Raw genomic sequence first — 123,286 nt, forward strand, 5'->3', positions numbered from 1 at the left:
CTTTCCTCCCTCAAATTTATGAAATTACAGATGTACTCACTTCCAGCTTACAGGCACTTAACCTCTAATATTTTTCATAAAATCTCTCTTCAAAATCATCTAGAGGCACTCTTCCCATTCAATAACTTCCTCTCAGTTTTGCAGTCACTTTTCCTGTCCAACGTTGCAAGTGGTCCCACATCCACACAGTTCTTCATAATATTTTCATAACACATAATGCTTACTGTCAGCCTTGGATGTAACTCTTATCTGAATTAAGTACTCTATTCTGAAATCAGCTTCTGTTTTGCAAATGAGAACTGCTATTTGCAACCGAGTCTTGTCTGATACAGGGTAAAACAGCAATTATCAAGGTGCTTTTCACACCAGCTGTAAGAACATCAGTGAATGGAAAGCTGCAATTTCTTGACCAGATCACTTGAGGCAGCAAATTAGCTTTGTTACTCAAACTCACCCCGCAACTGACGTTTTGCCCTCATGATTAAAAGGTGCATGAATTGTGTATACTTTACAATGCCAAAATGAAGAATGAAGTCTGTGCCAGATGAGGAAATGCTCATAAAGAAAAGTAAACATTCATAAACACAGAAAGGAGAGACTTGAAACTCAGAAATAGAGAAAGTACTGTAAGAAGTACCTATACAAATTGGAGATGACAACATGAGAAAGAATCAAAGAAACATAGTAGATTATAAATGAAGTTCCAGTGAAAGATTAGCATAAGGTTCTGAAGAGAAACAATATTTTTTACTTTTTCCATTACAAATGAACTAATGCAAATAAAGTTTAATTGCTAAATTTGAGAGGACCTACCAGAATGGTGCAACGATTCCAAGTTTGGTTTCATTTAGGCCTATTGCATACTTTGGATTATCTGCCATAATTCGGTAGTCACATGCCAATGCCATGAGGCATCCACCAGCAGGGCTGGCCCCCTACGATAATAATGGGGATAGTAATTTCAAGAGATGGACAGATCAATGGCACTAATGTGCTATTATAACAGCATCATATTTAATTATACTTTCCTTCAAAACAAAAGTAGGTGATTTTTTGAAAATATTGCTCAATACACCAAGAGTGACTGGTTGGACCTGACAGGTTACAGTGTGAAGGATAGGTAATTTCTGTAAGCTTTATATGTTTTGTTTCAAAGAACAGGAAGCTATGCTTGAATGAGGTAAAGTGAATAGATGGTTTGCACTTGCTGTTAGTTTACGAAACTTTCAAACACAGGCTGTATATAAAATTGTCGTTCTTTTTTCATCTTTCTACCATCGCAGGGTCAAAGCACAGTACCAGAAATATTTGATTCATTGGTCAACTTTATAATCTGGCAAACATAACATCGTAATTTCAATGGTGAACCAGGAAGCAATGGTAATTACAAGTAAAAACAAAGCGTTGGTGAAGCACAGCAGGTCTGACAGCATCTGCGGTGACGCAAGAGTTAACATTTTGAGTCCAGTAACATATTTACCTTGTTTCTTCCAACATACTTTAGTGCAGATTACGAAGTATGAATGTTTCAGATCTAATTACTCTCTTGGATGCTGTCATACTGATATAGGTTTAAGTGTAGTAAAAGTTAGCTGGCAACAGTAGGGATACAGATGGCTGTGGGTTTCACAAAGACCAACAACCTCAGCTGACTTCTTATTTATTTTTCTTCTCCTCCACCTTTATTTACCAGTATTTCAATTTTAAATATTTTTATTGTAATAATTAATGATAATCCATACAACAAGAGTGAAAGAACTGCTGAGTTAACGGTAATAATTTGTATTTATGTAATATTTGTATTAGAGTAAAACATTTTAACACACTTTACAGGAGTGTTATCAGGTCAGAACTGCCAGCAAGTTATAGTGAAGACGAATAATGACAGGTGATTAGAATATTGGTCAAACAGTTTAAAGGAATGACTTCAAGAAAAAATGGGTGGTAAAGATGAGAAGCTTAAGGATGGAATTATAGACTTCAGAGCCTGGATGGTTAAAGGCACAACTGCAAATATTGGAGCAAAGGCAATGATAGGCGCACAAGAGACAAGAATCAATCAGCTTCACATGGTAAGAAAAGAGAGATCACATCTAGAGTGAGACACAGCTAAAGTGAGTATATAGTCTGAGGAATGTGGAGACAATGTAGGAATCTGGTTGAGAAGGGAAGAGGTGCTTTTTGTTTGCTTTCTTTATGCTCATAATTCGTAAGGGGTTTTTAAACAGGATAAATTGAAGTCCAGGATCAAGCGCCCTGTACAAAAGAGTGGTATCACAAGTATACCTCAAATTCATTGGCTGGTGATTGTCAATTTGTAACTAATAATTTACTTTCAGATTGAAGGTAAATAGGGGAAATATTTACAGGCTACAACTAAAAGACCAGTACAAATTTTTTTACAAATAAAATTAAGAACTAAATAATTAAGAGAGATGCTGGGCCAGGCGATGCACTGTAACTGCATGGTGTTGGAACTGGTGGACCCCATTCATTCACAGTGACCACATCTGTAGCAAGTGTTGGTTGCCTGAGGAACTCCAGCTCAGAGTTGATGATTTGGACTCTGAGCGTTGAACACTACCACATATCAGGGAGGGGGTAAAGTTACCTGGACGCTGTGTTTTAGGAGGCAGTCATACCCTTTAGATTAATAATCTCAAATTCGGTCAGCAGTCAGGGAAAGACAGTGAACTTCCAGTGAGGCAGGTAGAGGAATCCAGGAGGTGGTGCTGAAGGAGCCTCAGCCCTTGAGCTTGTCTAGTAGATTTGAGATGATTGCTGCCTGTGTGGACGAGAGCGGGGTCTGTAGGGAAGATGAGCAAACTGACCATGGCACCGGGAGCCATTCAAGGGCAGGGAGAGAAGAGAAATGTAGTTGTAATTGGGGATCGTATACTTAGGGGAACAGTCACCATTCTGTGGCCAGGATCAAGAAGGCAGTGTTACCTGGGTTCAGGATATCTCATCTAGGCAGGAGAGGAACTTGGGGTGGGAGGGGAAGATCCAATTGTCATGGGCCACAGATACGAATGATACAGGCAAAAAGGGAAAAGTGGTTCTGAAGGAATATGAGCAGCCAAGGGCTAAATTGAAAAGCAGAACCAAGCCATGCACAAACTGGCACAGGGTCAAGATCAGAGGTAAACAATTGTCTCAAAAATTAGTGTGGGACAAATGAGTTTGAATTCATGGTACATTGCTGGCAGTACTGGGAGAGGATGGAGCTGTTCCAATGAGACAGGCTCCACCTGAATCATGCTAGGACCGCTTCCCTGACAAACTGCCCATTGCAGAACTAGGGCTGCAGACAGAACTTTAAATAGGTGGGGAGTGAGTTCAGTCGCCTGCAACATTATGGAAGAAGTTAAACTGGGGGAAGACTCAGTAGAGGTTAAAGTTTCCAGAACAAGTAATAAGGCAAAGTATTAAAAGGATCTGGAACCTAATTTCAGGCACATCTGATAAGGGGACAACTATCAGAAGGGGGGGGATGTCAATGCAGGACTAAGGGTGTTGCACTTAAATGCACGCAGTATACAAAACAAGGTACAGAACTTGAAGCGCAGATTGAAATTGGCAGATATAATGCTGTGGACATCACAGAGACGTGGCTGCAAGGGGATCCAAGGATACACATCCTATTGAAAGGATAGGCAGATGGGCAGAGGGGATGGGGTTGCCTTGTTGGCGAGAAATGAAATTAAATTGATAGCAAGAAGTGATATAGAGTCAGAAGGCTTGCAATCTGTCGGGGTAGAGTTGAAAAGGATAAATGACCCCGATGGGCGTTGCATAAAGGCCTCCTAGTAGTAGCCAGGATGTGATGAAGAAAATAAATCAGGAGATGGAAAAGGCATGTAAGAAAAACACTATTACATATTCATGGGGGGCTTCAATTTGCAGGTGGACTGGGAAAATCAGGTTGGTAGCTGATCTCAAGAAATGGAATTTGTGGAATGTCTACAAGATGTTTTTTGGAGCAGTTTGTGCTACAGCCCACTGGGGAACAGGCAATTCTGGATTTGGTGGATGTGTAATGAGGCAGACTTGATGAGGGAACTTAAGATAAAGGAATCCTTAGGGAGCAGTGCCCATAATATGATAGAATATACCCTGCAGTTTGAGAGGGAGAAGCTGATCAAACATAATGGTATTACAATTCAGTAAATGTAACTACTAAGAAATGAGGAAGGAACTGGCCTGAGTTGATTGAAAGGGGAGCCTAGCAGGCAAAATGGGGGAACAGCAATGGCAGGAGTTTCTGGGGTAATTCAGGAAGAAACGTACTAAGGGGAGGACAAGGCAACCATGAATAAAAGCAAAAGAAAAAGCATACAATGTGGTGAAAATTGGTGGGAAGCCTTTAAAAACCAGCTGCAGAAAATTAAAAAAGCAATAAGCAGGAAGATGATGAAATAAGCGGGTAGGATAGCTAGTCATATTTAAAGGAAGATTGCAAGAGTTTTATTTTATAGATATCTAAAAGGTAAAAGAGAAGCAAAAGTGGACTTTGGACCATTGGAAAATGAAGCTAGGGAAGTAACAATGGGGAACACTGAAATCACAGAGGAACTGAACACGTCCTTTGCATCAGTTTTCACAGTGGAAGACACCAATACCATACCAGAACTTCAAGAGGGTTGGGGGCAGAGATAAGTGTAGTGGCTATCACTAAGGAGAAAAGTGCTGGGGAAACAGAAAGGTCTGAAGATGGATAAATGACCAAAAGATGGATTACAGCCCAGAGTTCTGAAGGAGAGATCCCAAAGGACTGGAAAATCGTTAATGTTAACACCCCTGTTAAGAAAGGAGGGAGGGAAGCAGAAGACAGGAAATTATAGACCAGTTAGCTTGACATCAGCGATTGGTAAGATTTGAGAGTCCAGTATTAAGGACGAGCTTGCTGAGAACTTGGAAGTGCAGGGTAAAATAAGGCTGAGTCAACATGGCTTCATGGAGGTCATGCCTGACAAATTTGTTACAATTCTTTGATGAGGTAAGGAGAAAGTTAGATGTGATCTATTTGGATTTCCAGAAAACCTTTGACAAGGTGCTGCACAGGAGGCTGCTACAGAAGATAAGAGCCTATGGTGTTATGGGGCAACGTACTGGCATGCATAGAGGATTGGCTGACAGGCAAAAGGTACAGAGTAGGTTAAAGGGCCCTTTTTCAGGATGCCAGCCAGTAGGTACTGGAGTTCTGCAGGGGTCAATGTAGGGACCAGAAAAAGTCACAATATATATTAATGATCTGGCTGAAAGAATTGAGAGCATTGTTGCTCTGCTTGCAGACGACACAAAAGCAGGTGGAGGGACACTTAGTGTTGAGGAAGTGGGGAGGATGCAGAAGAACTTGCACAGGCTAGGAGATTCAGCAAAGAAGTGGCACATGGAATACAATGTGGGAAAGAGCGAGATGATGCACTTTGATAGGAATAATAGAGGCTTATACTATTTTCTAAATGGGGAAATCTGAATCACAAAGTGACTTGGGAGTCCCACTTCAGGATTCTCTTAAGTTTAACATGCAGGCTCAGCTGGCAGTTAGGAAGGCAAATACAATGTCAGCATTCATTTCAAGAGATCTAGACTACAAGGGCAGAAATGAACTGCTGAGGCCATAAAAGGCTCTGGTCAGGCCGCATTTGGGAAATTGTGAGCAGCTCTGGGCCCCATATCTAAGGAAGGAGGTGCTGGGTCCACTGCTTTTCATCATTTATTTAAATGATTTGAATGCGAACATAGGACGTATGGTTAGTAGGTTTGCAGATGACACCAAAATGGGAGGCATAGTGGACAGTGAAGAAAGTTACTTCAGAATGCAACAGGATCTTGCTCAGATGGGCCAATGGGCTGAAGAGTGGCAGACAGAGTTTAATTTAGATAAACGTGACGTGGTGCATTAGGAAAGGCAAATCAGGGCAGGATTTACACACTTAATGGTAAGGTCCTGGGGAGTGTTGCTGAACAGAGACCTTGGAATGCAGGTTCATGGTTCCTTGACAGTGGAATCGCAGGTAGATAGGACCGTGAAGAAGGCGTTTAGTATGCTTGCCTTTGTTGGTCAGTGCACTGAGTGTAGTAGTCGGGAAGTCATGTTGCAGCTGTACAGGACACTGGTTAGGCCACTACTGGAATACTGCGTACAATTCTGTTACAGCAAGGAAGTTGTGAAACTTGAAAGGGTTCAAAAACAATTTACAAGGATGTTGCCAGGGTTGGAGGATTTGAGCTATAGGGAGAGGCTGAATAGACTGGGGCTATTTTCCCTGGAGGAGTGACCTTATAAAGGTTTACAAAATCACAAGGGGTATGGATTGGGTAAATAGACAAGGTCTTTTCTCCAGGGTGGGTGTGGGTGCAGGGGTGGTGGGGAGTCCAAAACTAGATGGCATAGGTTTAAGGAGAGAGGGGAAAGATTTAAAAGGGATCGAAGGGGTAACTTTTTCATGCAGAGGGTGGTGCGTGTATGGAATGAGCTGCCAGAGCATGCGGTGGAGGCTGGTGCAATTACAACATTTAAAAGAGATCTAGATGGGTGTAAGAATAGGAAGGGTTTAATGGGATATCAGTCACATGCTAGCAAAATGGGACTAGATTTATTTCGGATATCTGGTCCACATGGATGAGTTGGACCGAAGGGTCTGATTCTGTGCTGTGTATCACTACGACTCCAAGTTTCGCTAAAGAGAGAGAGAACACAAACAGGAGTTGTTTTTCCTGGAATCTAGAAACTAAGGGGTTACTTGATCTTAGTTTTCAAGATATTATTGGGAATAACTATAGTATTATTATTCTGGCACATCAGCAATGCCCTTCCTCTAAGGACAATACATTCTTCCTCAGGTGTGCTATGTAGAATTACTCGTACCATAAGACACGTAAAACTATGGCTCTTCACAGCTAAAGTGCAATTTCTATCCTTTTGTATTCCAGACATCTAGATTTAAAGGTCAGCATTCCATTAACCTTGTAAATTTTTTTTGTATATCTGTTCATGACATTTTGAATGATCTACACACCTGGACTTCCAGGTTTATTTGAAAGCAAAGTGCAGGATCAAGTAGTACATGAACATATGAAAATTTGAGTTCAGCAAAAGACTGTGGCCAGGGAGAGGGAGAAAAATGGAATCAATGATTAGAGAATAAGGTTGTGGTGGTGGTGGGGTGGGGGGGGCGCGGTGGTATGTTCTGAAGTCAATGGTTTTGCTCTCCCCAGTGTTTAACTGAAGGAAATTGAGGCCTTTTCAGAAGTGGATGTAGGATAAACAGTCTGACAATGCACAGGTATTTGAAAACAGAATGAACAGGGAGAAAGAGTTTTCACTGTCAGGGCTCATATGGAATATGACAGGCTGTCTTCAGGTGTCATCGCCAAAGGGAAGCCTACGGATGAAGAATAGAAGAAATCCAAAGATAAATTCTTGACCAGCTCCAGAGCAACCTTCTCATTCAGGTTCTTGACAGTGCAGGAGAATTCTGTAATCGCATGGTCCTTCAATTTGAGTTTGCTTGACCCTACTTTAGAAGGTCTGACTTGTGTGGGTCCTGAGCTGAGTCACATTAGAGTGTTATAATGCAATTCTGTTTTGAGGGTTCATTGCTTCAGAGGTAACCACACGTTCATGGTAACAAAGGCCATTGCTGAAGATTCTCAGGATTTTGTTTCCTCGTGAAATTGATGATACTTCCATATTAGTACCAGGTCATAGGATTTTGTGGTGACAATTTTGTAAGTTAATTTCACAATTCAAGTTAACAAATTTGGAAATATTGCTGAATTCACTGATTCTTCAAAAACCTTTCTGACTTTCTAAATTTATTTTGGAAAGTTACTGCGAACTGAATGTAAATCAGTATTATTACATATTGTACTTCACTATTATTTTTAAAAAGTTATTTACATAAAAACAATCTCAGCTCTAGGCAACTATTCACTAAAGAAAATTGCAAGTTATGAAGACAATTTTGATACTTACATTGATTGCAGCTATTGTCACCATATTGGAACCGTACAACTTCAACCACATTTCCTGGACAGATCTCCAGAACTCCCCAGTATGCTCTGGTGTCTTCCCATACATTTCATTGATATCCAAGCCAGCAGAAAAGATCTTAGGAATAGACTAAAATTAAAGAATTGTGATTATATTCCTTTCCAAAAACAAAAAAAAATCCATACTGGAAATAATTTATATTTTAGACTGAAATTTCAATACATGGTCTTTTAAAATTAAATTCTTCATTCTCCTTCATGTTCTTTGCTGTTGACACTTGAATGCAGATACCTCATGTTCACAGGGACATTCTTTCATTCAGAAATTTTGAGTGCAACAACAATGCTGTATTGGTTCAAAGAATTCCAACTTCGTCAGTAATCAATCAAGAGATTTATGTAGTCTTTCCTTTCGTAATAGTTCCTCTCCTTTTACCTTTTCCATTCTCATTAATACTTTGAAAATTTACATCAAATCAGTCCTTGAATTTTAAATTCCGGGGAATACAACTTCAATTTGTTCTTTCTCTCCCCGTAGCTTAAGTTCTGGAGTCCAGGTATTCTTCCAATACACCTACAATGCCCTCCCTCTAAGGCTATTTTTCAGAAGGTGCACTGTCTAGAACTGCTCACAGTACATCACTTCACAGTTGAAGCATAATTTTTACTTTCTTGTATTCTATTATTCGAAATATGAAAGGTCAGTGTTCCGTTAGCCTATTTTTGATTTTTTCATTTACCTGTTCATGACATTTTAATGATCTATATACCTGGTCCTGCAAGTTTCGACAGAGATCCATTGTTTCTCGCTGTTCACCATCCAGAAAGTACAATGCTTTATCCTATTTAGGTCCAAAGTGGATGAAATATGTTGAATAGTTGAAGCCCTAAGACAAATCCTGCAGGAAACCATTAGTGACATCCTGCCAACATCTCCGTTTCAGTTTTGCATTATTTTCCTGAGAGTTGCTGAGGTGAACAGTAGATACTTCGATAAAAGAGGCATAAATCTTAAAACTTTTGGTCTTTAGCACTTAACTGCATACTGACTTCATCAACTGAGCAGGTGGGGAAAGCAATTTAAAAATCCGGAACATCTGGATCCCTTTTGTTGAGGTAATCTCTGAACTGTAAACATGACACACATTTGCAACAGATCATATTCCATTATTGATCCCCCATAATACACATTTGAAGATTACTAACATTGCTTACACTCCACTAAACTATAAACACTTAAGGGTTAAGGTACAGGAACAAATAGCGCATTTGCGCATTTCCTCATGGTATGACAACAAGATTTCTAAACAATCCAATAAAATATATTCTAAGCAGGTACGTCAGTAGCAAGTACACACTGATTGTCAAGGTCAGTTTATGATTCAGTTTATCAGTGATTACAAGGACAGTAATTACGACAGCTCCCTGATTCTATTAGAGATACCAACCATAGTAATCCACTGCACAGAATTAATTCTATAATTATCTTTTGGCTGCTCAATTTCACGAGTAAGGTCAGAATATTCACTTTAAAGTACAAGATTTGTTTCAAACCTTAATCCCAACTGTAATAATCTACTGTGAGATCCTATTATTTTTAACATGTTCATTTTGTCATAGTTGTTTCCAAAATGGATTAATGGCTTGGTCTTAGGGATACAGCACATAATCCCAAAGTTTGCAGATGGTGCAAAACTCAAATGCTGTAAACAATGAAGATTGCAAGAGAATTAAAGCACATAGATAGACTGTTGAGGAGAGGCAAATGAACTAATTAAATAAAGTGTGCCAGAATTCCAGACGGAGACCAGGCAGCACAAATACACAAATCTTTGAAAACTGTAGGACCACTGCTTTTAATATCCGAAGCATAATGTACAAAAAAAAGTTGCGGTAAAAAGGGAAAAGCCAGCATAGATAACAGTGTGGAGCTGGAGAAACACAGCAAGCCAGGCAGCATCAGAGGAGCAGGCAAGTTGACGTTTTGGGTCAGGAAACCTTCTTCAGAAATGGGGGAGGGGGGAGGGGGAAGGGAGTTAAGAAATAAATGGAGAGAGGAGTGTTGGGGCTGGGGAAGGTAGGTGGGCTGGTGATAGGTGAGTGCAGGTAGGGAGGGGTCAGTGAAGTGGGAGAGAAGATGGACAGGGTGTGTCAGGTCAAGGAGGCGGGGATGAGGCTGGGGTGGGGAGATTTTGAAACTGGTAAAATCCACATTTAGGCCAATGGGCTGTAGACTCTTGAGGTGGAATTTGAGATGCTGCTCCTCCAGTTTGCAGGTGGTGTCATTGTGACACTGGAGGAGGCCCAGGATGGACATGTCACCAAGGGAGTGGGAGGGGGAGTTGAAATGGTTTGCGACCGGAAGCCAGCATATAGTAGTTAAGAACAAATTGTGTTTAACTAACTTGCTGGCATTTTTTGAGGAGGTAACAGAGGGGTTCAATTAGAGTAATGCTGTTAATCAGTTATAGACTTCCAAAAGGCATTTAATAAACTGCTGTATAATAGATTTGTGAGCAAAGTTACAGCCCTTAGAGTAAAAGGGACAGTAGCAAAATAGACACAACACTGCATTAGTGACAGGAAACAGAAAGTAGTAATTAATGAATGCTTTTCAGACTGGAGGAAGGGTTACAGTCAAGATCCTCTGGGATCAGTAATAGGTACCAACTGTTTATTGAAATATTCAATTTCTTAGTCCTTATTGTACAAGTCACAATTTCAAAAGGTGTGGATGATTCAAAACTAGGAAATATTGTGAACTGCGAGAAGGATAACCTGGAACTCCAAATGGGCATTGACATTAGTGCAATGAGCAAACAAATGGCTGATGAAATTTAATGCAGAGAAGTGTGAAATTATTCATTTTGGTAGGAAGTATGAAGACAGACAAAATAAAACAAAGGCTACAAATCTAAAGGGGATACAAGAACAGAAGGATATGGGTAAATACGGGTGCTATTCATTGAAGATGGTAGGACAGGCTGAGAGCTTGGTTAATAAATCTTACGGCATCCTAGATTTTATTATTAGGGACGTAAAAGTGCAATAGTGAGGAATTATGTTAACATATATAGAAATTTGCTCAACCTCAACTGAAGGTTCTGAGCACAAAACTTCAGATGGTCTGTGAAGGTGTTATAAAGTTGGCCGCAAATATTCACAAAAATGGCTGTAGGAACGAGGAATTGACAATAGTACATCAATTTGAGAAGTTGGACAAGTTTAAGACAAGATTTGATAGAGGTATCCAAAATCATGAAAAGTCTGGACTGAGCAGATAGGAAGCAATTGTTCCCATTGTATGGAAGAATCAAGATCAAGAGGACTTGGATTAAAAGGACTTGGCGAAAGAAGCAATCGGGATACGAGGAAACCATTTTCGTGCAGTGAGCGATTAGGACCTGGAATGCATTTCCTGAAAGGGTAATGGAGGCAGGTTCAATTGAGGCATTCAGGATGGATTTGGATTACTGTCTGAAAATGAACACTGTACATAGCTACGCGGGAAAGATGGGAGAATTGCTCTAGGCAAATTGCTGCTTTAAAACAAGAAAAATACAGTACAGGAACAGGCCCTTCGGCCCTCCAAGCCTGCACCGACACATTTTTGCCCTTCCATACTAAAACTATCTTAATTTACAGGATCTGTATCCTTTTATTCCCTTCCTATTCATGTATTCATTCAGATGCTTCTTGAATGCTGCTACTGTGTCTGCTTCCACCACATTTTCTGGCAAAGCATTCCAGACACTCACCAATCTCTGTGAAAAACTTTCCTTGCGCATCTCTTTTAAACCTCCCCCCTCGCACCTCGAACCTGTGTCCCCTAGTAATTGACCCTTCCCCACCCTGAGAAAAAGCCTCATACTTTCCACTCTATCCATGCCAGTCACAATCTTATAAACTTCTATCAGGTCACCCCTCAACCTTCTCTGTTCCAGTGAAAACCAAACTCAGTCTATCCAACCTTTCTTCATAGCTAAAATCCCCCATACCAGGCAACATCCTGCTAAACATTTTCTGTACTCTCTCCAAAGCATCCACATCCTTCTGGTAGTGTGGTGACCAGAACTATACACAATATCACAATTGTGGCCAAACTAAAGTTCTATAGAGCTGCAGCATAACTTGTCTATCGTTATAATCAATGTCCCTTCCAATGAAGGCAAGCATGCCATTAGCCTTTTTTATTACCTTATCTACCTGCGCTGCTACCTTTAGTGATCTGTGGACCTGCACAGTCAGATCCCTCTGCACATCAATACCCCTAAGGGCTCTGCCATTCACTGTATAATTTCCACCTGTACTTGACCTTCCAAATTGCATCACCTCACATTTGTCCAGATCAAACTCCATCTGCCATTTTTCTGCCCATGCCGCCATACCTCCATGCCCGTAACCCTATTGTATCCTCTGGCAATCCTCCTCGCTATCTACAACTCCACCAATTTTTGTATCATCCACAAACTTACTAATTTGAGCAGCTACGTTTTCCTCCAAATCATTTATGTAGATAATGAACAGCAGAGATCCCAGCACTGATCCCTGTGGAACACCACTAGTCTCAACCCTTCATTCCGAAAAGCATCATTCCACCGCTACTCTCTGGTCTCCTATGACTGAACCAATTCTGTATCCAGCTTGCCAGCTCACCCGATACCATGTGACTTCACCTTTTGTACCAGTCTGCTATGAGACACCTTGTCAAAGGTTTTACCAAAGTCCACATAGACAACATCAACCTTTGCAAAGGTGGCACAGACACCTGCAGTTTAATGGCCTCCTTCTGTGCTGCAACCATTACGTAAAATGCAAGGAAGTAATGCTGAACATTGATAAAACACCAGTTAGGCTTGTTGGTGGTGGGGTCGGTGGGGGGTTCCGAATGCAAGCATGCACGTGTGTGTTCAATTCTGGTCAGCATACTTAGCCAGATACTAAATCCTTGTTGAGGGTGCACAAGAGATTTATTATTACATTCATACTAGTGTTTAGACACTTCAGTTATGCAGAGAGCCTAGTGAAGTTTTAACAGGAAATTTGATAGAGGTCACCAAAACCAGAATGGGTTTTCATGTAGAAAATGAGGAGAAAGTGTTTCCAGTAGCAGAAGAGTAGGTAAGTGGAGGAAAATGATGTAAGGAGACTGACAAAAGAACATGAGGAAACACTGATTTTTACACAGCTTTGAATTGTTGACATTTGGCACGCACTGCCTGAAAGGATGATGAAAGCAGATTCATCGTAACAATCAAACAAGCATAATTCCATGTGGAAAAAAATTAAAGGCTGGAGAGAAAGATTAGGGAAGTGGGCTAACTGAATAGTGCTAACAAAGAGCTAGCATGTGCATAACAGGTTGAACAGCCCCCTTCTGTGTTGTAATTCTGGTATACTTACAGAAGTGAGAACCACACCCCGACATTCTCTATCCATCTCAAGTTTCTCCATATTAATGGCAAATTCTGTGAGGAATTCCAGGCTTAGACTGTTAACAGGAGGTTTCTTCATCTGAATCACTGCAACTCCTAAACACGAGTTAATCAAAGGCTTTGCTGACGAATGCATTAAAAAGATTATTAGCCCTTAGACATTTAGAAAACAAAACACCTGTGCAATGATACCATTTCAAAACAAAAGTGTCACGAGTTGATGGTTAACTGATAAAACGAATACTGGAAACACAATAATTTTGGTTAAAGGGATGGACAATTTCCACATCAAGTTGTTAATATTCATAGTGTTTCACTAATAACTGCCCAATATAGCCCTGCTAATTAGGAACATAGGAATCAGTAGCGGGATGAGGCAATTCAGCCCTTCGGGTTCCCTCTACTGTTTAACATAATCATGGCTGATCTCATCCTGGTGTCAAATCCACTTTCCTGCCTACTTCCCATAGCCCTTTATCCCACTTCTCATCAGAAATAAATTTATTTCTTTCTTGAATCTGTTTATTGATTCTGCCTCCACTGCACTCTGGGGCAGCGAGTTCCACCGATTCACAACCCTCAAGGAAGTACTTTCTCCTCATCTCAGTTCTGAACCTAGTTTCTCTCACTAGCTCCATACCCTCTTCTTTGCAACTGTCCCACAAGGGGGAACATCTGTTCAACGTCCATCTTTTCAGTCCCCTTTCGCATAATATATATCTCAATCCAATCCCATCCTCATTCTTTTGAACTCCAGTGAGTAAAAGCCAAATTATTCAACTGCTCCTCATATGACAGCCTTTTCATCCCTGGAATCAATCTGGTGAACCTTCTCTGAACTGATTTCAATGCCACCACACTTTTTAAGTAAGGAGACCAAAACTGGACATAATACTCCAGATTTTGTCTCACCAACACCTTATATAATTGTAACAACACTTACAGTCATAGAGTCACACACCACAGAAACAGAACCTTCAGTCTAACCAGTCCACGCTGAATATAATCCCAAAGTAAACTTGTCCCACCTGCCTTCTCCTTTACTTCTATGATCCAGATCTTTTGCAATAAACGCCTGGATTCCATTTGCCTTTATTATATGCTGCACCTGCAAGCCTATTTTCTGTGATTCATGCACAAAGATGCCCCAGATCCCTCTGCACTGATGCACTTTGAATCTCCTTCCCATTTAAATAATAATTTGCCCTTTTATTTTCCAGGCAAAATGGACAACCTCACACTTGCCACATGGAGAGTACACCAGAGATTACAACCTCCAAAGATGTCCCAAAGTGCACAGGGTACTTTTCAGAGATGTTTCAAAACACGTTGTTTGTGTTATTAGCTTGGCTCAGCTGGTAGCATTTTGCCCTCTGTACCAGAAGGTTTAATCGCCAAACCAGAATTTGAGCGCAATCTCATTTGCACTTCAGCACAATATTTATGCAATGGTACATAAAACCAAATAGTTAGCTTCTCACATTTCTCTCCTTTTTTAACATTAATACCCATAGAATCAGGTACTGTCTAGTTCATGCTTATATGTTCACATATTTTATAACTCTATGGCACAATTCAAGAAATATTACTTTACAATTTCTGAGACTGTTTAACAAAAACTCACTTTCATACATGGATTACACAGTCACTGTGCATTCCAGTTATACTGCCTGTAGGAAGAAGGCATTGTTAATAAGCTTATTTACAATGGGCACAATGAAAGGTTGCTTACCCCCAATTCTCAAGTGTTTGAGATACAGGACAATGGCAAGTTCACTATGGTTAGTGGTTGTTTCGCTTTGGGATAGTTTGCGCTGAATAGGCCTTGACAAAAAGGGCTTACCTTCACCTCTGTTTCAGTGATATTTGTTGTGGATGGAGCTGCATTCCACTAAAGGTGAGGGGATGTGCATCTTCTTGTAGTTAGTAACAAGTTGTGACACTAGTTGGTGTGATAGGGAGGATCCTTCCTCTCCAGGAGCTGGGCCGAGAAAGTAGTGTCTTGTCTTCTAGGATCATGGGGACAGTTTTATTCTGATGATCTTCCAGAGTGCTGTTCAGCACGACCATATATGATGACATGACCAAATATCAGGAGGGGGTTCTCTTCTGACTGACTCCATCCAACAATCATTTGGCATGGAGGGATGGAATTTATAGAATATGTGCAATGGGCAGAATGTGCAGGATTTCACTGTGAAACTTTCTTCATGAATTTTGATGCAGGCAACATTAAGACACTGACTGTACTTCCACCGCCGATTCTCCCAAGTCAGCCAACCTCATGATTTCAAGGATTCCATCAGGTTTTCAGCCTGTTGGGAGTTGGATGTTGGCCGAGTAGAGAAAGTCTCAAGGATTTGCACTGAAGGTTACAAACCATACTAAACTTCTGGACGATTAGCTTCATCTGGAAATAACAATACTGGACACAGTATTTGTCAACCACCTCTGGAAGAATCTCAACTTGCGTTCATTTTTTCAATCCAAACTGCATTCAGCACAGGCATGTTTTTTTCTAAGAACTTTACAGTTTTCTGGAGAGAAGGCTGACATAACCTGTGGGATATTTAAAGAGGCAACACACCTATCTCCAAGTCTGAAGCTTGGAGGAACAATATTACTTTCCGCTCTCCACTGGTCTCTTCTGTGGGCTTGTGAGCAATATGCTGTAGAAGGGCTGGGAAGAAGTTTCTGAATTCCACTCCCAAGCACAGCGATGTCCTGGACAGAGGAATAAGCGACAATTACTTGCATTAAAGCTGTCCAGTCAAAAAGAAACTCAGTCTTTCCTCTTGTTTGGGAGCTGTGGATTTGAGGTACATTCACGGCTTTTTGCAAACCAAAATTAACTTGGACATACAGCTGTTCACATATAGTTGGCTGAATGCCTTGTCAAGGCAGTATTTCAAATAAGCAGAGGAAGTTGGAAGATTGCTACAAATAGTCAAACAAATTGTCACTTAAAAATTGTTGGATGGTAGGTTCTGTCTTCAGTGATATTCATAAATGATTCTGTTGTATAAACTTGAAAATTGAATAAATGTGAAAAAAATCCATGTATTTCCAATTAGTGTTCCCACTTGAATTTCCCAATGATGAGTAAGTTTAATCTTCACAAGCCTCCATTCATTTAGGGTCTCGGCTCAGTCTTCTGCCACATTTCCACAGAAAACATCATTCACCTTGGATTTGGATTTGGATTTGGATTTGAACTTTGTTATTACCCTGACAAGCATTCCTTGGGATCCTTGACAACATAACAGACACAACTTTCTGAAAATGAAGCCAACTCACTGGGACTCTATCAGCTGAATGTTGTCGCTTCAATTAAAACATAAAGATGGGGTGCACTTTTCTTTCTAACACCTGCCTCAAAAGAATAAGTCTGAACTTTACACAGAAGAAAGATCATTCAGCCTAATTTTCCAGGAGCCTGTTTCAGAAGGCCTCTGCTCCACAACAGAAAGAAAACCATCTGAGTTTGAACTTCACTCATTGACATGTTGCCCATAGGGTTAAGGTTACTACGTAACACCGAAACTGTATAGCTATCATTCTACACTGAAAAACATTAATATAATTAATGTTTTATCAAAAAACTGAATATCATGTACCATTCATTACTTCTCCTGAATCGCAACACGTGAACTTCTGAAATTACCTGTGTTGCTGTCAAGTTCCACTACCATGTTCTTATTTGAGAACAGTCTCCCTTGGCATGATGATTTGCATGGCACCTGGCAAAATATTCTTGTTGATTTATACTGTAAACTTTTAATGCCATACAGTGATAAGTTTCCTGAAAGACAAAATATCTGCAGCTACTAAATGTTCAGCAAATGACAGCATCTGGTGTCAACAGTTTGTCATTTATTAGGTAACATCAAATGTTTACAACTCTTTTAAAGCAGAAATCTTAAGCTATTTTATTGCAGTAGCAAGCCAATAACCAACTTCCCAATAAGAAGAAATAATAGTCTGTGATAGCAGACCACGAAACTATTTACAGTTATGAACCAAATAAACAATTTCTGATGAAAAGCCAACTTTAATGCAGGAAAATTTCAGCAAAAAGTCTGAATAACTCCAAGGTACAAAAACAAGGAAAAATCCTTGATTGTAAGCTCCAATGATAACTACCTGAAATCTAGTGGAAACAATTTATTGGTGAAAAGGACAAATAGAACAATGGGGTAGATTTAAAATTGACTGGTCAAAAGACGAGCAAGAAACAAAGGGTGTAAAGGTGTACCAAATAACAAGCACACTGAAAGTAGATACTCTGTGGCAGATTAACAATAAACTGAGCAAGGGCAATCAAGAGAAGTAGAAACTGAAGGGTGGGCTGCACGAAGAGTGGACTAAGTCCAAAACACACCAACTAATTGGCCCCCAATTGCAAAAGTGACAGAACTAGATTACATGTCAGAGTCACGGTAAAATAAAGACTCAAGATAGTGGCAATCTCAAAGCACATGAATTGGTACAAAGGGAACCAGACAGAGGAACATTTCATTTTAAATAAACAAATGTAAATTAAAGGTAAATAATTAAACCTGGACTCTATATAAAGGTGTTGCAGTTTCCATGCTGTGCATTCTGTGAGTTAAATGAGCTTGCAGCTAAAGTAAATGTCGTTAACATCAGTTTAGATTTCAGCAAAGTTTTTGCTGCAGGACTGTTTATGAGGTTGGTTATGAAGAAGAAATGTATGGAACAACAGGGTAGGTATTAAAGTTGAAACAATCCGCAACAAATGAGTCATCGAAACTATTATATAGCAGGAGGTGATTAGTGCATCATCTACGATCTTTTATTATTCATGTTGTTGGTACACAATTATTTGGCAACTCTTGGACTCACATGGAGGTTGCAAACAATCAAGAGCACGCCAAATCAATTGCAAAGTGCCTGAATGATTAAAAAGCTGACTGAGAACACGAATAAAGTTCAGTGGCGACAAATGCAAACTTTAGCCCCGAGGCAGGCAGAGGAGAAGAGACGACAAAAAAGCTTACAAACCAAAAAAACAGATTTACAGACATGCTTTCAGTAAATTAAGCAAACACAGACCAGAAGATATATACAAGCAACGTTTTATCGGTTATGGAATAGCTGGGTGTAGTCAGTGACCAGACACTGTGACACTGCGTTGCCTGGCAGATTGCAGACTACAGCACCAATCAGGTACTGAGGGAGGAAAAGTGCAGGACTGGTACCGGGCCACCGGCTGGACTGTGCTAAACCCCTAAATCTGGCTCCGTTGACCCAGGGAAAAGACAGGTCGACTTCACGGCAATGAGCTCCATGGCCACAGCTGTACGATCTCGGTGTCACAAAAACAGACCTGAACTACACAAACGCAGCCCCTTCAGCATCGCCGCCATTGTCGAGCGGAACCTAACAACCGGAAACACGCAGCAACATCCCACGCCACCCACTGGCCCGTCTTGCTATTACAGCAATTGGGATCTCCAGTAGCTCCGAGCTGCGAGTCCATCACTGTGCGCATCTCAAATCACAGGATCTCTCCTCTGGTGGTTTCCAAAACAAAATCCCTGCTCTTACGGACTGTAGCAAATCTGCATCCCATCCTTCCAATATTCCCAAAGTGTGAGACCTCACAGTACTGTTAACCTTTGATACTCCTGGAGCCACTCCAATTTTGATAAATCACTGTTTTGTCAACCTGTTTTTCATTACTATCCCGTTGTATAAAACAATTGAATTTTATCAAGCAACATATCAAGTAATTGGTGTGATCTTGCACAAATGGCATCAGTCACTGTTTTGATGTGTTTGTGGGGGCACAACTGAGAGATCCCACAGAGGTCACCCATCACTACCAGGAAGAAGCCACTTGCATTAATGCTCATCATGGCTGTTACCACATTCATTGGAAGAGGATGGTGTTTCAGTCTTGCTGCCCCTCAGGGTTTGCTTTAGCAGCTGGTAAAGTTCCATCACAGTTTCCTGGGACATACAGAACCTGTATCAATATTGTGCCTGAGATAGTAGGAACTGCAGATGCTGGAGAATCTGAGATAACAAGGTGTAGCGCTGGATGAACATCTAGGCCTGAAACGTCAGCCTTCCTGCTCCTATGATGCTGTTTGGCCTGCTGTGTTCATCCAGCGCTACACCTTGTTATCTCAATATTGTGCCTTGCTTGTTGCCAGGAAATGGAACTGGAGGCAAAAATCTCTGGTTCTCCTATGGACCCAATGCATCTGGGGGTCCCTTCACCTGCAGCCTCTCGCTGGTGATGGGTTGCTGCTGCTCTTACCATTATCTTCATCCACCTTTGCCTGCTTAGGAAGGCAGCCAAAGAGACCAACATCCTAACAGTGGCTGGGTGCAGGACACTTGCTGGCAATGACATATGTTGGGAACATTAGGAACAAATAAGGATGTGAAGACAGTGGTGACATATGGTGTAGATGAGGGTTGTGCACACACTCCTCCAGACAGTAAGACATGCAGCTTTTCAATAATGAAGGCCATGTCTCCATCATTCATTCAGTTTCAACCGCAGTGTGTGCACCAACTTGATGAAGGTGCCACACCGGCTGAGTGACCAACACATAACAGCGATAGGGAGAGTGCCTGCTGCACTCCAAATACCTTTCCATCCCAAACCCACATCAACCATGAAATATATCATTGCATTCACTAGAGTCCATTGTAATACTTACATGACAGATGATGAAATGATTATATTCACTTTCTGCAGAAGCCTTGTAGGTGTCACAAGTCCTGGCTCGCTTTTGGCCATCATTAGCCTCTTGTTAAGTTATTGCCACTGACTTATGCAACATTGAGATGTCAATGTTCAATTTGCAAGGACAAATGGCATGATGCATTGCAAATGGACTACGAAATGATTGTGAATTAAATGTAGCTGCAGTCTGGAAGCATATGATTCATGTATTTGACCCTTCAATATCTTAGCATCCAGCAGATGGTTTTTCATCCATCAAGCTGACTCTGCCCACCCTGGATGTTGTCACAGGTATTTTCCGGTTGTATTTAGCATCTAACGAATAGTAGATGACAGTAGGGACTGCAACTAGTGGTGGGCACCATCAGCATCAGCCTCTGCCTGATCACTAGATCTCCATATCCCAATTTACCATGTACTACCTCAACAGCCCATTTGTGGGCCATTTAACCCATTATGCCTCATCTGCTATTCTCGATCATGGCTGATCATCTATCTCACTGCATTTTCCTGCTTTCTCTTCATATCTCGTGATGTCACCAATAAATATTAACCTGTTGATCTCTTCTTGAACATACTCAATGAGAGCATCCAGAGCCATCTGGAGTAGATACACAAAAGATTCACTATCCTCTGAGTGAAGAAGTTCTTCCTCTCAGTCTTAAATGGCCTGCCCATCATTCTGAGTCTGTGTTTCCTAGTTCTGGACCACCGTTTCACTCCCCATCCCCTGAGGCAGGGGAAACATTCTTTCTACACTTACTCCATCTTGCTTTTAGGAATATTGTAAGTTTCAAAGAGATTACTTCTCATTTTCCTAAGTCTTGGAGAATTCAGACCCAGTCCCCACAATCTCTCTTCATTAGATAGTCCTGCCATTCTCAACGATCAGTCTGGTAAACCTTCACTTGCTTGATGGAAAGTATATTCTTCTTTAGGTAAGGAGACTGAAACTTCACACAATATTCCAGATATGTCCTCACAAACATTCTATCCAACTAAAACAAGACATCTTTACTCCTGTACTCAAATCCTCATGCACTCAATGCAAACTTAGAATTTGCCATCCTAATTGTTTGCTGCACCTACACATTAGCCTTCAGAGATTTATGAATAAAGACATCTAGATTCCTTCAGAGATCAACACTTCCAAATCTCTCACCATTTAAAGAAGTAGTCTGCATCTCTCTTCCTCCCACCAAAGTGGATAACTTCACAATTATTCACAGTATATTCCATTTACCATCTCCTTGTCCACTCATTCAGCCTCTCCAAATTTCCTTGAAGCCTCTTTTCATTCTCCTCACACACATTCCCACCTAATTTTGTGTCATCCTCAAACTTGAGAATATTTCATTTGCTCCCCACATCCAAATAATTGATTTGGAAGTCCATAGCTGAGGCCCACACATCGATCCTTTTGATAACCCACTAATCCTAACCCAGGGTGTCAGTCAGCTAAGTTGGTTTAACAGCTGGTTTGCAATGCATAGTGATGCATGGTTTAATTCCCCCACTGGCTGAGGTTACCATGAAGGTGCCTCCTTCTCAACCTCTCCCCTCCACTGAGGCATGATAACCCTCAAGTTAAATCACCAGCAGTCAACCCTCTCTAACAAGAGAGTGGAACTATGACAACTTTACTTCTACTTCAGTTACAGCCTGCCAACCTAGCATGATCTAATTTTCTGAAGAAGGGTCCAGGCCCAAAACGTCAGCTTTCCTGCTCCTCTCTTGCTGCTTGGTCTGCTGTGTTCATCCAGCTCCACAGCTTGTTATCTCAGACTCCAGGATCGGCAGTTCCTACTATCTCTGAGGATCTAATTATTGCTACTCCGTGTTTACTTTCCGTTCACCTTAATTGGTAATCACCAAGCCTTAACCCATGCCAGTTTATTACCCCGATCCCAAATGCTCTAATTTTGTTTACTAACCTGTTATGTTTATCAAAAGCCCTCTGAAAATCCAAATAAACCACATACACTGGATCCTCCTTATCTATTCTGCTAGTAACACACAAAAAAGATCTCTTGTGGTGCAGTAGTTGTATGGCCCAGGTTCAAGTTGTGTAATAATATATCTTGAAGCAGGTTGCTTAGAAAATAGTAACACCCAAAACTAAAACTCTTATTTACTTTCCCATGGGAAATCAATGTTGATTGCCCAATCAGATCATTAGTTTCTCAGTGTCCAGTAATCACATCCTTTACAATATTTTTGAGCATTTTTTCTATTACTGATGCCAGGCTAATAGAACTGTGGTTCCCTAGTTTCTCTCTCCCTCCTTTCTTAAACAGATTATATTTGCAACATTCCAATCTCCAGCTACACATAAAATTTTGAATGATGATCATGGTGCAACATCGATAGTGAAGTAAATCATCAGGCCTCTGGGATTTGTCAACTTTCAGTCCCTTCAATTTCACTAGGAGCTGTTATCGTTCCCCTCAATTTATTCCTAACACTAATCTTCTGTTGATAATCCATAAATTTATCTGTTCCCTGACCATTAATGTTTGCACATTCTTTACCCTGGTCTGACTGTTACTTAAATCTATTTCTTTGAACTTCGTTATTTTCACAAGTTGCTCTCCTGCCTTTTCCTGCCATCTTACAGACTTATAGTTCTAATTACAGTCCACTTATTCTTTTCTCTAGGGCACTGGTAAAGTCAATAGTTGTTGTTCTTGGCTGAATGGTAGAACAGTGGAAATATAATAGCAAAGCTCTGCAGAGGAAGTCTGAGTATTTTAATAGGTGTGGATGACAATTGCTCCTCTATTTTTACAGACCTGCCTTATACGATTGTCTAGTACAGCAGTTCTTTGAATTTTTTTTTTCCCCAGACTTGGCTACATCTGCAATGAAACTGAATTGCATAGGTCAAATGCAGGAAACAACTGACAAGGAAATAGTTTTGAACTGTATCATGGTTTCCCACCCGTTGATTGGCAGATGTTATGGGATTCTAATAAGTCTGCACTCTGAAGATGATCTGAAAATATTGCTTCATCAAATACTTATATCTCCTTTCTTCTGTCAGTAGTTGACAATTAACAGATTGCATCTAATTAGCCTAAACAATCCAATGCACTGTGATTCAAGGAAACCCAAATGACAGCGAGCCACAAGAATATAGAAAAAAAATCTTCAAATACTGGCAATGCTGAAGAGTAAACACTCCAAAAAACCTTTACAGATGCTCACATATCTGTGGTTCCAACATTCTGTTTTTACAATACAATCTCCAGACATTGCGTGGCCCACCTGGAAAACTATTCAGGCGCATCAGGTTCTGGTGTATTATTTCAAGGACACCGGATCTCACTGCTCACTGCTGAATTACAGCGTAAGCATTTGGAAACTATTTCAATGCATTTGGAAATTGTAGTCTGCAAATCTCATCTTTTTAATGGATTACATTTATTTCTATTTCCCCTGTAACAGAAGCCAGGGGTTGGGGGGGCGGGGGGGTGCGAGTGGTGTAGAGATGAAACATGATTCATGTAAAACATGCAGCTGCCAAATATAAAGCAAGTCCTCCTTATACACACGTACACACACATACAGCACCACGGTTCGTATTTAGGTTCTGCCACTTGCCCTTACTGAAAGGAATGCAGAGAGGATCCAGAATAATTCTGTTCGGGATGGAGTTCAGCAAAAAATTTATTTGGTTTTTCATCATTTGGGTTTGTTGCAACCTGCATGTCAGTTGCTCACAACACGCTGAAAGTGTGAAGCAAAGGAAACCGTTCTTTGAACGGCTGAGACGGCTGGAGGAGCAGGTGAGTCAGAGAAACACATCTGGCTGCAGACCTCTGTGTGCTTCCTGAGCAAGTCCTGTTGGACACAGTTTCTCTGAGGGTCGAAACACTCAGATCACGCTCATCATTCACATCGAGAAATGGCTTCATTTTAATTCCCTCTGGTGGTCAAACAAAGCCATTCCCCCCCAGTCAATTACTGGGGAGAAATAAATACAGATTTACTGTATCTGCTGGAATCTAGCAAAGCAAGAAGCTGCTTGATTGGAGCAGCTAAGATACTGAAAGCTGTCAACAGGGTACATGTGGGAGAGGACGTTTCTTCTTGTGGGAGAATCTAGAATTCGGGGATCTCGGTTTAAAAAGCAGGGATCACCCGTCCAAAATAGAGGAGGCAAAAATGTTTTTCGTTAGAGGATGATAAGTTTTTGGAATTCTTTTCCTGAAAGGTGTTGGAAACAGAATTTTTGATTATTTTAAGGCAGACATTCTTGTTAAGGTGCAGGTGAAAGGTTATGAAGTAGGCGGCAACGCGGATTTGAGGTTACAATCACATACAACATGATATTATTGACGGCTGAACTGAAGGGGCTGAATGGCCTACTTCTCTCCTTGTTTGTATCTATTATCCAATGATTGCACCGTCTCGGGATTTCAACATGATTTCGTTTAAAGACTTTCCCCCCCTCTCTAATCTAGTGCGGCATCTGGTGAAACATTATTTTAAATGTGTCTTCTTTCCAATTTTATTAACACAGTTTCGGCGATTCCAAGAACTCAGCTTGACACGATTACAAACCATTTCTGCCAACTTCAATATTTCTTCGAGTGTGGACCTTCGGCTCCAGTCGTTAACAGAGCAGTACAATAAAATCAGCGCCACAATGAACAGATTCCAAACTGCTACAGAAAATGACATCGCCACCTTGAAATCGTGGCTGAAGAAACTGCAGAAGAAGACCAAGAAAATTGACCTGAAGATGTCGACCTTGGAACAGATCCTCAACGAGCGAAGCAAGCAAATGTCAAAAGAGAAGAAAGAGCAGACCGAGATGATGGCCAACCTGACTGCAGCAGTAGAGGATCAGAGCGAGGGAATCAGCTCCCTGGCCGCGGGCAGGAGCAAACTACAGAAGGAAATGGAAAGCATTCGGGATGAAGTTAAAGGCCACAGTGTGATAATAGCCAGGTTTGAGGAGCGGATGAAAAGCACCTTGCAGAACGACGCTCTCTCGCCAAAGCCGAGGCCAGTGCAGGCGGCAGCAGCGATAGAGCCGCGAGTGCACAGGGCGAGGCCTGTCAAAGCTGCCAAGCAGCAAGATTCCCAAAAGGAAGGCTCAAGTATGTCTCAGTTCCACTAACAATTGGTTAGCGCCAGCAAGGTGGGCAGGCTGTTCAAAAATGTAGAAACGCAAAAAGTTCGTATCGCCGAAAATGCAGTTGAAACTTGAGCTTCCCCTGCCATTCCTGGTCTCATTTAAAAAAAGTTATGTACAGATCCCGGGGGAATAATTTAGTATCAATCTCAGCCCACAAACCCGAGCCTTCAAAGATAACAGGGCTAATTCTACCCCAGCCACAGATGCATTGCAATGATACAAATTTAAGTTAGGATTTTAAATGTTGCAAAGGAGAATGTGATACACAGATGAGGGATACAATCTTTAAAAAAACACATACAAAGGCAAATTCATTTTGCAAGGAAACATAGCAGTACCATGCTGTGTATTTTACCGCATATATTGTTTGTACGGCATTGGAATGTGTAAATGTTTCATTAAAACGAATACTTTAAGTGCTGACTCTTCAGTACCGTCCTCCAACCCACCAGCATAGCTCACCTCCAATCCCAGAATAGCTCGACTCCAACTTCAAAATAACAGCCCTTTTAAGAAACCGGAGCCTACAAAATGACGGAAGGTCTGAGGTCCAGAACATGTAGCTGCTAAATTAGTTCCATGGAATGTCTAAATACCCTTTCTATAAAAGCAGAAGTATATTAAGACCACTAGACTAATTATGATCAATAGTCAGTACGCAGGAAAGCAACAATGTTCAGAGTGTGAAATCAAGACATTTGGTTTGTTTGTAAAAGGAGCAGGAGAGAAACTGAAAATTGTAGTGAATAGCGATTAAAACCGTAGATTGAACATGGTGAGGTGGAGGAAAAAGTGAATAAAATTTTGAAAAATAGACCCAAACCTGTGACTTTGAGTCAGAAGAGCTATCAGTCTGGATGATGCCACATATGGAAGTGTCATGTTAGAGTTTAGTCTCTGCTTTACAGGGGAAAAAAATAAAATTGCCGCATCGTGGGAAACTCAGACTAGGGCTCCAAAACGCATTCAGAAATTTTAAAGGCCTGAGTTATGAGGAAGTCCAAACCGAAATACTCGTCTCCAAAGAGAACGAGTGGAAATTTGTCAGAGCTATTAAGACTTTAACAAGCTTTGTCGAGTCTGAATTCAGAAAAAGGTTCTTCTTATACAATATTTGAGGATTAGGAACAATGTTAAACGAAGCACGTCAATAGGAAATTTATGCATTTTTGTTTCACAAAAGAATGTCAGGATTTTAAATTGCATATCAGAGGAGCAGGCCAACGAAAAATACTGGTAGCTTGGAAAACGGAAATAAATATAGAAATGATAACACAGAAGCATGCACATTGACGTTAATCTTCCACTGGAGTGGTACTAATCCCACGTGTCTGCTCAATTCCCATATCTCGTCCCTTTCTTTAAACCCACATCAAAACTATTCTTTAAAAGTCTTAACTGTTGTTGACATGGCTGCTGCTTTCAGTTAGTGTGTTCCATAGCCATACAAAACTCTGCTTGGTAAAACTATTGGTCATGGAGTTGCTGAAAGTCACCACAAAAAGATAGATTTAGAATGGTATATGAACTGGATGTCTCAGAAAGCACAAATCACAACAAAGCATAAGAACTTTTGTTCCTGAAGTCATAGAATGGATACCATGTAGAATAGGACTATTTAGTGTGTACTGTCTGTACCAGCTCTGTGAAAGAGTAACCCTCCTGCCTACTCTCATCCATTCCCTGTAACCTTGCAAATGTTTTCTCTTCAGGTGTTTGTTGCACAACTTGATTTCCATATCTCACACATCTGGAAGTGATGCTCGAACGCTGTAGACATACCAAATTGTATATGTAGCTCCTTTAAAGTAGTAAAATGTCCTGAAGCACTTCATTAAATAAAAATAGTAAATCTTCTATTTTTGCATCTCATAGAATGCAGTTTATTTGATATTTTAACAGAAGTGCAAGGCAGTTTTGGCTGTGCAGTGGTACCCTAAGAGAAGTATAAAGTGGTACCAAAGCCTGTTAGGAGGAAACCTTAGGTATAGAATCAATTTATGTAGCTTCAGCTTCACGAAAAGTTACTTAGACAACCCTTATCATTACCTGGGAACTGTTAAAAGCTTGTTGAAAATCTTTCAGGTTCAGGAGTTTGGATACTCCCATTCATAATTTGCTATTGTTTGACATTACCAACTGATAACCAGAGCTCTACTCACCTGGAAAACCTGCATACATGCACAATTGCTTTGCTTCTTGACAATCTGGAAAATATATGAAAATAGTACTAGAACTTGAATCTACTGAACATATATTGCACCGTGTAGCTGCCATATAATTGTAGCTTAAGTTGATTTAAGATTTCTTTTGGTAAAGTGTTGTCCAAATGAAAAATCAACTTTTTTTTACAAGAGGGCAAATAGATGGGTACTGAAATGGACAATTAATCCAAAATCCCACACTTAGTAAGTGCAGTTTACAAAGAAAAAATGCTAGATTGTCAAAAAGAAAAAAGGAAAAAACCCTTTTTTCTATTAAAGACAACAAGGTGCAGAGCTGGATGAACACAGCAGGCTAAGCAGCATCACAGGAGCTGAAAGGCTGATGTTTCGGGCCTAGACCTTGTTGTCTCGGATTCTCCAGCATCTGCAGTTCCTACTATCTCTGATTCCTTTTTTTTATTAGATTTCATTACAAAAACATAATTTTATACAGATTCATAAAGGCCTGTAGATGACTTAGATTCAAAAGGATCTTTATTTCTAAGAATCGATACAAATGAGAAAATGATGTATTGTATCTGTATTGACATGGATGATGTCTACTAATACAGATTTTTCTGACAATTAAAAATCTCTGAACTTTTTTAATGGAAATAAGATCAAATATGCTTGATATTTTGTGCATGCATTGAGTTGATTTATCAGAGAAAGCTCAAAGGAGAAACTATTACAGAGACATGGCTCAGAGATGGACAGGACTGGCAGCTCAATGTTCCAGGGTTTGGATGCTGTAGGAAGGATAGAAAGGGGATGGGTTGCAAGAAAGGAGGGGGGGTGGCACTTTTGATTAGGGATAACATTACAGCTGTACTTAAGGAGGATATTCCTGGGAATACATTCAGGGAGTTATTTGGGTGAAACTGAGAAATAAGAAAGGGATGACCACCTTATTGGAATTGTTCTATAGACCCTGCCTATAGTCAGCAGGAAATTGAAAAACAAATTTGTAAGGAGATCTCCATTATCTGTAAGAATAATAGCCATAACAATGGCTATGGTAGGGGATTTTAACTTTTGAAACAAAGATTGGGACTGCCATAGTGTTAAGGGCTTAGATGGAGAGGAATTTTTCAAGTGTGTAGGAGAAAATTTTCTAAATCAGTATGAGAAGGTGTAAAACTTGACCTACTCGGGAAATAAGGCACAGCAGGGGACTGAGGTATCAGTAGGGGAGCATTTTGGGGCCAGTGACCATAATTCTATTATTTTCAAAATAGTGATGGAAAAGGATAGACCGGATCTAAAATTTAAGTTCTAAATTAGAGAAAGGCTAATTTTGACAGTGTTAGGTAAGAACTTTCAAAAGTTGATTGGGTTGGATGTTGGCAGGTAAAGGAACGGCTGGAAAATGGGAAGCCTTCAACAATGAGATAACGAGAGTCCAAAGACAATATTTTCCTGTTAGGGTGAAGGGCAAGGCTGGTATTGTAGGGAACGCTGGATGTCTAGAGAAATTGAGGTTTTGGTCAAGAATAAGGGGGAAGCATATGCCAGGTATGGACAGCAGGGAGCAAAAAAAGAGGCAGTAGGAGTAAACTTAAGAAGGACATCACGAGGGTAAAAAGGGGACATGATATAGCTTTGGCAAATAGGGTTAAGGAGAATCCAAAAGGATTCTACAAACACGTTAAGGACAAAAGGGTAACAAGGTAGAGAATAGAGCCTTTTAAAGGTCACCAAGGCCGCCTACATGTGGAACCGCAGGAGATGGGCGAGATACTAAACCAGTATTTTGCATCAGTGTTTACTGTGGAGAAGGATATGGAAGGTAGAGAACATGGGGAAACAAATAATGGACATTTTTCAAGATGTCATATTACAGAGGAGGTGGTGCTGGACATCTTAAAATGCATAAAGGTGGATAAATCCCTGAGACCTGATCCGGTGTATTCCAGAACTTTGTGGGAAGCTAGGGAAGTGATTCCTGGGCTCCTTGCTGAGATATTTGTATCATTGATAGCCACAGGTGAGGTGCTAGAGGACTGGAGGTTGGCAAATGTGGTGCCACTATTTAAGAAAGATGGTAAGGAAAAGCCAGGGAACTATAGACCGGTGAGCATGAAATTGGTGGTGGGCAAGTTGTTGGAGGGAATCCTGATGGACAAGATTTACATGTATTTGGAAAGGCAAGGACTAGTTAGGGATTGTCAATGTGGCTTTGCGCGTGGGAAATCGTGTGTCACTATCTTGATTGAGATTTTTGAAGTAACAAAGAGGATCAATGAGGGCAGAGTGGTAGATGTGATCTGTAGATGTGATGTGACTTCAGTAAGGCATTTAACAGGGTTCCTCATGATAGACCGGTTAGCAAGATTAGATCACATGGAATACAGGGTGAACTACCATTTGAATAGAACTGGCTCGAAGGCAGAAGACAGAGGGTGGTGGTGGAGGGTTGCTTTTCAGACTGGAGGCCCGTGACCAGCGGTGTGCCACAAAGGTGGGTGTTGGTTCCACTGCTTTTTGTCATTTATATAAATGATTTGGATGTGAATATAGGAGATATGGTTAGTAAGTTTGCAGATGACACCAAAATTGTACATGTAGTGGACAGTGAAGAACGTTACCTCAGAATACAGCAGGATCTTGATCAGATGGCCAATAGGCCGAGGAGAGGCAGATGATGTTTAATTTAGATAAATGTGAGGTGCTGCAATTTAGAAAGGCAAATCAGGGCAGGACTTATATACTTAATGGTAAGGTCCCGGGGAGTGTTGCTGAACAAAGAGACCTTGGAGTGCAGGTTCATAATTCCTTGAAAGTCAAGCCACAGATAGAGAGGATAGTGAAGAAGGTGTTTAGTATGCTTGCCATTATTGGTCAATGCATTGAGTATAGGAGTTGGGAGGTCATGTTGCAGCTGTACAGGCCATTAGGCCACTTTTGGAATACTGCATGCAATTCTGGTCTCCCTGCTATAGGAAGGATGTTGTGAAACTTGAAAGGGTTCAGAAAAGATTTACAAGGATGTTGAGAAAACACAGTATGGAGCTGGAGGAACACAGCAGGCCAGGCAGCATCAGAGGAGCAGGAAAGTTGACATTTCGGGTTGGGACCCTTTTTCAGAAATTGGGAGGGGGAAGGGAGCTGGGAAGTAAATAGAGGAGGGGTGGGGCTGGGGAAGGTAGATAGGATGGTGATAGGTGAGTGCAGGTAGGGAGTGGGGGGATTGGTCAGTGGGATGGGTGGGGCGGATAGGTGGGAGAGAAGATGGACAGGTTGCATCAGGTCAAGGAGGCAGGGACGACAGGAAGGGTTGGACATGGGATGAGGCTGGGGTGGGGAGATTTTGAAATTGGTGAACTCCATGTTTAGGCCATCGGGCTGTAGGCTGCCGAGGTGGAATATGAAGTGCTGCTCCTCCAGTTTGCGGGTGGTGCCATTGTGACATTGGAAGAGGCCCACGATGGTCATCTCACCCAGAGAGTGGGAGGGGAAGTTAAAATGGTTGGCGATCAGAAGGTGTTGTTGTATGTCACATATAGAGCGCAGATACTCTACAAAACAGTTTCTGAGTATATGCTTGGTCTCACTGATGTAGAGGAGGCCACATTGGGAGCAGCGGATGCAGTAGACCAAGTTGGTGGATGTGCAGGTGAACCCCTGTCTGATATAGAAGGTTTGTTTTGAGTCTTGAATGGAGGTGAGGGGTGAGGTGTAGGGGCAGGTGTAGCACTTCCTGCGGTTGCAGGGAAAGGCGTCGGGTGTGATGGAGTTAATGGGTAGTATGGAGTGGACAAGGGAGTCATGGAGAGAGCAGTCCCTACGAAAGGACGATAGGGGTGGGAGGGAAATATCTGTTTAGTTGTGGGGTCTGATTGTAGGTGGCGGAAATGGTGGAGACCATCCTCCTCCCCATTTCTGAAGAAGGGTCCACCTGCACTCACCTATCACCATCCCACCTACCTTTCCTAGCCCCACCCCTGCTCTCTCTATTTATTTCCCAACTCCCTTTTCCCTCCCCATTTCTGAAGAAGGGTCCCTCATCCCCATCTCCTTGACCTGACATAACCTGTCCATCTTCTCTCCCACCTATCTACCCCACTCATCCCACTGACCAATCCCCACCACCCCCTACCTGCACTCACCTATCACCATCCCACCTACATTCCCCAGCCCCACCCCTCCTCTACTTATTTCCCAGCTCCCTTCCCCCTCTCCATTTCTGAAGAACGGTCCCGACCTGAAACATCAACTTTCCTGCTCCTCTGATGCTGTCTGGCCTGCTGTGTTCTTCCAGCTCCACACTGTGTTGCCTCTGATTCCAGCATCTGCAGTTTTTGCCATCTCTTTACAAGGATGTTGCCAGGGTTGGAGGGTTCAAGCTACAGGGAGAAGCTGAACAGGCTGGGGCTATTTTCCCTGGTGCATCGGAAGCTGAGGTGACGTTATAGCGGTTTATAAAATCATGAGGGGCATGGATAGGGTAAATAGACAAAGTATTTTCTCCAGGGTGGGAGAGTTCAAAACTATATGGCATAGGTTTAAGGTGAGGAGGAATGATTTAATAGGGACCTAAGGGGCAACGTTTTCATGCAGAGGGTGATGTGTGTATGGAATGAGCTGTCAGAGAAAGTGGTGGAGGCTGGTACAATTACAACACTTGAAAGGCATCTGAATGATTAGGGAGGATTTAGAGGGATATGGGCCAAATGCTGGCAAATGGGACTAAATTTATTTAGGATGTCTGGCCAGCATGGATGAGGTGGACCGAAGGGTCTGTACATCTCTATGATTCTATGTCGCAGATGACAATAAAAAGTTATTGTTTGGAAACTATTTTGGCTTGATGTGTGCGACCTCTTCACCCAGAGCCATCTGTTTTAACCTCATTTTCCTGCCCTTTCGCAATATATTTTTAGATCCTTCCTTTTGGAATATGTATCAAATTCTTATAAAATTTATTTTAATTTGACTGCATTTGTTGTAATAATCGGTGTGAAATATTTCTCAAAATTTTCCCATTTGTTATTCAACTAGTAATCTTCATCTTGAGCCCAAGTTACTGATTTACCAACTAACAGAAACAAGTTTTATTAATCCTCTCAATCTTTCATAATGTTGGAATATCAATAGCATAACCCTTAAATGTCTTTATTTGGAATGGGTGCGTATAGCATACTGATTAAGCAAAGAGTCCTTGACAAGCTCTAGAGGACCCTTCCCAAAAAATGTCAAATTGGAAAGGGTCTACTAAACCATACTCCATCAGAACATTATATACACTCTTACCACCATCTTCTGCAGGAGCCTATTTAGAGTTTCCTATTCTTACAACACTCATACTATTAGAAACCCCAGCTTGCCGATTAATCATATTTTCAATTTGTTTCCCTCTATTTGCTGCCTCAGTGTACTTCCAACGTGGTAACAGATGCCGTATAATTTATTAGCACGGACAAGATAGTCTCCTTCTGAGCATCTGTGGCATCAATAAAAGCTCCACTTCTATGGTTGTGATTGTGTCTGTAATTAATAAAGCTGCCTTTTTAAAATTCTGTATCTATCCTAAAATATAAATATTTACATTAATTGTATCTTTAGTCCCACATTTGAGCAATTTTTGGTAGAGTTTCCACGTTGCTGATTCAGTTAAAAGTTTTAAAGTCCTCGAAAAACATTATGTCTTCCTTTTTCCTCACAGATGGCAGGTTATAGTTTAACTTCCTGCAGAGGCTGGAATAGCCCACAGTCTGATTTAGACTTAAAATTTGTATATATTATAAATTACATAAATATTTACGTTGCATCATGCAAGGTGATAATATTTGGTATCGAGAGCAAACTCTGACATACAAAGCTAACATTAGGTGACAATCTACCCCTAAGTGAGGTGTGAAAGGTATGAATCAGTTAACACTTATTGCTTAGATCTGTAAGCATGTTGCCCGATATGTCTGATTGTTCATTTGTTTCTCTGTTGCAGTCTGCAATGTGAATTCGATGATGCACTTTCCCAATTCTTCCATTGAAAACTATGCAACCTTTGGCAAAGACTTTTCAACTGGGCTATTTGAAATTACCATCTGCTCTTGGCTCAAAACCAAGGCAAACTATTTGGGAACAATGTTGTCATATGCAACCGAGGATAATGACAACAAGTTGGTACTCCATGGCAGAAATACAGGCAAACAAACTACCATTCATTTTGTAATTGGAGATCCATCATTCAGGGAGCTTCCTGTGAGACCACTGTTAGATGGCAGATGGCATCATGTATGCATCATCTGGTCTTCCTTTGAGGGCAAGTACTGGTACTACATTGACAGACGTCTGGCAGCAACTGGTTCCAAATTCCGAAAAGGCTATGAGATCCCTGCTGGTGGAACACTTATAATAGGGCAGGAACAGGATAATATGGGAGGAGGCTTTGATGATAATGAGTCCTTTATAGGGAATTTGGCTGGATTCACAATTTGGAATCGTGCTTTGTCTCCTGGAGAAATCTCAGGTATCACCACAGGAAAGTCATTGCCTGGAGGCCAAATTTTAACTTTCAACAACGTTTCTACTCTTAATGGTGAAGTTCAACATTATAATTGTACATGTCTGGAACACTGTTAGGAACAAACACATTGGTTAAGGACTGATTTAACTCCACTTTGTAAAGAATATTCTGGTCATGTTTCTTCACTGTTGCTGTGTTGGTTTTCTATAGCAATTCAGAAGTGTCATATTCAGCCCACAGCAATCTGCTGTAGAACCCAGGATCACATTCAAACTTTTAGAAATCAGCCAGTAACATTTGGCTAAACATCCTGATTATTGCAGACTATAGCATTATTGCTATAAGATTATAGCAAGTAATAGAAAGAAAGTCTTTGGTGAGACTTAATGGATACATCCAAATAAGGTCAATGCATTTATAATAATCTTTATAGAATATATCACAGAAATATTTATAAAACCAAGTACAATAATTATAATGACTCAAATAGTCTTGCAGAATCTATTTTAGTACGGCACACCAAATTCACTCCCTCCATTAATTGTGCTATGGATTTAGTTTGTATCATCAACAAGGTACACTACAGCAACTCACCAAGGCTTCTTCTAAAGCACATCTTAAAGCCATGAACTTTACCACCTAGCAGGTCATGGGCAATAACTGTATTGGAACATCAGGAACTGAAAACAACAACCATCCTGATCTGGAAATAAATAATCATTCCTTCAATATCGCTGAGTCAAGAACCTGGAACTCCTTAGATAACAGCACCATGGATGCACCTATATTGTATAGTCTGCAGTAGTTCAGGTAGGAATTTGACTGCCAACTTCTCAAGTGCAATGAGGTTGAGGATAACAAATGTTGGCCTGTCAGCGATGCTACATCTGTGAATGGTTTTTAAAAATTATATACAAATTCTAGTCTACTAATTTCAATACTGATAAATAAGTATAATAATGTGCTTAAAGATTTCTTTATTATGACCCACAGTTTCCTATGAAGCAAATTCTTACGGAAGTAACATATTAATCTTGTTTGTTCCTTCTATTTTTGTAAAATGCTTTACTCATAAAGTGATTTGTTATCAACTACTGATAACTGTGTGAACGTTTCTTATTAATGGAAAATGCTATCAAAATCTTGCAATTGAATTGCACCCTAAAGACAGCTAAAGCAAAAAGCTCCTGATCATTATAGGCACCAATTTATTGAAGGACAATGGCCATCATCCTGACACCATTGCAAAAGCACATAATGATTAGGATCCTTGTGCAATGTCATGGTCCAAGCACATCAATGTTATCAATGTTGGTCCAGTCACAAAATGGAGAACATTAAGGCCCTTGAAAAGGCTTTCTGAAGGGGTGTTTATTTACTTACGGGCTATACATAATGAATATAGACATAGAGTTGGGTATCAACTGTAAAAATAAATTCTAAAAGTCAACATTTGATTCAGTTCTCTTAAATTAGGGAAATTAAATGTTGTCCGCATGGATAGGTTATGTGATCTCAGGGAGCAGGGGAGAAAACCTGTACTAACAGCAGAAAATGTTGGAAACAGTAAGCAGATTAGATAGCATCTATGGAGACAGAGATAGCAATAATATTTCAGATTGATGACTTTTCATCAGTTCTGGCAGAATGGTGCAATACTCTTGAAGGACTGAATATTGTGCTCCTGCTCTTATACTCTAATTCCTGGACCCATATTGGTAAGAAAATAGGAAATTGGGGCAGAATAGGCTACTTGACTCTTTCAGTCTACTTTATAATGCAATATTATCACAAGCTGATCTTTCACCTCAACTCCAATTTTATCCCCATAATCCTTAATTCCCATGATATCCAAAAATTTATTTATCTGTCATGAGTATAATGTGCTATTTTAACATTTAAAATGTTCTCCTAGTTTCAGTGAATCTCTATCATGTAGAACCTTATTGAATACCTTTAGAAGGCTCTACAAATATGTCATAAAAACAAAAAACTGCAGATGCTGTAAAAAACAAAAACAGATGTTGCTGGAAAAGCTCAGCAGGTTTGGCAGCATCTGTGAAGAAAAAAAAATCAGAGTTAACATTTTGGGTCTAGTGACTCTTCCTCAGAACCTTCAGACCTGCTGCACTTTTCCAGCAACTTCTGTTTTTGTTCCATATAAATATGTCCATTGACACTCTCTTATCTAGCACATTAGTTACCTCTTCAAAACATTCCATGAACGCTACAATTAATCTACTTAGTACATCTTTCTTTGCAGAGTAAAGTTCATTATTCTTCTGTATGTCAATGTCTAAATATTTCATAACACAAAAAGCCACTGCTTAATCTTTGAAATACATACATCTGCGCAATTTAAATTGTATCTGAGCAACCTACCGATAATCAGGCCAATAAAAGTGATAAATTGGATTCACTTTGAATGGAAAAGAAACTAATTCAAAATTCATAAATATGCTAGAGTTTTAATTATACAGGTGTGCTCTGTAACACGTGTCCCAGCAACGTGAATTGGCTATAACACGATTGACGAATGGGGAAATGGTATTTGTAAAACGCAAACTTTGTGTTGGCTATAACACGATTCTGACATTGACATCACATGATCAGTTTGCAACCTTTGCCGTGAGCATGTGCCAAAAGCGCTGGCATCAAGGATCCTTGTGCTTCCTGTGAGAGGTACTGTACAATTCTGCTGTGTTACCCACAAAATGTGAGGACAAAGTGGCAAGACTGATAACAAGAAGCGTCCTGGTGATAAAATTGCAGGTGGTGTATGTAAAAGAAAGGCTATGATGCTGGAAGAGAAGCTAGATGTTGTAAAGTGTTTTGATCATAATGAGAGAACATGTGATATTGCTTGTGCAACAGGAATGAAGGAGTGTACCTTACGCACCATTAGAGACAATGCAGAAAAGATTAAAGCAAGCTGTATTGCTGGAACAAGTCTGACTGCTAGCAAATCTGAGAGGTCTTGCACAAAGGAACTTGAGGAGATAGAAACATAGAAGATAGGAGCAAGAGGAGGCCATTCAGCCCTTTGAGCCTGCTCCACCATTCATCATGATCATGACTAATCGTCCAACTCAATAGCCTAATCCTGCTTTCTCCCTGTAACTTTTGATTCCATTTGACCCAAGTGCTATGTCTAACTACCTCTTGAATACATTCAATGTTTTGACATCAACTACTTCCTGAGGTAGTGGATTCCGCAGGCTCACCACTCTTTGGGTGAAGAAATGTCTCCTCATCTCCATCCTAAATGGTCTATCCCAAATCCTCATACTGTGGCTCCTGGTTCTGGACACACCCACCATCGGGAGCATCCTCCCTGCATCTACCCTGTCTGGTTCTGTTAGAATTTTATAAGTATCTGTAAGATTCCATTCCCACCGCCCCCCCCATTCATCTGAACTCCAGCAAAAACAATCCTAACCTAGTCAATCTCTCCTCATACATCAGCCCTGCCATTCCTGGAATCAGCCTGGTAAATCTTTGCTGCACTCCCTCGAGAGCAAGAGCATCCTTCCTCAGAAAAGGAGACCAAAACTACAAAGAATATTCTAGGTGTGGCCTCACAAAGGCCCTGTATACCTGCAACAACACATCCCTGCTCCTATACTGAACCTCTCGCAATGACGGTCAACATAACATTTGCCTTCTTTACCGCCTGCTGCACCTGCATGTTTACCTTCAGTGACTGGTGCACAAGGACAGCCAGGTCCCACACTCCCCTCTCCCAATTTACAGCCAGCCGTTCAGGTAGTAATCTGCCTTCTTGTTTTTGCTTCCAAAGTGAATATCTTCAGATTTATCCAAATTATGCTGCATCTGCCATTGATTTGCCTACTCACCCAACCTGGCCAGATCACGTTGAAGGATCTCTGCGTCCTCATCACAGTTCACCCTCCCACCCAACTTGATATCATCTACAAACTTTGAGATGTTACAATTTGTTCTGTCATCTAAATCATGAATATATATTGTGAATTGCTGGGGTCCCAGCACCAATCCCTCTGGCACCCCACTAGTGACTGCCTTCCAATTTGAAAAGGACCCATTAATTCTTAGTCTTTGTTTCCTCTCTGCCAATCAGTTTTCTATCCATCTCAATACACTTCCCCAATCCCATGTGCTTTAATTGTGCACAATAATCTCTTATGTGAGACTTTGTCAACCACTTTCTGAAAGTCCAAATAAACCACATTGACTGGCTCCCCTTTGTAAACTCGTTACATTTCATAGAATTCCAACAGATTTGTGAAGTGTGATTTCCCCTTCATAAATCCATGCTGACTCTGTCTAATCCTGCCACTGCTTTCGAAATGCTCTGCTATAAAGTCCTTGATAATGGATTCAAGAATTTTCCCCACTACTGATGTCAGGCCTACTGGTATATAATCCCCTGTTTTCTCTCTACCTCCCTTTTTGAGTATTGGAGTGACATTAGCCACCCTCCAATCTGCAGGGACGGTTCCAGAGTCTATGGCATCCTGGAAGATGACCAATGCATCCACTATTTCTAGAGCTACTTCCTTAAGTACTCTGGGATGTAGACTATCAGGGCCTGGGGATTTATCAGCCTTCAATCCCATCAATTTTCTCAGCACCATTTCTGTACTAATATTGATCTCCCTCAATTCTTCCCTCTCACCAAATTTTGCTTTCTCCAACATTTCTGGTAACTGATTTGTGTCCTCTTTTGTGAAGTGAGAACTTTGGTGGTATGAACATACTTTGGTATGTATTCAGTTGCTCAGCCATTTTTTTGTCCCCTACTATACATTCCCTCGTTTCTGTCTTTAGGGGACCTACATTTGTCTTCACCAGTCTCTTTCTCTTCACTTAATTGTAGAAACTCTTAGTGTCGGTCTTTATGTTCCCTGCAAGCTTACATTTGTACTGTATTTTCCCCCTTCTTAGCCAATCCCTTGGTCCTTCTTTGCTGAATTCTAAACTGCTCCTAATGCTCAGACATATTTTTCTTGGCCAATCTGTATGCTTCTTCTTTGGATCAGAAACTGTCTCTAATTTCATTTATAAGCCATGGATTGGTCCTCTTACTCATTTTGTTTTTGTGCCAGGGTAGACAAACAGGAAGCTGGAAGAACACAGCAAGCCAGGCAGCATCTGGAGGAAAGGAGAAGTCTTAGTTCAGGTATTATCCTTCTTCAGGACTGGATGTGGGGGTAGGGGGAGCTGCAGATAAGGGGGGTGGCGCGGTGGAGGGGTGTAGCGGAATGGTGGTGTTGGGTGGACAGCAGTAGTAGGTACGACCTGCTTGGTCAATGGCAGGGATGAATCCGGTTGGCAGCTGGAAGGGAGGGTTGGTAGATGGAATGGAAGGGAGGAGGTGGGGCTGCAAAAGGAGCCAGAGGATGGGTGGGAAGGTTATTTGAAATTAGAGAACTCAATGTTGAGTCCTCTGGGCTGTAGGGTGCATAGGCGGAAGATAAGGTGTCGTTGCTCAAGTTTGCGTTCTGAATCACTGCAACAGTGGAAGAGGCTGAGGACGGACATATCAGAGGGGGAGTTGGGGTTGGGGAGTTGAAATGAAGTTAGGCTGGCTGTTACATGCCAGGCAAAGATGCTCAATGAAACGGTCACCTAGTGTACGTTTGGTCTCAAGAAAGCAGAGAAGACCACATTGGGGGCACCAGATGCAGTAGACTAGGTTGGAGGAGATACAGGTGAAGCTCTGTCTCACCTGGAAGGAGTGTTTAGGGCCTGGATGGAGGTGAGGGAGGTGTTGCATGTTTTACGGTTACAGGGGAAGGTACCGGGGTGGAGGGGGTCAGTGTTTCAAGTGGTTGGTGGGGAGTGTGGCATGAACTAAGGAGTGGTGAAAGGAATGGTCCTTGCGGAAAGTAGAGAGGGGTGGGGAGTGGAAGGTGTTCCAGGTGGTGGAGTCTAATTGGAGTTGGTGGAAGAGTTTGAGAATATGTTGGTTGCAGAGGCTGGTGGGGTGGAAAGTGAGGTCAAGGGGGACCCTATCTTTATTATGTTTTGAGGGGGGGAGTTGGTTAAGAGCTGTGGAGCGGGGAATGGAGGCGGTGCAGAGGACGGCTGTCTGGATGATAGAGGTGGGGGGGAAGAAAGAATGCTGTTTGAAATAGGAATACATCTGGGATGCTTGGGAGTGGAATGTTTCCTCATCAGAGCAGATGCGACGGAGATGGAGGAATTGGGAAAACAGGATGGAGTTTTTTCAAGATACAGGTTGGGAGGAGTTGTAGTCTAGGTAGCTGTGGGAGTCTGAGGGTTTATAGTAAATGTCAGTCCATAAACTGTCAACAGAAATGGAAATGGAGAGGTCAAGAAAGAGGAGGGAAGTGTCAGAGACAGACCAAGTGAATTTGAGGGTGGGTTGGAAGTTGTTAGCGCAGTCAATGAACTGGTCCAGTTCAGCCATGGTGCAGGAATGCAGCACCGATGCAGTCATTGATGTAACAGCGGAAGAGTTGTGGTACAGTACAGTGTATGCACTGAAGAGGGACTGTTTGACATAACCGACAAAGATGCAGGCATAGCTGGGGCCCATGTGGATTTGGAGAAAGTGGGAAGAATTTAAGGAAAAGTTAGTGAGAGTGAGGACAAGTTCGGCGAGGTGGAGGGGGTTATTGGTGGGGGGAGCTGGATGGGTCTGTTGGAGAGGAAAAAACTGAGGGCCTGTAGGCCGTCATTGTGGGGTGTGGACATGTATAGGGATTGCACGTGAATGTGCAGACGATGGGCTGGCTGGGATAGTTGGGCTTCTGAATCTTGGGAGCAGGTAGAACTGGGCAGTGTGGGGCTGGGGGACTATAAGGCTGGGGCGATGGAGGGGAGGTAACCAGAAGCGATGAGGTCACTGACAGTGTGGGAAACGGTGGCTTGATGGGCCATGGTGGGGGTATGGTTAAGGGGGAGGTAGGACATGGTGTCAGAGAGTTGGTATTCAGCCTCTGCAATATAGAGGTCCCTTTTCCAGACTACCACCGCCCCACCTTTGTCAGCAGGTTTGATAGTGAAATGGGGATTAGTGCAGAGAGAGTGGAGCGCTGCACGTTTGGACGGGGAGAGGTTGGAGTGGGTGAGGGGGTGGAGAAATCAAGGCGGTCAATGACGCGTTGGCAGTTAGCAATGAAGAGGTCCAGGGCAGCTAAGAGGCCGACAAGGTGTGTCCAAAAGGAGGAGGAAGGTTGGAAGCAGGAGAAGGGGTCTCTGGAGATGTTTGGGAGTGTTTATTGAAGAAGGAGGCAGGGAGGCAGAGGCGGCGGAAGAAGAGATCCATGTTGTGGTGGGCACAGAATTCATTGAGGTATGGGCAGAGAAGAATGAACGTGAGCCCTTTACTGAGGACAGACTGTCCGGCCTCAGAGAGTTGGGGGTCGGGGGAATGGTGAATATGCAGCAAGGTTCTCGGGTGGGGTTTTGGGGTTGTCTCGAGGAGCCTGAAGGAGGGGAGGGGGAATGGCGATAGCATGGGATGGGTGAAGGTTGGATGTGGTGGCATTGGGTGGGGTGGGGGGAGTAGTTGTGGGAAGGAAAGGAGAGTCAGAGGGTAGTGGTCTGGGGAGTGGGATAGAGGATTGGATGGGGGGAGGGGTGTGGGAGAGATAAGGTAGGGAGGAGGGATGCCGTTTCCAGTTCCGGTCCGGCACCCGAGTCTTGGCAACCATTGACCGGAACCCACAGGAACTCACCTTTTATGCCAGACAGGAATAAACAGTGGTTGCTGTTCTCCCATGCATTCCTCGAATGTTTGCCATTGCCTATCCACTGTCATCCCTTTAAGTAACTCTTCCCAATCTATCAAGGCCAACTCATGCCTCATATCTTTATAGTTTCCATTAAGATTCAGCACCCTAGTCTCTGAATCAACCACCTCACTCTCCATCTTGATAACATGATAAAAAAATTCTATGCTTGCTCATCCCCAAGGGCTCTTGCGCAGCTAGATTGACAACAATTCCCTTCTCATTACACAGTACCCAGACTAAGATGGCCTGCTCTCTAGTTGGCTCCTTCACATATTGGTCAAGGAAACCATTCTGTACATACTCCAGGAATTCCTCCTCTACGGCATTGTGGCTAATTTGATTTGCCCAATCTACGTGCAGATTAAAATCACCATGATACCAATATTCCCTTATCACATGTATCTCTAATTTCCTGTTTAATGCCATTCCCAACATGGCCACTACAGTTTGGGGGTCTCTATATGACACCCACAAATGTTTTCTGCCCCTTGGTATTTCTCAACTCTACCCATTCAGACTCCACATTGTCAGACCTAATATTGTGTTAATATTCCTCTTTAATCAGCAATGCCACTCCACCTTTTCCTTTTTGCCTGTCCTTCCTAAATACTGAATACCCCGGGGCAGTCATTTCCCATCCCCGGGCACCCTGCAGCCACGTTTCTGTAATCCCAATTATGTCATACCCGTTTACATCTATCTGCATGATTAGTTCATGCATTAAGGTACAAAGCCTTTAAGCTTGTCTTTTTGACATTGTTTGTCTCGCTGTTATTTTTCTCATTAGCCCTGTTTGAATTTTGTCCTTGGTTTCTCTGCCTATCGCATTTCTTGTTCCCTTTTCTACCTTCTGTTTTTGTCCTTGCTTCCTCTTTCTCTGACTCCTTGCATAGGTTCCCATCCCCCGGCATATTAGTTTAAAGCCTCCCCAGCTGCTGTAGCAAACAGCCCCCGCCCAGGACATCAGTCCCAGTCCTGCCCAGGTGTAACCCATCCAATTTATACAGGTCCCACCTCCCCCAGAACTGGTTCCAATGCCCAGGAATCTGAAACCCTCCCCCGACACCATCTATTCAGCCATATGTTCATCTGATATATCCTGTCATTTCTACTCTGACTAGCATGCGGCACCAGTAGTAATCCTGAGATAACTACCTTTGAGGTCCGATTCCTCAACTTCCTTCCTAGTTCCCTATACTCTGTTTTTAGGACCTCATCCCTTTTTTTCACCTATGTTGTTTGTACCGATATGTACCACTGGCTGTTCACCCTCCCCCTCCAGAATGTCCTGTACCCACTCCGAGTCATCCTTGACCCCAGCACCAGGGAGGCAACATAGTATCCTGGAGTCTTGTTTGCGGCCACAGAAACACCTGTCTCTTCCCCGTACAATTGAGTCCCCTACAAGTACTACTCTGGCGCACTTTTTACCCCTCCCCTCTGCAGCAGAACCAGCCGTGGTACAATGAGCTGCTTCTACTGCTTTCCCCTGAGAGGTCATTCCCCCCAACAGTATCCAAAACAGCATATCTGTCTTGCAGGGGAATGGCCACAGGAGATTCTGCACTATCCTGCCTATCTCTCTTGCTCTGTTTGGTGATCACCCATTCCCTTCACGCCTGCAGAGTCTGAGCCTGCGGTGGGACCCCCTCTCTATATGTGCTATCCACGATACTCTCTGCCTCACGGATGCTTCACAGTGTCCCCAGCCGCCGCTCCAGCCCTGAAACTCGAGCTTCCAGGAGCTGTCGCAGGAGATACTTCCTGCGCACATACTGACCTGGGGGACTGGAATTTTCCCTGGCCTGGCACATGGAGCAAGAGGAACAAGCCGAGACTTTGAACTCTCCTGCCATGGTTCATATGAGATTAAATCAAATCCTGTTATCTGTGGCCCTTCATTCCTGGTCCTTGTACTACTCTTACGGATTAGAAGCCAAAAAAATAGCATTATGAATGATAGAAGTTGTAAGGACTTATTTGCCTGACCCAGTATTCACCGATTAGCTCTCTCCCTCATAGTCACCTGCAGCAAGACAAGACCACTCACTTTTCCTTGCTTATGGTCCTCACAGTAACTTTTTTTTGGATGATGGAGGAGGGAAACACTGAACTTGACAACACTCCCTCCACAAACTACTGTTTGGTTGTGATGACAACGCTGTTGCAAATCTTCACCCTAACCACCAATCAGCATCTTCACAGCACTCTGCTGGATGCTTGTCTTCACTTGAACTCAGGGGGTGTCTTACTGAGGTCCTCCTTCTGGTAGTGGTGACTGTGCCAATGTGAATCTTCACCCTGAACACCAATCAGCATCTTCACAGCCCTCTGGAGCAGCTTCCAAGTGTATAGATAGAAGAGCAAATGAAGCAGTGATCTGGGACCACCCTTCTCATCATAAAAGAGAAAGCCTTATCAATTTATGAAGATCTAACAAAACAAGCCAAAAATTCTGCAGATGTGCCTGCCTTTAGTGTTAGCAGTGCCTGGTTTGCTGGCTTTAAGAACCATTATGCTTTTCATAACGTAAAGTTACATGGCAAAGCTACTAGTGCAAATGAGGAGCATGTGAAGGCATTTTCTCCCATAGTAAAAAAATTAATTGATGAAGAAGGCTAAAACTTAGATAAAATTTTCAGTTTGGATGAGACAGCTTTATACTGGAAGCGAATGCCATCAAGAACCTCCATTTCTCTGAATGAAGCACACACTCCAGGCTTTAAGGTGGCGAAGAATCTCATGACAGTGCTCCTGGGTGCCAATGCCAGTGAAGACTTAAAGCTTAAGCCTGTGGTGATGTACCACTCTGCCAACCCGTGAGCCTTGAAAGGTTATCTTAAGTCTATTCAAGGCATCTATTTTAGGTCAAGCAAAAGAGGTTGGATGACTGGACAAATTATTTGACATTATTATTGATGTTTTCAAAGATGTTTTCAGGAAATATTGCAGGAAAAAAATATGGATTTCAAGATTCTCCTCATCCTGGATAATGCGCCAAGCCATCCTCAGACCATTGGTAGGCTTTTTGAAAACATCAATATGCTATTTCTACCCCCAAACACAACCTCTCTCCTTCAACCCATGGGCCAGGGTGCAATTATTTAAGGCGCACATTTAAGAGGCTGATTTCAGGCACTGAGGGGGATAGGGACAGTGTTATGTCCTTTAAACAGGATGGCAACTTCAATTTGTCCTGTCAGAAGGGCATAAAAGATTTTATAGAAAAATTCAAAGAAGTAGTACTGTAAACCAATTTCACTAAAACAGATTATCTAGCCACTCATTTTTGTTCATGGAATCTTGCTGTGTGCAAAATGACTTCCATTTTTTCATTTACTATAATAGTAACTATATTAATTAACTGTGAAGCACTTTAGGACATCTTGAGATTATAAACAACGCTGTTTAATTGCACATTTTTAATCTTCTAATTTTGAAATAATAGCTTTGTAATAATTACAGTTCAGTGGTCAAAAGTCTCAAACCTTTTTCCAGGGCCCTCTGAAAGCACTGTTATATCCAGCAAGCAACCTCAAACCTCAAAGTATTGACCTCTAACAATAATAGTGTGCTGACAATTTTAAAGAATTTGTCATAAAGATTGTTGTCTTGTGATTATTTATGTGCATCATATGATGTATGCTTCACGAGGCTGGATGAATAGACTTCTCCAAATGGGCATTTTAAAGAAACTTATTCATCTTTCCAGACATTCTCAGAATTGGATTTGCTCTACATGGTTATGTTTTGGTCCCGAAAGGTTAAACAGTGTTAATTAATCGTAGCTAAAGTTCATACCTTTCATAATGTGTAATAAAATGAGTATAAATTTTCAGATCTCTTCTACATTTATGCATTTGGCAAAGAATGTTTCACATATTCTAATTTTATATAATATAGTATCACAGTGTAATCTGTTGTTTTAACTTTACATAGGTGTATTTTTAAATGTCTTCATACCTGTATTGTGCAGAACACTTTGTCATGGGAGGAAAGACAAGCAATCTGTTTCCAATCTTCATTACCAGATTTGCATATTTTATTGAAGCCCAGGTTTCATTTTAAAGTCCATTACTGGATTTTTAAAGCAACTGTTTTGAAATGTATACACCTCTAAATGCCCTGAGCCGAATTTGAAAATATTCAGATTCAGATTCAGCAAGTAATTGTGGTCATTTTTTTTGGAATCTTTATAGACATAACTTTAAACATTAATGGCATATATCTGATGAATAAATGTTAAAGTTATGTAATTGACTGAAAAGAAATGTACCACTGATTACTAACTTCAACCGTTTGTTATGATCCTTGTCAAATATTTTAAGCAACTTTACCAAACAACTCAAAAAATGAAGAAATCACCAACAAGGTTTCACTTTTTATAACTATAGCGATTGTAACGAGGTCAGCCAGCTGGACCTCATAGGATATGAGTTCCCTGATTGGGCTGTTGATCTGGTCCAATCAGAGAGACCTGGCTGACATATAAGGATGAATAGCAGGGATATTAAGGCCCTAAATGTCTAACTTATGGAGAGGGAGTGCTAATGTTTATGTTAAAGGCTATGCATTTGCAAATAAAGGGTGATTAGTAATGGGATGCTGGCCTCTGAAGAGTTATTTTGGTAACTTTTCTTTTGAATGGATCCAAACCAACATAAATGAAACATGAATTCTTCTTCTTAGACAGGCCTTCAGGACCAGGGCTGACATATTTCCATTCCAGAATTGTGAGGCCTGAAGTGTCTAAACAGTCCAATGCTGGATCCATGCAGTTCTGAAGAAGGGTTACTGGACTTGAAATGTTAACTTTGTTTTCTCTTGATGGATGCTGCCAGACCTGCTGAGTTTCTCCAGCAATTGCTATTTTTATTTGCTGCATCTGTACACTGTGACACAGTGGAGCAGGTTGTGTTAAATGAGGTGGTGGGTGAGATGCTCAGGCTTTCATGCATTATTTTCACTGCTTATGCTTGGCCACTGCCTGGGCCTGTCAGTGATACTCAATCTGGATGTGAAATGTTGTGTCACTGTAGTCTTACCAGACCATAGGGATGCTCTCTCATGAGAGAGACCGATGACTGGTGGTGCTTTTATGTGAGGGCCACCATATGTCAGGTGGGGGAAGAGGTTGAGAAGGAGAGTCCTTTATGGTAACCTCATACCAGTGATGGGAATTGAACCCACACTGTTGGTGTCTCACTGCTTTGCAAACCAACCATCCAGCCAACTGAGCTAAACTGACCCCAGGATATGAAATAATTAACTCAAATGGAAAGGTAAGTTTCACTTTGTGTTTCACAGGTATGATTGTAATCAGAAAGGCTCATGAATTCTGCATTGGGTTACAACTGCTGGTATAGATTTCCAGAGATAACACACTGTGGAGCTGGAGGAACACAGCAGGTCAGGCAGCATCAGAGGAGCAGGAAGATTGAAAGTGGTGGATAGGGTGCCAGTCAAGTGGGCTGGTTTGTCCTGGATGGTATAAAATATTTTGCGTATTGTAAGAGTGGCACACACCTAGGCAACTGGAGAGTATTACATCATACACTTGACCTGTGTCTTGGAGATAATGGACAGGTTTTGGGGAGTCAGGAGTTGCTGCACGGTATTTAATCCCTGACCAGCTCTTGTAGGAACAGAAATTATATGGCCAGTCCAGTTCAGGTTCTGATTAATGGTAACCCGTTGTGATATTGACAATGGGGAAATTCTGTGATGGAAACTCCATTGAATGTCAATAGGAAATGGTTAGATTCTCTGTTGTTATAGATGGTCATTGCTCAGCACTTGTGAGGTGCAACTAAAACCATAAGATGTAGGAGCAGAAGTAGGCCAGTCAAGTCAAGTTGCCTAAGAATCTTTAATGTTTCAATAAGGTTGGCTCTCGTTCTTCTTAACTCCAATGAGTGGAGACCCATCTTACTCAATTGTGGCTCATAAGACCATCCCTCTTACCCAGGATCAACTGAGTGAAAATTCCCTGGACTGCTTCCAACATCTTTCCTTAGATAATGGGACCAAACTGGTTGATTTCCTCACTCCTTCCCAGACATTTTTACCAGGCACCTTGGTCTTTTTCCATCGAAGGGCCTGGTGACCCGAGTGTCTGCCACTTGGTGACCCAGTACCCGCCCAGTGGAATCCACCAAGTGACCCCCCTGCCAGTGATCCTGGGTGTTGTGACTGTGGGGAAGAGAGCTAGCAGGTGGGACAGATCCCTCCACCACACTCAAAGTGGGGCAGGGGAAGTGGGCCGAGGACGATAGCCCAGATGAGGGTGAGGACTTGGTGGTGGGTGCTGGGAATGACACGGAGTCAACCTCCAGCGGCCTGATAGATTCCCTAGTGCCCCCCATCCCCCTCCACTGAGCTCCACCTCATCCTCACCTTAGTTCTGGGATTCATTCTGTTGGTTCCGGGCCGGATGCAGAAAGAAGCAGGGGGCTTCTCCTTCCTGAGGCTGTGGTGGGATGTGGAAAAGAATCATATTCGGGTCTTCTGTCAGGAGTACGCGAGGAAGTCAACAAAGAAGCAGAAATCCAGGATCGAAGAGACGCTTGACCTGGAGTTACATCTCAGTCAGCCTATGGTGGATGTAGCAGTTGGGAAGTGAGTACGTGAGATAATGGATCCAGTTCCCCGAGGACCTGGACTGCAGCCCTCCCTCCTTCTTCTTGCTGGAAAAAAGGCACGGTCCGTCAGCAGCTACTTGTGCATCTGGGCCTGGACCACAGCCTATTACACAGCTCTGTTCTCACTGGATCAATCCAGCAAGGATACTCGCACAGTTCTGAGGGAAAATCTACTGCAGGTCAGTCCAGGGGATGCCAGCATGCTTGATGCTCCCATCGCTTTAGAGGAGCTGGTAGGTGCCCTCATTCGTCTCTTGAGGGGAAAGGCCCCACTGATGGATGAGCTGACTGTGGAGTTCTTCCGGGACATCCTGGGGAGCAACTACACCTGCAGGAATTATTGCTGCTGGAGAGCTGCTACTTTCATGGCATAGAGTGGTTTTTGTCATGGTAGAAGAAGCTAACAGCATCTCCATGAGGAAGGAAGCTGCAAGACCCACTTATGTGAGACCCTTTATAGGGCAAGAACATTACACATGGACTCAGACCTGTGAGGTCCCTAATTGCTGGCATTGGCTCCCTGTGTGCTCTATAACCCTCTGCCCTAGACATTGCTGATCACTTCATTTGACAGAAACACTTTTTCACACAGAGACCAGGGAAGGAATAGAGATGTTTGACCAAATGGGCAATGTTGGCAATAGGACCCATTGCCCTATAAACACCTTGTTCATCTTGCTTCCATATGCTACAATAGGCTCTCAACATAGAAACTGATTCATAGTACATCCTGTAGGCATCATGGGAGCAGAATTACATTTGAATCCACACAGAGACTCAAACAAACAGTGGCGCACAAACAATAGCATTTTTCCGGTGTCTCCTCATCTAAATGTGATACCTCTTCTGCAGTGCAATGTCACCTGTGACACCAAAGTGCCCTCAAGAGGTTTCATTTTCTCTCATTCCCACTACATCTCAGTGTTGCCCCGGGTTTCGCTATTGAGGTGGAGAGATCCTGTTCAGCAGTGGAGCACGTTGGCTTTGGGGGTTTGGTCAGGTGAGGTGACCTCAGAGGCATTTGTGTCAGAATTGTCCACACCTGGTGAGGATCTTCTTGCCAGAGGCTAGTGAACCCTTCTCGGCTTGAACTTCTAAGGCTTGGAGGGGGGCAAGCATGTTGGAGGTGCAGGGATGCCTCTGGAACATCCTGAGGCGAGACGTCTAACCAGCCCATGTGTGTTTTCTCCTTCAGCTGGGTGTCTCCTGGCACCCCACCCCCTGTGCCTTTGTGAGGAAGGGCCACCCGGAGTGAGCACGAGGTTACCTGTTGCACTGATGCCATGTCTTCATTCCTGAGGACCTTTGGCTAGGGCAATGGAGTGCAGGTGAGAGCACATTTTCAGCATAAACTAAGAGTGCAGGACCCAGGTTGCTATGGCAGCCAGACGATCACATGCTTAATACAGCTGGGTCCTCATTGCATAGCTGCACTCCTGCAGCCTCTGGGCTATGAGGCATTGCCTTACACATGCCTGTCTGCTGCTCCTATGCCCTCCTCCATCCCCCACCCCCAATGCATTTAAACCAAGTACCTGATTGTGCACACCACAGGGTCCTCTCCTGCCTGGGGCTAAACAGTTGCCTGGTCTCTGGCAGTCCTTCAAATGACAGCAGTTAGGGGCATGTCTTCCTCAGGCAGCTGCACAGATGTCACAAGTTCTCACCAGATTGTGCTTTCAAATGTTCGAATTGTGATGTTGCCGATGAGGTGTCAGAATCTGAGCCTCACCAATGCTTCCTCTGAGCTCTCCTCCTCAGAGGTTGAGGAGGTGCCTTCTGGCAGAGCAGCACGTTTCTCCATGGGGGCTGTGGACATTGCACTGGTACCTGTGAGACTCAGGGAGGGATCAATGGTTAGAAGTGGCGTACAATGAATAATACACACAGTGGGGTTAATGTGTGTGTTGCAATGAAATGAAGAAAGATACTTACTTGACTGGCAAGACATGAGTATTTTACCATTCCTGCAGGAGCCGATCCCGGTTTTCTCTTGTGAGGGACAGGATTTTCTCCTCATAGGAGGTGAGGAACCTGATGTTGGCATTCGTCCACTCATTCTGGCCCTTTCCACCCTGTAAGGGTCTGTATTCTCCTGGAATGAGAGAAGTGGGGAGGTGGAATTGAATGAGATGAAAGAAGATGGCACAGCTGTTAGTGCAGGTGCAGGTGGTCAAAAGGCGGAGGTGTCCCAGGCAAGTGAGTAGGTCATGCAAAGGCCTGTGAAGTAACAGACAGAAGAGTGAAGCATTTACCCTGATGGAGCATAGAACGCTATTGACCTTCTTGAGCATTTCAGAAAGGCTGTCTTTCAACAAGCAGGGCAACTTCAGAATGCCAGTGTTTGGGTCCACAGCAGGCATTTAAAGATGGCATGGACAACAGGAATGTCTGTCTTTTGGCACATATTCAGTGTATGGTGGTTCTCCATGAAATGGTGAATGCTAGAATAGGACTAGGATTAGGCAAGAGGGGCACCTTACAGGCAGGGAGGTCATAAAGTTGTAGAGTCATATAGCACGGAAACAGCCCCTTTGGTCCAACCAGTGCATGCCAAACCTATTCCTAAACCAAACTAGTCCCACATGCCTGCACTTGGCCCACATCCCTTCAAACCTTACCTATTCATGTACTTATCCAATTGTCTTTTAAACATTGTAATCGTACCCACATCCACCACTTCCTCTGGCATTTAGAGACCTCACAGGGAGAGACCCTCTGTGAAACCTGATGAAAGTAACATTTAGCCAAAAAAATATAAAATTCAGCCCATACTTCAGAGAGGAAGATGTCCCAGGTTGAAATTAGGTGAGAAATAAATTAAAATGCTTATGTACAAAAGAAAATAGGCCAGTAACAATAGTTGTTGATGCATTAGCTGCCCCTTCTACTCTTCAGCATTTTTCTGATTTGTTTCCAGTTAATGCTTCATTGTATTCCCTTAATTTTGCCTTCTCTGAGAAACAGTTTCAAAGTCTTTCTGTGTTCTGGATTATGTGTCAACACCTAAAATATCAAAGGACTTATTAAATTCGTTGAAATTGTAAAGAAAAGAAAAAAAAACTATCTTCCAGCAGTTTATGTTTTTAATCTCATCCAGTCTGCGCAATGGTATAGCACCCGAATGAATGAGGGTAAGGGTTTGGGGGGAAATGACATGGAACTGTTTTGAGTTGAAAAGTGAAATGCAACGGGCGGAGTGCACTAATCCCGCGGACTCGCCGTAGTGAGGTCACGGGACTGGTCTCTTGGCAACAACACGGGACTGGTAAGATGGCGAATGTGGCCAACAAAGTTTCCTGGTCCAGTAAAGATGATGAGGCTCGGCCCGGAGAGAATACTCCGTTATTGAACGGTTCCCCCAGCGCTTCTCAGAGCCCGGGACTGGCCCGACAGGTAAGTCCCCGCCAGGTGGTTGGCTCCTGGCCGCTTCCAGCCGGTGAATGTTTGTAGCTAACACACGGCGCCTGTCATCTCCCAGCGGCTGATGTTTATGGAACCCTCTGTGCTGCTTCAGGGCTCGCTTGTTTTGGAATTAGTAGTAAAAACAAGTAAGGAAAGATTTGGAGATTCCTTACCATTGTTTTCCCTCATTGGGGTCGATCAGTTTGTGTTTAAACAGGCGTTTGATAATAAACAAGAAGTCAATTTCGGTGATAGATTTGAAATGATGATACTTTGAAATTGGTGCTACTGGATTAATCGAATCTTTTTTTCAAAGATTTGGATGATATTTAAAGCTGGGAAGTTCGCTTTTTTATTTAAAAAAAAGGTATTTTGCTCTTCTGATATGTTAAGTTTTATAAATGATGACCTGTAATTTGAAAGGTCAATCAGGTGCTGTCATCACTCCATTCTATGCAAAATTGTAATCTAATCTCTGGATTCTGCTATTCTTTGTTAATCTTGGCAATCTTTGAATTTAGATCCAATTTCATGATATGGTAACTGTGAGTGTTATTTGAGTAGTTTGAAAAATGCTATTTCTGATCAGATTCCAACTTTGAAATCACCTGGATAATTTTGATTGTTTTGTACTGTCATGTCACAAGTCATTATATGGATGTTGTAGATGTTATGATGTCGGAAGGCTCAATTCAGAATATTTTCATGCAGTACTTGATCAGCACAAACTTTCATTTTTATTTATTTCTGGGGTATGAATGTCACTGGCCAGGCATGTATTTATTGTACATCCCTAATTGTCCAGAGGGCACTTGAGATTCAACTGCATTGCTGTGGGTCTGTAGTCACATGTAGGCCAGACCAGGTAAGGATAGCAGATTTCCTTCCCAAAAGGACGTCAGTGAACCAGATGAGCTTTCCTGACAATCGGCAATGGTTTCATGGTCATCATTAGAACCCTTCCAGATTCTTTATTAAATTCAAATTCCACCATTTGATTTGAAGCTGGGTCCCTGCCTGTCTGGATTAATAGTCTATTAATAATACCACTACTAGTGACCATTGTTTCCTCTGTCTATGAGCAAAGCATTTTTATATTTGTGTATTCAAATTCCCAGAGTATTTGGAAGAGTTGAATTTGTTGCAAGATAAAAGAATGAAGAGCTGTACATCATGATGTCTAGTTGCAGGCAGCTTTGGGTGGTGTCTGGCTGCAAGACTGGTTCAGAACAGTACAGATGAAACGCTTTCCTTTCACTGAAGAAAGCGTTTGCATTAATTGGTGGCATAGTGGATAGTGAACAGGGTTATCCAAGAGTAAAATGTGATCTTGATCAACTGGGCCAGTGGGCTGAGGAATAGCATTTGGAGTTTAATGCAGATAAATGTGAGGTGTTGCATTTTGCTAAGACAAACCAGAGCAGGACATACACAGTTAATGATAGAGCCCTGGGAGTGTTGTTGAACAGAGACCAAGAGATGCAGGTACATAGTTCCTTGAAAGTGGCATCACAGGTAGATAGGATGGTGAAGAAGGCTTTTGGCATGCTTGTCTTCGTTGGTCAGAGCATTGAGTACAGGAGTTGGGACATCATGTTACAGCTATATGAGTCATTAATGAGGTCACATTTGGAGTACTGTGTACCATTCTGGTCACCCTGCGATAGGAAGGATGTTATTAAACTGAAAATGGTGCAGAAAAATTTACAAGGATGTTACTGAGAGCAGAAGGTTTGAGTTATAAGGAGAAGCTGGGTAGGATGGGAATTTTTTTTTTTCCTGGAGGTGGCTGAGGGTCGACCTAAAAGGGGTTTATAAAATCATGAGGGACATAGAAAAAGTGAATGGCTAAGGCCTTTTCACCAGGGTAGGGGAGTCCAAATCTAGATTTAAGGTGAGAGGGGAAAAATTTAAAAGGGACGCAAGGGTCAACTTTTTCTCATGGAGAGTGGTATGTATGTGGAACAACTGCCAGAAGAAGTGGTAGAGGCAAGTATAATTACAACATTTAAAAGACATTTGGATTAGTACGTGGATAGGAAAGATTTAGAGGGATATGGGCCAATAGTTCAGTTTAGGAAACCTGGTCAGTGTGGACGAATTGGGCTGTTGTGGAGTTGCATGCTGTGCCACTTAATGTGGACATTGACTAGAACCAAATGGCATTCCTGGAGAGACTTGCAAGTTTGGACATTGAGCTCTTGCTGACTGCCCGTTCTGTTTGTTCTTCCTCATTTGGAGAGAGGAGGTCTGACAGTAACAAAAGGATGCAATATGATATAGAGAAATCTGAAATAAGGGTTGGGGTAGCTCATGTTTATTCTTGTGTCAAGGTTTTGAGTCAGACTTTTCTTGGTAACCTATTGCATATTATAGTAGATAGGAGGCTTCTGGAATGAAAATACAGCTTCAAGGCTAGTTTAGACCCCAAAAAACAAAATACAGTTTGTGATACTTGATATGTACCCCACAATAGGCCGATGAATTAGAGGTTAATGAGCAAGAAAACAAACAATACTATGATGAAAAGTAATTAATATATTACATGATTGTCAGATTAACAAAGGAATAGTCATGATGGTGGAGGTTGATGCAAAGATATCAGATTCACATGTAATAAAAACATGATAAACTGAGAAGAGCAGATAAAATCTTCAATTTAAAAACAACTGCATTTTACACAAAAATACAAGTCCAATCATATGCTAATAAAGGAAGAAAATGTGAGTTATTGCTAAGCACCCACAAGTCTTTGTGTATTCTGATGGATTTGCTAACTTGATTATGAAGCTACCTTCCCTTTTCCCAATTGCTGATTCTCACAATATTGCAAATGCCTCATTCTAAGGAAAATAGAAGGTTAGTTAAGACTTAGGGTTAGTAAACTTCGTACTAAAAGCAAAGGGTGACATTGTGTTAGTGAACAGATGAGGTACTGCTTTTGAGATTTGTGTTGAGCTGTATTGGAAAGTATAGGAAAGCAAACATTGAGATGTAAAGGCAGATCAACTGAAATTTACTTGTTCTTGACTTAGTTCTGCTAATCTTGTTTATTGAGCTTGATTTGCATTTTTCAACCTGGATTTTGGGTACCATTGGGGTCAAGTGTATATGGCTCTGCTACTTTACAGTAAGAGAGCCCGAGTGAGAGAGAATCACTATGGAGTGAGATCTCTGCAGTATTTATTTTGTAATTTAAAATTGGAACATACGTAATTTGGTATGAATAGATCAGTTTTTAAGATTGCACATAACTGCATTAAAGTAAATAGGAACGTTAATACTTCAAGCACAATGTAGATGATGCTTAATATCCAACCAGTAAAAATGATTTTTAAAAAATGTAGGCGTTAAGTTCAATGTGAGAATAGTGTTCTCTGATTCTATTACTTCAGTAGAATATAGAGTCCAACAGCACAGAAACAAATCCATCAGTCCATGCCAAACAATCCCAAACTAAACTAGTCCTACCTGCCTGCTCCTGGCCCATATCCCTCCAAACCTTTCTTATTCATGTATCCATCCAAATGTCTTTTATATGTTGTAATTGTACCAAATCCATCGCTTGCTGAGGAAGTTCATTCCACACACGAACCATCCTCTATGTAAAAAAGACACTAGGGACTTTTTTTTTAAAAACATCTCTCTCCTCTCATTTTAAAAATATAACCTAGTCTTTGAAATATTTTTAAAAAGAAAAAATTGTCTGGATGGTATGATGATGAAAACATAGGGGTTTAAAAAAAACACAGACCTCCCACAAAAATAAATGGAAGTTGGGGCAAATGATCAAAAAGGAGAGAAACTGGGTTGTTTCGCATGGGTGAAGAAGCATAAACTGATTGTTAAAGAAAAATACTGAAATAATAAATAAAGAACAAGAGAAATACTCAATAAGACCAAAAATATAAGAGAGGAGGAGGGTGTGTTGTAAGAGTTGGCCGAGTTTCGGGCCTCTCATCAACTGATGGCCTGGTTTGGGCATGTGCACTGTGCGCTGGTCACCCCACCTCCCCCTTGCGGCTGCCATTTTCTCAGCCCCGCAGACTGGTGGCCCTTTTGTCTTAGTCAGCTTCTCCTTGTAGGGAAAAAATCAAAGGTAAAAAAGACATGCGCTTTCCCTTTTGTGGATATTGAAGTATTTCTTGGATAAAAATATGTGAACTTCACATAAAAATGCAAGTCGTTCATTGGCCAATGAAGGAAGAAAAAAATGAGCTTCAATTCACATGAAGAGCCAGTTATGATCTGAACGTGGAGAATCAACCCTGCTACTGTGGGAAGAAAGAATGTAAATACTGAACATGGTACCATGGATATTGCCAAATAGCTCTGGTGTTCGTAGGAGGAATCTAGTTTCAGTTAACAACATAATTTGGACTTTTTGACTAGCCTGTAAATGTTTATTCCTATTACCACTCTGACTCAGATCATGACCTGTGTATTTAGCACAAGTGAAGTCCAACATGGAATCTTCCAAGTTAAAATCAGCCACTCACTGCTCTTACAAAGGTTGAACCCCTCCTTACCTGCCCCATCAGAACCCATTAGCAAAATCCCTTCATAAAGTGTGAACTTCTCTGTTTTTCCCTCATCACTGTTAGAAACCCCATAAATAATTGATAAAGATAGAAAAAGCTTGAAATACTCAGCACAGCAGGCAGCATCTGTGAAGAGAAACTGAGTTGATGTTTTGGATTGATGACCTTTCATCAGAAGGACCTTGACATGAAATGTCAACTCTGTTTCTGTCCATGGTGTTATGCTATTGAGGTAAATTGTAAACAAGAGAACAGATTGACCAAATAATCTTCAAATGAAGAAGTGTCCAAAAAAAATTACTTCATGTAATTTTTATTCCAGTATGTACCAATGCAGAATAAACATGAATTAACAGGCAAATGATACATCAGATGAAAAGGCAAATTTCACTTCAAATAGGTATCATAATGAAGATTCTTCTTAACTAACCAGTATTAACGATACTCCTTGCAGCCATGTGACATTATATATCTACATAGCTATAGAGTCGTAGAGTCATAGACCCTTCGGTCCAACCAGTCCATGCCAAGCATAATCCTAAAATCAATTCGTCCCACCCGCCTGCTCCTAGCCCCTATCCCTCCAAACCTTTCTTATTCATGTATTCATCCAAATGTCCTTTAAACATTGTAATTGTACCCACATCCACCACTTGTTCAGGAGATTCATTCCACATGTGAGCCAGCTTCAGTGTTTTTAAAAAAAAAAAATTGCCTCATGCCTTTTATGAATCTCTCTCCTCTCACCGTAAAAATGTGCACCCTAGTTTTGAAATTCCCCGTTTTAGGGAAAAGACAACTACCATCAATTCTATCTTTCATTTATTTTATAAACTTTTATCAGGTAACATCTCAACATTCTACGCTCCAGTGAAAGAAGTCCCAGCCCATCCAACCTTTCTTTATATCTCAAACCTTCCATAACCAGCAACATCCTGGTAACTCTTTTCTGAACCCTCTCCAGCTTGATAATTTCCTTCCTATAACTGGGCAACCAGAACTGTACACAGTATTCCAGAAGAGGCCTCACCAATGTCCGGTACAACCTCCACATAACATCCCAACTTTTATACCCAAAGGACTGAGCAATGAAGGCAATGTAGCAAATGCCCTTTCAAACATCCTGTCTATATGTGATGCAAACTTTAAAGAATTATAGACCTGCACCCCTAGGTCCCTCTGTTCTACAACACTACCCAAAGCCCTACCATTAATTGTTCCACAATTGTTCCATTCTTCATGCTGAATAGTTTGGGAGCCCTATACGACAACTACAAGTTTAGCAGCTATGGTTGTCATGAATAGATCACACTTCTAGAAACTCTCACTCTTACGGATCACAACAGTTCTAATGGTGTAGCTTTCCCGAGTTCCTTTTTTCAATAGACCAAGCAACAATATTATGGTTATTATTTGGTCAGTCTTGAAAAACCCTCAGTTATTTTGTGCCTGCAATTATTCTTGCAAATTTCCAGGTTTTAGACCTTTTGAACCCTCTCTCTACGCCTCCAAGATGTCACCTGCATGTGTGGCCTGATCATCTGCCTCAGCTTTCATGTCTGTCAGCTTGCTACACAGCTTTTGTATTTTACGTCTGGTACTGCATCTCAATCAAAGGTAGCCAGGTCAAGTGGACCAGTGTTTCTTATGATTCGAGAAAATTTACAATTGATTCTTTTAGAACTGATGTAGGTTATGTCCTGTTCAAATATTCTACAAGATTCCAGAGATGTTTTAAAGACTTACACATTTTCCTTGCTGTGTTGTTTTCGCATTAGTACCATATAAAGACCTGTTGAAGGTTAACAGGTTCTTTGGTGGTCTGGGTAATAACTATCACTAAGCAACTGACCTGGCCCTGAAGGAAATAGTGGAATATTGTTAAATTTCTTACTTCACGATTTAGATTTTTTTCAAAACTTAATTGTAATTTTTTGGTTGTTAATGATGTTCACTGAGTAATCTTTAAATGGATTGGCTACATATAAAGCTTGATGCTGGAAGTCTCCACTTAAGAACACTGCAATCATTTGTACATCGGGAGAGGTAATGTTCTTGCCACAGATATCTGGATTCTGTCAGCTAGAACTTTTTCATGTTTGCTGGGTCATCAGAGAATTCTCTTGCTTCACCATTGACTGCAAACCCTGGGTCATTATATTGATGAGGTGCAATGAAATGAAATGTGCGTGGAGCATGAACATCACCATAGGTCCTTTTCTGGAACAAATATTTCTGAGCTGTAAATTCTGTCTGGTGAGTTAGCTCAACTTGGATCAATTAGCGGTATCCCAGGTAACTAATTCTAATAATTGGAGTCTTGTGACTTTGGGCAAGTGGTAATCAGCTCGTATAACAATTGTACTCTAAATCTGTTAAACATGTTCTGACAGTACTGGAGTTCTTATAAATGTTATTTGATTACCACGGTCCAGAGAACCATCTTTGAATGGTAATTATGATGTTTTAGTGGCCTGAGTATTTTATATTAGCAGCTTAGAATATTGTTTCCTCTCTTCAATCAACCTATTCTCTTTCCATACTGTCAGTTCTCTTGGTTCCTAGGACCAGATTATAAAAACAGATGATTCCTGTTTAGTTTAAAAAAAAGTAGATAATCACAGTTCTATATATTGTGCCAGATGTTCCCAAGATGTTTTGCTGTATTATTCTTGAAAAATCTCTTTTTTTTTGTCTTAACACCTATTTGTAGATACTTTCATAGCCAATTTATCTCTATAGTCTTTTACTTTTAATCAGTTTATATCCCATGATGACCAATTGTTATTGACAAGCAGAATTAAATATCACTGTCAGATCAGAAATGATCATGCAACTTTTAAGGGCCGGAGAGGGGGTGCAGGTAGAAACCTAGACCATTTCTTAAGTTCGATTAAAATGTGGAGCTGGAGAAGCACAGCAGGTCAGACAGCATCAGAGGAGCGGAAAGTTGACGTTTGGGGTCTGGACCCTTCATCAGGGCTGATGAAGAGTCCAGACCCGAAGTGTCAACTTTCCTGCTCCTCCGATCCTGTCTGACCTGCTGTGCATCTCCAGCTCCACATTTTATCGATTCTGACTTCCAGCATCTGCAATCCTTATATCTCCATTTCTCAAGTTGTTTGAATTGCCACCAGTTGCCCTAACTAGGCAATTTTGTGTAGGAAGGCTAATACTCTAACTTAGTAGAATATTACTGCAGCTCTCCGAAGGGCTTGGATGCATTGTAAAGTGTGTGTCATTTTGATTACTTATAAATTGACATCTGACATTTACAGACTAAAACCTTAAGTTGCAGAAAAATCTGATGAAATTTTAGAGAACTAACAACAGAACTTGTGCCTGCTTGAGAATGATTGTTAACATGGGGAAATGAAACCAAGTTGCCAAATCAGTGTTAGGTCTGTTTTTTCCGTTACTACTTGGCATTTTCCTTGTGTGAGCTTTTCCTGTTCTATTCCAACATCATGGCATTTTGTGTATTCTTTTATCGTCTTATTGACTTTTCATTCTTTCACCAATAATGTTCTGTCTTCTAAGGTGGTTGCAGGGTTATTGAATGCATTAATTCTCTCTGAACTTGCTTTGTTTACTCCACCCCTACAGGAATGCTAATTTTTCAGTTCTGATGAAGGGTTAAAGCCAACTGTTTGACATATGTTTGTCTTTTAAAAATTGTTGAGCAATTTAGCAATTTCTAGTATCAAACAATTTTTAAAATCTTTGTATAACTGAACTTCATGTGAGTGATTAGTCCATTAAAGATATGTGGCTACAGTTGGTAAATAATTCAAAATTTAACCTTGTGTTTTTGAGGAAGCAGATATTTCTGTCCAGTTACAGTTAAACCACTGCTATTGAGGTCTCATGGCTTGTGGAGTTTAGAGGAAGTGTGCAAATCTGTGGCCAGAATATTGTTGAAGAACAAAACGGGACAAACTAAATGCATTAAACTCCTTCTGTAACTTTCTAAATTTATTTAGAAGCACAGGTGGTATAGTTGAGGTCAGACTAGTGGCTAATTAATTTTCATTTGCAGTCGGGACGCTTTTCTCATTTCACAAATACATTTCTGAAGTTGTAGATTGACTTAGTTACTGATGACTTTGCTCAATTTCATTTTGGAGTTAAAACTTTGAAGTTTTCATTGAGAAGAAATTGTCGGCAATCATTTGTTAATGAATATGATTGCCTGCCAAGAGGTATTTTTAGTTGTAAAATGAGTTTCTCTTAGTCAATTTTGAGTCTGCAGAAAAGTCTTGGTTAAAGGATATACTTAAAAAAAAAAGGACGGCTTTACTGAAACAGCCTGATCTAGCTTTGTTAAATGCCTGAGAAAAGAATATTCTTAAGATACAAACACAATTTTGAGACAATGGAATGTAAATTTGAAGAGCAAATAACAGTCAGTTCTAGTCCTCAGCTGAGTACCTGATGGGATGCATTTCCAAGTTTTGTTTGAAGCAAGAAATTGCAAAACAAGTTCCTGTTTGCAAAATTGTTGGCTGATTGTGGTAAATGTTCATTTCAGAATGGTGTGCAGGAGCCGAACTACATTTGATGTTGATGACTGTGGACAAGGAATTGCTTTAAAAAAAAAGGCCTGGTCCAAATCTTTATCTAAAGGGTTTAGTTGAATATGTAGATCTACGGGTATTTTAATCACCCTGTTCAGTGATGTTATTTACACGCCTCTAAAGAAGGTGGGACTTGAACCTTGGCCTCCTGGCTTAGAGGTGGGACCCCTATGTTTGGACACCATGGAGTAGATGAATAAACAAACTTCCCCACATTAAGCACATAGCCAAGACAAAGGAGCAGCTGGATTGCATTTTTAGGATTCATCCTGCACTTTGGAATAAATTGAATCCTTGGAGTAATTGGAAGAGCTTTTTAATTTACTCAAATGTTTTGATACAATGTATTCTGATTTCATTTTTAATTTTTGCTTTTATGTTGACAGGTTTAGTTTGATAGACAGTTCTAGTTTGGGAGGCTGTGATGTAGTGATAACTTCACTCGACTAGTAATCCAGCATAGCAGACTAATGTTCTGTGGACATGGGTTCAAATCCCACCATCGCAGATGATTAAATTTGAATTCAATAAAAAGCTACACTTCTTAAAAAAAAAAAAAAAAAAAAAATTCTAATGATGACCATGTAGCCAGCGTCAATTGTTATAAATACCCATTTGGCTTACTAATATCCTTTTTAAGGCAGGATAACTGCCATCTTACCTGGCCTACATGTGACTCCAGGCCCACAGCAATTGGTTGACTCTTAACGTCATAAAAGATGTTCAATAACTGCTGGCCCAGCCAGTGACACCACGTCCTGTGAATGAGAAAGTAAAAAGGTATCTGAGCATTTTGGAAGTAGTAACATGAATCTCTTGGTGCCGCAAATAGTTGCAAAAGTTTCTTGTATGTTTTACTCATCATACTTAGCAAGGTTCTGTTGTTACGGGAGTAGGTAGACCTCTTATTGTCTTCCCACTTCCACGCTGTGTCACTAGTTCTTACTTATCCTTATTTTCTAATCAACTTGTTCAGAGATGCTGTCTCTTACTTCTGGAACTGGACAGGACTTGGGTCTCCTGGTCCAGAGGTAGGGCCACTGTGCCAGCAGAGCCCTCCCGTGTCAGTCATTGTGATAATGATGATAGAAAATTCACATGGAGCATATTTATAACTTTCAGGATTAAATTGGGTTGAGTTTAGCAGTGATGTTTTCCACATCTGAATAATCTATTGACATTTTGATTTTTGCAAATAGTGGATTGTTGTGTATCACAGAGCACCTGTAGGTGGAGAAGGGGAATATTACACTGAATATGGTGAAACATTTATGCATGTGTATTATGGGCAAAATCATAAATCTTTCAAGAGGGAAAGAAAACTAAACTTTGTTACCCAAAGATGAGTTACTCTGAAACAGTGTAAGCTTTTGATTGGAATTCATAATTTGAAATCTGATTAGCCAACATTTAGAGACTAATGTGATAGGAACCAGCATGTGTCATTCAACTCCTTGAACTTATTCCTCCATTCTGTTAAATCATGGCTAATTTGTGTATCAACTTTCACTTCATGTCAGTTATCCCTCTATTTTCTTTGTGTGTATTGAATCTAATTTAATAAGTGGTATCTTTTTAATGTTTTCTGCACGGCCATTTATGCATGAAAAGTGCATAACTTTTTAAACATTTCCATGGTGTCTCCACACTCACTCAGCTGAAGGGAACATTGATCCATCCTTTGATACCTTCAACTAATTCTAAATGTATCATTCTCAATTTTGAAAGTTTCCGAAATCCCAGCATTGGCAGCCCAAAGGAAAATATTCCAGATTTTCACCACCTTTTTGTGTGAAAGTGCAAGCACTAATTTTGAAATTGTACCCTTTTATTCAGGATCTCTATCTAGTTTTGTCCCACCTCTGATCGGAGCAAATAGCTTCTTTATATCTATGGTTATTGGAACAAGTATCTATTCAGGAAAGACTTCTCTATAGATGGCGAATGTTGCATATCATAAGAGCTAAAAAAATGAATTGTACATTTCTAGAGACGCAAGTTTGAATTTGCATCAAAATCTCTGCTTTTCTTTGACTTTTATTTTGCAAATGTCTTCTGTTATTATGTTATTTCATTTTGTGTTCAAAACATACATGTAAACGTGATGTAGATTTTTTTTGATGTTACAGCTTTCCCAAAACAACTTTTTCCGTATCGACAGGCTGACCACTGTCAATCTAGATGATGATACTGTACAGGACCAGGTAATTACTTTACTTTATAAACATTTTATGTCCACCTAAGTCCCATTGTAACTTTACATACATGTAGTGGATAACATTTATAGTACCTTTTTTTTATTTCTTCATTCCCTAAAATGGAATTAAGGGATTTCATGATTATTAGTCTTTTTTCCTATTAACTTTTTATTTTAAAAAATTCAGACTGGCTTCTATTTAGGTGGTAAACAACCTGCATAATATCGCTCTGTGAGACTCCTTTGTTACCAATGGTGATCACTAGATGTTGGAGGCTGATAAGGCTCTGTGACTGGTAATTGAAGAGTGAAAATTGTGGGAAATGAGCTTGGCTAAGTTCCCTTTAGTTGCATGAAATTGGTGTGTTCTGCACATTTAGAGATGGTCTGTTTGTCGAACTGAGCTGGCTACTGAAAGTGATGGTGGGGAGGAACACGTTCCTGAGTAACTTCCTGCAACCTCCTTCCCAATGTTGCTGAAAAATTAGTTAAGGGCTGTCTAGATTAAAGCATGTTCTGTCGTCTTTTTTTTAATGTAGTTGTTAAGTTTTGAAGTGCAAAAGTTGTGTGCTATGTACTCAAACATGTGCTTTTCTTTCTTAGGATGGCGATCCATCTACTTATGTTTTTAAGGAAATTACACATAACGAAAATCTTCTTTCACTTAACTATGAGGTAATTGGCACTATTAGTATATGTAAAAGCCATCGAGTGTACGCTTTGTCATGGAACTAATTAGAATATCAATTCAGTGATCGAAACGTTTATTCCTATTTGTATTTCCACACTGCAGGAATAAAATCAAGTCGATCGGAAAAATTGTAAGCATTTGAAACCTTCTAAAAGGTATCAATGTTGATGAAATGTAATTCACACGACATTTCTGCTTGAACTGCAGAAAAAACATGAACATAGGAACTAGGAACAGGAGTAGGCAATTCAGCCCTTCGAGCCCGCACCTCCATTTGATATATTCGTGTGTGATTTCACCTTGGCCTCAACCCTGCATTGATTTTATTTCCCCTTTTAGATGAGTCAAAGTATATTAAACAGTTAATAGCTTGGTATTGGTGTTCAAGTTGGCTTGTTTAATTGTCAACTGGGGGATCAAAGTTGAGAATTAACATGTTAAGATTGGAAAGGAAAGAAATACTTATATTTAAAAACACTGTACTGTTTTTTAAATATAAAAATGAATGTGTCCCCTGTTGTACTTGGTGGAAACATTTGCTTAGTGAGTGAAGAAAACTTTTTTTAGTAGGCAATTAGATTGGGTTTTAGAGATCACACGTTATTCAAGCTTTGCCCTTAAGGTGTATGTCTGCTAAGCTCTTTGAATTCCAAGTTACAGATATCTGTTCTTCATTCTACATTTTTGTATCTTGCAAGACTATAGTCAAACTTTATATGTTCTGAAGAAGCATTCACTCTCACTTTCTACAGTTTGCATATTCCTTAACACCAGTTTTACCAAACAGTGGGTTGCACCTGTACAAGGATCTTAATGGTGATTGTGAGGGGGCGGGGGGAGAGATAGTGAAGGGAGGAGAGCTTTAAGATTGACTGAAAGCCCAAAATATCTGTGCATGTTTTTTTTTTCCTCTCCTTTTGGTTATGACCATGTCTGAAAGTGAGTGAGCTTTGAAGCTCCAGTACCGACTCCATCTGAGCCCTTGCTCTTATTGCTAACCCCAACTCCGACCTCGCTTTCCTAACCTTCTCTCACTCTTGGTCACTCCATTTTGTGTATTAAATTATGGGCTGACTGTTGGAAAAGGTTGTCTTAACATCAAAGAAACATGCCAAATTGGTAGGACTTCCCTAGTAATTAGGAAGGAGAGACCCTTGTGTATAAATCATAACTTTGACAGATCATTCCTTTCTAGTTAAATTTAAGGATTTTTAATTAATTTGATGGTTCCTTCATTTGGCAGTTTTGCAGATGCCAATTTGATTTTGAGATACCCAGGAAGAAACAATGGGATAACCTTTTGTGTTCTTTACTGTGCGACAGCATTATAGGGTGTACTCCAGCAACCAGTTGTCTTCTCAAACGGTCATTGGATCACCACAGAGATTTTCATGTGTGCTCAGCAACCCAAAATCCATTGAATTAATTTATGTTCGTGTGGGCAATGTGTATAATTGGATGAATAGAGAAACTGCTGGTGAAATGATCTTTTGTTTTGACATGCATTTCATCTAGATTCTTTAATGCTAAAGTGAAATCATATATTTGTATTAAAATTGCCTAATTCTTTTGAGAGTATACTTTGCACTAATAAAATAATTAGGAAAAAAGGAAATAACAGATGATACAAATCACAAAAACAAAAGTTAAAAAGGAACATTCAGAAATGGGAAGCAAGTATACACTTGGTCTAAGAACATTTTCAAGACTGTCCTTCCTTTGGGTTTTAAATTACATTTATAAATGCAGATATTTTTTTAAAAATGCAGTGGCATCTGAATTTAGCCTATACAATAATCAGCAGAACATAATTGTTTTCTACATCATATTCCCATTGTCAGTGATGGTCTGAAGAGCCTGTTTTGGAAAGTATACACTGAATTTACTGTTTATAAACTTCTGCTGGCAGATACACAAAATTTGAAAAAAGAAGATTGTCCATTACTTTGTCTTATCAATTTCTGTTGTTGTGTCACAGAATGAATTTTAACTTGTTCTTACATTGCTTTTTAGAGCCTTGATTATGACAATAGTGAAAATCAGCTATTCATGGAGGAAGAACGGCGCATTAGCAAAATTGTACGTACTTTTTTTACAGTCTGCTCATCTGGTTTTATAATATGTATTCATTCCTAGTTGTGTTGTTAGACCAAAAAAAGCCATCCGACCAATAATTTGCCTCTGTTTTATTCACTATTTTCTTGTCTGTCAGTCCCACTTGCATGACCTTTCTTATGTTTGAAATTTGCCTTTCCCCTCATTTGCTGTTCTCTGTAAGTCCCTAATTCTTAGGGTTGTATTTATTTCAGTTCTTATGCAGCATGATACCAACTAAAATGTTCCAAGTTGGGACTAAGATTGAACTATGTAAGAAGCTGGTGCAGCTTGGACTCATGAGAATGAAAGTAGCGAATTGAGACTCTGGCTGGGAAAGAGTTCTTTTTTGCTTTTTATTATCCGGTATTCATCAATAGGTACATAAACAGGATTTTGAATTATCTTTTAATCCATTTGTGTAATGGTTTATACAAATGCTCATGTAATTTCGTGAAATCAACTGCCATCTGTAATACTGAATAACTAATACTGGCAGTCTGGCAGCACTCGATACAACAGGGGTGAGGAGGTTTGGGTTTGAGTATATTTATTCAACTACTCGGGTTAAAGCATTAAAACTTTGCCTGAGTGATATGAACATATACAAAATGAACATGACTAAGACTTGCCTGTGAATAGATTGCAACATTCTCTCTTTGCTTGGAAATGTAAGTTATGCACCCAAATGCAGTGCCCCCAAAAAGCAGGAAGATCATGGTAGGAGGGAGAAAGCCACACCAGGAGAAAAGGAAGGAGGTTTATCTTTTTGAAGCACGTGAGCGACGACATACTAGTTTGACAAACCAATGTTGAGCCTTGAGCTATATGTCTGATGTCTGTCTAAGATCTTCATTTTTTTTCCGTAATTTTACTAGCTCATTGTAAACACACCAGTATAGCATGTATAGCTGTGGAAATATTTTGAGGTAAATGCATATTCTGACTTGTTACAAAACTGGTTATTGTACTGATAACTTTTCTAAGAGTGAGCTAACTGATCTTAATACAAAAGGTGCTACTCAGTGTGGATTGGTGAAATGCCTTAGAAATATTTTATTTGATTAATTTTGTTCTTTTGTGGAATGTGAGTGTCACTGGTAAGACTGCGATTTGTTATCCATCCCTTAATGTCTTCAACTGAGAGACTTACAAAGCTGTTCCAGAGGGCTATTGTGACAGACTTCCCTCTTTAAGGAACATTAATGAACCAGATGGGTCATTATGACAATCGATAATAGTCTCACAGTCACCGTTACTGGGACTAGCTTTTAATTCCAGATTTACCAATTGAATATTGAAATTTGAATATTGACTTCAAATTTCATCACCGCCCTAATGGGAATTGGACCAAGTGCCAGAGCATTAGCCTGTGCATCGGCAATACTGTTCAGTGATGTCACTGCCATGCCACCGTCTCCTGTTAACTGATAATTTGGTTACCTGATTAGCCAAATATCTGCACTCACTCTTGTCTTCTGTGAACAAAAGGTTTGATGTCCACAGCTATTGGGTTTTTGCACTTTTTAATTTCAATACTGATTTATAGAGGCTTTTCTGAAATTGTATGTAGCCACATTATATGTGTGATACTGCTGATTTAGCTAGTGTTTTTCTTTCCTTCATTTAGGGTTTTCACGTACTTGAAATCAAAAGATGGATTGTCTGTTGCTTCATTGGAATCTTTACTGGCCTTGTAGCCTGTTTTATTGATATTGTTGTGGAAAAACTTGCTGATGTAAAATACAAAGTAGTTAAAGAAAGTATCCTTTTCCTTTTTCTTTGAACTGCGTAACCTATCACCATTGGTTTGTTTTTGCTTATGTTCGTATAATATTTCTGTTCAAATATTTTAAGCAGATTGCTACTATCTTTCCTTAAATAATACATAGATATCGACAAATCTATTGAAGGAGGTGGATTATCCATTTCCCTTGTCCTTTGGGCATCATTGAATGCTGGTTTTGTGGTCGTTGGCTCTTTTTTGGTGGCGTTTGTAGAGGTAGTGAGATTTATTGCGTTTTATGCATAATATTTTCAACCTAATTTTATTAAGAATGTTAGTGAACTACTCTATCAGCAGTGCTGAAATTAGCATTCAAAATGTAATCTTAGACAGTGTTTATAAACTTGCAACAATTTGACAGTGTCCTATTAAACATACATTCGTTTTGGTAATTAAGTGTGTCAGACTTGAAACATTCTGTTTCTCTGTCCACAGATGCTGCCTGGTCTACTGAATTTCTCTAGCTTTTTCTGTTTTTTTTTTAAAACTCTGACCATTTTGAAGGGCGGTGCTGAATTATTTTTGTGTGACTTCTTTTATTTAATGTTTGCTTTAGCCTGTAGCAGCTGGCAGTGGAATTCCCCAGATCAAATGTTATCTTAATGGAGTAAAGGTTCCACATGTGGTTCGACTTAAGGTGGGTTGAATGTTTAATAAAATGAATTGTGTGGAATTTGCTCTTAACCATTAGTTTGGCAACTGAAAACCTGTATGCTGGAAAAAAACTTGCATGAAGAACTGCAGTTTGTGATTGACAGCACTTTTTATTTGTTTACAAGAACTGAATTATAAAGACTTAATGTTTGAAAGTTTAATTTTCAAATTATGAAATATGCAAAAGAAAAATACATTCAGGAAGACTGGATAATTCAACGTGCTTTGTAGCTGCCAATATACTTTGAGAAGTGTAATCACTTTTGTAACGTAGGAAGCACAGCAAGCCCTGACAAATAGCAATGGACAAATTATAAAATGATCCATTGCGGCTCAGCCGGCAGTATTCTTGTCTCTGAATCTCAAGGTGTAGGTTCAACTCGTGGACTTCAACAAAATAAATCGAGGCTGGCATTCCAGTGCAGTATTGAACATGCTGTATTATTGGAGATGTCATCAATCAATAGAGCTATCCCGGCTGTCTTGTGCAATGTTGATCTCTCAATGGAGAACATAAACAAATCTGGTCTTTGTCATATTGATGTTTATGGCAACTTGCTGTATGCAAATTGTCTACAGGTTTCCGTTGCAACATTTAATTGACATCAGAAATAGTCCATTAACTACATGTTGTAAAAAGTGCTGTTTAAATACAACTTCTTATTTCATTTTTGTTCAATCATGGTGATGCTTATTGAGGGATAAACTCCCACCTGTTCTTCAAAATTGTGCCATGGGATCTTTTATGTCCACCAGAGAGTGTGGACAAAACCTTGGTTTAACATCCCATTTGAAAGATTCTGTCTTCGACAATCCAGCAGTTTCTCAGTATTTTGAATCACAAATGTTGAGTACAGAAGGAGGCCCATCATGTCTGCATTGGCTTACCAAATGAGTATCATGACTTAGTGCTGTTCGCCTTCTGGTTTCCCATACCCTTACACATGATTTTTATTTAAATAATCATCTAATATCCTCTTGAATGCCTCAATTGAACCTGCCACCATGAAACTTTCACAGTATGTTCTGGACCAAACCACTCATTGTATGAAAATAGTTATTCTCACATTTCTTTCTACTTTTGTAAATCACTTTAACTGTTTGCCCTCTCAATTTTGATCCTTTTACTCCTGATCCACTCTATCCAGGCCCCCTTGTGATTTTGAAAACTTTGATCAAATCTCCCCTCGGCATTCCCCTTGCCAAGAAGAACAGTTCTAACCCCACCACTCTATCCTCATAACTGAACTTTTTCATCGTGGGAAAGTTTCTGTCAATTACACCTGGTATGATGCTAATTGTCAACTAGACATTTCTGCTCAAGAATCTAGAGTGTGATCCACAACCTTCTGAAATGGTTGTTTTCTTTTTGTTAGAACCCACACTCATTTTTCTTATTTATTTTTATTCTTTAATCAATTTTGAATTATGAGCTGGAAATGACTGGTGGACTTTAGGACAGCTCGTGGTAAAAGGAAAAGAACAGGCCAAACAAGCTTGGTCTGTGAGGCCAGGGGTCCAATTCAAAGACTAATTACAGGCTGAGCCTTGATTTTCAAAAGTTCTAACAGGCACAGCGACCTCAGAAAGAGCATTGTTTAAATAGAAAGTAGAAGTTGGCTATTAATGAAGTCAGTTCCTGGGATTAGTTCCAGCAAGTTTGGAAGAGACCCTATGTTCAAGCACATGGCAGTTGAAAGGTAATTGAGGACTCGAACAGTTGATTAGTCTATCGGGATGGAGCCAGATTTAGTGGCTTTTTTTGAACTGTTTTCTGAGAGATGGTTCTGGACTACTGCTGAGACAGTGTGATGATTTGACAGCTCCCTGCCTAGTCTGATATACCAGCTTCCAGAAGCTCAAAGAGAAGAGAGCAGAATTAGAAGTATTGCTGCCTTTAAGTGGGTGATCTGGTATCACTAATCACCGTTTCTGAAAAGCAACCAAGGAGTCCAAATTTGTGTCTGTGAAACAATGCATTTTGAAAGCCATTTTAATTATCTGGTCAGTTTTGTTATTTTCTTTCATTTATCCACTAATTGTTTGTCTGTCTTTTGTGTGAATAGTGGCTGAAAACCCAAAGCATTTTTTTTTTAAAGCACCGACATTAATCAGCTCGCCTTGTTGTTTAATTTTCTCTCTGCCAACTATTTATTGGATACGCAATAACTTTAAGTCTTGCGTTTAATTTCTAGATATCAGTTGTATGTTAATTATTTTCAAAGTCTCTGATTGATTAGTCAAAATTCTAGTTAGACACCATTGGAGTGAGTATTTTGGAGGGGTCCTTGATTTAATTTTATTTTGTAGCAAATACAGAGATGGAAAGGCTGATTCGGATTGGCTGTCTGTTTCCATGTCATAACACTAAATCATTTCATGAAAATCTGGGACTCTGTTCATATCTAATGCATTAAATTAATGTTTTAATTCATTATTGAAACTAGGACTTTAGACTTGCACCTTGATTTGAACAGTTACATTGAGGCCAGTTTGCCTAAACTTGTGGCCTTTGTGATAGTTCACTACTCACCTCTTTACATTGAGGGGATAAAATTATAGTAGTATTCAACAGAATTGGGTAAATAGCTTTGCCCTCTGGTGGGGAATCATAGGACCTTCCTAGAAATAAGAGTCAGTAACATGAACACGCAACTGTGTTAAAATTTGAAAAGAAATTTAATGTATTCAAATCAAAGGTGGGTACATAGAGCTGAGGTACAGATCAAGCATGGAAGAAACTGAAGGGCGAAATGATCTAGTCCTCTGATACAAACCATGGTGTCACTCTGTAATTAGCTTGTCATATTTTGATATAAGCAATACCTGTTCATAAAATGAATATGGCTCATGGCGATCTGGTTCTAGAAAATGTGTTCTCCACGAGCTTCCTTAAAAGAGAAGGGAAAAGGAGACATATTATTATGCTGATTTTGAATGTGTATTTGCCTAAAACATATTGCATGTTTTCCTGTTACAGGAGAAGCAAAATAAGTACTGTCCAATCTTTGGTTCCCATTCACTGAGTTAGTTCTGCAATGACTCTTGTTGTTCCTTACTGAATAAAATGGTTAACATCTCCCATGCTGATTTGTACTCATCTTCATTCATGTTACTTCACAGGATGCATATGAACTTTTAAGGTGCACAGCTAGTTTGGCCATTCATCTCGAGATTTGGCTGTACTCTGTCAAGTTCTGTTTTTTTTTTCTATTCCAGGAACATTCTGACATGCAAAGAAAACATACAGAAGTTTTTGTTTGACCAATCAGCAAGTTTAAACCCTGTTCCCTCCATTCCCAACTGAGAAACTCATGGCCTTCCCTGTCACCTAAGGCCAATATTTAGTGCTTAAAACATTAAGAGAGCTCATTGGATCAAGCTCCAGTCAAGTAGGTACAAGATGACTGGTGAATCATGGGCTCCTGTTGAGGTCCCATCTTGCCAATTTGATTTCTGGTCCCAGGTATCATGCTGGACACTTGGTCTTCAGGGGATCCAATGGCAAGAAGGGAGATAATTTCCTTTCCGATCTGATAGGAAAGAGGGTTTAGAGAAGAATGTGTCAGAGGCAAGGATAGGGTGGCAGCTTTTTGTATCCACCTGCTTTTGCTCATCTGTGCCCCTAATTTGGGCAAATGGAGAGAACTCCACCCTTCGAAATGAATTAGCAGGCAGATCTCCGTAGACTCCCATTCAAGAAACCAGCCTCTCTTATTTGAGAAGGCAGGCTGGTGGCAAGTCAAAGCCATTAAATATTTGCTTTACCTCCTTTTAACATGCTTTCTTCATTCTTGCTACCTCAGTCATTATCTCTCCAGGGCCATCTCACCCAGTTACTTGCCCTTCTTGCCAACTTCCTCGTTCACCCCATGGAAGGGAAAATTGCACTGTCTGACCTGGAACATCAGTTGATCTGTCTATGCATTTTTCTCCTTTTCCTTGCCTTGAATATGCATCTTTTTCTAGTTTCTCTCCAACTTTGGCTAATTTTTGTACCTGAGCAGTACCACCAACTGTCATCATCATATCCCCACTAAACTGTCGACCATCAGATTTGTTTCTGTCCCAATACCAGATGATGTTATGAAGACACTAACCTCTCAACAAATCTGTCAGCGTCACCCTCCGCAAACAAAAACAGTCTTTGCAAACTTCTATCCCACCTGCAGCCTCCTTTCCCTCTCTTGTTCTCAGATATGTGAACCGTCTGAGCACCATCTTTCCTACTCCTCCAAGAATCTGTCAAGTCACATTCGTTCCCCCCCGCCAGCCAAAGTCACAGCTGTGGAACAGCTCTCATTGAAATCGTTAATGACATCTTGTTAAATTGTGTCCACATTGATCCTCCTTGATCCATTTCTACACTGACCTGGTCAAACACACCATCATGCTTTCAAGACAGCATTCGATACAGTGCATGCTGCTTTAAAAATGTCATGGAATCCTCAGCTTTATAAACAATGGCAGAGTACAACAGCCTGGATGTGATGATAAACGGTTATAAATCAGCAGTTAGATCTCAAGGGAGAATGGAATAAGCCATGTAGCCACAAGTCAATCAGCCGAGCATGGATGGTGGAAATTTATTGGAAAAATTCTGATGAAAGAATAAACCTTGACAAATTAAAGATAGCACACATTTGTTAAAGCTGGGTCTGACAAATGTGATGTCATATTTGGGGTTAACAACGGTGAAGGTAGTGAATTTGATAGATTCTGTGCCAATTTTAATAAGACTTTTGGCAGACTGCTCACAAAAATCAAAGCCCATAGGATCCAAGGCAAAGTAGCAAGTTGGAACCAAACTTGGCTTAGAGATTGTAAACGAAGCATATTGCTTCATGAATGCTATAACTCTCAAAAACAAACATTTGGACGTGAAGGAAGGGTGTATGATTAAAACGTTTACTGGCGCCTGTGGTTGTTGGTGAAAGAAGCTGTAGGCTGAGGGGAGATTTCAAGAGGCTAGGCAGGCAGGTGGACTAGTAGCTTTCTGTCCACTCGTATTGTAGCTGACTGACCTACCTCCGTTTGCAAAGGCTGTTACTCTTCAGAGTTATGGTTGTATTTATCTTGCAGACTCTGATAGTCAAAGTCCTTGGTGTGATCTCCTCTGTCGTTGGTGGACTGGCAGTTGGGAAGGTAATGTACAACAAAGAGCCACATGCAGTTTCCACACAAGTTCTGCTTCCCATATCCTGCATGAACTGCATTGCATCATCTTCCCTCGTGGCTTTGAAATCTGAAAATGTTTTGTGGTATCTATTAAAGTCATGCATTAGGCAATTAGTACAATATTTAATCCCAAAATATGTTATTACAATTAAGCCAAGTGTGAACTCTTGTATTAATCTTATAAAGCAAGTCATTGTTTTGGTATGCTTTTAATAGTGATCCATTAATAAGTATTTTTTGGCTTCTGTTAGGGATACAAATAAGTTGGTGATAAATCCTAAAACCTACTTTGCTGCAGTGCAGGATTAGCATTGTTATTTTAAACAGAGAGCATTAGCCCTATCATGTGCTATGCAGACTATTCAGTATTTCCTTTTTAGCGGGATAGAAATAAGTGGATTAAAATAAGGAGCTGCAGTTAAGAAGCAAAAGTTGTAAGTCGTGTTTAACAAAATTGTTGGGCAATTTGGTGGAGTATAAGAAATTGCAGAAGTCCTGGCTGGGTCTGACTGACCATTCCTATCTTGCAATGTCTGTGTGCACAGAACCACAAAGACTGCTCACCAACATTCCAGTTTGGGTTCTGCCAGGGCCCCTCAGCTCCTGACCTAATTTCAGACTTGAATCAAGCATGGACAAAGGAGTTGAATTCGAGGTGAAGTGAGTGTAACAGACCTTGACATCAAGGCCACATTTGACCAAGTGTGGAATTAAGGAGCTCTAGCAAAACTGGAATCAATGGGAATCAGGGCAAACTCCTCACTGGTTGCAGTCATTCCTGACATGTAGCAAGATGATTGTGGTTATTGGATGTCGGTCATCTCAACTCCAGGACATGTCTGCAGGAGCTCCTCAGGGTAGTGTCTTAGACACAACCATCTTCAGCTGCTTCACAAATGACCTTCTCTGCATCATAAGGTCAGAAGTGGGGATGTTTGCCAATGATTCCACAATGTTCAGCATCGTTTGCAACTGCTCAGATACAGCAGTAACCAATGTTCAAATGTAACAAGACCTGAACAATATCCAGTGAGAAGTGGCAAGTAACATTTGTGCCACGCATACGCCAGGCAATGATTATCTTTTAAGAGATGATTCAATTACCAGCCCTTGACATTCAATGAATACCCCACGATCAACATCCTGGGGATTACCATTGTCCAGAAACTCAACTAGACTCACTATAGAAATACAGTGGCTACAATAGCAGGTCAGAGGCTTGGAATATGGCAGTGAGTAACTTAACATCTGACTCCCCAAAGTCTGTTTACCATCTACAAGGCACAAGTAAGGAGTGTGATGGAATACTCTCCACTTGCCTGGATGACTGCAGCCCCAACAACACTCGAGAAGCTTGACACCATCCAGGACAAAGCAGCCTACTTGATTGGCACCACATCCGCAAGCATCTACTCCCATTACCACCAATGCTCCGTAGCAGCAGTGTGTACTATCTACCAGACGCACCTCAGAAATTCACCAAAGATCCTTAGTCAGCACCTTCCAAGACCACTTCCATCCAGTAAGACAAGGGCAGCAGATTTTTGGGAACACCACCGTCTGCAGGTTTCCCCCCCAAACCACTCACTAGCCTGAATTGAAAATTTACCACCTTTCCTTCATTGTTACTATATCTGGGGTCTGGAATTCCCTCCCAAACAACATTGTAGGTTTACTTTCAGCACATGCATTAGTTCAAGAGGCAGCTCACCACCACCTTCTCAAAGGCAACTAGGGAAGGACAATAAATGCTGGCCAGCCAGTAATGCCGATGTCCCATGAGTGAGTGAATTTAAAAAAAAAAATGTGGAGTTGTGATCATTGAAAAATATAAGTATAAAGTGAAAACAGGAATTGCAAATTGCTTAACTTGTACGTACTTATTTCTGAAATATTCTAATTGGTGAAATTTTGGAGTATAGCAGTGTTCGCAGAATGATACCAACCTCAATGGATAATTTATTGCACTTGTTTTTATTTCTATAAAATCCATTAAAATCATTCAACAGACTTTTAAATTCAAAACTTCATTTCATACTAAAGTTGTTTCCTGGCTGCAGAAATGCAGCTGGACTCTCTCTTCCAGTATTTCTGGGTTTCGTTGATTTCCTGAAAATCTGAGATTGCTCAAGTGTCTGCCTAAACCTATGCTTACTCATAACATTGGGCAACAACACAATGATAGCTGATTGAACACTCCAATTCATTTTTACCTACACTATCTGCATAACCCTTACACCATTGATAATCAAAAATTTATCAACCTTTGCTTTAAATTTATTCAATGACTGAGCTTCCACAGCCCTCCAAGATGGAGGATTCCAAAGAATCACCAGCCTCTAAATAATAAACTTTTCTCCTCATCTCGGACCTAACTGGCATCCTCCTTATTTTTAAATTGTGCCCTCTAGTTCTAAACTCCTCAACCAGAGAGTATCACTATGTTTATAAGTGAAAAGTAATGTTGTGCTGCACAGCTGTCAGGCAATGACATTCTGTAGCTAGACTGTCAATCTAGGTTTCCCCTTGACTATAAATGGCATTCCCACTGTCAAATCTTGCACCATAAACATCCTGGGCTCACCGCTAGCCAAAGACACCACATAATTAATGTGCAACAATGAAGGTCAGAAGCTATGTATTCTCTCTTGATTCTCCAAAGTCTTCTGCAAGGCATGACTTGGTGTAAAAGAATACTATATTCTCCATTGCCTCATTGAGTTCACCTCCAAAAACACACTATTCAATGCCATCCTAGGATTGAGGCCCTCTTGATTAGTCAAAATCCCGCAGTCCTCCATCCAAGAGCACTGTGGAAGTAACTTTAATGCATGAACAATTGCAGTTCAAGAAAGTAGTTTAGCACCAGTTTTGAGAGGGCAGTTAAAGATGGGCAATAAATGCTGGTTTTGTCAACGGTGCAAATATTCTGTAACTGAAGAAAAATAAATCTAAATTACTGGGGAAAATTATATTGGCAATCTAGCCATTCTGTTCGCATGAAAGCTTTAATGTTGCTGTGTATTGTAAGATAGTTTGATTTTTTTGAAAAATAAAATGTGTTGCAGAACTTGAAATGGATTAAATTGAGATCAGTAATTCATTCTAAATTGAATAGATTAAATTACTTTCTAAATTTTAACATAGCTGTGTGTTCATGTTACTGACTCTTATTTCTAGGAAGGTCCTATGATTCATTCTGGTGCTGTAATTGCAGCTGGCATTTCACAGGGCAGATCCTCAACTTTGAAGAGAGATTTTAAGGTTAGTTTTCACACGGTTCTCTTCTTATTTACTTTCTCTTTCCATTAACATAACCCCAAATGTAAAATCTCCTGCATATTGGTCCATTTTTTAATTGGCTGTGTTCTCGTCAATAAATAAATAGTCTTCTGGGTGACTGAATGTAAGCTGCTAATTTGTTCAAGTAATTCTTGCAACTGAACAAACAGGTCACTTGGTCATTTCTGTTTATTAGCCACACCTGTGGTGTATCAAGGCTGGATTAATTGACTGAATTTGAATTTAGATAAAGTAATTTAAAATAATTATACTGTCAACACAAGAAACAGATTTGAATGAGACTTCTGATGACTGCCGGTTACTGCAGTTACCCATTATTGTTGATATGATCGTGAATCTATGTGCCCAGAATTCTGGGTACATATGATGTGCACCTCTGATGAATACGCACCAATTTGCCCTGGTGACATAATTAGTGTGGTGGACTGAGATTGTTTCAGGCAATTGACCTTATGAATCTTAAAAGATCCATAAAGTCCAGCATAAATTACACGTACAAATGTACATTGGTTGTACAATCTTAAATCATTTATGCTGTTTCCTTTCAGTCTATCCAGATTGTGCGTGATCTCAGTGGAAAACGAGCAGAAACTCTAGGCCTATACATTTTAATGAATTGTTAACACAGCTTTGTTCATTATTCTTGTGTTGGAGCAAATTTAATATGAAATATAGATTGACTGACTTTTTTTAATTTGGGAACCTTGCATACTGAAATTTATTGATATTATGGAGAATTACTAAATTTGATTGTTGCTGATGAAATACTTTTCAGTTGAAACTCTTTATCTTGCGCTCAGCTGGACAATTTGCATGAGTATCCGTAAAGGGGAAAACCAACAATTACATGAGAGGAGAGTGCTGATTAATTGGCAAGCGGACTCTGGTAGACATTGCCATGGAGAATGCAGTAGTTAATGATAATTGACTGTGTGCTCATTTGAGCTAGCCTATTCACCAATGTAGCACTCAAGGAAGCCATAGATATGTGCTGCAGAACCATATCGTTGGTGATCTAGACTTTCCATGGGTGCATGACTTATGGACTCAGCAACTTGTGCAGTTGAGTTCCATTTTCAACAACATTGTCTGCCAAAGTGGGAAAAGTTCTAAGGTGATCTCTTGATCCTGAAAAGTGCACACTCTACCTTAGCTTGCCCATCTAGGGTAACTTATCTCAAATGTTTGAGGAACAGGCAAAGCTAGCTGTTTCACGCTGCTATAATGCAGTTGCAACACTTTTACCTTTTACACAATGAGAAATGGGGTATATGAATTTCAGTGTTGGTATGATGCTAGCTACATAAGCCAAGTGTCCTAAAGTCTTCTGGATCGTATCAAGCAGTATATCCCTCGGCTGATTACTTAACAAGCCAAGGACTGATCCTACTCAACTTGTCCATGCTTACAAAATTCACAACATTCAATGCGGTTCTGCAGTTAAATAACATTGCTGGATAGTACTGAGTATGTGAGGAATTATCCTGGCAACTAATTTACGATTGTTGCTTGAGTTCCCAGTGTATAGCATTGCAAGAGTTAGAAGCTATATGTATTTCTAAATACACCAGACCCCTGTCCTTTAAGACAGAAAGAACTTGACGTGCAGGATACCTTTTTCAACTCAACAAAACAAGTGACAGCCATTCACTTTTTTTTCTTAGGGCAATGTTATGGCCAATTAGAGTCAGTTTACCTGGCTTAAAGTTTAAACAAAGCCTGTCAATTATCATTAACTGCTGCATTCTCATAGCATAAAAAATAAAGTCGCCATTGTCCTAGAGGACCAGAGGGCTGCTGTCTCATAGAGATGTTTAGTGGTGAGCTTAACCCGAGGGTCACCATGTATCAGGCAAGGGGTGGGGTTGAGAAGGGAGGACCTTTGTGGTGAAGTCAGTCTGAGTAGGAATCGAACCTGTGCTGTTGGTGTCACTCTGATTCACAAGCCAGTCAACTGAGCTAACCAGCTCCCATTCTCATTGCATTTCCTATACCAAGCAGAGTCCACTTACCAACCGATCAACACTCCGCCTAGAATATAAATTCGGTTTCCCTCCTTGAATTTGTTCAAGATGAAGAGCTTCAATAAGGAGTTCTTTTCTTAAGTAATGTTCAAATTCTGTCCTAACAAATGACTGTGGCTGGGCAAGGGAGAAATTAATTGTTGAGGTGTTTACTGGGCTCTGTACATTGTCTGTGGAAATGGGTATAAATTTTACCTATTCATTTGTCTTTAATTTGTGTAGTCCTAACAATTATGTTACACTTCTAGAAAGGAAGTATTTTGCTAGTTATTGAAGCAACTTTTAGTCTGGAGATTTATCACTGCAGTTGTGGCTAGAGCAGCTTTTGAATTTTCAGACTGAAAACAAGCCTATAGCTTTAAAGTAGGTGACAGAAAATGAATGTCAACTTGCTGTTTTATGTTTCAGATATTTGAGTATTTTCGCAGAGATACTGAGAAACGAGATTTTGTGTCAGCTGGTGCTGCAGCAGGGGTCTCTGCTGCTTTCGGTGCCCCAGTAGGTAAGGGACTATATGATGAGGAATATGCTGTTCTCATGATGAATATCAAAAGATTTTAACAGTGTAAAGAGAGACAGAGTTAGCATTTTAGATCAATTGCCTTTCATCAAAAAGATTTGCAAAGTTTAAGTTTCTCATGTCAAAAAAGAATGTTTCATGAATGTGAACCTTCTATCTTGGGGAAAAAAAGACTCAGAGTAAGTGATATTCCTTTTTAAAAGGTGGAAAATTGAACCTGAATTTGCATAAGTAGTCAACCATTTCCATGAAGAACTTCTAGAGGGAGCTGTCATGGGGGTTGATCAGCATACTACCTTTTTGTCACAAGTTTGGGCTTGAAATCAATTTCCTTTGATGTGACAGCATTGTCGTTCTGGTCATAAAGATCTTGTGTAAAATATGCTTGGGTAGTTATAGCTGCTCACAAGCGCCAACTGTCCTTGTTTGGTACTAATGGTATAATATTTACAGTTTCCTTGGTGTGATAACCCCAATACAATTAAACATTACTCTTCGTGAAAGGGTTCTAATTTGATATAATATGAAATGCCCATTAAAATACCGAAGACAACTGTGAAAACATCAATTTTGATTGTGTTTTGAATTTCGAATTCTTTGGAGAACATAGCAACCTATCTAAATTATTATTATTATTCAAAAAGTAGTTTTTGCCCTAATAATTTGGGGTGAAAGTATTTTTATATGCATTAAAAACTGGTGATGCATTTGTTTGAAATGAATAATATTCTTTTGATTTAATTTTTGATATAATTTGTGATTTTTTTCAAGTGAAGCTTCCTTGTTATGTAAATTTACTTTGTAGGCGGTGTTCTCTTCAGCTTGGAAGAAGGGGCATCCTTCTGGAATCAATTGCTGACTTGGCGCATTGTAAGTGAATGAAATTTATAAAATAGAATACCTCACAGTTACCACCAATTATTATGGGACACAGTATTCTTCAAAACTCTTGTATTAGTTCCTATCCAAGTGATTAGCTCTGTCATTCTACTGTCCTATCTAAAATGCTAAATTCATCTCCAAAATCCTCTGCAGCACTCTGATCAGACTTTTGTTCTCATGCTGTACAGGTCAGAATCATTCCGGCAAAATACATTTCCAAGATTTTAACAATATCTTTTTGTTTGATTTGCTTATCTTGTTGCTGTTCTTACTGTTTCACCTGTCTTCACTATTTTCTGTCTAATCTACCTCAAAAACAAAGCTATCCTGCTTCTGCTTGTACTGTCTTCAACTCTGCTTAGGCACAATGTTGTTGGCAGTAGCTTTTCCTCTGCTGATGTGGTCACAGTTGGTCTCTGCCTGGGGTCTATCATTGGCTGTTTCCTCTTCACTATCACCAAACTCCTCATGATAACATGAATGCATCCACCCATTCGCACCTCAGTACCTCCACCCTGCCTTGGAATTACTGGTCCATTAAAAATTACCATGATGATGTTGGAACTGTTAGTTAAATGGGAGGATTTGATTAAATTGAGTTTTGCTCCCTTTTAGATTGGTGTCCTGGCCCAAAGGGCTGTTTTCTGGATCTTGAAGTGCAGTTTTAGATTCTTCTACAGACCTACATTTTTTTAAAGGACGTTCCCAGTTTTCAGGGCAGCCTGCAGGAACAGGCAATGAATATAGCTTGCTATTTAAGATTTAATTCTTTCAAATTATTTTTATAGTCAACAATCCCAGTGATGCTCACATCCCATGAAAGAGTAAAAAGTATTCTGATGTTTTCAAATCCCTCCTTGTCTTCACTCCTTTCTATTCTATGATGTCCTCGAGCCCCTATAGCAAGTCTATATTCTGCCAGTTCAAGTCTCTTCAGTGTTTCAGGTTTTCTTTCAGCTGTTAGGCATTATGTTCTGAAATTTTCTCCGTAAATATCTCCACCTCCCTTTCTCATTTAAAATCTATCTCTTTTGAGCAATCTTGTCATCTGGCCTGGTGTTGTGTCCTTGCCTGCCCTTGTGTTGAATTTTGTTTGGTAACGCTTATAATGTGCTTTAGTCCATTGTATTTCATTTCAGTTATTATTTAAATGCTAGGTGTTGCACATATAATACAATTGATCTGTTTTATATTTAAAGTTTTAGTTTAAAAGTTTTAAAATAAAATTCTCGCTGATAATGTATGACATTGGTAATGGGTTCAGAAGTCTGGTTGCTGGCCATCTACTTGCAGGTGAGAGAACAGTGTTGAAGCAACATATGCACAACAGATTGAGAGGAATAAAAACAGAAGTTGCTGGAAAAGCCCAGCAGGTCTGGCAGCATCTGTGAAGCAAAAAATCAGAGTTAATGTTTCAGATCAGGTGACCCTTCCTCAGAATAGACCTGAACCATTAATCCTGATTTTGTGACTTCACAGATACTGCCAGACCTGCTGAGCTTTCTCAGTTTTTTTTTTCTGTTTTTCTGTTTTTGTTCCTGATTTACAACATCCACAGTTGTTTCAGTTTTTATTCAGTTTGAGAGGAATAATTGTCAATTTGTTTAGAGACTGAGTCTTGCACATCTGGATGCCGCCACGCCATTTCTAGGCAGCATATGATGCTCAGCTATTGGATCAGTGTGACTGTCATGGCCGAATTCTACTTTTGTATTCTTTAGATGATGGGGCAAACTGATAACAATTCAGTATTTAATGTAGACACACAAACAGCTTCACTGGTGGGTATTTTATAGTTATGAAGTCCCTTAGTCTGTTTCTTTTCATTTTTTCATTAAATTTTATTCTTGGAAATTTTCTTTGTTCCAGTTCTTTGCATCAATGATTTCAACATTTACTTTGAACTTTGTTCTGAGTATTTACCATGGTAAACCTGGTGATCTGTCAAACCCAGGTTTGATCAACTTTGGACGGTTTCAAAGTGAGGTAAGAAAGAGTGAAATAATGAATGATATTTTATAGTTGCGCTATCCCATTAGCAGTTTGTTACGTCAGAAGTGCCATGTCAAAATTCTAATGCTGGCATCAAAAGTGTGGTTGAAGCATGGAAATTAAGCTATTTTTAATTTCTATAATAATGATGATGGCTACAAATACTGTTCACTGACAAAAGAAACAAATTGCTTCATTCCTGTGCTGCAGCTGTTCTAGTGGTATCTTGACAGCATCGTGTCAAGTTGGAATTTTTCAAAAGACAAATCAAGTTAAATTATAGTGAATACAGTCCTGCAGTCTTTTTAATTAGAATTAAATGTTCTTTTTGTTTGTTTAGAGCTCTGCAATTAAAATGAATACTTTAGGGGATTTGCTTTTTCCATGTGAGTTAATCGTGGAGGGTACTGTCTTCTGTGCATGCACTTACTCTCTTCCCAACAGTGAAACTCTCATGTTGTGTATTTCAGTTGAGCAGAGCCTCAAATCACTCTCCACCTTGCAAAGATGGTGCAAGTACATGTTTCAAGCAGTTCAGGCTTAAGAACTGTGGGTCCGAGTGAATCCTCACTGACAATCGGTTCTGTAAAATGACCAGCAGTAACCAGCACTGCTGTTATCACATCCCATATACCATTACTGATGCCGATCTCTTTTTGCTTCTGTGTAGTTCCTACATTCTCATAATTTTAAAAAAAGACATGATTTATCTTTCTTGGGACAAAACAGGATGATACAAGGCTTAGCCACATTAATCTCCATCTGTCTTCTTAATGAGTTTGTCTTAATTGCTTAGATCGTCCAGCTCCTATCTAAACTAAATGTTAGTACAATCTGTAAATATCAACATAACAAGAAACGTGCAGAGGAAATGTCCAGGTGTCTTACTGTGTGCAAATTTGAATATATTTGTTTAATTTCTGTACTTTTTGCTTTGCTTTTTCTTGATTGCACAATTAAGACGAGCCATGTCAGCATGTGAAGTTATGTTTTAATCACTTCTAATATTACTTTCGTTTTGCACTTCAAAAAGGACAATCCAAAATTTCCCTCCTCTCTGCAATAAGAGCTAATTTAGTATGAATACTGAGATTTAATCTCATTTTGTGGGTTGGGGGCCAAATACGTTTGTGGGAAAATGTTGGTTATGTCTAGCAGTTCAAAAGGAAAGGCCTAAATTTTTAACACCTACAATTGGACAAATTATGTTCAATAACAACTTGAAAGCAAAAACCTAATTTTTAAAATACTTGGTTTTATCCTTGGTTTTCTTGTTATTATGTGCTAAAAATGCAAAGTATGCAGAAGATAAGCTAGCTTGCGTTGAAAAAAAAAACTACATTTCTTCTCTTTGTCTATATAGCTAAGCCTGAAACTTTATTCAATTCTTTGTGATCATTTTCCCAGTTGTGACAAGAAATATGATGTGCTAACATATTATCTGACTGGATTTTGTTCATTTGGCACTAGAATTTCTGTTGAGTTTTATTAGAGTTGGATTTGTAAGAGAATAAGTAGAAGGAAAGCATGTCTTTTACCTATCAATGTTAATTGCAATTTTTTTTTGGTTTCCATTTTACCAATACCATGTGGTTAGTACAGTCATGTTTATAGTCCCGTAATTTAAAAAATTATATTAGATCTCCTTTGTCAATCATCATTGTGTCCTTCAGAATAATCGTTGGCTGTTGACCTAGTTTTCTCAGTTGACTATCTTAAATATTGCTGAATGTTGTAGACAAAGTCCTGGGTATTGCATCCACTAACCCAGAATCAATAAATGAGTTAAATCTATGTATACAAGTATTATTAATTCCATTTTTTTTTTGCTTTCAATTTCTTTACTTTTTGTTTTCTTTACAGGCTGTACAGTATAATTGGTATGAAATTCCTATATTTATCATTGTAGGTGCAATTGGTACGTATTATTTACCACTGCAATGGCGTAGGCAGTTCAATGCAAACAATGTGCTATTTGAAATTTTGCAGCAAATTGGTAATTGTACAGAGAATCTGATATGAATTGTTATTCTTGTACGTTAAAATAAGATGACAAATTTGGTGTTTGATAATTCATGCATAAAAGCTTGATTGGCATTGTTTTTCTGGAAATGCATAAATTTACTACAGTAGAATTAAATCACTATGTTTGAATATTATAACCCAGAACACATCCATTGTTTGTTATTGTGACAAGCTAACTGTTAAAACTAAAATCATTCTGATTCAAACCGTGCATTAATGGTGTTGTGAAGGTCTGTGTGACATGCTTGATTTGCCATGTTAAATTGAAGCTAAGTATCCTCATAAATTTTATCCTGCATGATTTTGGATAACTGAAAATGCTTTCAAAGCTGACATTTATTTCAAGGTTTCATGAGACAGGTTTTCTAAACTGTTTGAGCTTCGTTTTTTGTGATTGGTGATGTGCTTTAATGAGATTATTGTGATGCTAACATTTTCAGCTACATGTTAGTTTTCTCTTGTACTGTGTTTTACACAATAGCTGCTTTCTTAAGACTTTTGTTTGTAGTTTTGAATTTTATTTGTATCTGAAACTCCTCTTTCCACCTGTCTTTCAAAACTAGCAACATAACTATTAGAGTAACGATCTTTGCATCTACAGTATTTCACTTTCAGTGATATCTGGATATGTTTTTCTCTCTGACTGGGAGCATCTGACAGGCAGGTATTATAAAGTTCCACCTCACATAGGAATTTATCACTTAACTATACCCAAGAAACACTTGTAGGAGCTGTCTGGTTTGAGCAGTAAGCAATTTTGCACTTTAGACCCCCCTACCTCCCGCAGTGTTTTGTTTTCTATTGTTTCGATCCTAACTGATATGATACGTCAAAGTCATGTTTAGTCATAGAACAGATGTTCTAGAGCATACGTGGTTGACCTGCTCTCGGCCAAATGCCTTTTTCAAGCTTAAAAGTTACTCCGGTTGGTAAAGCTCACTGAAGATTCTGACCTTTAATGATTTTCAAATAAGTACTTCAAGGTTGCAGTGAATAATCTTGATGCTGAAGCCTTGATAGGATGTTAAGCACTGTTATAGCAATAACATTTTGGCTTCTGTATTTTTGAGTTATCAAAGTAAAAGCAAGCCATGCTGCAGTAGCTTGAGACTAAGTAAAGTGTCTGTTTGAGGGTTAGAAATTCTTTGAAAGATAGCTAAAGAGCTTTTCTGGTACAGTGCAGAGACAGACCAATCAATTTTAGAATAAAAACAGAAGCAAACACTTCCATGATTTCTGTTGGGGTAGCAAATATTGTTGCTATCAGTGGTATTTCCATATAGGTTTATTAGGCATCATTGTTTAAACTGGTTTTATAATCCTGCCTGTATGTTTGTTCACTTCTCCTGGGTACCTAATAGTAGTTCTGCATAAGCTTTCTGGTATTCTTGTTAGTTTGTCATGGTACATACTATGAACACCTGGGAAAAAGTAATTTCCAAACAGTTTGGTTAGGGAATCCTTATGACTTTTCCCTGATGGGACCTTTTAACTCAATCATCCAATTAATCTGCCCCCTGCCCTTCTTTATGGGCATTCCTGGAATAGGTATTTTAACAGGTAAGGCAGCAACCTGTGCATCATCATTGAACATTATTGTTTGGATAGCATCTGCAGATAATTTATGCATATTTGGTGCAGCAACATGAAATGTAATGCAGAAATGGTTATTGATATCTAGTTTTCTCAGTTCAGTTGAGCATTCTATTCGTGTGTACTGTATGATATCTTTTTCTATGAATAGCAAATGAATTAATCTATCTCTGTCTTTAGTTGCAGTGGTGACATATGTTTAGCAGACATGTTTTTAAAAACCTGTTAACACATTGTATTCTCTTTGTAACCCTGCAGGTGGCATATTAGGAGCTTTGTTTAATCGGTTGAATTACTGTCTTACAATGTTTAGAATCAGGTAAATTGTGCAAAAGCAATGCATATTTTAACATCAGTAAATCTGCATATCTCTTTTATTCTTGGTAGTGTTTTGGCAAGATACTTTAGATGCAAAATTCTCTAAAATTAATTTTGTATTTTCTGATACAAAATAGAAACTGAAGGGGTTCAGTTGGCTGGTTTGTTATGGCAAGTGATGCCAACAGTGTAGGTTAAGTCCACACTGGCCGATGTTTTCATGAAGGACTCCTTCTCAACCTCTCTCTCTCCTGAGGTGTGGTGACCTTCAGGTTAAATCAGCACCAGTCATCTTTCTCTAATGAGAGAGCATTAGGATCCTGCTGTCCAGCGGGACTATGGTGACTTTCCTTCTCACATTGAGAGAGAACCATTTAAGTTTACTGTAAGTGACAAGCAAACACAAATTGTTTTCATTTTTAAGCTTGTGTTTATGGTTTGGTTTTAATTTTGAATGTTGAACTTTTAATCTTTATATTTTCCTCTTTTTGCCCCTGGCCCATGCACATCCTGCCACTGTGTTGTAGAGTATGTACAGATTTTCTCCTTGCTTTCACAGTAATCTGATTGAAATAATAAATTGTGATAGTGATTTTGAACTATCTTTGTCTAGTGCACTGAATTAAAGACCAATGTAAGATTTAGTTCAAGAGCCAAAAAGGCATGTTAGCATCCCATGTAGTTTTAGAGCAGTTTGTTAAGAAACAACAACATTGAAATGATGTGGTCAATTTAAATAGGCAGCAAAGACACATGACTGTGACAAGTAAGGAGATTGGCAGTGGGACAATGGTTGGCTTGTGAGAACAACTCTTCCTCCTTTTCTTTCTTCGCTGCTTGTCATCTTGGTGTTCGATCTTCACAGCTTCAAATTACTTGAGCATTAGACTTGAATCATCCTCAACTGCCTACCTGCTCTGAGGTTCCATAAAGCTTTTTGACTTGTACTGTTTTTTTTTTTCAACAACGTTTTTTCACAGGGCAGTGTTTTGGCTTGATCTCTTCTTAATATCTACATAATTGAGCAGCCTCCATCTAGCAAATGTATTTACACCAGTGATATTGCCCTGACAACTGGCTGAAGTTCTGACCTTTTTAAAAAATGCTATAAACTTTTATAAGTGGAGAAGTCAAGCAAACCTAACCAGGTCCATCATCTTTGCATTCCATATGAAAGACACACAGCATTCTAATTGTTATTGTCTGCGGAGAAAAAGCGCAGCATGACCTTGACCGTTCCCTCACTTAGCATCAAACCTCTGAAAGACTGCCAAAAAGATCAACCATGAGTCATCTCATCAGGCTTGGAAAAGCACAACTTCACTCGTCTTGCTGCTAATCTCTGGAACTCTGAGATCAGCTCCTGTTAAGTGCTTACCAGTTCCCTCAAATGTCGCCTCTCCCTCTAACTTACGTAGGAGAACACCGAGAAATAACTTGTATCAGCAGCACCTTGGATACCTCTCACCCACTCACCCTATTCACTGCATGGATCAGAAAACATTGACTTTGCCTGTGTATTGAACATCTTAAATTCCATAACACCGATGAGACCTGGAGGAAAACTTAGGCAAAAACTATCTTCGAAATAAACATACTGTCTCTGACCAAATGTCCCAACTACCAAACTTTAATCTCCCCCAGAGCATGTGGATGACGCTCAGTAGAAGAATATGGACAAGATGTGACCTTTTTGATGTACAATTGGCTTCTCAAAATCTCCCCTTCCTGGTCAAGGTTTCCACTGTCCTAATCTGTGGATTTGAATAACATGCCCCAGCTGACATTTGAGAGCCAAATCCTGGAGAACCTGATTTTGAAAGCTGATCCTAGCTTCTGCTTGTAGAGCCATGTGAAGGAAGATTGCCCTTTTAAAGGTCTACCTTATTACAAAATGTCCAATAAAATGTCAACTTTTTTCATCTAAAACTTGGGCTTCTATAAACTCACCCACAATGTTATCTTCCTGAGTTTTTGCGTGTATCTTTTATCCTTGATTATCAGACTTCACTTTATTTCTTTATCTCAACTCATTTTCATACCTCAATCAGTTTCTTCTTCTGTTCTCAAAATTACTCATTTGACAATCAGAAGTTTTATATTCTTCATCTGATTCTTGTCAGTCCATGCCCAAAGCTTTCATAAGGCGTAATAGTGAGCTGTTTATCAAGGACTTTTGGATTCCGTAGCCAGTTTTTCTTACTGAATAATTGAACCATGGTGATTAAGTAATTCTCTGTCTATTATGAGTAAACTTTTACATTCCAGTATACATCTTCCTTAAGCAAGATTAATTGGAAGACCTAACACAGTTTTGAAATGTGGTTATTTCTTTTAAAATATCCATCCAGTTGTAACGTACAATTGTAGAGACCTCATCAAACCAGGGCTGCTTTTTGGGCTCTCTACAGCCTACACCATCTAAAATAATTCACTGATTTGTTTCTAGAGAAGCACATTTTTAAGCATCGTTCTGGAAGATTGATTTACTGCACTAACCTATTTCAAGCTGACGATTATATATACAAGACGTATTTCCAATTTCTAACACCAGTACGTAATGTAATAAAATGTTAACTGGCTTTTATTTTGTCTAAAAAGGTACGTTCATCGTCCCTGTTTGCAAGTAATTGAAGCTGTGCTAGTTGGGGCAGTGACTGCTACAGTTTCTTTTATCATGATTTATGCTATATACACGTATGATTGCCAGCCTATTGGAGAAGATCCTATTAAATATCCACTCCAAGTAAGTTATTGTTTCATTTTTGCAAGATTGTAGATTAAAATTTTGGATTTCAGAGATTATTTCTTCAACAACACAACTGCAGCTCCTTCAGTCGGGGAGAAACTACAGATGCTATAACAAAGCAATAAAATATTGTGATAAAAAGAAATGAGATGGAAATGTTATGATTTAATTTTCCAAGTACTGTTGGAGCACTAGTGCAGCTGCTATGGTTTGTCATAGCTCCTCCCTTTTTTTCTGGAAGAGAATGTTGGCTAGATTTGCACTGCTGATTACTGCTGAGTGATCTGTTTCTGGTAATAAATGAACATTGAGGGGAGCAGCGTTGTTATATTCTCTATAATCAAATACCTGTTTAAGGCTTTCCTATGAAAGATAGCTACTTGCAGTCCTGAAAGTTGACCAGTATCTGTGTACCTGTGTCCAGTGAGTGGAAGGATTAGTATTGACTGGAAGCAAGAAAACAAACTTGCAGTCATAGTTGAGCTTTAGAAGTTTGTTCATATTTTGAATTCAACAGCCTTTTCTAAGAGATTATCTCTCTTACGGATGTTAATTTTAATTCTACAAGTAGTAATTTTGATATGTACCCATGGAACCTAAAGAAAAGAAGCAAATAATTTTGCAATTTACACTTGAGAACTATTTAATTTTTTTCTGTAGCCCTTGTCTGCTATTGCAAAAACCTTGGCCTGTTTTGGACAGACAACAATGAATGTATATGCTAACACAAAAGGAAGCTAAAACTGTGATTTCTGCAAATCTTTTCACCTCTTGTTGCACAAATTAAGATAGCAAAATGTCTGTCCAAATCATTCTCTGTTTACATAGTGTGCATTTTGTGCTGAGTTAACTGATTTTTGTTAGTGGTATTTGGAGCGCTTAATTCATTTCTGTAACTCTGAGATATTTTAATCGTGTAGGATCGTATCACCCAAGTCATAATATGGAATGTCAAGAATTGACTCCCAGTACTGATCCTTGCAGCATTCCAGTCGTTATATTTTACCAACCTAAAAATGATCCATTTATCCCAACTGTTTCCTGCGAGACAGCTAATCCTCTCTCCATGCTTGCATATCGCCCTCAACACCATGAGCTCTTATCTTGTGCAGTAACTTGTTTATTTGTAATCTTATTGAATATTTTTTTGGAAATCCAAAAATGCTACATTTATTGTTTTCCCCTTTATCCACCCTGATTGTTACATTTTTAAAATTTGTCAAACATGACTTCATTTCATAAAACTATGTTGATTCTACTTGACTACGTTGTGGTTTTTTTCTAAATGCCCTGCAACTAATTCCTTCATAATGATTCTAACATTTCCTAATGTCTGATGTTAGGCAGGCTGGCTGGCTGGCCTGCCTCCCTCCCTCCCTCCCTCCCTTGAGTGGTGGTACGTTTGTGGTTTTCCAATCTGCTGGGATCTTTTCAGAATCTAGAGAATTTTGAAAGATTGCCATGAATACATCTACCATGTCTGCTGTCACTTCTTTTAAGACCTTAGAATGCAGACTATCATTTTAGTGGACTTGTCAGATTTTTTATTTCCATTAGTATTGATTAATAACTTTTTTTTAAAAAGTCATCAGTCACTTTTAGCTTCTGATTTATTTTCTAATACTTCTAGTGGTTTCAAGCATGAGAACCAATTCAGAATACTTGTTCCAAGCCTCTGCCATTTTCTTGTTTCCCATTATTAATTCCCTAGCCTCAACCTATAAGGGGCAAAAGTATGTTTTACCTACTCTTCCTTTTCATAGACTTGTAGGAGCTTTTACTTATGTTTTTAATATTACTTCCTAGTTTTCCTAACAATTTCTCCCTCTTTCAATTTTTTTTTATTGCTGGTTCCTAACATTTTCCAAATCCTGTAACATACCATTAACCTCTGCATTGGATATCTCTTATTTCAATGGAATAACATTCTTAATAAAAAGTGAAATAACTGGATGCTGTAAATGAGGAACTAAAACAGAAGTTGCTGGAAAAGCTCAGCAGGTCTGGCAGCATCTGAGAAGAAAAAAAATCAAAGTTAACATTCTGGGTCTGGTGACCCTTCCTCAGAGCACTACCTGATCTGCTGAGCTTTTCCAGCAACTTTTTGTTTATGTCGCTAAGAACATTCTTAGTCAATTTTAGTCATAGGCTGTGCACCCTTCTTTCTTTCTCATATCTTTTGTTGAGAGTCGTGAAATATCTCCTTACTTCCACGAATTGTTCTCCACCTTCTAAACCTTTTTCCTCTTCCCTCAACTCAGTACAATGGACAGTAGAAATTGCTATTATTTAATATTAGATCTCAAGCTTCAGATCCGCACTTTTTGTTCTCAAACTGAATGTGAAATTTCATCAAGTTATTGACACCTCCTTACTAAAAGGATTCTTTACTTGTGAGGCCTTTTAAAGAACCCTGCCTCATTGCACAAAAGTGTAAAATAGGCTAAGCTCTGGGTTGGTTCCATAACATGATATTCTATGAAACTGTCCAAGTTCTCTCTGAACTCATACTCTAGGCTACTATTACCAATTAGATTCATCCAATCTAAATGAAGATTAAACTTCCCCACTTTTATTGCAATCCTTTTCTAGCAAGCCCACATTGTTTGCTGATGTATACTCTTTCCTGTAGTGTGAATACTGTCAGAGGGCCTTTAAACTACTCCCACCAGTGACTTCTCTGTTCACTATTTCTTATTTCCATCTAACTGATTGTACATCTTGATCTTCCAAAGCAAGAATTTCTTGCTATCATACTGATCACATACTTTATTAACAAAGTAAGGCTACCTCCCTCCCATTTCTTCCTGTCCTTCCAAATATACACCATTTGAATGTACAAGTCCAGTCATGGTCACTTAGCAATTGTCTCTGTAATAAGTAATAAATCAAGCTAATTTACTTCTTTTGTTATGAAATTATCTACCTTTTTATTATGAATGCTGTGTACATTTCAATAAAGAGCACTTAATTTTGTCTTATCAACAATTTTTCTATCTCCTAACGAGATTTGCTTGAGCAATTTTATATTTGTAAGTTTTTTGGTCTTTTTTTAATGTTGTGGTTATCATTATCTATATCGTTGCCCTGTACTTCCTGTTCTTTCTCTCCAAATCTACCCTCATGTAAAACCCTCCCTTACAGTTAACATTCAAGCTAAAGGTGTTTAATTCAATTTTTAAAAGTAACCTTTTGCTTAACTATGCTAATGTTTATTGGATAATATTGGCTGTGAGGATCACTTAGTTTCTGACCTCATTATGGCTTTGGGCCACACACATTAGATTTTTCGAGTACTTGACAGAGTGGATATTGTGATGTTGTTTCTCTTTTGTAGGAGTCTGAGACCAGAGGGCATAATTTTATAGTAAGGGCTGGTCATTTGAAATCTGAGATTAATGAGGAATCCAGGATTATGGGGAAAAACGCAGCAAAGAGGAATTGAGGCTGATCAGATCAGCCTCAATCTCATTGAATGGCGGAGCAGACTCAATGGACTAAATAGCCTGCTTCTGCTCCTACATTTTATGGTCGTGGTCTTGAGAACTGCGTGGCTTGAGAAGACAGGTCAGCTCCACCTTCTCGAGGGCAATTAGGCACAAGCAATAAATGCTGACCTAGCTAGTGACATTCACCTCCCGTGAAAACCTTCAAACAGTTAGACAGTGTAATATTCAATAATTGGAGACAGAGGAAGCTGGGTATCCATCTGCCCAAAAAATGTTTTCATGTCAAAGTATATTCCAAGATGTTGCCAGTTAAATATTTGGTTACTCTGAGGGTCATTAACTGTTCAATAGATGTTTTGTTCATGATGTTGTACACAAATGAAAGTTGAGTTATTTTAAGAGACTGAATTTTGGAAGCTTCTATTAGAATAATTTCTTTGCTTTGAAGAAATTTAGCTGGTGAAGTACACTACAAAGTTGTTTATCTGACGATGTAAACAGCTATGCACGTATTACAATCATGCAAAGTTTAAGTTTCTCTCTTGTTTTCATTTGAAACATGATCTTAATGGCAACTTTTGTATTTTCAGTTATTTTGTCCAGATGGAGAGTACAATGCGATGGCCACAGCTTTCTTCAATACTCCTGAAAAGAGTGTTCGTAGTCTGTTTCACGATTCTCCAGGTCAGTGTTAGACAAATTTGGCAAAACAATTCATCTTTTGAAATCTGTAGAACTGGCGTTTTGTTGCATTAGTGTTATTCAAGACTGTTCATGAATTATTGACATAGTTACGTTGCCTCTTCGTTAAACTGACATCTGAAATATTATTCTGTTTCATAGATATTGTTAGTTTGAAAATTGTTTTGTCACTTCAGCTTTTAAATTTCTATTCATTTTTTTTCCTAAAGTCTTTAATCCATTGGATTTAAATGGGTGAGAGTATAAATGAAGTCATTGAATAAAATAACTGGTACTGTTGAGAAGGCTTTGTATTTCATAGTTTTTGAGAACTTGAGTTGAACTTGATCTAATTGATAATAGTAGCCTCGAGTATGAGTTCAGAGAGAACTTGGATAGTTTCATAGAACATCATGTTCTGGAACTTGATTGGGGTACTAGCTGTTTTTTAAGAGGTGATTTTAAAAACAAACGTTCCCGTATCCTTTCAAGCAAGCTATTTCTCAGTCACATATAAATTGCTTGTTTACTGGAAGCCACTTGCTTGGATATAGGACTGTTGGGTTCCAGTTTCTACTTTGGGTATTGTTACGAATGGTTAAGGAGAAGCCTGCTGAAAGAAAGAAACTTCCCAGCTCAGCTCTCCTGTTCTGGAAAAGAACACTTGCTGGTCTAGTATGGTACCTGGATCCCTGATCCAGCTGATTTCAAATAAGAAGCCTCCAAGAGTTTGTCATTTCCCGAGTGACTGCATCCGCCAAGGTACAGTTAGCCTTATTGAGAATCCTGGTTTGCAATTTAATGTTGTGACCCATGGAGTAGTGGGACTAGAGAAAAATGGGAGGAGCACACTTGGTCACAACAGTTGGCCATCTTCATGTGCTAAACCATATAAAAATGGGCATTAACTGCCTTTATAATGCTGTCCTGAGTTTGTCCTCGCATGATATTTTCCACATGCTTCTGTTATAGTTTTTTTTTCCCTACCTCTGGACCAGGAGGCCTGGATTCAAGTCCCACTTGGTTGGCACGTGTAATATCATCTCTGAATAGGTTGATGAGAAATATCAATCTAATTGGAGCTCTTCTATATGGTAAAGGTTCAGACATGAATAATGAATACATGTATCTATGAATCACATTTAGACAATACTGCATGTCTGAAACTACTACAGCCACACAAATTTGTTACATTAAATTTGTTTTCATGATTATGAAGTACAGTAGTTTTTAAAAATGTCCATCTTGGACTTTGATACTAACCTACAATGCAGTTAATATTCATAATGAGCCTTTAATATAAAAAAGTGACTAGGTGGCTGAAAAGATGCAGGGAGTGAACTTCAACTTCTCAAAAAACAAATTCTTGGCATAATTATATTTAGAAGATGTTACCACTGGGTAACCAGCTTAGTTATGGAACAGCACATAGACTTGCAACTACCCATTTTCTTCCTTTAGTGTTTTCGTTGGCTTGGTTACCCTCTCTCTCTTTTTACACCACCCACCGCCATCCCAAATATATTGGGTCATAAGACATTAGCTTTCTCATCTTGGGATCATTGCAATTGCTCCTTTTCCTAATTTATCCCTCAAAATGTTATTAGATGGTTGTTTTGTAGATGCTATGATTTTGTTCACTATATTTTCAATAAGTGTTCATAAAATTATTTCTTATATCCGTTTTTGTGAGTGAGGGGAAATTCCTTTGAATATCAAAGAGGCAAGGGTACTTTTAAAATTAAAAGCAAAACTGAATACTATGAAAGAAAATGTAATTTATTGATATTGAAGAACAGTATTTACTGATCACTACGATTTGTTTTTACAGGTTCATACAATCCTCTGACTCTGGGCTTGTTCACTTTAAGTTACTTTTTCCTTGCCTGTTGGACGTATGGTTTAGCAGTGTCCAGTGGAATTTTCATTCCATCTTTACTGATTGGTGCTGCGTGGGGGAGATTGTTTGGAATATTTCTTTCCAATGTTTCAGCAGTCTCTGTGAGTTTTTTCTTTTATAACCTTGAGCTATAGCTAGTGTACTGCATGGAGATTTTGGATTTTTTTTTTTTTGGAAGAGGAGTTTAAATTTTAAAAGATGAGTTTTGAATTTGTTAGTGTATATTTAACTTAAAAATTTAATACTTGATTCCATAAATGCTTATTTCAAGAATTTGTATTCTAGGTATTTGTTGAAAGACACTTCTTGCTGTTGGCTATGATTCGATCATGACTTTGTTAGGGCTAAACATATTGGGCTGGATTTAATTCAACCCATTGTGGTGGAATCCAGAGTGGCGAGATCTACTTAAACACTAGAGAGATTCCTGGCAGCAGGAGAAACTCTGCAGATTAAGTTAGAGGATGAAAGAAGCTGACTTGGGACTCCTGGCCAGTGGTGGCATAATGGTTCCAAGTTCATGAATTTAAAATTTAAAATGAGAAAATCCAGGTTATTTGTTTTATTGCAGGACTTCATCTCGGGGGTATAAGTGTGGAACAAATTCTTAAGGAGTTCTTTAGACAGATGCAGGAACAATGTCTCATTTGGCTGGGGTAGTTTAGAAACAGGAGACATGGCCTCAGAATAGGGTTTAGGCCACTTAGGACTGATGAGGAATTTCTTTACCCAGTAGGTGGTTGCCTTTGTAAATCACTTTTCCAGAAGGTTGTGGAAGCTGAATCTTTAAGTATTTTCAAAACAGGGGTCAACGAGTTTCACGATCTTAGAGATATAAGGAGAGTATAGAAAATTAGTATCGACATTGAAGATCAGCCAAGGTCTAGTTGAATGGTATACCCAGTTTTGATGAGGGTGAATTTGAACAGCCTTCTGGCTGATATGATGCTTTGTCTTAAATGAACCTGCGTGTTCCAGGTTAAATGTATTCTCTTGCCAGTCACTTAAGAGGTAACGTTCAGCTGTAAGAGAGATCCTGTACTCTCTTTACTTAAAAGGGCCAAGCACAGTTTGCAGGTGATTTTCATGAACTTCTGCTATTGCGAAGTCTCTGGACGTGTATGTGGATATGCTGTCAATCAAGCGGACTGCTTTGTTGTTAATGGTGTTAAGCTTCTTGAGTGCTGTTAGAGCTACACTGATCCAGCAAGTGGGGATTATTTCATCTCACTCCTGATTTCTGCTTTGTAGATAGCAAAACCTCTCTGCTGAGCCAGGAGGTAAGTTAGTCATTGCAGGATTCTTAGCCCCTTGTTGCCACTATATTTATAGGTAATTCATCTGACCTGCTCAGACATGTCATGTCACGCATCTAGGATGGAACTTGAATCTGAATCTTCTAGCCCAGACGTAGGGACACTCTCCACTGTGATGCCATACTACTTATATGGTTACTCCAGTTCAGTTTCTGATCAATGGTTACTGATGTCCAGAGCAGAATAAAGCATTTATATTAATATCTATCATATGTTAATATTATAGTGCCACTAATCCCACTTAGTACTGCAGTGGTATTATTCTTATTGTGACATATGATTTGATTATTTATTAGTTTCTCTCTTGGTCACAGTGTGCAGAATTACAATTGAACAGCTGTTTTGCAGGGGTTTATTGTATATTGAAAACCAAACCTGTTTTCGTGCTGAGAATAGTGCAGTTTGTTCAGGACCCTTCATGTACCTATTTCAGTGTTTACAGCTTAGATAAACCTATTTTATACCAACTGAAGATGAAGCAAATCCATAATTCCATGTGATATGTTCCTGCAAGCCAAGTAGTGATAAAGATTCCTGCTACTTTCAGGAGGTAATTGGGACTTAAGGATTCGCTGCGGTGTATGTGAAATATGAGGTTCTCCTGTGGGAAGATGATGGTTCTCAGAACTTGTATTATGTAAAAACCTGACGTGGTGAGCAGGTTTCTGAAATGCCTGTGGTTTACTATAGATTTGTATGTTATATTTATTCTTGTATTTTGGCGCTACCCTGAGTCTATTTTGAAAGATTTTCACTGGTCAACAAATCAAGAGTGGACACAGTTTGAAAAATGAGTCTAACCAACCACATCTGACGCAACTTCAATATGTACTATCACCATTCTTTGTTGGTAATAGTTTGTGCAAAGATCTAGTGAACCCTTATCTTTGAGAAAAATATATTCATGTTACTTAATGTAAAGCTGGTCTTTGGGTGAAAGGGAAAAGTCAAGTTATTTTGCCGTAGGGAAGGATTACAAAGACTACTGGAAAGTTAACTTGTTTATTGTAACTGGACAATCATCAAGTAAAAGGAAGATGATGACCTTAAAGTATTTTGGAGGAATCTGTTTTGGCTAGCCTTGAGGAAATCAATTTTCTTAGTGATTTTTTTTTTAATATATTGAATACAGGCTGCTTTTTTATTGTCTTAGTTGATACTAGGTATCATTGTTGCTACTTCCTAAATGAAAAAAACATAAGAGTCCAATGAGCCTTTGGAATTCCCAGATTCATTCACTCGTTGATATTGTTGAGTTAACCAATTTTAGTGGTAGGGTGCTTTAATTAACAGCAGATGTGGACAGATTAAGTTGGGAATACTTCACAATGGTATACTTCAGCTGTGTGGGAATTCAGCTGAGCAAAGAGTTACTCCTTTGCCACATCATGTAATGATATGCACTATTGTTAAATAGTTTGCCTTCAGTTTTGAAAAATGTCCACCCAGGCAAAATATGGATGGATACCTGTAGAGTCTTAAACCAGCAAACATTTTCGGAGTGGAACAGAGAGAAAATGAGAATCTTTGAAATGCAGTATTTCCTTTTTGACTTTTTGCTTGTACTTACTGATGTTTTCAATTTATAACATTAAATATCATTATTACAGCTAGCTACAGTTCACGTTTATAAAATTCTGTTTGGCTTTTTGTCCTTCATTTAATTGGTTTACTCTCTGTTGCGCTCAACAGACTTGGGCTGACCCAGGGAAATATGCTCTAATGGGAGCAGCTGCACAGCTCGGTAAGTGTGTTACATGACCAGTGACCTACGCACTGGAAAGTTAAGATTTCCAGACTATCTGTCTCAGGATGTTAGATAATTTCCTGTTTTATTTCCATAGCAGAAAAGTAATTTTTAAAACAGCCCTGCAGCCTTCAAAAAAAAACTCTTCGCTGTGATGTGTAGGAATATTGGCAACAAATTAACTGTGGAGAATTTTTCTTTAAACTGCAATGCTTTGTAAAATCTGCTGCTATAAAGTAAGCCTATTGCTTAAGTGAGATGGAGGAACTGATTTTAATGCTTTTGTTGCCTACTTATCTTTGAATAAAACGTTTTCACTGTTAAATTTAGCAAATGATTCAACTTTAGTTAAATAATATTTACCTAATGTAATACAAAAAAAACAGTTAGCCCAATAGGTTCGTACTGGTAATATAACTGGATGCTGGTGATCTGAAGAGAGAGGTTCATGAGTGTTTATTCACCTAATAAGGGAATAGAGGGTAATGGAAGGGGGTTAGGCAGGAAAGTGGAGTTGAGGCTACATTCAGATCAATCATGATTTTTATTGAATGGCCTACTCTTGATCCTATTTATGTACAAGCTCCTCCCACCCAGTAACATGTAATCCAATTCACATAGCCTTCTATGTTTCTCTCCCTCAGGTTTGTCCAGCTTCCACGTCAACTGCTTCTTTGTCTTTTCCTCAGTTCTTTCTTGTGGTATTGAGTTCCACATTCTAACTGCTTCCTCTTAAATATATTTTCCATAAATTCCCGACCGAGTTTAGTTGTGACAATCTTGTATTTGTAGTTCTGAATTCTGGCTTTGTCCACAGTGAAAATATTTGTTCAATGACTACCCTAGCCCCCCTCACTTCATTTTTTTCATGAACAAAGATTGTACTCACTGGTTGCTGATGTCTCATCCACTCCAGCCATGATCAGCATATTTTCGACAGTGGGTATAATTGAAGGTGTAATTGCTGTTGGGGACAATTGGATCTATCTATTTTTCTATTATACTGGCTCTTCAGTGAGCCTTAAAGATCACAGTAGCACTCCTGATGTAGCATCTCCAAGCATCATTGTTTATAGTCTGCACTTCCCACTGGCAATAACTGATGTAGTGCATAGACACAACTTAATGGAGTTCTTGAAATGTTTGCGTGAAGCCACTCTCTTACATTTACCAGTCGTCAGCTCTCTGTACAATATAACCTTAGACAGGGGACATCCTGAAACATCACCCACCCAAAGTAATAGGCTTTGCAGGAGAATGGCCCCGATGCTGGAGATATTGGCTGATTCAAATAGTTACATTTTGCAATACTTCAATGATGCATTCCAGACAATGGTTCCTGAGGATGCTGTGGAGGCAGCACTAGTAGAAGTGCTCTTGAAGATGTACGTGTTGGTACAGGACCCATGATTCAATGCCACAAAGAAGGGTGGCGAGATCTATCGCCTTGTATACTTGGAGTTCACCTGTCCTCTAAGACTGGTTGTTCCACATTCATTTGTAGAGTTTGTCAAAAGTGCCGTTTCCTTAAAAGCTATGCCTATTTGTTTGTCTACAGTGACATTGATAATGAGATGATGCTCCCTAAATAGAGAGATTTGCTTGATGGCATTCACTTTGGTTCCCTTGATGCTAACGCTTTCTTCTCCTTGGAGTGCAGGCTGATACAGGACTTCTTTTTTCCATGAACTGATTTTTAGTGTGCAGTGCTATGCCACCTCAGGAAAAAAACATTTTGTTACATATTGCAGGTCTGACTGACTGTAGGTTAGGAGAGCACAGTCATCAGCAATCAATCTCTTTCTTAAAATACTGAGAGGCAACTTGATTATCTCCAGAGAAGAGGTGCACCTTGTTTGAATTTCATGATGGTTATAAGCTGTCAGTTCCTGTTCATTCCAGCGGTTTTTTTTCGCACATTCTCCATTCTCTCTCAACTTATTATAATGTGGGGACCAGAACAGTTCACTACACTCCATGTGATTTAATAAAGATTCTACACTTGTTTAACATTAATTCCCAGCTTTTCAATTCCATCCTTCTCAAAAACAGCCCCAGTGTTTGATTTGATTTGCTTTTAATTTTTTTTTTATTCACTAACCCTTATCACTGACTTCCGTGATTCGTGTATAAATGTTTGTTTGACTTTCTCCAGGGTATTTTTACAAGTATATCGAAGAATCTAGAAATTCTTTGGTCCTGTATTGTGTAACTTTTTTTCTTAAAATCAACTTTTCTTGTGGCTGAAATATATGCCAGTTTGAGTTGATGGCCTTTAAGTTTAACAGCAGTATACTACTAGTTCCCCCTAATCAGTAAGCTTCCGTTCAGAAGCACCCTGATGCCTGCATTTTGCAGATAATGACACTGAAATTATGGTGAAGTCAGTGCTCATTATGTGCACTTTATTGGGGTGGTACCCAATTATAAAGCTTTGGCCTTCAGTAAAATTGAGGTCATTTCCCAGCTGTCATTTTTTTATATGTATCTTGTTTCTGAGTAACAATAGTTGTCAATTACTATAGTTGCACTTGATAAAGCAAACATTGTTAGTATAGAAAGACCTAGCATTGTGGAACCTAAACACTGATTAATTATGAAAGGGGAGAAAGGAAATTATTAACAGTTAAACTTCTTTAACTCTGAAGAGGTTTCTTTCATTATGCTCAACTTGGGTCTTATGATATTGTGATATCACAAAATGTGTTACTACTATGTTTTTGAAAAATCTAAATTTACAGTATCACATTGACCTCATGAGAGAATTAGAAGCAAGTAAGAATACTTTTATGTATGCATATGCTTATTGACTGTCACTTTATCATATGTAATTGAGTTTATGGTCTGTCCCTTTTATCACTTTTTTCATTGGTAGGAGGTATTGTACGAATGACACTGAGCCTGACGGTTATAATTGTGGAGGCAACTGGAAATGTGACATATGGTCTTCCCGTCATGGTGGTGCTGATGACTGCCAAAATAGTTGGGGACTTCTGTATTGAGGTACCTGTTCATTTATTTCAATTATTTTCATAAAACCCTTAAATTGATCTTTGGGTTTGCGTAGAAAAATGAGCTTTGTGGGAAGAAAATTAATTAGTAACTCTGCTTTGAACAAGTCCTGCTCCACTATCATCCCTATACATGGCTGTTAATCAAGCAACATTTGATTTTAAAATTGTCATCTTTGTTAGTAAATTTCTTCCATACCTCTTCCTAGCTCTACTTCATTTTCTTTCTTTAGTATGGCTGTTTGGCCAAGCTTTTAGTCATCTGGCTAAATATCTTATCTGTGTCTCAGTATCATTATTTGTTTTGTGATGGTCCTATTGAGATCTTGGGATATTTTATTATGTTAAAGGCATTATATCACTGTTCTAATTGTTAGCATAGTTTGTTGCGTTTCCCATTTTCTCTGAAATGTGAATTCAGGGACTTAAGGAAACCAGATAGATAGATAAGTTGTCTCATGCTCTGACAGCTAGGATCTGCTAACACCATTTCTTTTCCTGCCTACAGTTAAGTCACAGCTGGAGTACTATATGTATTTCTGGTCATGGAAGGATGTGATTTTATTGGAGAGAATGCAGAAGAGATTCACCAGGATGTTGCCTAAGATGGAGTAGTTTAGCCATGAAAAGAGACTGGATGAACTTGGCTTGTTTTCTTTTGAGAAGAGAGCCTAAAGGGGATTTGATTGAAGTATATAAGTTTGAGGAGCATGGACAAGATGGATGGGAAGCAGCTGTTCCCCTTTGTTGAAGGATCAGTAGCAAGGGGCTGTAATTTCAGATGAAAGGCTGCAAGGTTTAGATTTGAGGAAATCTTTCTTTGCCTGGACGGTGGTGGGGTTCTTGAATGCATTGTCTGGGAGGGTTGTTGATGCAAAATCTTCACTGTTAAAACGTACTTGGATGAGTACTCAATGTCATAACTTTCAAGGCTATGAAACCAAGTGCTGGAAAGTGGGACCAGTGTAGATCTAGAGTATTGTTTTGTCAGTGAAAGCTTGTTGGGCCAAAGAGCCTCTTTTGCACTGTATGATTCTACAATCTGGGACTAAACCAGTCTGTTTTCAACCATGGTATCCTGTTTGACCATATTTGTATCATTCCAGCTTTGCAACTTTGAAAAATTTGCTCTTCTCAGATCACCTGGTTTAAGCCTTCAATTATTCCGTTGTTACTTTTTTTATCCTTACGAGCAAAACAATTCTCCTTGTAGAGGCAATTGAGTGAAATATAATCCATGTCTTCAAAATCTGACTAAATTAGAACTGGTCTTGACTTTTCCCGGTTGAATAAATAGTGATGCAGTATATATGACCACAAATAAGAGAACTTTTTATTTATACTGCTTCAAAGGAATGTTTACCGTTTAAAGATTGGGATATGAACATTTAAAAATTGATGTGATTTATTTTAAACTATAAACACAATAAACACAAACCAATGGAAAAGTATATTCCTCCAGCTCCACACTGTGTTATCTCTGACTCCAGCAAATGCAGTTCTTACTATCTCCCAATGGAAAAGAGTTTCTGTTTTGCAATATAATCTGAGAGCAATCAATCCTTTATTGACTAAATATGTCAAGTGTTGAATTGTACTTGGGGATTAGTTTGGATTCAGTACTGATCCCAGTATTACAAGTGCATGTAAATCAATACCACATTCGGAAATGCCATACCTATCTTAAATTGGTGTCTGTTTTGAGAACAAGAATGTCTCTCTGTTAACAGGATTCACAGCTTAGTCTTTAAGTGCTTGATAAATCACAGCAGCTTAGCTCAGCTTGCTGTACACTTTTTATCATTATAACAACACATTTGGCAATGTCTTGGTCAGTGGTTGGATTTTTTTAAAGTCATACAGCATGGCAACAGACCCTTCAGTCCAACCGGTCCGCGCCAAATATAATCCCAAACTAAACTAGTCACACCTGCCTGCTTCTGACCCATATCCCTCCAAACCTTTCCTATTCATGCACTTACCTAAGTATCTTTTAAAACTTGCAATTGTGCTCACATCCACCACTTCCTCAAGAAGTTGAATCCACATGCGAATCGTACTCTGTGTAAAAAATAAAAAAGTTGCTCCTCGTCTTTTTTTTTAATCTCTCTCTTCTCACCCTAAACATATGCCCCCCCAGTCTTGAAATCCCCCAATCTAGGGAAAAGACACCAACCATTAACCCTGTCTGTACCCCTAATGATTTTATAAACCCCTAAGGTCATCTTCATTTATACATGGGTACAACAAAACATGATTGCAATTGTAAAAACCAGAAGAATTGCGGATGCTCTAAATCAGAAACAAAAACAGAAGTTGCTGGAAAAGCTCAGCAGGTCTGGCAGCATCTGTGAAGAGAAATCAGAGTTATCATTTCGGGTCCTGTGACGACTACTGGGTTCTGAGGAAGGGTCACGGGACCCAAAACGATAACACTGATTTCTCTTCACAGATACTGCCAGACCTGCTGAGCTTTTCCAGCAACTTCTGTTGATGGAAGTTTTATTTGTGAATCAAGAATGATTACTAAATACTAAAAAAAACCTAGTAGATATTTTACAAGTAGCATTTTTACTTAAATTTAGCAAGATGTGTTAGCTAACTAATTCGATCCATCTGACTGCTAAAGCTAGCTTGACAAGTCCATACTAGCTAACCATTTATTATTAATTTTCATTGTATAAAGAGAGGTGCTGGACGGCTTGGAACACAAAGGTGGATAAGTTCCCAGGACCTGATCACGTGTGCCCTAGAACTCTGTGGGAAGCTAGGGAAGTGATTGCTGTGGCCCTTGCTGAGATAGTTGTATCATTGATAGCCACAGGTGAGGTGCTGGAAGACAGATTGGCTAATGTGGTGCCACTATTTAAGAAAAATGGTATGGAAAAGCCACGGAAGTATAAACGGGTAAGCCTGGCCTGGATGGTGGGCAGTTTGTTGGAAGGAATCCTGAGGGACAGGATTCACATGTATTTGGAAACGTAAGGACTGATTAGGGATAGTCGATATGGCTTTGTGCATGGGAAATCATGTCTCACTATCTTGAGTTTTTTTTGAAGAAGTAACCGGATGGATGAGGGCAGAGCAGTGGATGTGATCTATATGGACTTCAGTCATGCTTTTGACAAGTTTCCTCATGACAGATTGGTTAGCAAGGTTAGATCAAATGGAATATGGGGAGAACTCTAGCCATGATCAGAGATATAGATAGAGTAGACACCCAGAGACTTTTTCCTAGGGTGGAGGTAGCTATTACGAGGGGACAGTTTTAAAGTGAAAGGAGGTAGATATCGGGGAGACGTCAGAGGTAGGTTCTTTACTCAGAGAGTGGTAGGGGCATGGAATGCATTGCCGGAGAGGGTAGTGGAATCGGCCTCATTAGGGGCATTTAAGCGACTATTAGATAGGCATACGGATGATAGTATAAGGTAGCGGTGGAGGTTAGATAGACCTTAGCATTAGGGTAAAAGTTCAGCATGACATCGTGGGCCTAAGGGCCTGTACTGTGCTGTACTGTTCTCTGTTCTATGTTCATTTGGATACAGAACTGATTTGAAGGTAGAAGACAGAGGGTGGCAGTGGTGGAGGGATGCTTGTGACCAGTGGTGTGCCATAAGGATCGGTGCTGGGTCCACTGCTTTTCCACATTTGGACGTGAACGTAGGAGGTACGTTTACTAAGTTTGCAGTTGATACCAAAATTGGAGGTATAGTGGACGGCGAAGAAGGTTACCTCCTAATACAAACGGGATCTTGATCAGATGGGCCAGTGGGCTGAAAGGTGGCAGACAGTGTTTGAGAAAAATGTGAGGTGCTGCATTTTGGAAAGGCAAATCCTGGCAGGACTTATACACCTTAATGGTAAGGTCCTGGGGACAGTTGCTGAACAGAGAGACCTTGGAGCGCAGGTTAAAGTTCATTCACTTGAAAATGGAGTCGCAGGTAGATAGGATTGTGAAGAAGGCGTTTGGTATGCTTGCCTTTATTGGTCAATACAGTGAGTATAGGATTTGGGAGGTTATGTTGCAGCTGTGTAGGAAATTGGTTGGGCCACCTTTGGAATACTGCGAGCAATTTTGGTCTCCCTGCTATAGGAAGGAAGTTGTGAAACTTGAAAGGGTTCAGAAAAGATTTACGAGGATATTACCTGGGTTGAAGGGTTTGAAGGAGAGGCTGAATAGGCTGGCAATATTTTCCCTGGAGTGTTGAGGCTGAGGGGTGACCTTACAGAGGTATATAAAATCATGAGGGGTGTGGATACGGTAAATAGATAAGGTCTTTTCCCCAGGGTGGGGGAGTCCAAAATGAGAAGACATAGGTTTAAGGTGAACAGGGAAATATTTAAAAGGCACCTAAGGGGCAACTTTTTCATGCAGAGGGTGACGTATATATGGAATGAGCTGCCAGAGAACATGGTGACGACTGGTACAATTACAACATTTAAAAGGCATCTAGATGGGTACATGAATAGGAAAGGTTTAGAGGGATATGGGCAAAATGCTGGCAAATGGAACTAGATTACTTGGGATATCTGGTCAGCACGGATAAGTTGGACTTAAGGGTCAGCTTCCATGTTATACAGCTCTATGACTGTAAACCAGTATGATAAATGACTATCATTCAATACCTGAAGATTGCTATAAATATTGTAAGGATTTTGAACAAATTTTCTACAGAAGGCATTTAAAAGAACAAAAATACACACTTAGATTGCAGAAGAGATTTACCGGAATAGTACCAAGTATATTCAGTTACATGAGGAAACTGGAAATGAACTCCTTCAAACACAGAAGGTTAAGGAGATTTGATAAAAGTTCTTTTATTTGTTGGGATGTGAGCAATCCCTGATAAGGTGAGCATTTATTGCCCAACCCTAATTGCCGTTGAGCTGAGAATGTGGTCTAGGTGCAACCATAATACTGTTTGGGAAGAAATTCCAGGATCTTGACCCAGAGATGATGCCAGGATGGTGATTGTGGATGATCTTGCAGATGTTAGTTTTTCCATGTGTCTGCTGCCCTTGATCTACCAAGCGAAAGACATCACAAGTTTGTAAGGTACTGTCGAAGGAGCCTTGACAATGCATCTTGGTTGATGATACCCACTGCTACTATTGTCCATTGGGTCAGACTGAATGCTTAAGGTGGGGTGCAGAACAAGCAACCTGCTGTGTCTTGGATACTGTCAAGCTCCTTGAATGTTTGTTGGATTGCATTCATCCCAGCTAGTGGAGAGCATCCATTACGCTCCTGACTTGCACCTGGTACATAGTAAATGGTCTTTCGGAGTTGGGAGCTGCAGCATCTCCAGCCATTTAACTGTTTTTCAAGCCACAGTATTTATATGTCTGGTCCAATTTTAATTGCTGGTCAATGATAATTGCCAGGATGATGTTAGTTAGGGATTCAGCAAAGGTGAGACCAAAGTCATTGAACATCAAGAGAGATGGTAATACCCGCTCTTGTTGGAGATGTGTGGCACAGATGTTACTTGCTAATTATCAGTCCAGGCCTTTAGCACAGAGAGATTGTAAATGGTGCAGAACACTCAGCAGATATTTTTAATCAACCTGTTCAGAGACATGATTACAGATCTCTGGAGCAGATGCTCCAGGCTTCATGGTCTAGAGATGGGGACACTACCACTGCACCACAACAGCCCCAAGCACTGCAATCATCAGAGAGTATCTGCATTTCTGACCTGATTATCTTTTGGGAGAGTAAGTAAGGCAAAAATATTTCCAGTGACCTGTCAAATGGTTTTTCATTTGCATTCCAATAAGTAATTTGGTTAAAGTAAAATTACATCCTTCAGTTCACAAGGAATTTTGTTGCCACCATTGGCAAAACTCTCCTAGTTGGATAGTGGGTTGCACAGGCATACTCCAAACCTTAAGACTCCGAGACCACTTGCGAGAGTCACCAACTGAAAAACAACAGGATCGTAAAATCATTCTGTGCCTGTTTTTAAAGACGTGATGTGGAGGTGCCGGTGTTGGATGGGCTGCACAAAATCAGAAATGACATAACCAGGTTATAGTCCAACAAGTTTATGTGAAATTAGAAGTTTTTGTAGCGCTGCTCCTTCATCAGTGTTCCGAAAGCTTGTGATTTCAAGTAAACTTTTTGGACTGTAACCTGGTGTTGTGTCACTTCTGACTTTGTTTTTAAAGCATTTCTTCATGGAGCTTTTTGTTCAATTGTTTCAAAAGAACACATAGAAAAAAGACTGACTTTCATTTGTCAGACTTTGGGGAGTCCCAATGCCCAGTGTTAGATTGGAACTTTCTTGTCTAACTTTTCTTGGGTAGCCATTCAGGTAAGTACATATGAATGGTCTGAAGTCTATAAACTTTTAATTCAGGTCAGAGACTTTGGGATCCTTAAATAAACACAATAATTTTTGTGTTAAGCAAGTATCAGAAGGCTTAGAATTATAAGCTTGCTTCAGTTTCCTAATTATTGCACCATGATTTTCCATTTAACTTTTATAATTAGTTAAGTTGTACATTGTTGCTGCTTGTGGGAATGATTGAACTTTGAAATGCAATGGAAAGTGGCTGTGGTCAAACTATTGAATATTTTCAAGAACGAGTTAGTGTTCTAGGGGCTCAAAGGCTAAAAGGATATGGAGAAAAATCGGAAACAAGTTACTGAGTTGAATGATCAGCCATGATCATGTTAAATGGTGGAGTAGGCTCAAAGGGCCAAATAGCCGTTGACTATTTTTTTTAAGTTTCTATTAAATTTAGTCAGTAGTTTCTCTTCTCTGCTTTTTTTTTTGGAAACTTGGTTGCTGATTTATTGTTGAATCCATTGACGTTGGGTTTACTGCTGTTTAAATAAAGATTTTTCATTTTTTATACTTTAAGACACACATTTGAAGAACTCATTCCCTGTTACTAAGGTCTTTGCTGAAGATGCACTAAAGTAGTAAAATAATGGAAGACTGAACAAACAAAAGTCACATTTGCCCATTCTCTTCAATGCCTTGGGGATTAAAGGTTGCAAAAGATTACCTTTTTGAAGTATGTGTTGGGGTCTGTGGTCAACTGTGGAGGGGTGCAATGATCAATATCCTTTAGTAACATATTCAGTCATTATTGATTAATCTAAATTTGTGCTAGATCAATATGAAGCAGAATATAGGAGTACAAAAGTCTTAAATTTTAATAGGAAATTGTTTTTGCTTTTAGGGACTGTATGACATTCATATTAAGCTGCAAAGTGTACCATTCCTTGGCTGGGAACCTCCTGAAAAATCTCATGCTTTAACTGCACGGTAAGAACTGTAATTATGTTCAGTATAGTTGATATTTCTCCTGTGTTGTAAATTAAGAGACATGCCAATTGATTATGGTTTTATAATGACAACCCCCCGCTGCTCTTCATTTCAAACCTACTTCCTCTTGCCAGTTTTGGATTACATCACATTGGTGGGGTAACATGAAATTCCTATATTCAGAAGAACATTTTTTCCAAATTCCTGCTATTGAAATGACAGGAGCAACTAATTGTGATGTAGTTTTTGAAAATGCAATTTTTAAATAAAAAGGCAGGCATGCTCTTTGTTTTGTTGTTAATGGTTTTGTCATGTCAAGAATCTACCATGTGGTCAAGCTGAGTTCTGTTAATATGACTCTGTCCTGACCCTGAAGTACAGCTGCTGCAAATCTGGTTTTGTTCCATATTCATTCCTACTCTGAATTTGAAAATATGTTGGCAAAATAAAATTTAATTTAAATCTCAAATCAAACAGATTTTGCAAATTTAATAATTATTCACAAATCCAAGCTCCCATTTTGTTTGCGCACATTGTGTTTTGCACATTAGTTTTTTTCTGTGTCATTATAAGTATCTGATTTGTAGGCACGTACTTTCTGTGGATGTGGGGTGAGTAAGAGGGTTTGTGGAAGAATATACTTGGCTTTTGGCTGGCTGGGATATGATGCAATATCATCAAATGTAATAATACTTAGGTAACTATTTGGATGCATGATTTGATTTCACGAATCTACAGTATAACTTATTATAGAGCTTTTCAAAGTTTTATTACTTGGCACATTTTGTTTTGCTGTTAAGATTGTTATTGTATCCCAATTTAGGGTTACAAAACTGAACGCATTTTATCTTTCACATTAAATAAGCATCTAAATCTATTTGATGTTTATGAAAATTGTATTTTGCATTTTACAACACAATGGAAATACCATCCCTATATCACACATATCTTGGTTGGATAACATCTGGGTATCTGAACAAAAATTCAACCCTGACCAATCAGATTCTAACCTGCCTTGTTTATAGAGTAAATAAAGCTTGACCATTAACTGTCAATCATCTCTAACAGGTTCATTCTCTATTGCAAAAGTCCCTCTTAACAGACTCCACTTGCCAAACAATCAATACTCCCCTTATACAGGATAAATGATTTTTCCTTTTACGTTTTTATTTCTTGCAGTTTGCCCTGATGAGTACAAGGCAAAAGCTTTCACATTTTTTTTTCTTCAGTGATACTCGTGTTCTCTGTTACCAAACAATCACATATCCACTTCTTATAGGGAAAACCTAGGAAATTCAGCAGTAAATTTTTTGCTTATGAATTCCATTAAAACTGCTTCAACTAAATAACATGCTTGTTAAGATACAAAATGCTTTAGAAAATCTCTTGGCTAACTCAATGCACGAAGTGAAGGAGCAGCATGATTTCAGTGCATAATATGGCTGCAGTTCATTATTACTTAGAAGAGCAGCATGGATGAGTTACAATGTTTGTCTCGGTTGTAATATGTCTGCCAGAGTTAGAGTACTGCTCTGTGCTTATTATACACAATACTTAAATTAATCCCAGTAGATAAGATTAAATCTGAAATGCTGTTCAATTTTTGTTACAATTCCATCCTTGCTAATGAGGAAAGGGTGACTATAAATCTGTTTTGGAGCAAAACTGATTGCTGTATCCTTTACATTAAAGCTATGGTGCACATAGAGAAGAATTATTACCAAGGCCACTTGGTTTGGATTTTATGGAAAAATCTGACCATAAGGTACAATTTCTCAAAACGTCAATAAAAATCTGAAATCTCATGTACCTGACGTGGAATTTAGTTTCATCGGTCGCATAACACACAACACATACAATGCTGGCCTAGTTGAAAGCACACAAATAAAGAAATTGTATTCCTGAATCTCTCTGAATAGCAAAGAGTAGTGAAGCCCAAAGGAGGCTATTTGGCCCATGACGTCGTCTTCGCTTTTTGGTAAAGTTATCTAACTCGTCACACTCCTATGTTCTATCCTGATATTCCTGCAATTATTTCCTCCATGTACATATCCAACTCTCTTTTTGAAGGCTGCTATCGAATCAATTGTGCAGTACATACCAAATCCTAACCATGTTGTGTCAACAAGTTATTTTTGTCAGGACATGGCTAGTTCTTTTGCCAATCATTTTAAATCATTGTATGTTGGCTACCATCTCCTCAACAGTAAATCTGCTGCTTAAAACTTGCATTAAAACTGCTTAACCAGCTAAATAACTAGCTAGAGCCAAAATACTGCAGAAAATGCAATAGCTGACTTCTAGATTTGCTCAGTTTCTTTTGTTTACTCCATTTAAACTTTTCATGAATTGTAAGTAGAGTGCTTTGCGTTCTTGTGGAGCTGGAGGAACACAGCAGGCCAGGCAGCATCAGAGGAGCAGGAAAATTGAAGAAGGGTCCCAACCCGAAACATCAGCTTTCCTGCTCCTCTGATGCTGCCTGGCCTGCTGTGTACACTGTGTTACCTCCGACTCCAGCATCTGCAGTTCTTACTATCTGTTTGCATTCTTGATTGTGTTTCTATCAGAGAACTATTTTTGCCCCGAATTAAACACATTTTAAGAAAATTATGAATATCAATTTTTCACTTGAATTCAAATTATTTCTTTATTTCAGTTTTGTTATGCACTGTAAAGTTGTGATCTCTAGCACAGGAGAGAAATTAGTTTGTTGCATTTTTGTGCATGTATTAAGGCATGTTGTGTAGATGAAGATAATATGGTCAAAGTATATTTTAAAAACAAATACTTTGTTTCAATTTTAGTGAAGTAATGAGTTACCCAGTAACTTGTTTCAAAAAACTTGAGAAGGTTGGACGCATAGTGGATATTCTGAGTGACACATCAGCTAATCATAATGGATTTCCAGTGGTAGATGAGAATCATGAGGTATGTTTTTAACTAGAGATTTGGGTGGTTAATATCCATAGAGTAGAATTTACGATGTTGACCATTAATTCTAAAATGTTTAACTAGTGGTTTTATTTTGTCATGTTCCATTAACTCAGTGCAGTCAAATTGAGATTAGTTTGACGAAATTGTTCAAAACACGCAGACCTGCCTGGAGCTTATGCAGTTCCTTACATGCAGTGATCTCCACAATGATTGATTGCATTTTACTCACTGTTTAGCATGATAGTTTTTATTTTTTTGCACACAAGAAGAACCTAAGTACAATGGAACAGAAACTCTTTCAGTTTTGAGAGATATGGGAGCGTCTGATGTCAAATTTTTGTGTTTCTTTTTCCTGTGACTCCACAAAGTTTCTTCATCAGTTTTCTTACATTTCCCTTGCCCTTTCTCAGTAGAAATTATTTCCAGTTGAAGTATGATTGAGGCATCAAGTGGCTTCCCCTAATCCCGAGTGCCTTATCCATATATCTTTGCAAGCACTGGCAAATGAGTATTGGAAGCCATTTTTGATTTGAGGACACCAAAAGTTGAGTTGGATATTGTGTTGTAGATTATCCATCTACATTGGTACACAAGTCTATGCTTTGTTTCCCCCATCTCTTTCATCCATGGCTGCTGAGGCAAGTTGTGTTCTTCATTGTTGTTTAGTTGAGTGTACTTGTCTCAGCAAAAGCTAGAGCTCAAACTGAACTCTGTTCTGCTCTTTTGACCCAAAGTGCAAAATATTTAACCTGCTTGAGCCACCAGAAGAGTCCTCCTTTAAGCTGTGATTGACTGGAAGCTATCTATAATCCATCTTTATTAATTATTTTAAACGCATCATAAATATTTAAAATCAACTGCACTTTCTTCCTCTTTTTTGCTTTGTACTCCAAACCTTTTATAATATTCTTAGTTAAAAGAACAGCATTCAGCTAAACGCATGTTTTGAGAGAGATTTCAGGGATACTGAATGGAGTAACTAGTATAATTGTTTGACCTTTTCCCTTTCCTCCTCTGAGCAAAAGGTATTTGATTTGGTTTGGTGTCTTAGTTAAAAATAACAATTCACTTCACTTACCCGTGAATCAAAGTAAGATCAACTATTCCAGGGTACAATCTGTTGACGTAGCAAATGTTACTGAATCACTTGGGGTTTTTGGTATTCTGTTAACTTTGTTTACAGTTCACGGGGCATCTGGATATTCAATTCAGAGAATTGAAAAATTTGGAATGGAAAATGTGTTGCACCCCAGGGTCTGATTGACTCACTGACTACTTTTGTTACTCCACTTTCTCTCATTTTACTTAATTCTGTCCATATACAGTCAGCTGTAGTGCAGCTTAATACTTTTATGTTTTACTTCTAATTTTGCAACTATATTTTCTGAACCTTTGTTCATTCTACCAAAATAGAATATTCCAGACTAAATTTGGCATTGTTTTCATTAAACTTTATTAGACTAATTTCTTCTTTTAAGCCATAACAAAATTGGACAGCAAACTAAAGTATCTGGTTGAGTATATAATTTCTGTTTGTGATGCAGTAATTATAGTTTCCTGTCATAACTATATAATTATTAAATGCCTTTTATTTTTCAGCCTGATGGTGATAACGTTGGAAGACTATGTGGCTTAATATTACGATCACAGTTAATTGTCCTTCTGAAACACAAGGTAATCTTTCAAATAGAGAGGAAAAGACAAATATTGCTAACCTGAAATAAAAATGAAGTGCTGGATATATACAGATCTATCAAGATTGCTGAAGAGAAAATCGTTGAGTATGGTGCATTTTGTTTTAAGTCGTACAATGTACTTGTGTTTCAAAAGTGTATATTTCTGAATTAAATATGCAGCATTGTATTAATTGTGCAATGCTTAGATAACTGATTTTGAAGAAAGCATAATCTTTTTTTTATTTGAACAGGAGGACTGAAGTTGTTGTCAACTTCCATGAAAGTTTTCCCGCTGTTTTTATGATGCGGTGCACTATGCACGTAGACTATAACAAATTATTTATTTTAGAATGAATTTTAAATTTTGAGGTGAACAAAAAAGCCAAATGCCAGCCACCTGAATCCATCAAAATACTAAAATTAAGGCCCTTACAATGCTGTGTGTTAGAATTCATGCAAGTCCGATCAGCTAATTAATTTTTGCTCAGCATGGACTAGTTTCTCTCTGCTGTATGTTCTATGAGAGAGTTGAGATAGAACATCTGAAAGGCTTATTGAAATGTTTAAATGCATTTCTTTTCATATGTCAGCCATTTATCCAAGAGAGATGCATATTGATATCACTTGTTTAACACACACCTCGGTTACTCAAATGTACTTCGTCTGAATGAATGAAGAAAATTGTGCATAATGATGTTTTGGCATAAACCAGCCCAAACAATTTATGCACAAAAATGATCAGAACAACAGTAGTTATACTGAAACGTTTTGGGAAATTCTGGGCATCCAGTTTTAAGATAAAATTATTTTCTTCCAATTCCTTTCTTAATTTTGAAGGGAGCAAATTATTGGTGACACAAATGTTTCAGCATTTATTTTTGAAAACAAATTTTCTCTCTGTTCAAATTGTTTTTATTATTTCAGGTTTTTGTGGAAAGGGCAAGCTCAAACCTCACGCAGAAGAAACTTCAACTTAAAGACTTCAGAGATGCTTACCCGCGATTCCCACCAATCCAGTCTATTCATGTATCACAAGATGAGCGAAATTGTACAATGGACTTGACCGAATTCATGAACCCAACTCCTTATAGTGTCCCTGGGGTAAAGTGATTTGAAATAGTGTTGTCTGGTTGATCAGTCAATGTATACGTTCAATTTTTTTTATAGTTTTAATAATTTTGATGTTATTTTAAAGTTGGCATACATACAATGTTTGGCAAATGAGAGTAATGGAGCAAATTAAATTCAGCTTTTGCGTTATGGCAAATACAAGCATAGCAGAATGGAAAAAGGAGGAGTAGGAGAGCATTCAGTCCCTTGAGACTACCCCACCATTCAATAAAATGATGGCTGGGTCTGTGTGTTTCACATTCCCATGTATCCCCAATAACGGAAGATCCTTGTTAAGGAAGGAAATCAATCCACCTCTGCTTTAAATATTTAGTGATCCTGCCTCCTCCACCTTCTGAGACAAAGGTCCAAAGTTACATGAGAAATAATTTTTCCTCAACTCTGATCTAAAAGGGCTACCTCTAATTTTAAAACAGGGCCACAAGAGAAAACATTCATTCCACATCTGTTTTGTCAAGACCCTTCAGGATTTTATAACCTTCAGTCAAGTTACTTCTCCCTCTTCTAAACTCCATTGGAAACGAGACCAGGCCAGTCTGTCCAACCTGTCCTCAAAAGACAAGTCACTTATTCTAAGTATCAATTTAGTGAGCTTCCCCTGAACAGCCCCAAGTGCATTGACATTCTTCCTTAAATAAAGAGGCCAGTTACTTTTAGATTAATTGGAAGTCTTTTCACATTAAATACTTTATGAAAATACACTAGGTTATAACATTAAAGGATTTTGAGTATGTGTAGGACCATAGTTGAAAAATAAATAATGGAAGGAAAATGTCCTTTTTTTAAAAGAAACAAAACACTCTGATAAACAATAAAGAAAAAGTGCAAGAATCCTGGCGGTGGTACTAAAAATAGACAAAATAATAGTTAAGTAGATCTGCTGATTAGGTTATATCTACTGAATATACATGAAGGAGTCAAACACCAACTTCAGACATAAAAACAAAATGCTGGAGAAACTCAACATGTCTGGCAGCGGAGAAACATCATTAACACTTTGAGCTCAAACACTCTTTCTTAGAACTCTTAGAGATTTTGGACTCAAACTCTGTTTCTCTCTCCACAGATGCTGCCAAACCTGCTAACTTACATTCAAATTTGTACTCTCAATCCTTTTCTTCTATCGGCTGTTTATCATTTCCCATTTTAATGTTTTTCTTTCTTGCTTTGCTCTACGCCTTGATTTACCATATCTTCCCAGATGTTGTCCCTTGCATAACTTCCCTTCCGGAAGAATCAGAACCCATTTGCCGTACACTGTTCTTTGAGCCAAGTAATCTTGCCATCATTTTTGAATTAGGATAAGTAGCTGCAGGCAGGTCCAAGTTTTTTTTGTTTAAATTTTCAAATCGATTATTTGCTTTTTTTTAAAGGAGGCATCTCTTCCTAGAGTCTTTAGATTGTTTCGTGCTCTTGGCTTGAGGCATGTCGTGATATGTGATGGCTCTAATGGGGTGAGTAATTTAAAAGAAAAATTATGGAAAGTGTCTGTTTTAGGGATTTTTGAATATTCTTCTGCAGAAAATATGTGAAAAAAATTGAATTTAAATATTTTTAAACAAAATGGCTTAATATAAATTTACTAAAGAAGAAAGTACTGAGCTTAAAATTAATTAATATTGGAATTCATGTTGATTTCAAAGATTGGCTTATAAATAATTAGCTATCCTGTCTCTCACTTATTTTATTTGGAATCTATCTGCAATGGGTCTTTGCCAGAACTATGTTTTATGGCTCTAAACAGAAGGAGATACTTGGGGGAAAACAAACAGTGAAAGCAAGTAGCAAAGTGCAGATAAGGCTGTGAAAGCATAAACTATTATAAATGGAAAGCTGTGAGCATGTCATTTGGTAGACTGAGGAGGCACATGTAAGAGTATAGGAGAGTTTTATTTCAGCCAAGTGAGAAAATATAGAATATGTAATACTTTGTCAAGCAGTGAATTTTCTACTCTTAAGACCCACGGCTTGTCAAAGTGTTAGACGTTCTATATTTTATATCATTTATGGAAGCAAACTACCATTTGAGTGAAGAGAATTTGATCTAACTCTTCTCTTGCCATAGAGCCAATAGACTGAACAGGACAGAAGGAAACCATTCAGCATATCTCTCTGGAGCGATCCAGTCGTCCCCATCTCCAAACTTTATCTTCATAGTCCAGAAAGTGTTTCTCCCGAGTGCCTATCCAGTTGCCTTTTGAAATTAATGTTTCCACTTCTGCTACCCTTGTAGGCGGGGAATTTAAGTCACGACCACTTGTCATGAACTTCTTTCTCAAATCTCCTCTCTCCACCCAGAAGACTGATGCAGCTGTATCAGACCATTTGGCCCATTGAGTCTGCTCCAATGTTTAATCATGGCTGATATGTTTCTCAGCCCCCTTTCTCCTGCTTTCTCCCCGTAAAATTTGATCCCTTTACTAGTAAGAACTTATCTGTCTCAATGACTTGGCCTCCACAGCCTTTTTGCAGCAACGAATTCCACAGATTCACCATGTCCGGCTGAAGAAATTCCTCCTCGTCTCAGTTCTAAAGGGTTGTCTCTTCACTCTGAGGCTGTGCCCTCAGGTCCTAGTCTCTTCTACTACTGAAGACAACATCTCCATGTCAACTCTGCCCAGGCCTCTCAGTATTCAGTAAGTTTCAATGAGCTCCCCTCATCCTTCTGAACTCTATTGAGTACAGACCCAGAGTCCTCAAATGCTCCTCATATGACAAGTCCTTCATTCCTGGCATAGCTGTTGTAAACCTACTCTGGACCCTCCTCCAAGGCCAGCTCGTCCTTCATTAAATATGGGCCAGAAACTGCTCACAGTATTCCAAATGTGATCAGACCAGACTCTTGTACCCGTCCCACAACCCATTGCATCTCCTGCCCAGAAATGCCAAGAAATAAAGCACCTTATCAATTCACATTAAGGCCCTTTTCGCCAAATGTTTTCAATTTGCATCTAAAATATTAAAGCATCACATAGGTAAAAACACTAATATGCAGTTCTGGTCACAAGCTGGTTAATAATATTACACCTCACATTCTAAATTTTATAAGTAGCCGTTAGATTTTGGGAAATAGGAGAATGCCCTAAACTCGAGCAGCCCTGAAGCTTATGAGAGTGATGAGCATTGGAGCACATGTGGATTTGTCTAGGGTGTGAACTACAATTATCAGGGAAGAAAGTAATGATTCCTTAGGAACCTGGAGTTTGCTAAACAATTTTGTAAAATATCTTTTGTAAAAGCTGCTTATAATATCTAATTGAATTTAATTGAAGGACTTGAGATAAACTTTGTGACAGAAATCCAGCTATTTTAACTTTAATTAAATCAAACTTAGTGTAGAACAGCCATGATTTAATACCAATAATTTATCATTTTTCTTGTAGGTAATTGGAATTGTTACCAGAAAAGATCTTGCCCGATATCGTTTGCATAAAGGGCAGCTCGAGGAACTTGAAATGGCACATACGTGATTTCATCTTGTGCCTTTGTTCAGAAATGGAGATGCACTGGTGTTTTAACGTTTTATAATTCTGGTTAAAACATTTTATTCAGTCAGCATTTTGTTGCACTTCACGTAAATGGAACCTTGTGCACCAGGATATTTTCTGGAGGGTTGCCATATTGTGCCAGAATTAACTTGTTTGCACTGTAACTTGGTAAAAGTTAAAATTGTATGGTGTTATATTAATATATGTTTTAAGCTGAACAGACAAATGCCTTGCACAGTTTCCTGCTATTCTGTCTGGATCATGGTACGTGGAAAGAATAATGCAAATACAATTTTGAAGCTGCTCCCACATGGTTAGTCGAACCAGAATCTGAACTCTACTTCAAGAAATTGTGCTATTCTGACTGTGATGTTTAGGAAGGGTTGTGAATTGGGGGAAGCATCCAGGGTATTTTACAAATATGCAAGTTCAAGTTGATCTCTTCATTAACAATTCACTATGCCTGAGTGAGCATAATAAGATGCTGCTGTAGCTGCAGGTTTCAGTATGGTATCTCTGAAGTCAGCTAATTAGTAATATAGTACTGACTGTCTTGCCAGAGGTCAGCTACAGGGGAGCTCTAAGCATAGAGCAAAGCTTTCCTGTCTGCTGATTTCTAATGTTCAACCATAAATAGGAAAACCTGCTATCTCCAAACGTGAAAGTATGAAATTGGTATCTCCCCAAGACATTTAATAATAAGATATGACATATTTAAATGTGCCTTTGCATGAAGGTGGAGTTGTACTGCAGTCAGTGGAAGACTAAATTCTGGCAGAAGGGTCGTAGTGCTTAGTTTCTTTGTTCCTGAGGTATACTGTCCTTTTTACATTGGTAGGCCCCTGAGATTGCTTTGCATTCACACAGGTGGTTATATAGTTCCAATCATGAAACTGAGTGCAATGTAATTTCTGTACACTTTGTTAATTAGGTACTATTTGCATAAGAATATCTCTCTTTAATTTATTCAATCAGCTTTTTAAAAAAAGAGAGGTAACAGGAATGATTTTTTTTAAAAAAAGAATTTTGACTTCTGTACCAGAACATAAATTGGCTAACAATAAAGTGAGATTTGATTGAGGGTTTTCAGTATTTTAGTGTTGTATTGTTCTTCCATAAGTTCTGATCATAAAATGCTGATATGCACATGTTGCTTTTATTTTAGATCATTAAGTTTCTCTCATTTTTTGCATTATATTAGTGAACAACAATAGCTGGACTTCAAGCTACAGATGTCAGTAACACTGGAGGGGCAACTAAAATTCTAAATAGTGCTTCAAGTAAACAATTGAGTTTTAACAAAATGGCATTTGGATAGCTAATAAGTTTTTATTGCTTAGGTAGTGACTTGTATGTCATCATTAATTTAAGTTCTATTTCATAATCTTAATGTCTGAACCATTAATATAATAACAAATGAATAAATATAAAGGTAAAACTGTACAACAGACAAAATTTTAGACTTAGAACAATGGACTTTTTTTTGACTAAAGTTTTAAAGTAACATTGAGCTCATGCAAGTATGACTTTTATTTTCTGTTGGGGGAAACAAGTTTGCCTAGCTTGAATATTTCCCTTTTAAAATTGTTCACATTCATGAACTTAAAAATTCAAATTTTGATACATTCCTTTTGGTTTCCCAAATCAAAGATGGATAGTCAGCTGCAGAGATAATGCTCTTATTCTTGTACAAAGTGTCTTCGCTCCAACCTCGGAAGGGCATTTCTTCCCCTAGCTTAATAATGTGATAGTTCATCCTCCAAGCCAGCCGCCAACCTTATGACTTCTGGGTGAAATTACCAAATCTTGGATATCCTGCAGACTCTGGGTTTAGATTACCAAGAGTCCTTCTATAGCTGTAACACCAATAGACATCAGAAATACTGACCATATGAATTTGTTTCAAACTCAGATCTAAGAAGAGAAAGGCAATGATCAAATTCCTCTTAGTTTTTCAAGGATGATTTTCATGCCCAATATCTTGTCAACAGGTCCATCATTACTTAACTAAAAGTTCTTTCAGGATTGACGCCATCCTTTTTGTTTTTTTTTGTTGAAAGGAATGACCAGCATCTTGTAATTGTGTTACATCTGAAAATGCTTGATGATGTATATGCAAAGTTCAGCTGCGATCTGATTAAAGCATATTGAACTTTTATGAAAAGGATAGAAAAGAGGTTAAAGTTCTTTTTGTGGTTGTATTCACCTGCATGAAACAGAAAAAATCTTGCAATTACAGATTACAATTTGTTACTGTGGAATATGAATCTGACCATGAATGTGTTGTTGGAGTGCTTACCACTGATAAACACATTTGAGATAAAAATGTTAAGACCTATTTATTACAATGAGGTCTGACCACTTGTTCAACTGTCTCTGTAGTTTCTTCCTTGATCATGTCAGTTTTCTATGCAAACCTCTCCATGGTAAGCTCATCTCACCTATATGTTTGTTGAATTCATTCACACTACGTACTGGAGTGCAGTTTCTTTTTTGGGTGCAAAACTGTTTCAAAGTTAGCTCGTTTTGAGAAAATATTTCACCGTCCAAATATCTGAACTAATCTATTTGCGTATTGCTGAACATAAAATCTGCTGAAAGTCAGAACATAATCATGAAAAAATCTTTAAAAAAGAACTTTTAAGGCCATTATTCTTGGAGTTTCATAACAAGTGTCCCGTCGTGGATTACAGTGACTTTTCTCACCTCATTCATTATGCAGCCTGCATCTCTGGCATCCTTCCCATGCAATCACGCAACAGGAGAGACAAAATTCCCACTGATGCTGAGATGTTTCAGTATACCAACCTTTGGTGCCATATTTAAAGCCAAGCTGCAGACTATTTCAGATGCTGCAAGCCAGGAGTTGGCTCACACACAATCCTCTTAGTAAACTGAAACATCTCATTAAAGGGAGGTTGGCACCCTGGGGATTCTGATGGATAGTGAGGTTGAGAGGGAGGGCTATCCCCTACCTGTCAGACAACTCAATAGGCCAAGGCACCAAAGGCAGCTGGCTTGCCCATGGTGATTGTGGTCAGCACTGTATCCAGGGTCATATGGAATGCACAGGTCTGCAGGGAAAAAGTGCTCTGTGCTCCAAAAGGGTAAGTGCCACCACCTTCTCTTCATATCTCACACTTTCTCTAACTCTGCCATTGCACCTCCTGAACTGCATTTCTCAACATTACATGCAGCATTTCCAATTAGGAGCCCTCATCCATCCCATCCTCCACAACTACTAATCCTTCCTGCCCTCTGTAGATTACACAGCTTTTTTTTTTTATAGCCAGGGACTAGCAGCCTGCAAGTACTTCAGAGTGCTAAGAAATGAAAACAAAAGCCATAAGATGCATCTTCTGTAGATGCATTTGTTTGTCTTTGTGTGCAAAGTGCCTTGACAGGAGCGCATTTCTGAGCTTTGAAGTGAAGCTCTGAGGGGATGAAGCAGATTGAGGTGAGATGAGCTAGTAACGAGATACAAATGCATGGAAATAAGGAAATTGCCGGCAGTTATTGAAATTCAGAACTCTGTGTTGAAGCCTTAATGGAAAAATTCAAACTTTTTAAATCCTCAATGTTGAGATTTAAAATCTTGCCATATTTTCCCATATTTCTCGCCATTGCCCTCACTGCTTAAGGGCTGGGAACATTGGTATGGTTTGATTAATGGAGCTAACTTACTAAAGATGAGCATTTTTAATCGTTGTCCATAGACTGATTTAATATAGTGCAAAATAACAAATAAATTTCATTAATTTGATGTCACTTCCTTTTCTAAATAAAATAAACTTAGCTTTTGAAACATAGCTATAATGTGAGGAGACAAATTGAACACTTTAAATTTTATTGGGATTAATTCAGTTTGTAGTTGTGGCATGTTTCGTAGATGGGACCAAAATCTAGAGTGATGTTTTTTGAATGAGTGCAAAAGATCATGAAAGCCAAATTTATTCTGGATTTAATTTGTACTTAAAATTCAGTGATATTTTGCACTGGTTTGGCAAACTTCTGGCACATTGTACGAATAAAGTGAAACTACTAAGAAGATATGCTGCTCAGCCTTTTGTTTTAGGCCCATTACAAACTGACATTTCAAATTGACTTCCTTTCCTTGGGGATTTTGCTGCACCTTCCAGAATCTATCCTTTCCCATATCAAAATCCCACTCAAGATTCACTAATTTTCCCTTTTATGCATCTCTGATTTTAAGCGTTCCAGCATTGGTGGTCATATCTTCCACTGTCAGAACCCCAAGCTCTGGAATTCTCTCCCTGAATCTCTCCACCCTCAATTTATCCCCTCTCTAAAGTTCATGTATTTTTGTTTTTATAATTGTACACGAATGGGGAAAAAAAAACTTCTGTAAAAAGAATGTATAGTAGAGAATAGCTGTACTTTATAAAAACAAGTAGTTTGATACTTCCTGTAAATGTTTACAGGAAATTTTACAGTAATAACAGATTTGCAGATGAGCTGGAGCCAGGGATTATGTACAAACTGATTCATTCGACAAAGTAGCTAATTGGCCTATGGACTCGTGACCAGTTATTGATGCAAAGGCCTTCTGCTTGTCAACAACTGTGTTTAGCATCTAGGTGACTGAAAAGCTTGAGGCTGTGAACAAGATAGTGAGAAGAAGTTTGATCTCTGCGAGCACCAGAAATCTCCTTATTCTTTGCAGGACAAAACCCTAAGTCTGAAGAAAACCAGTTTACTTTTCCTTTGGTTGCTATAAGCTCTGACTTCTAAATAAGTATGAGTCTGTCACCCTGTGCCTCTACAAACAAGTGGAAGCATCCAAAGAAGGAAGATCAAGAAGCAGCATTCTGATCAGCATAAGAATCTCAGCAAATCCTGTGAAAAGGGATCACAGATTGGCAAGGCAGTTCATTCTCTTCCCCAGTTACAGTGTTTTCTGTGTTTGTCTGTATTTGCTTGTAAGGGGCATTTGTAAGGGACTAGAGTTTTAACTAGTACAGTTATATGCCACTGGGTCATACTGTTTATTGGTAGCTAGAATCTGTATGTAATAAATAATCGTTTTGTTAATTACAGAAACCATATCTGTGCTTTGTCAACCTGGGTCTGAATGTTAGGAACATTAGGGATTCTGCAAACTTTTTTTACAATCTTTAACTTCTGTGATGACTTCAGGAATAGTGGTACCTGTTTTCTAGCTTGCTAACACTCTCCTTTTTAAGATGCTCCTTAAAATCCCCCTTTCTGATTAATCTTTTGTTCACTTACCCTAATGTCTGTCTAAGTAGCTTCAAATCCCATTTTACGTCTCCTGTAAAGCATCCTGGAATATTTTATATTTAAAAGGTACAACATAAATACAAGTTGGTGTTGTAACAAAGGTTGGAATGACATTACTGTGACTGGTACATTTTTTTGCCCTGATCCTGTCTGCAACTTTGTGTTGATCCTACCGAGCACTTCCAGTGCCTTTCGTTTGTTGCCTAGCTCCTTGGGCTACCGCTGCTATCTATATTAGTAATCAGCGTGTATCTAGCAAAACATATTTCTTCTCCCCTCCCCTATTATCTTGGGTGACCTCTAAGAATGCATTGGAAGCCTCTTCTTTTCCTTATCTACATGTTGCCATGAGGAATATCATTACTTATGCAGATGTTGACTTCACATCTATGTCATAGAACCTTTCAGCTATCCAATCATAGATAGTAGGAACTGCAGATGCTGGAGAATCCGAGACGACAAGGTGCAGGGCTGGATGAACACAGCAGGCCAAGCAGCATCATAGGAGCAGAGAGGC

The 123,286-nt window shown here is 39.4% G+C and overlaps 3 protein-coding genes across 3 annotated transcripts in view; 2 read left to right on the top strand and 1 right to left on the bottom strand.

The window, feature by feature from the left end:
- eci1 (enoyl-CoA delta isomerase 1) overlaps window positions 1-18,870 on the bottom strand; it is a 43,071-nt gene extending 24,201 nt beyond the window's left edge. Inside the window, exons 1-5 of the mRNA XM_048609540.1 lie at window positions 18,787-18,870; window positions 17,101-17,238; window positions 13,405-13,532; window positions 7,985-8,131; window positions 814-935 (exon numbers count right to left, since the gene is read on the bottom strand). Coding sequence (XP_048465497.1) covers window positions 814-935; window positions 7,985-8,131; window positions 13,405-13,532; window positions 17,101-17,238; window positions 18,787-18,826 — 575 coding nt within the window. The 5' untranslated portion in view covers window positions 18,827-18,870. The remainder of the gene's footprint in view (window positions 1-813; window positions 936-7,984; window positions 8,132-13,404; window positions 13,533-17,100; window positions 17,239-18,786) is intronic.
- Window positions 18,871-23,673: 4,803 nt separating this feature from the next.
- On the top strand, window positions 23,674-35,069 carry LOC109927106 (pentraxin-4). Its single transcript, XM_020527007.2, is given in 4 exon segments — window positions 23,674-23,710; window positions 23,713-23,948; window positions 24,686-25,268; window positions 33,458-35,069. Coding segments are annotated over 4 exon segments (1,494 nt in total). The 3' UTR covers window positions 34,096-35,069.
- Window positions 35,070-51,570: 16,501 nt separating this feature from the next.
- clcn7 (chloride channel 7) lies at window positions 51,571-119,874 on the top strand. The gene is made up of 25 exons (XM_048609381.1): window positions 51,571-51,761; window positions 63,018-63,092; window positions 63,689-63,760; window positions 65,790-65,855; window positions 67,501-67,633; window positions 67,763-67,872; window positions 68,213-68,293; window positions 73,393-73,455; window positions 76,669-76,752; window positions 79,224-79,317; window positions 80,141-80,205; window positions 82,087-82,203; window positions 84,073-84,127; window positions 86,086-86,146; window positions 88,747-88,891; window positions 92,934-93,027; window positions 94,856-95,025; window positions 97,933-97,984; window positions 100,863-100,990; window positions 108,193-108,278; window positions 111,083-111,206; window positions 112,812-112,886; window positions 113,813-113,989; window positions 115,393-115,473; window positions 117,403-119,874. Exons 1-25 carry the CDS (start codon window positions 51,639-51,641, stop codon window positions 117,487-117,489), a joined length of 2,418 nt encoding a protein of 805 aa, XP_048465338.1. The 5' UTR covers window positions 51,571-51,638; the 3' UTR covers window positions 117,490-119,874.
- The last annotated feature ends 3,412 nt before the right edge of the window (window positions 119,875-123,286 follow it).

Source organism: Rhincodon typus, chromosome 21 (genome assembly GCF_021869965.1).
Source record: "Rhincodon typus isolate 14 chromosome 21, sRhiTyp1.1, whole genome shotgun sequence".
Classification (NCBI taxonomy): domain Eukaryota; kingdom Metazoa; phylum Chordata; class Chondrichthyes; order Orectolobiformes; family Rhincodontidae; genus Rhincodon; species Rhincodon typus.

Excerpts from the sequence above, each read along its gene's own strand:
- clcn7 (XM_048609381.1), top strand. The coding sequence starts at position 51,639 with ATGGCGAATGTGGCCAACAAAGTTTCCTGGTCCAGTAAAGATGATGAG. Across the intron at positions 108,279-111,082 it reads TCTCATGCTTTAACTGCACG|TGAAGTAATGAGTTACCCAG; the intron begins GTAAGAACTGTA and ends TTTCAATTTTAG. Across the intron at positions 111,207-112,811 it reads TGGTAGATGAGAATCATGAG|CCTGATGGTGATAACGTTGG; the intron begins GTATGTTTTTAA and ends TTTATTTTTCAG.